A 135,200-nucleotide genomic window follows, 5' to 3' on the forward strand; every position below is an offset into this window, starting at 1 on the left:
CCCGGAAGCAGGGCGCCGAGCGCGGTGCTGTGCGGGGGCGGTGGGTGAGGAGCGGGGAAAGGCGCCCTGCTTCCGGGGGGAAATTCGCGCTCATCCTGAGGGGATGGGTGTGGATGGGCAGCCCGGGACGAGCCTCTCCGCCTGCAAGGCTGCCCCTTTCCCAGCTCCGCCCTTCACCGTGCGGCTCCCGCGTCGCTTCCGAACGTGGCGGCTGAGGCGCGTCTGTCCCAGCGGAGGCTGTGGAGATACCGGGTGTGCGCCTTCAGAGGACAGACCTTTGCTTTTGCTTTTGAACCATCGCCCTTGTCAGCAGGGATTGAGTTTCTGTAGTGACCTCCTACAACTGAGGCGATGCAGGTCCTCTGATCCTTGAGTTCCTCATCTCACAGAGGTGTTTGGATAGCAATTCCTGTCCACACTATTTTCTTTAAATCAGTCTTAGTCTTCATCCCTTAGATATAATTATTAATATCCCATGGTTTTATGTTGTTCAACTCCAGATGCTGCTGAAGTGCTTTACAAGCTGCAAGTTTATCTCCCGATTTGTCCCCCGAGGCCAAGTTGGATGTCCGCTTAAATTAAGCTGAACCACATAGAGTCCTTCATGTCTCCTATATAACTTTGGATAAATTGTATTTTTCCTCTCCTTCCAATTGATACAAATCATGAGTATATCATCAGTTTGCCATGAATACAGCAAGACAAACCATTCATATCTAATGGGCAGAAACCCATGAAATGTGTGCTGGTTTGTGCTTTTGTCCCTTTATCTTACTTCATTTATAAGGTGAGTTTTTCATATCAAATGAGGAAAAAGCATCAGGATAGATGGGTATGACAGGACTGGACTGCCTTGCACAGCATGTGAATACAGTGTATAATAATAGCAATGCTTTTGGTGTGTTCTTGGCCCATTGACCTGTAAAACAGGCATGGGGGAGCCCTGTGGGATTCTCCTTTGGGGGCTGGGAGAACAGGTTGGGGGAGGGAGGAAGAGAAACAAAGCTTCAGATTCTCAAATGCAGAAAGAATCATCATTGCAGTACAAGGGTATAAAGCCCTTCATGTCCAGTGGTGTAAACATTTCAGGGTGAAAGGATGCTGAAATTTCCTGAGAACCTGTCTTGAGTTGGCCTGTACAGCCCCTCTGCTTAAGGAGCAGTAAAGGCTGCTCACAACTATGCTGGGATTGCTGAAAGAAGTTTCTGTGCTTTTCACTTCTGCACTAAATGTATTTGGGTTTTTCCCATGTTCAGCTTTCAGAGAGCTACATTTTTCTCAATCGATTGCCTTATGTCTATTAAAAAGCAAATTATTCATATGAAAGCAGATTTTTTCCTTCATCTGATAGGATCTTCCAGAAATACATGAATCTGCATGTATTTATTACGTCAGTATTTCATGCTACGATGAAAGGAAGCTTCTATGTTTGCCATAAGAAGTTTTTGTGAATCAAAGCTGTATTATCTCTTATGTATATAAATAAAATCTTACATGCCCAGAATCATGTTTACATCTTTGCAACTACATTAGTTCATAGAAGGTATTTTACCTACTTCCAAGGATTGCCTTTGTAGTTTCTTAAAGCACTGACCTCTACTCACATTCCTAAGATTTTTAATACAAATTTGATAATTGCTTGAAATTATGTAGCTAATGCATTATGGATCTCTTATTCACTAAGTTCTCATAAATATCCAAATGATGGCCATAGCTTGGAAGTAGCAAGTATGTCTGCAGAAACTCCTGTGAAAAATCTGGAGTCATTGTTTCAGAAGATTTTTTTTTCAGGCACCTCAAGTATTTAAGAGGCAAGAAGTCCAAGTCTGGATCTTCTCAATAAGACTCAGCATGGTACTCCTGAAGTTTCCATTCTTCAGGGAACTGAATTCATGAGTTGTTACTTTTCCTTCTGTGAAGACTTGACTTAGTTTTTAATAACCTGGTTAGATGATCTAAGAAATTTTTTTGTGTTTCCACAATCATCCTTGTGGTTTAAGTATTGGGTTTTTTTGAACAGACATCTTCAGCAAGCTCAAGCTGCAAGCGCTAAGCCTCTTGGGGAATCACAGCTGACTCATATTTGGCTGCAGATTTATTAGGAATAGTTGAAGAAGTTACTGCTCCCAGCTGGTCCTGGAGCTCTTCTCTTGAATGCCTACATTGCAGATCTCTCTGCAATGGCAGTTTGCACCTGCGTACAAGTGGAGATGGAAAAGCCTGCTATCCCTGGGCTGAACACATACTAAAACATGTATCAGTTATTTGGAAACTACATCTTTTTCAAGAATGCTGCATCTTCATAGCATTAATACTCAGTGATGTCAGGGACATCATATTAGGTTGCTTTAGAGAATGCTCAAATGTTATTATATACTTTGTATTCTTTACTTAGTGGATCAGAGGTACATATAGTGACTTGTGAAACATGTAAGGATCAATTTCTATTCCAGAAATAGAAATAACCTGCAGCCTCAGTTCTCCAGGGAATGTAGATATATACCATTAGGCATGTGATATCAAAGGTGGTGTTCACGTATTGAGAGTTGAATACTAATGTTATGCTTAAGGCTCTGGGCCAGAAAGAATGAAAGTTTCTGTGAGGAAGGTATGTGGACTTATGGCTACACTTCAGAGCATTAGCTAAGAAAGTAATGAAAAATCAAAGATTATGCTCTTGCATTGCTCAGCACATGGAATTTCTAAAAATTCGTAGCAACTTTTCACGGTTTCTTACCTTTATTTACTGCTCTCCTTTGCTCACTAACAGATGACTTGAATACTGATGAAAACACGCCCTTTATATTTGCAACTCAGCAGTATAGCCTCGGGCACGCGTTAACAACTCCTTAGAAAGTATTTCACAGTCTTGGTATTTCCGCATCGCTTAGCATAGCATTGCATTTATGTACAAGTCTTGTCTGATGCTGAGTAGCCATCAGCTTTTCTAAAAGGAATGTTAAATAAAATACTTCTTTGTGCTGTGTTTTGGTTGTTGTTTTGTTTTTCTTCCAGGCTGCAGCTGGTTTTTCTCCATGTTTTAAGGTCTAAATAGTGAAATCTGCTCCCAAATAGTCAAACAGGAATGAAACAAGAAGTTTGAAATGAGAATTAATGTTACACATCATATCTGCTGCTATTATAACAACATTTTAGAAAGCACTGGATGTCAATATGTGGGTTCTTTAGGAATTATATATTATTAATAATACATTTATTACAAATACCAACAAGGTAAGGACTCTGAGTACTGAATTTTCATTCCAGCTAGATTCATGTGGGGTCAGTGTCAGAATGCTGATCATCGAATCAATGATAAAAGACAGACTATGATGAATATTTTCTGACCCCAGTATACTGAAATACACTGAAAGGTAAAAAAATATAATAATAGTGTGAGTTACTATCTTCATAAAAGTACTGTAGCAAGGACCATGATAATTCAATATATAAAAAGGCAAACATACTAAGAATTAGTGTGAAATTCTGGTTCTGCTGACCTTTTTAAGATCAAAATTTGTTCCAGGTGGTGAAGATCAAGTTCCCTGCAGTTTAAGAGAATCTCCTTCTGGGTTGCTGCAATCCCACACTTGTTTCCCCAGGCCACCCCTTATTCCCCCATCTCTTGCTCAGATACTGGCATTCATGTGTTTCCATTCCTAGATGTGAGACCCGAACCGGACCAAAACAAATGAAATTGTTGCCAGATTGGTTTTCAAGTAAAAGAATATTGTTAAATGAATGCAGGAAGATTGCAAAACCAGCAATACAGATTTAGGTTAGCTTCAGCTGTTACAGAGCTAAGCCTTGGCTATTTTGCACTTTTACAGGTTCTTAGCTTTGTCAGAGAGCCAAGGGAAAATCTGAGGGAAAGCTTGAATGTCATGAGACAGTTGCAATAGTAACCACTCATGCACTTCACATGCCCCAGCAATAAGGAATGGTTGTAGAATCCCTGTCTCTCTCTGACCTCAGTCTGTTGGAAAAAACTGTGGGAGCCCTAAAAGGCTGTTGGCACTTTAGGCTGAGGATCATTCATATATGGACTTTTAAGTTCTGTGCTCTTCTCCAAGATATATAATGTTAATCTCAGATGCTCTGAAACACAGGGTTATCTGTTGAAATACTATTGCTAGTCCCCCTTCTCCAGAAGCTACAGCCGTCTTTATGTTTGAATCAATATAGCTTTACCTGGAGCTATTAGTACTACAAGGATATAACGTTATTAAACTAAATTCTACCTCAACGAAGGTATTTTTTGTCAGTAACATTGACAAAAATTTGTTTCTCTAGTACCTTCGGTGCGTAAAAGAAAGGAAAATTATATGTAAATTTTTTTGGGGGGGAGGGGGAGAAAAAAATTAAACCTGTTGTATCAGCCCAGTCTGCATTTTCATCAGTAATACAGCATTCTGATTTGAACATCTTGTTAGGAAATGTATTAGAAATAATCTGAGGAGATGAGAAAATAATTAACAAGTAGGGGGAAGGAGGGAGTTTCCATCAAGTTAAGTTGCAAATACAGCACTGGACTGTAAAAGTGAATTTCACAGGGATAGGCAGTCACAAGTGGTCCACAGGGAGGCAATTAGATCCTTCTCACCCTCTTAAGGGGACAGACATTGAAATCAAGAGGCAATTGATTTAGAAGAGATAGAAGGAATGGTGCATAATTAACCCATGGAATTCTTTGCTTCTGGCTAACTTCCAGACGAATTCCTTCACTGAATTCAGTCACTTACAGAGGTAACACTTAAAATGGCATATACATTAGAATACTTTCTGTAATTGCCTTAAGTAAGAAGAAAAGCAATTGTTTTCCTGGTTAAAGGCATAAAGTGTACACCACCTGGGAGTACTGTAAATTTCCCTACGTGTAGCATTACCTGAATGTGATGTCTTTAAGCACATAGCTTGGCTGGTGCCTGCAACATTATAAAGGGTATGGGTTACTCTATTTTACTCTGTTGAAAATTATCCTGATTGAAACAGATCTAATGGAGGCTCAGGAAACCATATATATATATCTGTATTTCGCAGCAGCCTAAATCAAATTAAATATGGCAATTTACAATGGCAACAATTGTTGAGCAGTTAAAGATCCCCTCTTTTTAAACAAGCTTAAGTGGCGTAAAAAGGATCTTTACCATATATGGAATTACAAGAGTGACTTGTCATGTAATAGAACACCTTATACACTTGTTATGATGACTGCTATGCTGTAGATACTCTGTTAGCAATGTTTCCAGGTCTACTGCCATGCACAGGAGAAGCTGTACCTGTAGTAAACAACAAAAGGAATACATAGCTTCTAAACAAGGAAAGCTTCTGTTCTTCCCAGAGAGCTATTATGCACTGTCTGCAGTGAGATGCAGCTACAAAGGAAACATATTCCTTTCTAAGTGTTGATTTGGTCTGACAAGAAAGGCTGTAATATTTGGTTACAGTGCTGTTATCAACATGAGGAGAAATGTGAGAGTATACTGGAGACAAAGAAAAATGAAGTTTCTCGTCATACAAGGAGTTTTAGCTATTAAAAATAAAAAAAGATATTATGGCCAAACGTGAACTTTTGAAAAATTCATTGGCTTCCAGCTGTCACTCATGTACCTGGGATACCCCTGAGGGTTAGACAGTGTCCTTCATTTGCTGAAGCTCTTGATGCCATATATGGGATTCAATTTTGACATCAGCATTTTATTTTGAGTCATGGTGCTCTTTTCTACATGCTGGTTTTGCAGCGGGTAGTCAGCCACTCCATTTATAGTTGTCACGTTTCGCTGGTGACCTAGTCTCTGCTCCCTGTAACATACCACTGATGCCACTGGTGAGAGCCAGAATAATTTTGACTGCCATGTGACACACACACTGTAAGATACAGCCCTCTGGGATGCAGTAGCTCTCCTGTGCCATTCACTTGCTTGAATTCACTGTGCTCTGATTTTTAACAGCTTGAATCCAAGCTAAAATTGTCAAAGCTGTGTTAAGGAATGCCATTTAGGCCTCGAAATAGGGTTGCCTCATTTTCAGGTGTTGTAAACACATACATGTTCCTTCACTTCCGTTAAGAGAGGGTGTGGTATGTATGTGGTACCAGCATAAAAATCAGACCTAAGATAGAAACATCTTAAAGTAATTACCTTGAGGCACCTAAATTTGAAAGTGTTGGTCTTCAGCCTTCTGATGGTGGCTTGTATATTGTCAAGGTTCCTATAGCATAGTTAATAGCATAGGGAATATTTCTTATATCTTGAGGCATGAGAAGGTTCTTCCTTCTAACATTAATATTAATCCTGTGCCAGAGAATAGATTGCTTTCCAAGAATTAGAATCATAAGACAGTTTCTCCATTCTACATTAACAAGCTCTTTAGAAGTTGGGTTTTGTTCTCATTAGTAGAGCTGAACCATATTCTTAATTAAGCAAATGAGGCAGACAAAGACTAACATATGCAAATTACAAAGAAGCCTGGTAGGCAAGAGGAACAAAAAAGAGGCAAAAGACTTCAGAAAAGCAGTAGTGACACAGAATAATTCATCTAACTACAGGGAACTACTGAAATGATGAAGAAGGATTTCGTTCAGAAGATGTGATAATGTATCCACAAAAAGTTGTTATCCAAAAAGCTTTACTCAGAGCTCTGGAAGAGGGACTTTCTCAACTCCAGTATGTAAAGTATCCAAATGTTCATGGAGGATGTTGTACCTGGGGGATTACTCAGTCTGGCAAAGGGAACTCTTAGTTATGCAACATTTATGAGGATAGAGTTGAATTGAACTGTAGACAGGTTAGTAACATTTTCCACGTAGTCAAAATCTGACTCCAAACTATTAAAGTAGTATTTAGAGACCTTTGTTTTCCTTGGTTCTCTGAGCTTGATTTTAAGTAGAGTCTGGCAAGATGACCCCACTGAAAGGGGAATCAGATCTTCTTAACTGAGAAGCTCCTTAAGTGAGATTAGATTAACTCCGTTTGTAACCAATTTCTTAAATTACTACACTCTGGTGATTCAATGTGTTAAATGTCAAGAAACTCTTCCTATTGCATAAGAAATAGTTCTAATGTGATATTAATCCAAAGCCCAAGTAAGAGTCTTTCCAATAACTTTAGGTCTATAAAGTTCAAACATCTGCATATTTAATAGTTGCCAGACGGGACAAAAAGAATTTTTTTTTTCCAGTTTCAGAGCACTTCAATGTATGTGCAAAAGTGTACAAATATGAAGTAGCAGAACAAAAATTAAATGTGGGAAGTTTCACATGAGCTTCTTAGTTCTATTTGTCTGTGTGCAGACATTATGATAAAGTTGTTTTTCTAATGGTGGAGTTATTCATGCTTTACAAGTGGATTGCTAAATATAGCTGCTGATGATCCAAATTTGCCCTAGAATCTCTGGATCAAATATAATAACTAACTTTCACGGAGCCTGTAGAACCAAAAGCTAAAATCATCAACACTGAACTGTTGGGAGAGAGATGGTAATCTGTCTACTGTGGAAAGACAATGGCTTACATCCTTAAGGGAATTAAATGCCTAAATCCTGTTTAATTGCCTTCTTTCCACTGAAACCACTGACAATTAGGTCTTTAAATAGAAGTTAAAACCTAAATCTCTATGACGTTGCACGAATGTCATCACCTGCAATATATATATAATGGAAACACCATGAGGAGATATTAAACTGATTTAACCAGTAATCTATTGATTGTTGTGCAATCTGTGGGCACCTTTGGGCTATGTAATAATTGAAAAGGGAGAAAAATAGCTTTTGGAACAGTTTATGTGTCCATGAATTACTATAGGCATACACCTCTTTTCGATCACCTCATGGTAGACTGATGTTAGCATATAAGAATCTTTAGTTTTTAGAAAGAGAACTTCCTGATGTTGCTTAGGATTTTGGCAAGGCTGTTAATGATGTCATGTTGTCAGACCTGTCTTAAACAGGAAGCTTAACAGCATTTACTGGTGGGGACATTAAATTGTCCTGGGGGCCTGTTCGTTAGATGACATCAAGTGACATTCCTCATTAAAAAGGAAAAAATCTAGAAATTATTGAATTTGTGACACAGAGCTCTTCCTGTACTTGGTCACATCTTCACTTCTGTCATAGCAAAACCATGCAGAAATCACCCATTACTGAGAAGAATGTACTATAGTAATGGTAAAAAGTATTTTCAGCCAGAATTAAAAAAAATGGGTCTTCTGATTTCAAGAGTTAGCTCATTTAAATTAAATATATTGACAAAGGAGATCCATGTACTAATAATGGCTTCTCACATGTTTATCCTTAAGTATCCTCTAAAAAACAGGTATACTGGACTCTAGTTACTTGTGTAGACTTTTGTTGGTTTTCTTTTTCCCTACAAGTTTAACTAATTCCTCTTCAGAGAAAGAGAGTTTTTGGTTTTCACCCTTTTGTTCTCACTGAATCTCTACTTAAGAAAGTTTAGGTGGTGAGTGGTCCTGTGCTGTTATTTGGCTCATATGAATGTCATTTACTCTACTCTTGACAAATTCCTCTAGAGAACAGAGAAAAAGCAGACAGAAATTCATGCAGTTCTGGTGATGAGAGACAGTTAAACGGGACATACTTATTAAAAAAGAAATAGGTTTGACTACTGAGTAAAGCAGCAGTCAGTACATGAAATCTGTTTTTATATAAACTTACTATATAACAAAAAAAATCCATCTCTTGTAAGGCTCTATGAGATCCCCTGATGAAAGACTTTTCATAAATGCAGAGAATTATAGTATGAAGTTAGCTGTCAAGAAATATTGTCATGCTGTAGAGATCATAAGCAACCCATGAAAAAAGGCAGTGTCACATGTCATTCAGAAGCCTTTATGAACCTGGGGTGACTCTTGCTAGACTGGAAGAGCTTACCAGGGCTGTCAGAGATGTCCGTGGCTCATTGTGTTGACCCCAACAAACAACTGCACCCAGGATTTGCATGGTACTGAGGGCCTGACCTGCATGCTTCTCTAACTTATAGTAGTTATTTGATAATAAAAAAGTTATATTGTTGGATAAAAACATGATTAAGGGACTTCTGGAGATGGTCTGGTCTCACCCTCCCTGGTCAGCTACTATAACTCTTGTTAACCCACATTAGACACCAAATTCTAACAGCACGTTTTACTCTTTAGCAAACCATGTATTAATTGCATGCAGAGGCACAGATATGCACATATACATACCATGTTCATTCCTGCAATTTCATTCAAAAAGGTATTGTAAATAACACCATATGTTCTTACAAAGCTGATGACCACATCTGAGTTGTAAATAAATGTTTATTAATACCTTTGTAATATTGCATCCAGTCTATGTTTTAATAGATTTGAACAGTCAAAGCCTAGTGAACTCAAATGGACAAAGTCCGGAGGGCACCTACCTCAGAGACTTGGGATACAGGATCACACCACAAGCATTTAAGGAATTTAGAGTAAATTCAATCTTGTTACTTTAATAAATTATTCAGAGGCTGAATTTTCACCAGGCTTTGCATCAACTGTTAGTTTTGTCTGGGTACCTCCATTTTTGCACCATTATGTGCTACCCAGCTTTTACACACATGTAAGAAAGCAACTAAGAATGCTTTACCCTCCTTCCTCTTCAATCCAAATTACTAGAAGCAGCACATTCAAATTTAAAGTAACACTCACAATCTAGGGCAACTTTTAAAATCATCCAGTTTATGACTCCCAATATACCACAGTAAATTATGTGCTAAAAGCTTTGGATTGGTGGGTTTTGTTGGTTTGTGTGTTTGTTCTTCCTTTGCTATATCAGGAATGTGTAGGTTTTATGGTCTAAAAACATCTCTGGCAGATGGAATTGTTAAATCATTCAGGTGCTGGTTCTCTCAGTGTAAGAACAGTGAGTTGATAGGTACAGTATATATTCTCAGCCATGACCTCCAGTGCCTAAAAGCCATTATTTAGCACATCAGGCTTTGCAGGACTCAGCAGTGGGATGACAGTGACAATGCTGCCATGGCCAAATACACTGCTGCACTGAGTCTCTAAAGAACCTGGTACTGTCACAGGAGAATAGAATCGTGCTTAATAGAAGGTGTTTTTCTAGTCAGAGTTTTTACACATGTTCTGTGAACCTCTAGAGTTACAATGACCAACATTTTTGAACGTCTCGTTAGAACTTGCAAAGAGTGGAGCTGTAGAACATATGTCTTTTGAGTAAACAGTTCTATGAGCCACTATGTGCCCCCTTCAGGACTTTCAGCTCATTAATTTTTCATGAATATTTTCACAGGGTTTCACTAGCCAGTAGATATCCTCTTCCCTTTCTCATGCGTATTATTTGCCTGAAGAATATGGACAAAAATAAGCATGTCAGGTGAGGAGTACCAAGGGCCCTCTCCACTTAATGGTTGTACAGTTCCAGTGGGGGTAATGAACTGTGCCAAGGAAGGCTTTCTGGTTATAATGGACCTTCCAGACAGGCTGTGCTTAAACTGGTGTAGCATCATTTGTGCTGTTGAGAAATTTATTGACAGATCACTGAGTGCTGATACTTTAATGTCCAGAGGCAGATTTAGAGTTGAGTCAACAGAAGATGACTGCTCCTCTGCATCAAGGAGACCAGCACTTTGGAATCTCTAGAGAAACTGCAGATGTTATGCCTGGTCTCTGACTGTGGTCTGTGTCCTCAAGGGGTAGTCTGGCAACTGTACCCAGAACTGACAAATGCCTGCCAGCCTTTGTCATCTGAGTGACTCATTCTGAAAGCAGAAAATAGGATTTTGACACCATTTTTTTTGCCCAATTTTCTTCTTAGATGTCTGATCCAGATATCGTATTGATTTTGGGAAGAATTAACCATAGGAGTCTTTTTTCTGCCCCATTTCTTCATGCTGCATGGGAATATAGGACTGGAAATGACTCTGTGTGCATCAGTTATCATCCTTTACTATTACAGGCATGGTATAATGAATGACTTTCACAACCCAATTTAGTAACAGCTAGGTTGTGGATTTTTTTTTCACCGGATCCTGGGGGCACCAAGAGGCCTGCTAGTCCCTTCCTAGCCCACAGTGGACTCTCCTCATCTTGCCCTGGATGCCATTTCAGCCCCTACTTGGGGGTCCATCCCAGTGACATGGTTGGATGGTGGTGTCCAGCTCCCTTGCCCAGTCATGGGACCCCCTGATCCAGACCCACCCGTGGGCTGATGGCATGGCCTGGCCTTGCACTGTTCCCATCCCCAGGGAAGTGTTTGGTGCCCAGGGCTGAGGCTGGCCTGGTGCCCCCAGTTGCTCTTGGGAGCCATGGTGGCTCCCCTGGGGATCTCTCACCTGCCCTTAGTGTGCCCTAACGTCTTTTTTGCATCCTCTATTGCAGCTGGAAGACTGTTTCACGAGCCCAATTTACTTCTTATTCAGAAATTTTTCCTGTTTTTCTACCCTGAAGCTATTTATTATGAGAGTATAATTAGTAGTGACAAATTATTCTCTCACTTTGAGAGAATTTTCCTTTCATAACAATGCAACAATGTATTTGTAATCAATGATCATATCACTTGTCAGTGCTGCTTTGATGAATTAAATAAGCTAAGCCATCCCTGTGTGACAGGGTCTCTGAATTCAGGGTCATTCTGGCCATATTTCAGTCTGAGTGATTAGAATGATATGCATTACCCCAGAGAAGATAGCAGATATGCTTCACACAAGAACATTGATATTTTTCTATCTCTGCTTGAAATACTGTAATTAATATATCCAAGGTTTGTCTTTGTTTTTTCAGAGTTACCCTGCATCGTCAGTCTGAAATATCTTGTTATTTAGCACATCTGTATCCTCTTGCCTCCAGATCATGAGATTCCAGGTTGTAACATCAGTCTGGGTTGTAAGAGCGCAAGGACACAATTATTGTGTATCTGTGGTTTCCTCTATTCCCTTATACTGACAAGAAATGGGAGAATAAAGAAAGGGAAGAGTACAGACAGCAAAGTCTCAAAGAGTGATGAGTTCAGGAAAATGACACAACACCCTAGGGAAGACAGTTATAATTTTGAACTGTGCATTGTAAAAAATATCAACCCACTTTAAACAGAATATTTTCTGATCTAAGGGAAGTCTGTAACTGTCTGGAGACCACCTGTGGGCCTCCACTGCTGCAGGCTGTGGAGACACATTGGGTTCTGTTCAAGTGACATCTCACATTAGTCAGTGGATGAATAGGCACTGACTAATAAGCGCATCTTCCTGAGCTTTGCAAGTCTCCTTTTTGTCTTTTTTTTTCTTTTTTTGCATAAATGTTGTTTCATAACTGACATCTTAATAATTTCAGAAAGCATCCTAATGGTTCCCAGCCAAACTCTGTGTATAGGATTGCAGGATTGCTGCTGCTCATTCACAGCAGTACAGAAGCAGTAACTTGTAATCATGACACAATTTTGACTTAAGTACAGAATGCTTTTTTCATTTATTCTCCCATAAGAAATACTTTACATAAACTCATATTGTTATTCATTTTCTTTTGTATGTACCAGGGGACCTTTGAAATTTGGGGTTGCAATTTTTCACCAGAAGTTCTACGACAACACCCTTGTGTCTGTTAGTAACATCAGTAGGGAGTTCAGTATTTGAAGACAATCAATGAAGCAAGGCATACTTTAGGCAAGCTTGTTAATCCGAAGTGCTCTTTTTGTCTGCTTTTACCTGAGGCATTCCAGCTGAGATAGCACAAGTACAGAGCCCTTTTTGCATACTGAAGTGGAAATTATGACATTAAAAGTTTCCTCTAATGGCAAATTAGGTTCTAATGTCTTTAAGAAAAAGACATACTTTCTACACGAAGAACAACTTGTTACATTAATGATGGAACATCATTAACCCAGGAATACCTGGGTTCTAAAGCTTTGTGTACTCCTTATACACTCCTCTCACTATATTTTATTGGAATTTTCCTGCTCTGTCCCCTGTGACACTCATCACACCTGTAATGCCTCCACTAACCCTCACTTAATAGCTGATCATAATTTTCACACCAAGTCTCCTGTACATTACCTAAGTACAGCTGTGTGCAGTACAGAGCTTGTTATGATCCAATTATTGAGAGAGGCCTCTGCCCAGATGCAAACAAGACTACTTGCCAAAGTCAATAGTATGGATTTCATTTAACAATGAATTTGAGGTAGAGAGATAGAAAGAAATAGAAAAGAGAGAAGAAAGAGAGAGAGAGATCAAATAGAAGATAGTCACCATCTGCAGATCCAGCGTCTTCCAACTGGCCCTTCTTCATCCTGAGCTTCTTAGTGGTGGGGTCTCAAGGTCATTCACAACTTTTCATTATTTTTACCTTTTAGGAAACAAAATAGTTAATGCTCATTGGCTACACAGTTCTCTTATTCTATTGGCTAAATGATTCCCTTTCTTCTAATACTAATTAGTCTGCATGGTCAGTGTTTCTCTTCTTTTGAGTCAGTGGGTTCCTTGGGTCAGTGGGTTGTGAGTTGGTGGCCACCATCTCCCCCTGCCAGAATTACCTTTTACCCACTCCAAGCTGATGGAGCTGACTTAGCACAGTTGCTGAGCTGGCTTTCCTTGTGGCCTATAGATTCTGCAATCTTTGTGTCCATTATCAGTGACACATTCTTCTCCCCCAGCTTTGTTAACCTCCCCCTGGGTCTGTGATAACACCCAGACAGTAGTACCAAGTTCGCACTGTGGTAGCTTAGTTTACAGTCCAAGTTCCAGGTGTCCCTGGAGGCATATTTGGGACTGGGGGGGCTTTGGTGGTTGGTGGTGGTCACAGATGCCATCTCTTCCATAACTTGGGGTGGTCTTTGTTTGACCACTGATACGTGTACAAGCAGTTGCTTCTTTACACAGTTTGCCACAGCGTGAATTTTTGTCTGGATGCATTACCCAGGAGGTGCTGACCAGATCATGCCTCCATCAGGCCTGGAGTTAGCACCATCCTGTTGCTCCATTCTGTGCTTATCTCATGGCAAAGTCTTCTGTGGCCTTAACAAGTGTTTGAGACAGGCAACTGTGCTCTTTAAGTCCTTACAGAGCTGTGTTGTTGTCTGTTTTGGCAGGCAAACAGAAGACTGTTGTGTTTATAATGAGACCTTTCCTTGAGGAACACTAATTTCAGTTGCTTTTCAAGTTGTGCACAGACACTTCGGGTGTGGCAGTTACCACTGCTGTGGTTTGCCAGTGGAGAAAGAGCCTTGAGAGAAGAGGATAGAGTATTGAAAAGAAAGGGAGAAGAAAGGCAGATTTCCTGTGGGTTCTCAGTGTTCAAGTGAGTGCTCTGTGTATCTGTGATCTGTGTGTCTGGGCATGTTTACAGGTATATATGTCACATATGTGTGCTCTGTGTACATAGGTCTACTGGGAACATATCTAAGCCTCACTACTGGTTGGACCTGGAGGCATGGCTGGTGCAGGCTCACCTCTGGGGCTGTTATATCCAGCATGATATACTGTCTTCTAACAGTGATATTTAGCCTACAGATGCTAATACTTTCAAATGATAGAGCTGGTCTGTATCCACTGAAATATATTGAAGGCAGGACATATTGCAGCACCGCCTTAACACTCTGAAAGACTTCTAAGCATAAACAACTTCTATTTAATAGATGTTTAATTTCCTAAGTGAAGGGAAACAGTAGGGTGTTTATGGTTTCCCAAAGAATGATGAGCCATTATTAAAGGAGCATTTTTAAAAGCTATATTCTTACTGTGATGGCATATTTTTTAGGAAAAATTATGGAAAAGGACCAAAACAAAACACCTCTGTATTCTGTGTAACAGCATTTTTTGATCTTTGATGTAGACAGACACCATCTGATAAGCTTCCCACTTACCAGAAAGCCTGACTTCCCTGGGGGAGTGGGCAGAAGCGATGCTGGCAGGCAAGCAAGCATCAGGGAGAAGAAGCTCTCACTTCTGGCTTGGGTTTCAGCTTACTTTCATAGCCTTTTTACTAGAGATATAGGAGTTTTTTTAGTTTTTAAGAACTATTTTCTTTACAGAACTGTGAGGTTAATTGCAAGTGTCAGTTCATGTAGAAATGAGCCCAGGATCATCTGAAACTGTGCCACAGTCTAAAAATAAAAGGAGAAAAGAGTTTCTTTTTTTTTCTTTTTTTTTTCTACAGAAAACAGTCATACAATATTAACTTCAGCCCAGCAGAACTGTCTGCATGTGAGCGAGGGGACTGAGAAATGCAGAAGATGCAAGAACATGAAGCGTGGCAGGAGCCAAGAACACAAAACTGAGTGAGCCGCTTGGGAAGCAGCAGTTCTGTCATGAGGCCAGTGCAAATTTGAGGGAATCAGTTTGCCCTCAGTGTACTGGGTTAGGGCTTTTCTGCAGGAACCACAGCTTCTGTAGGCACTCCTGAGTAGGCGTATAACTGTCTTGCCTGTGTAATCCTGGCTGCAAAGCACAGTAGGCTGAAAATACAGGATTTCTTCCTTGTGTTAAAGTCAGGTCAGTCATGTTCCCTGCAGTCATACTGCAGCACTGCAAGGACTGCGTTCCACTCACAGGAACCAGACCAGAAAACGTAGCCTTTTTGGCTTGCACTGAAGGTGTGTTCTTTGGCCTCTCTGAAGGAAGTAGAAGAAAGTTCATGATGACAGCCACTCATTCTTGTTTAGGGCAGAGGGAAATACTAGTGTTTATTGAACTGTGTTACCATGACATTTTGTTCTGGCAAATCAGAAGCTCTCCACCAAATTAGATAGAGTGTACTAAAACAAATCCTGTTGGTTAAGCTGATTCATTCCTGCAAAGGAAGAAGTCCCCATGATGACTTCTCTTGTATCTTTCTAGAAACAGGGTGCATGGCTGGAGTGGAGGTGTTTACTAGATCCCTTCCCTTGGCTGCAGAAATGAGTGAAGAAGACTGCCAGTACTTCAGATCTAGCAAAGTTAATGTGCTGCATCCTTATATGGGTCAACATCAAACCCAGTTGCATCACTGAACCAAAAGGAAAATATCCTTTTTAGGCAATATTTAATGTTACACAAAAAGGTACACTACGGCATAAGGATTATTTTGAGAATAAAAAATAAACACCATGAAACTAAAGATATAGTCAGAGATGCTGCCAAAATACTGTTCTGCTAGTGCTGCCTGTAGACCAAGGAACATTAAGAAAGTCATGAAAGAAAGAGTCCTTCTGAAAAATTAGTAAGAGCATAATGGGATTGCCACAGTTTTAGGAAAAAATATCCAAAGGCAAAATGAAGAAATCCACTGTTACAGATGAAGAATGTCTGTTTTATGTCTCAATACACTTTATTTGAACATGGAGCTGTCTGGCAGATTATGCCTGTTAAGCAGATGATAAATAACTTGCAATTTTTCTTACAAGTGGTGCGGTGGTCCCTGAGAACAATAGCTTCTGGTGATATCTGATTTATGAAAAACCTAATCCTTGAAAATATAGCTAAAAACTGCAGATGGCAGCCCTCAACCTCTGAAACCACTCTAGGAGATTTAACTGAGCACTCTAATGATTTTCACTATCTATCTGTGTCATCGCTGTGAGGAGAAACCCTAGCAGAGATCAGCTGCTTTAGATACCACACACATTGATAGTGAGAGGTGAAGAATTTGCAGCTCAGACAGACAAAGGTGAAAAATGGAGTCCTGTTCTTCCTGTTTTACAGAGGGAGGGATAAAAGCAGAGGGAAAATAAGGAGTTGTGGCACTCGGCTCCTGTGCTAGCAGAAGCAAACTTGTGTTCTCATGTGTTCGGCTGTCCAGAAACTAAGGCAGCTGCACTACATTGAGCTGGATCTCAGGGCAGCTTGAGAATTTGAAAGCTGCTATCAGGCCCCCCCCTTGAAGCCATCTCTTCTTCAGGCTCCCTCAGCCTTTCTTAGGGCAGGTGCTCTAGACTCAGATGTCCTTGATCCTCCCTTGGGATGCCTCATCTATCTTTCTGGCAGTAGGTGACCCAAAATTGGACACAATAAAATCTCTTTCAGATTCTTTGAATTCAGAAATGCACTACTTAGTCAAAAACATTCCATCTTCTGAAGCACTCTTCAAAACATGGGTGAGAACTGTAGTATGAAAATATTTGCAGGGTACAACAATCTAGTTAATCAAATCTTGGAGTTACTTGTTTTTAAGAATCATTAAATACCTCAAGAGAGTTTTACAGTTCATAAGACTAAAGTTTCTAAATATAAAAATTCTCTGTATTGGAGTAAATTGTAACCTCTGATTCTTGAGGATTCAATGAAAATATTTCCTGGAGATCAGTAATTCTCTGATCATCAAGAGCATCACTTTTTTCTACCTTAGGAAAACTTTGTTAGTGGAAAGTTACTGGGCTAGTTGGATGCTCCATTAATTTAATATGGCAGTTTTAATGGCATTTTTTTTCTCTCTTTAACATGATCTTCCACTTGCCAACTGTGTAGGAATATTTTCTATTTTTAATTAATCTGTGTTTTTCATGATGCAACCTTAATACACTATTTCCAATACCCCCAGCTACATCTGAATTGTTATGAAAGAAAGCAGGGGAATTTCCTTTGCACCAAGCTGAAGGATGATAAATCTTTAACCCTGCATGTGACTGAAATGCTGATATGACTGAAGACAGTCCTTCATCACTCTCAGAGAAAAATGCAAGGCATGCTGAGTGTGAAGAGGATGCTGCCCTGTGGTTCCCTACAAAGAACACATGAAACTGGAGCAACGGGAGGCCCACCCTGCCTTCCTGTCAGCAATGTGCACAGGCAGAGATATCTGTCCACATGTATCTTGTATACCTACTGACATAATGCAAGGGCAGAATTACAGGTGTGTGACATCCCTTGCGGGTGTTGGGGACTTTCTCAAGGAATTGAGATTCTCCATAGCCTCCTTCCATGACTGACCCTCTGTGTTCAGGCACCAGTCTGCATCTGAAACAATAGTACTAAAAACAGGCTGAAGAAAAGGGCAAGCATATTTACAGCAACAAGAACAAAAGATTTCTATATTCCTACATGTTGCAAATGACAGACCTCTGGCAGCAAGGCACTGAGGCAGCTCTGCCGCAGGAGCCAGCTCTGGTGCCTCGGGAGGTGCGGTGCCAACGACATCTAGTGTCAGGAGTTCGGATAGGAGGTGCTCCACTCGGGTTTTCTGCATGGAGCCAATTGTATTTAGTCTTGTTTTCTTAACAGTATCGCACTTCACTCCCCCTTCTCCCCCCTCAATCTTTCTATAACTCATTCTTCTAGCGGATATTGGATTTGAGGCTGCAGCCTCCACAGTACATGGCAAGGGTCCTAACTTGCCCTTTGGTTATATTGCACTTATCACCTGCTCTGGTGTACCTGGTAGATAAATGGGACATGCGGTGCATCCCCAGCTGAAGTTACAATGAAAATAGTGAGCCATGTTCAGTATCCGTTTTGTTAATGATACATTTTCTCTTTCACTTGGATATAGAAATTATGACCAACTGACAATCTTCCTGATCTCTGCGAGCCATTTTTATTGTTGTTTTTTAACCATTTAACCTGTCACAAGCTAGGGAGACAAAATTAAAATATTTCATCTGTCAGGATTGTTCCTTATGTTCCCAAACATATGCAGTATCAGGGTTGACTTCATTCGGGATGTCTTTAGAAGTGGAGAAAGGGATTTTCCAGTGGCAGAAGTACCACACAAGGCAAGGGTATGCTGAGAAGCTATAACCTCTTTAACCTGATACATCTACCTTAAAATGTGTAAGCAATAAAGTCTTTTTACTATTTGCTTATCAGAAACCTAGAGTTTTCTATGGGATTCTATAATTAACTCACATGCTGGGGAAGAATTGTCTCTGGTACAAGTCTTTCTGCTTGGGGAATCATACCTTTGCTTCCTCCTGTCCTGGAGATGGGCAGAGTCCAGACAGATTGACTTGATCCAGTGACATAAAAGTATGTGAATTTCCTGGGAGTTTTACTTTTTAGGGATTATGCCTAGAAAGAGTTAAAGTGAAAACCTTAATTTAAGAAGTGTAAACGGCAGTAAGACAGCTGAGGTTATTATACTCCTGCTTATACCAGTAAGTATAAGCTTAGATATCAGTTTGAGCATTATCTGTGATTCTTTTCCAGGGACCCTAATTTTCACTGCTCATCCATAACAGTGACCTTGAAGGGTTTTTGCAGTGATCAGGATTTCAGGACTCACCATCATCTGCACTTTGGACCAGAAAACATGGAAGGAATTCATCAGCCAGACAGTGAAGACACTCCAGCTGTGAGAATCTCTCTCTAAAACAAGTCAAAGTGGCTTATCCTCTTGATGAGAATACATTTTAGTCTCATTAGTAGAGTGCCACTGTGATACACAGATAATGAGATCAGGTAAAAAATGTGAACTGTAAATAATTTAGAAGCATAAACAGCAATGGCAAAGACATACAGTTCTTCAGCGTGCATGGCTTTTCCTTTATATATGATCAGAGCGACAACTGCTGCTCAAAATTATAATTTTTTCCCAAATGTTTTGTCAATGTGCTGTGAGAAAACACGAAAAATGTCGGCCAGCTATAGTCTTGATTCTTCTCTTGTAAGCAAATATGACACAATGAAACAGTGAGCTCAGTGAACTAGGAAGGACACATAAATTCAGTTTAAAATGTTCTTGAAGTCTGAAGGACTCTGTGGCTCAGATTTCAGAGGATGGTATCATTAATCAGTGTCTGTCTACAGGGAGAGTCCTTGTTCAGAATGACAAGTTCAGAAATTAGTCTTCCCCACTGCAATCACTGTTAAATGTAGTGCTAATTACATATAAAATATTTATAGTCTTTATCTGCATCCCTTTTTACTGAGACATGGAGATATTCTAGGAGCTTTGATATTTTTGAACTGGTGCTCATTCACTTGCCAATCTCATCCCTGCTTGTGTTGTCTCCTGGGATCTCAGGCTGAGTTTTAGGTATTTCTGCCTTTCTTATCAAGCAAAACTGATGAGTTCATATGTCTGTGACACTGTTCCCAGGGCTGTTCCTGATATCCCCAGGAGTGTACACCTGGCTTCCCAGAGGCAAAAAGTGGCAGAGATTTCCTGTTTGAATCAATTTCTCAGTAACTCCTGTTAACTGTTCTTCCTTACAGACCATACCAACAATACAGATGATTTTTGCTGTGTTTTTAAGTACTTGGCCTTCTCTACTAAGTTGACTGTATCTTTTAATTTCTATTCTTAGAATACCTTTATACTCTGTTATAGGATAGTGGGCTTTCTGCACCCTTTGTGGAAATGGCAGCTTCAGGTTTACTTGAGGGGCTTTTTGTTGCAGCTGCTAATCTAAATGCAAAGTGTGAGGCTGCCTGCTGTGTGTTGGGAAAGGGACAGTGCCTCATAACTTCTTTCTAGTAAGACAGAAAAGATAGGGGTGTTCATCTGCCACTTGTCTGGCATTACTCTCACTTTCAAGCCACCCTCTCTTTCTGGTGCAGGAATTAAAATCTGCTATACTTTTATGCAAATTGCTTACATAAACTTTTTCATTCCTACTGCAATCAGAAGGTGATGAGAACTCTTGTGTTGGCTCCTGTTGCAAAATTTCTCCCCTAAACAGTGTTACAGCTGTTGCTGCGAGCCATAAACCTCTGTGTGGTTGATATTTGGAGAGTTGAAAGGGAGAAGTGTCTGTTTAGCCTTGGTTCATAGTGAAGAGATTAACGACAGCTATGTCAAATGTATTTCCCTGTGTAACATTACTCATTAATTCTAAATAATTTCAGGTTTCCTAGTTATCCTGAAAAGAATGGGCCAGTGGTATCTTTTAAGTTTTATTGTAGGGACAAATGTCAGGATTACATTCTCTAATGCCTAGTTCTATGCTGTGTGTCTTAGAGCACTCCAGAAGGCAGATTAAGACATGGAAATATTACTAATCGTATTTCATTGAATGAGGAACAAGTTTGCTTAATTCTAAGTATTTAATTCTATAGTTTATTAATTTTTTACCAATTATATTTATCTTTAAAGCTAGACAGCAATAGTTATTAACTAATAAAACCCACCTTACTGGAATATCCTAAAATGCACTATCCTACTACATGCATTCAAATTTTTAAAATAGGTTAATGAATTTTCTTGTAACTCACACTTTTTTAGTATTTCATACAAAAGATATTGTATGTGTAACTTGTTCTCCTACAGATCTGTTGAGTGACTGATCCATTTTCAATTATAAGGCAAAATAAAATACTCATATTAGGAAACAAAATCTATCTTGGTTATGTCAGACAGCCTAAGTGAAAATAAACCAGGAAAAGCTGGAGTTGGGTCACAGCAGAATTATTAACATTATTCTCAGTATATTTTTGTGAAGAAAACATTTTGCATTCTTTAGACTGAAATTCTATGAATACAAAAACTCATGTCAGAAAAATGAAGTCTTAAAGTGAAAATATTCATGTTAGTTTTGCAAAACAAATAAATGTAGGAGAAGAAACTGGTAGATCAAACATGCTCTAAGAAGTGACAAGCCTTTAAAGACTCAAAAAGCTGAGGTACAGGAGTCTAATGTAAACTGAGCACCATCTTCCTGGTCAGTAGTGAAGACCTTGCAGATGTGTGCATGCTTTAAACAGAAACTGCAGAAACTGTTGGACACTCTAGAAAAGGACGCTTACAAGAGATGATAGAAACTGAAGGTACCTGAGAACAGTCCATAAAGCTAGTACACGGCACGGACCAAAGAGAGCAAATGTTCTGGAGGAAAGAGAGGAATTTGTGGTATGGAGGTTAACTCACTGCTTCATGTGTTAACCCTGAAAAACTTCTTGAACTATTTCCCTTATTAGTTTTTCACTGGTGAATCATGAATCCACTCCTGGCCTTTTGCTGTGTGTCCAGTGCTGTGCTGCAGAGTGTCCCTTGCATGGCAGCGCATGACTCCCTGGCAGCTCAGGCTTAACACACTAGTGACACCAAGCTTCTTATTTCTTGTCCTTAATCCTCTCGCTACCATCTTTATCTGTTGCTGTTGACAACAGCCTGGCACTCAGGCTCCTAACTGAAGCAAGCTTGTCCATCCCTTACATCCTGAATTGGCTGTGAAAGTCTTTCTGCTCCTTCCCTCTACTCAGTTAAATACAGGTTAACCATACTCACTGTCCTTCAGGTATCTTTCCTCCCTTGCTATAACTTCTTTCCTTGCAGTCTCACTGGGAACTGTCTTTTTTCACTCCTCGTCACTCAAAACTCAACACCCTCCAACCCCTGCCACTGTTTCTCCTTTTTGCTTGTTTCCAACAGCAACTTTAAATGTCTCATCTTTGTCTTGAAGGTCCTTGTAGCTCCATCTTGTTCAGCAGTCTGATCTTCTCTCTTACCTTGCTCCCCTTGGCCCAGTAGTGGTTCTAGTCTTTTCTCTGCATTATTTTCTTCCTTTCTTCCTTTCTTCCTCTCTGCAGGAGTTCTTCCACATTGTGTTTTTAGAGCTAGACCTGCAATCAGAGGTTCAAAGCTTTCATAAAGAGTATTATACTTTCATAAAGTATTTCTGGGAAGCTGTCAGACACTTCGCACACTACCAGTTCTTTAACAACGTGCTGGCATAAATGCTTGAATTTCTGATTGGCGTCTCCCTGTCTTAACCTATGTCCATCTCTAGGACTGCAAGCTTTTCAGGCAAGGGCTGGCTCTGACTCTTGTCTCTTTTACGAGCCTAGCTGTCAGGCCTTGCAAGTAACTTTGTGAGAAATCTTGTAACATGTTGCTATAGATTTTAAGATACAAGCTGTATTTTTTATTATATTGCATACACAAGCAACCCTTTTTGTAATATAGGGTGACAAGTCTTACCGAGTTTGAAATGGCCATTGGGAATGCAAGTGCAGACATCAGGAACAAATGTCTTCTGACAATATGTTTTAATCACATGATTATTTTTTTTCTATAAGTGTTCCAGAAAAGTTGCTGAGATCTGTCTCTTCCCTGTATTTAAAATACCTTTAAATTTGCATGAAGTCCTCTGGTGTTTCTTTCCCATTGATTCCATTATACCTGCATTTCTTAGCTTGTGATAGGGACTCATTAAGGTAGATAATGCTCCTCATTTGCAGCATGAATCTTGTAATTTTAATTTATTAAACTATTATCTTTCCTTGCTTTCCTATCAGCTGAATGTGAGACTATACACGGATGGTTGAGATTGGTGACAACTGAAGTACAATATTCAGTTATGTTCTGCAGTCTAGGAAAGCATTAATGTTTTCCCCATTTATTCTAACTTCCATTGTAGTGGTTTGCCTGCTATATAATATGAAAATCCTGACAATCTCCAGCAAAATACGGACTGAATGTTTGTTCTTGTTCTTATCATGTTCAAACAGACTTGCATGTGATTCCTATTTCATCATCACAAATTAAAATAATACACGCTGATTTATCTGCAACATTCCCATGTTACCATGCTTGTACCTGTAATGTGCCTTGTAAATCAGTGTTTAATGAAAATTAAATTGGATGAAAAACATTTTATTTATATGTTTTGTTTAGAAACAAATACAAATTTTAGCAACAACCATGACAGTCAACACTGTACACAACTATTTTCCTAGTTAGAACAGCTGGGACCAGCTCATCACTGTGTGAGTGTAACACAAAACTGTGTATTCTATAGCCTTCCATGCCATTTCCCAGAAACTGTTAACAGTAAAGCATTTACAGCAGCTGCCCAGAGCATGCCTGACCCCTCAGGCTACAAAGCTGGGTGGATGGAGGATGATCCTGTCCTCACACCCCTTGTGGAACTCCCCGCCCAGAGGGAGGTACTGGGCATTCCTGCCTGACCGTGAGGATATATAATCTTGGGGTCTTGGGACTTCTGGTACCTCTCGTGGGATCCAGAGAAGGACCAGAACTTGGACTGGACTGGGACCACCACTCTCAACCAGACTGAGACCACCACCCTCAACTGGACTGCAACCAGCACTCTCACCAACAGGATTTCCCTCTCCTTTTAATTTTGGACTCAGGGGCTCGGCACAGGGAGGGAGGCTCAATGAAGACTACTTTGTTCATGCCTCAGGGTGCTGGGTTATACATCTGGCTTTTGTGGGTTAAAACCAATTGTTTGTCTGTGTAATTGTATTTATTGTATTATTTTTATTAAATTGTTATTCTGATTTATAATCTCTTTTGAGTTGAGTTCATTTCACCTGCCACTTTACCTTTAAACCAGCACAGCTATGGATGGAGAAGAGTATGAATCCAGTATATATATGAACATATAATACATTGATTATAAATAAAGAGGTTTCTCATATTATGTTATTGTTATATCTATTAAAGCAGTAAACAAACAATGAAATATTTTCTTTACTGGTTTCTGTAATTTAATTATAAAATCCTGGCTTTCCCAGCCTGAAGAGTGGCATTCCCAGAGCAGTATGTGCTGTTTGCTAGAGGACAGTAAGGAATTGTGAACAATGTCTGCCCTTTACAGTGTGTAAAATATGGAGCTCACTCCCAGTTAAGAGTGTGCAGTTTCAATTCAAAACAATTTTGTGAATCTGGATGTATTTAATATCTTCACTTTTGTCTATTCTCAATTTTTTTTTAAAACTTTTTCTCTTCAATATAAGAATGCAAAAAACATAAAGTACTCGGTGTATGCTGTTACTGCTATGAAAAATCAAACAATCTTTAAACACAGAGTTAAACTCTGTGTGTATGAGAAAATATATATGTATTGTGCTGATCATACCAGCCCTGTGTGTCATTATGTTGGCCTGATCAAACAGACAGTGTTTCATTTGGGATTATAGTGCAGGCTTGTGAGTAAAAGTGGGACAGAAGGATGGAGTTGTATAATCAATGCAAACTCATTTATTACACAAACAAACATCACTGCTTGATCCATATGGATTTCCCTCATGGACAGGTGGTGTCATGGCCTTCCTTTTGGGCAGATGGAGTGATCAGGCTGATCTGGTTTTAGAAAATATGAGCACTAGGCTTGTAATTGTGTCCTTTCTTTTGTCTCCCTGTTCTTAGAGGAGTGTGCATACAGTGAGCGATGAGCTCCAGCAGCCTTGCCTTGCTCCACACCAGTGCCAGCCGGTTCCTGCTGCTAATGCGAGCTCTTACTGTGGCACCAGGCACAGGTAAGACACCTTAAACACAATACTGCTCTGATGCGTCAAATGTGGAGTCATTTTAGCTTAAAGAAAAGGATTCAAAACCCAGGTCCTGTAGGTAGACTCCACTCTTTCATATACTGTTTGCTCGCTGCTCATTTTAGACCAAATCAGTCTCTTTATCCTGAAGATATTTTACTGTCTCATACAGCAATGACATCATACAGCGATGGCACCGTGTAATTCAAATTGTGAGTTATTTTCACCTGACATTAGTTCTTGGGGTGAAAACTGTTCTTAGTACCTACCTGTATTATCCCACACATCTTGTTACCCATGACCATACTGCTGAAGGACATGTCCCTGTGTGAAATTCCTAAATAGGTTTATCTTAGGAAAAGCCAGAAACAGATTCTTGAGTCACACCAGTGTGGGCATTCTAATTATCCAAGGATGCTGAAGGGACTGAGACACCATTGTAAAAAGGCAGAAAACATCTCCCCACAGGAGAAGGGGAAGGTATAGTTCTTCATCTTGACCATAAATTGGGCCTCAAAGAAAAGGGAAAATGTGTAGCCATTAATTGTTGTCATGAGATGGTTCCCAGCTTGCAGGGATAGCTGCAATGCTGGGCTCAAATACCAGACTAACCTTAAAGCCAGGGAACTTTTAGCATAGTTCTCCCAGGCAAAACACAACCAAGTGCTACATAGCACAGCAAATTGCAAAAGCCAAAACCAGCTCTTAACACACTCTCAAATTTGATGTACAGCAAGGAACATGGCATAGAGTAGGTAAGGGAACAAACAAGTCAGTGTTGAGGACAAGTAAGTCAACAGCAATGGCTTAACAGGTATGATAACTGGTTTCCTCCAGCATGCTCTGATCAAATCCGTCATTATCTTGAACACTTAGTTCCCTGTGTTGGGTGACAAGAAGGACTGTGGTGTGCTCACCCTGGATGTTGGCTCAGTCCCACAGAGCTGCTTGCTCACAGCCCTCAGTGGGATGGGAGAGAGAATAAAATTTACTAAGTAAATGGATTAAAAACAAAAAAAAAGAAAAAAAAGGAAAACCAAACCAAACAACTCAAAGCAATGCAAAAGCCATCACTTCCCACCGAGTGATGCCCACTCAGTCTCCAAGCAATACTCCTCTCAGAAAACTCCTCTGCAAGACTCTTTAGCTACAGAATGAGGAGGGTCTTTGATAATGAGAAAATGTCAGAGCCCTTTCTGAAATACAGCCCTGACTGGATCTTGTGGAGATGAACAGAGGGTCAGCTCGGATCCCCACAGCCTGGAATCAGCTTTGAATCTGTATTCCACGTTGGGAAGCAAAAAGGCAGGTTTGGCCACAGTCAAAGGGCCAAAGACACTAAAATGCCTGCCTTATTGTCCTCTATCTCTCTGCACAATGTAACTTACTCTTCTCTTTTTCTTTTGGATGTCACATTTGATATTTCTTCCCCCTCAGCCTGGCGGGTGGTGTGCACCAGCCACGATGAATGTGGATCAAAAGAAATACTTTCAAGCCTAATCAGTTTTAGTCTTTAATTCGCCTGAAGTATGCTAAAACAAATAAACTAAAATTTAGCTGATAATTTTCGTTTGCCTGCTCTGATGTGCTTGCGCTGGGGGGATTTTTCTTGAAACACTTCAAAGCCTATATATGCAGAAAACCATTCTTAGTTTGAAGCCTGACAAAGCGCAAATTAGGACAATTACAGCAATGAGAGTAAGTGTATAAAGTTTGAAGCACATGAAGCACATAAATCTTTTGTATATGTTTTAAAGAATAATTAAAGACATGAAGCTACCTGGAAAGTAGGGTAAAATGCAATATAGATATACCAGAATAGATGGCATCAGACTATCCTGATAGTGCTTTCCAGTTTTCTACAGAAAGGACATTATATGAATCTCATGTGGCATTCTGTAAACACTATGTTGTTGACTCATTTCTTTTGTGAAATGTTCTTGACATTTCTCTACAAGTCCTTACATTTTAGATGGACGGATGTTGTCAGGTTTTATTAATCAAGAGCTCTCCTAGTAGCCTTACAGTAGTCCAAAGGCACTACATGGAAAGTACTAAGTACAGTATAGAAGATGGTGTAGAGTCCCAGAGAAGTTGGCTTTAGTTGCACGGTGGATTCGGTGCTTTCTTCCCTTTACAGATGGGTTGTCACAGATGGGAATTGGTATGACAATGGATAGGAAGATGGTGAAAAAGGAGAGAACAGGGGGCTGTGTTGCAAAGGAATGCATCAGGACGTGGAGCAATGAGCATTCTTGAGAATTATTCCTAGAACTGCTCTTGTTTGAAGCCTTTTCTGATGACTGTGACTCAGTAAATGCTTAAAAATGAAAATTTCTGATTGCATTGGACTTGGATGCATTGCGAAAACCAAAGAGGGCCAGAACTTCTTAAGGAAAGAACTAAACAACCTTTGCCGCTTTAAAGTTAAAGCTGGAATGAAATTCAGAGCACAGAATGAAAAGACAAGGTCTTGTACTCAGGGTCTGACGGATACAAGTCCTTCTAGAGGCTCAGTGCTCCTTTAGAAAGCAAACACAAAGAAGGGTAGGTATTCCTCACTAATTTTAAGTTGCCATGGAAAAGGCGAATGTAATTCCAGCACAAGCATTTCCAGCAGTGCTGGTATGAATGTCAGTGAGAGAGGGCCTGGTGAGATTCCTCGAAGGACTGTCCTTGCAGGACCACTTATGTTTCAAAAGGATTGGAAAAGGGAGAGGCTACTGAGAGAGCTGCGGAAGGGAGGGTTTAAAGGCGATCTGTTTTCTGCCTATGAATGCTTGTTGTAGAAACTTCACAGGTGAAGAGAGGAACTATTTAAGATAAGAAGAAAGTTGACACAAAAGCATATGCATACCCCCTTGTCCTGAAGATACTTAAGAAAGAGTCTTTTTAGCTTCTGTGGTGGGTCCCTGTATACCTTGCATGCAAGGGGATCCCAAGGAAGCAGGTTCTTGGCTGTTTGGCAGGATATTTTGCCCAGTGGAGTCTATCCAGAGAAAACAGTGGCTTTTGAAGCAATACTTGTATCACCCTAGTCCCTTTAGCTGGCATTAATTGGTTAGGGTGGATAAGAAGATTTAACCATCAGGCTTTTGAAGTGTCTTAAAATAATCCTGATTGTTGAAAATGCTGTCAGTAATAAAAAGAAAGCTGGATAGAAAAGAAAAACACCTCTTTGTATTAAATACAGATTTCTGATCACAATAGTATAATTGCTTTTAGAGATATGACTGGTATTTTTGATCACTGGACATATAGTTGTAATTAATTCTCACCCTAAAGTAATATAATAGCTTTAAAATAACTTGGCTAGTTGTAAAAGAATAAATTGAATGAAATGCCTGAATTGTGTGTTAACACACCTTCACACATACCCTCATTCTTGCAGCAGATTATTGTCTTTCTGCCACTTAAATTACAAATTCTCTGAACCATGTAAACAGTCAGTGACTATTTGGGAAAAAAAAAAGTGTTTTGAGAAAAGGACAGACAAATATTCTCCTGGTGCCAAACCTTCCCAGGACTATGCAAGGAAGAAAGACATGATCTTCCCTTCCTTACCCTTTCTGAGTATTTTTATTTGCTGATGTTGAAGATTTGTCAGATTATATAAACTGGTACATTTTGTGAAATGAAAAATAGTCTATCTCTGTGGCTTTGAAACTATCATTTGTATCTTGCTTATGGGAGACAAATAGTGGAGAGGTGGAACAAGCTGACCACAAAATTGTCAGGTAATAGAGCTTTCCTCAAACTTAATTGCAATTGCTCTAGTTCGTTAGTCATGGTATTTGCAGATGGGTTTACATTGATGCATTAGCACTCTGCAATCACTTGATAGAAATAGTTCTTGCAGAGATGTCTTTACTCCGGAGGCAGATCAAATCTGCCTTTTGTTATACAGCAATTAGTTTTTGAAGCCCTGTATTATTTGGAGAAAAAGTCCAGTCACTGGAACGTCTTATACTCTATTCTGCTGACATCAAGAATTAATTTTAAGTGCATTCTCTTCTTGTCTGGATTGAGAAAAATCTAAAATTTTAAAATAAAGTAAGGAACAGTAGGCTCAGTAAGTGTCACACACTTCATTAGGTTTTTCCTTTATTATATTTTTTTTCTTAAAAAATTACATAGGAAACAGACTATTTTACAAGAAATACACCTAGAAAATTCAAGAAATGTCATTATTATGATTATGTCTCACTTCTCTATCTCTCCTTTCCTGTTATAAATCTCTTCTACCAGATTATAGTGTCCCTAGTGGTGCTTCTTCTCTACAGATGTGTGCTGACAGGCTGTGCCCTTGCCAACAGGACACTGTCCCCTGGAGGCTGAATGCAGTGGGCAGAGCCAGGAATGGGTAATGGGGTTCAGCCACAGTCCCAGAAACAGCAATCAGTGCACCAAAGCCAGGGTCCAGCCCAGGTGTCTGTTGAGAAGCCAAGGAGATAGGACCAGAGACAGGCACACCTAGCAAGGTAGTTTGGGCAAGGATGGGGTGCCCAGGTCTAAGCTGAATTGGAGGTCCTAGGTGCCTGGTTTGAGGTCAATTGAAGCCTGTTTGTGCCCTCAGGGTTCTCTGAGTTTTCTGGTTTGGTGGTGGTTGTTGTTTGTTTTGTTTGTTTGTTTGGGTTTTTGTTTTGTTTTGTTGTTTTGTGTGTGTTTTTGTTTGTTTGATTTGCGTTTTTTGTTTTGATTTGGTTTTATTTGATTTGGGGTTTTTTTTGTTTGTTTTTTTGTTTGTTTGTTTGTTTTTCATTCCCCCTTTCTCTTTTCCTTTATTCTCAACCCTCTCCTTGATGACTGAAAGTTCATTTTGATCTCGTCCACCAGTGTCAGCAAGCTTATTTTCAGGTCTCACAAAATACCAGTCTGTTTGCTACATTTCAGCTAGGGATGTTGGAAGGAAGTTAGCCATCCAGATAGAGACCATTGCTATAGCACACCAGTGACAGACAACCTGAAATCCTACAAGCCAATGAATTTCAGTGAAATTTCAAAGTATCTCATAAAGTCTGTCAGAACCCCTGAGGGTCCTTTTACCTTCTGCAAAGCAGCAGCACTCCACTGCCAAGCAGAAACCTCATATTTCAATCCCCCCCTACTTCCTGGGGCATGAAATCTTGATGCTTAGGCCAGTTTGCTAGAGGAGAAAGGGGGTGGATGGGAATAATTCCTCTCTGATCCTGAAAATAATAAACTAGGTGGACCTAATGCTTAGCAAAGGAACAGTTGGCCAGTCACAAACGCTGTTATTCATTTGTGCCTTTCTTTAGTGTATGCCTAGAAACCCACCGCTAGGGCTGACATCATGATTTATTTGCTATAAAATCAGTGATCAACACGGGGGGGAAATTGCTTTTGTTTTGTATGGGGAAAAATGGTTATGTGAAAAGAATACTGCATAAGGACCCATTGGGAAAGGGGTTTTGCATTGCCATACAAAATAGGAATGACAGCCTAATTAGTGCTTTGGACATTAATTATATTAGGGTTGATAACTCTAAGGTAAAAGCTGCACAAGAATTCTGTGTATATTTTCACTGAAGAGTATCCAGTAACTAAAGTCTGGAAGCCACTGCTACTTCTTTCTTTCATAACACCATGTCATGGGTTTACTCTGGCCCAATTTTTCCAAACTCCGAAAAAATTGCTAAAAGGTGAGAGAGGTTTCACAACAGGCAAGACAGACTCGACATGAGGAATAATATTAAAATTTATTGCTAACAGAATAGAAACTAAAAAGTAATAAAATACACAGTATTAAACACACTTTTGCCACCCCTAACTTCCTTTCCCTTCTATTTATATTACTGCTTATGTAAATAATAGGATGGAATATTGGGACATGGGCGTTTCCTCGGTTTTGAGCTGGTTGCCAGGGAAGGCCTAGACTAAACCACTACACACCATCATCCAAGCTTCAAGTTTTGAACACAACTCTGGAAGAGCAAAAGACTAATAGAGTGCAGACAGGTGTTCTTCAAAAACCACAGAGTTTCTGACTGTGTCTTTTTCACGTTGGAGTTTTTCATCTTTGGGGGTGACAGGTATCTCCCAAGCAGAAATAGAAGGGAACTCATCCAGTCAGCATGGTCACTTGGGTTGCCCACAATACTTTTCCTTCCTGATGTAAGCTAACAAAACCTTAGCTGGTGGTGGCACACAGACTGTTGGTGCAAGATACAAAGTGAAGTATTGAAGACCAGTCTAGTCACTTCCTGTTCCAGCACACTTGGTTGGAACAAGATATTTTGCAAATACTATAGTGTGGCTGTAGCTTACAGTCTTTGGGTGTGTAAAAACCTTAAGTCTGAGAGACAGAATAAGATATTAGCTTGTAAATCATGAGCAGTACCCAGTCTCTGACAATAAACAATCACTGAGACAGCTGGTGTCATAACAGATGAGCAGAAAGAGATATTGCTACAACAGCACTTTTAGGGAGCATGCCTTCCTAAGTAGCCCGAACTGCATACATGGAAAAAGCCAAAGATTTGTAAGCAAACAGTAGAGAGTAATACAAGTCCTTTCTTCATTACTTTAAACATAGCCCATCTGTGTCCTAATGAGTTGTCAGGAATCCTAAGTTATATTGTTATTCAGGGGCAGTGTGGAGCAGGTTGCAATTTAACTAGTAGTATCGGGTCCAAAGATGACTGAATTTAAAGCATACATATTTGGACTCCCCAAACATCCCTCACATTAACCATTACAGCATGTAAAAAATGCATCTTTCCTATCATAGTACACCATTGACTGGGGGAGGAATATGCTCATAGCTGCCACAGTTATTGATCCCATAGTTAGAGTTGCCAACTCCAGTTGCTTACTGGAGTCAGTGGTTGTATTCAGGACAATTACAGATGAAGTACACGAATAATCTATTGCCTGTTTTGGAGATGTGGCACCCTGTAGTGTAGTCCATGGCAACTTTAACATCAAGCTAGTGTAATGTCTCCAAGGGTGTACAGAACACTGCAATCCCTCCTTCCAATTTTCATTAAATCTTTCAAAGTTAAGTCTCCTGGTGATATCTCCTTGTAATATCTGTACCATTTTCAACTTTCAAGCCTGTAAATATTTTCTTCCAGCACTGTAGAGTTGTTTGAAGTGGATTTAAACCTGAAAATACTTTTATTTTTCTTTGTTGTCTTTTGCAGACTCAGATAATCCAGGAACACAACTGCTGTATTTACAGAGCAAGACAGCACATCACTGGCCTGATTTATTGGGTAGCCTCTGTTTCATTAGTTCAGCAAAACAAGGATGGTATTTTGGAGGCCAGAAGTGCCAAACAGCATTGTTCGCCATTAAAAATCTAACCTGAGTAGCAAGTTGAATTACTAAGGTTCCATAGTAGCAGGGTTATGTCATGTCCTTTTTCTTAATGATTAACTGTTAGATTAGAGCAACCACAGAACTCCAAGATCAGCATTTGCTCATACATGCATGTCTTTAAGCCTGGCTCAAGCAGGTTTGATGGTCCAACTGTAAGTTTGCCATTATTGTGACAGTTTCTGGAGTTATGTCATGCTCCATTTTATGCATCACCTGTTTAAACTACGAATAAGTAGCAAAATGTGGTAATCTTCATAAGCAAATCCACTTTCTATAGGTGTATGAGATTATAGACGTGATTTTGTATGAATTCTGTATTTGATAAAGAGGCTTGATTTGATTGTTTTTCAGACTATCACTTTACTTTTTCTGAAATGTGCAAATCAGAAGCTTTTATTTTATTGATTAGCATTATAGCTGTCAGTGTTGCACTGAACTTGGTGCAAGTGTTTCGGATAGTATAATTTCTCAGAGATATAAGACCCCCCCACCCCGAGTTAATATTTTAAACTTTTCAAAACAGGTTATAAATTTTTATCATAAAGCTATTTGGTCCTAGAAACATTTTCTCACTCACCTTAATTTGCCCTGTCTCATATTCTTAGTTTTATATCAGTTTTCTAAGAGCACTAGTTTCTTTAAAATTTTGTGTATATATTTTAAACAGTAGCCAATTTGGCAAGGTGGCTTATTTAAATACTTGTATATGCATCCATACATATATCTCTCCATATAGTTATATAACTGCACCTCTCTCTCTACAGAATATCTATTGAGGGTTTTGATCTCTTTATGCAATTGATTCAGTATTTTCTCCCATTTGCTTATTTACTTATGTTTCTAAGACTATAGAGAGTTTAAGTAAGCTTGTCTAAAATTTTACTCTTGCCTGTTTGAGTAGGAACAGTAGGTGACCACAAGACTGGTTTCACTGTCAGCCAAAACAACAGTAGCTATAATTAGTTTCTAAGCATATATTTACTGTTTGTTTCCGTGAGTCATATCGTTGATCATGAAAAAGGTGTTATTGAATTTCATGGGTAAATTGGTAAGATTTTCATTCATGTCTGTTCTTCCTTATGTATTGTGGTGTGATCAGTAATTACAAAACTCCATGCATGCTTAATTTTTGAAAGATACCCTATAGAAATTTGGAGGAGTTCAGTTTTTTTATCCCTGTTTGACATTTGGTGGTACAATATATTTCTGTCATGCAGAGAAAGAAATAGTACAAAAGAAGTTTTCCTACAGAGCATTTTCTATATTTTAATGGGGATTCAATGCCTGTGAAAGTCATCTTGCAAGTTACTCTTCCTGAGCTTGGGTCACCTACCCAAGGTGGGCCAGCTACCTGTCTCTGGCACAACAGAATAATGAAGAAGGATGTAGGAGAAAGTTTCAGCTGCTTGTGGTTCTTTTCCCTTCTCCTGCCTCTCTATTTTTGCCCTGTGGGACAAGATAATGACATTTAGCAAGAAACCAGCTTTCTGTGCCTTGTAACCGCATGTGTGAGTTCTCCACAAAGATTATGCATGTGGCTTTTGAAACATGCTCTGCCTGTGTCATATTGAGGTCACAGCATACGATCATTCCCTTTCTGCTAAAGGGAAGAACTGCAATGCTGGGAAACCAACTCATGGTGCACAGTATAAGCAGAGATATTGTCCCAAGAGTCATTATTATTTGGGCCGTTTACAAGAAATCTTCTACCAGTGCAGTGTGTAAATTATTTTCATTTATAGGAATGGCAGGTTGAGGTTTCAGAAAATAGCTCTGAACTAGGAAAAAGCAGATGGTGGATCTCAAATTCGGAATTTATGATTCTTCCTGATACTAATACATGCAATTCAGATTTCATTTCTGTGCTGCAAATAGAGAGTAAAGGGACATCCAGGTGGAATTGGTTCATTGCCTTGAAAGCTGTAAGGAAATTATTTTAAAAGCAGCCTAACAAGAGATCTAGCTTTCACATCACTTACATTATCTGAACAAAATTCCCTTTAACTTATGAAGTATTTGAATAAAACACACTGTTGGTAAGGCTCATAGTAGTTTGTAAATCCTGGCTGTCAAACAGGGATCCACAAGATGTGGACTACTAAGCAGAAAATTTTGGTGTGTTTTCAGAATCAAATTGCACTATAACAATATCTACCATTGAGAAGTTTTCTAGCCAAATCTACCCACAGTCCTATGAAAAGACAGGGATTAGATTTCAAAGGCTATAGAGAAACTCTGCCGAGTCTGGACTTGAAAACAGGATGTAAGTCATGTAAAAGAAAAGACTCAAATTGTAGTAATAACTTCTACTATTCTGAAATGATTTAGGACAGAGATTATCTTTCCTTCTTAAGAAACAAGTAAATCTCACCATTTCACGTATTAATAATGTTAGATTCATAGATACACCTATGAACCAAAATACTGTCCTTGAATAAATTGAAATCCTGGACAGTGTACAGCATTTTAGCTGAGTGTTGCAGTGTAACAAACCCTCTGAGTGTTGTTGATTCCAGAAGAATTGGGGCATTATAGAAAAAAAATTACGCTAACAACCATACCCAAGAAAATAATGACGAATCTATCCTGGATAACTCTGAAAAATCAGTTCATGCAAATGTTTAACCTTATGTGAAATGACACTTACTGCTGTCATGTAATTGGTGCTGTCTTAAAAAATGGCTAATCAATGGCTGCATTAACTTTCCAGAAGACAGACCCAGAATGGGTTCCAGATGGGCAGTGGGTGGGAGATCTGGGAAAAAAAAAAGCATCTTGAATTCCAGTTTAGAGGAACTAGTCTTGTTTGTAACTGTATTAAACGCTGAAAATATTTATTTATTGGTAAAGAATTATGTAGAAAGATTTAGTTTGATGGCACTTCTCCTAGCAAGCTCTTAAAGAAAGAAAAACCACATATTTTAATTTTTGTCAAAGCTCAGAACAAAATGAACCCATTTAACTTTCTGTTCTCCACTTAGGTTAAAATGGCACCTCTGCTAAGTTATCTACTTCTTTCTACACAAAATCTCAAATTCACCAATCTTCAAATCTGCCAAGAAGAGAAGGATTTCAGTATTCATCAAATGAAAAATTAAAATGTACTGTGGACACATTAATGAGGGACTTAATCTGTAAAATGTGAGGGCTTCTACCTTGACCTTGACCTCTTTTGGTAGCAGAAATTTATAATTGGGTATACAAATGAGCCAAAATCGCCCATTCAAGTTTTTTTCCTTTCTGTGTTTGTTAAAGCTGGTAATTATTTGGCAAGAGAGGTTGACGTTTCCAGCTGGCATTTTAATAATGCATTATAAGAGTCACTGAAGGACAGCTATTGCATCTGAAAATCTTTGCTGCTATTTTAGCAGACTCTACTAGAGCTGGTAATGCATCACATCCTGCTGCTGCCAGGGCAAGCCCATCTCCTGCCAGAAGTCACAAAGAAGTAGCTCAGGCATGATATAAACCTCATAAATGTTTGAGTAATCTAATTTTAGGCTCTACAATTTACATTTTTATAATCACTATAAATATAATATGGTGTCTCTTAAAAGTTGTATTGCTTTGTCAGGAACTCATATCAATAAGAAGTCTGTATCTGCAACTCTCTGGGCAAAGGAACAACATCCCTTCATTATTAATTGGCCGCAGATCAACTGACTGCTGCTACAGCTGCCACTTGAGTGAGCTGTTGTGATGCAAATCTGGATCTTCTTGACCATCTTCCCCAAAGAGTGTTTTCTCTGCTTCTGCTCCATTTTGCATTACTTTTAGATTTGTTTTTCACTGTTTCAGGCATTTATCATCAACTGCAAATTTTGCATCATGCTTGAGTCATGTTTGGTGGTTATTTGGGGAATAAACAAATGACTTCTGTTATACTGACTTCTCATTCCATTCTCCTCTTCGGGGAGGTAACAGGAATGCGATGTTTTACCTCCCACACCTCGATCAGTAATTTAAATTGTGGCAACTTTCCACAGTTGTGTCCTGACTGCAAATGTACATTTAGTTGACATTTTGTCCCTAGCAAGAAGGTTTTCAATATTCAATTTTTATTTAATAGCAACCCTAATTTGTTTTTCAAATGGACTGCAGCCTCAGTTTAAACATTTGGACAGAATTATGGCTAAGGTTTTGTTCTATTCCAAACAAAAATAGATTCCTCAAGTTCTGCTCTTACACTGGTCTGACTCATTGAATGAAAATGGTTGTTATTTACAGCTGGCTGACAGCTGTAATACATTTGAAGCCTTCACTATTTGCAGTGTATCACCGGCAGGAAGCTTTTAGCAAATATCCTAGCTGGAGCAATAACAAAATAGTTTAGTGGTTCTGTTAATACTCAGCACACTGCATTTCATCCCACCAGTTTGTTAGGTCCTGCACTGGGAACCCCTTCGCTTGCTGGACTGAGCAGCATCCATCAGATTCATCAGAGCAGCAGCACAGCAGGAAAAACAGAAAAAAAATGCAAAGACAGAGAGCAAAAAGCATGGATTCAGACTCCCATTGTCCTCCAAACAGCCTGGAGTGGCAGTAGGATACAGCAGCGCAGTGGCAGAGGTGCAGGCATGAAGCCTCCTCCTGGCCCACTACCACTCTGCACCATTTCTCTTCCATTTTTCAGCAGGGTGTGAGCTCAGACACATTTGTAAAATTGTGTTTATATTATTCAAAATATAAGGTGAAACACAGGAGGATTTGGCTGTGTATTGACTGGATATGATCTTTATTCTTTCCAGTATTTTTCTCCTATTGTTAGCATGCAGTTTATAATGTATTACTGTATTCTTCTTATTAACTACTAGACCTTTGATTCTTTTTTTTTTCTTCAATATGAACTGTATGAAGGAGTTTGTTCTATTTAACTGTCTCTTTTCAAGGAGTCCTTTCTCTCATCTGGTGAAAATACAATTAAACATGATGAAAGTACCTGAACAGTGATATTTCTTAGACTTTGTTTCTGTTCTGAGTTAGTTCATTCATAACTAGAAATATGAGACAACTGTCATTTCAGTTTAACATACTGGCTTTTTTCTTTTCTTTTATCTACTGTCCTTTTATTATATACCCCTGGTTGAGGCACATGATCTGTTCTTCTGTTTATATGCTTAATTCAGGCTGTAGTTCCACCTAAAGTAAGATTCAATAGGAAGTTTTAGCTTGGTTTATATTTATTATGGTTTTAGTCTAACTCAACCTATAAGAGCTGTTCCTTAATTTAAATATAACATGTTTTTTGCCTTCATTCTAATTATCTATCCTGCTTTGTATTGTGTTTTAACATTGTGAGCTCAGAGACTAGCATAATGTCATTATACTGAATTCCATTTCCAATGCTTTTACTAAGTAGCTGTATTATTTTATGCTTATATACACTTCTTTTAAACAGGTGACATGATAAGCATTAAAATCATGACTGATTACTTCAATTAATTCAGTAATGAGTATAATAATGTGTACTGTATAGAAAGCAGCAGAAGAATTCTTAACACTTTCTCACAATTCATGAAAAAAGTGTGCTAAGCTGTATGAAGAACTGACAGCTACTAGATATACCTTGGGTACTGCAGGGTGTCAGGCACAGTCCCCAGTATGTTACACTAGCCCAGAGAGCGTCAGCTAATCATCAGAATAAATGTCTTTCTTGACTCCTATGATCCTACGTCTCAGACTGACCTGAGCAGCTTTTGTGAAAAAACACCATTTTACCGGCTGAATATCCCCAAACAGTCTGTTGGGAAACAATATCTTCATTGAAAATGTCAGTTTCCTACTTTTAAGGGCTAAAGTTGTGTAATATTATCCAAAGGCTGACATCCTGTTTCACTTGATTTAGGTTAAGATAAGTGGAGTGGAAAGTACATTACAATTTCTCAAACAGCCAGGACAGCTACACAGTTACAAGTGTTAGTAAAAGGCACCAGTGAAAAAAGAAATAAAACTGTAATTTTTATAAAAAAATTAAATCTGAAGTCTACTTGCAATCAGACAACCTATTGTAGGCTCTTTCCTGGCCTACACAATGAGAAACTTCTCTCTTCATCCAGACTTTTAATCATTTATCAGAAAAAAATCTCCTTTATTGGGTCCCTTTTTTGAAGCTCTCCTTATTCATCTCTAACATCCTTAGGGATTGCTCTGACACTCCTTCCTTAAACTAAGAACTTTCTCACTTCTTTCAACAGAGCTCATTTTAGCAGATATATCTTGCCCTTGATTGTTGTATTATGTTTGTTAAGTAAAGAAATATACATTCCTTGACTTGTACCTGGTGAGCTATAAAGTTTGTGTATTTGACAGGCATTTGGCATGCAGATGAGATTTACCTATCCAGTGCATCAGTGGTGCTTAGCTAAGAACAGACAGTATGGGAGTCACTTACTTCAGGGTGATATTTGCATTGTGAGGACTGAAGTCCAGATCCTATCTTTGAAAGCTGCAGTAATAATAGTATCACTTCATACAGGAGGAAATAAAGTTCACTTTACTCCATCTCAAAGATTTTTCCTGATACATATGAAGCCTTTCAGGCAGACAAACAAAATCCAGTCTACTCAGCAATGGAATGTAATATTTGTGGCATATTCTATTTATGAAGGATTACAACAACAGTTTCACAGGTTAGCTGTCAGTCACTGGTGACTATTTTACATTAAATAGGTGGAATCCAGTTATCTACTCTGGAAATTATATTTTTGGTGTGTGTCCAAGTGCCATTTTTTTAAACACTATGGAAGAACTAGTGGGCTTCATTGAGTCATTGGTTCTTCTTTGTCTCTCCTCTAACAGGCATTTTCACAGTTCACTTTGCTATCTCATAATTTCACTGTTGAACCATTAAACATTTCCAGTGCCTCCACACCACCACAACTGTTGCACCCTATTTTACATGCTTTGATAATAAATCACTGTGGTAATAAATCACACTGTCCTGTGGGAAAGTTGGAGTAGGAAACAGAGAGACACAAACTGCTCTTCAACATACTTATTTACTTAACCTGAGGGTTTGGCAAAAGAAAACTCTTTGCGTGTAACTGCTGGATCACGGGAACAAAAGGAAGGGGGTGACAAATCAGAAAGTGCTCCTTTACTAAAGTTGGGGGAGGTGGTAGCTATGGTGGAGCAGTGACATTACTCAGATATTACTCCTCTGTAACTGGAAGAGAGGATACTGGAGCAATTTATTTATTTCTGCTCTTCCTTTGTTACCTAGTAGGAACTGTGTTGGTTATTTACATTTCCTGGTTGTTTACATTTCCCAGTTATATTCTTTGTGTTTTCACTGTAGGTGGGATGGTTTACTTACAATAGATACATCTCTGTTCTCTTGCTATGCCCTAAACTCACCTCTGTCTGGCTCCCAAGGCTGCATTCCTGCACTGATGAGTCGTTGACCTTCTGTGGTTTGTTCACACCCCGGTGTGGAGCCCCTGCTCTCAGCCTCTGCCGTCACTCTTGGGGGCTTTGCGATGCTACTGTGAAATCCAACAGGCTTCTGGCACACAGTGACAGACCTTCAAAGGGCAGTAGGATCCCAAAGCTCGATATTAGCATAGTAAGCCCCATTTCCCTAGTTCCCTGCACAGTCAGTGTAGAGAGAGAAGCTCTCCAGAGAGAAATTCAAAATAATGATATTGGAGTTTCACTCCCGAACCTTTCTGAAGGACCCCAGCTCTGACTGTTGAGCTAGAAGAAGCCAAGATGTTAAGTCTTTGAATATACTGCCCACATCCATCATCCCTCACCAACTGCCTTGCAAAGGAAGAGTAATTGTCCTGTGGATCAATCATTTTGGGATTGCTGAGCAGCACTGACAGGCTCTATGAGTAATAAATCCTCCCATGAACTACTTCAGCCAAAGAAATGTGTTCAATTATTGAAGATACAGAAGAACAGTAATACTTGAAGGATACACTTTAATCCCAGTAAAATCGAAGGAGTTAATTTTTCCAGCTGATCATGTTATAGTATCACTACAGTCTTTGTAACTCTTCTTGGAGAACCTTTAAAGGACAGAGAGGTTTCCTTAACTGTTTTCAGACATCAGTCATTCTGCTGCTACACCTAAAAGATTTTTTTGGACAGTCTGTAGCAGGATGCTCTGCCCTAGAATGTGGTCAAATAACCCTAACAATGCCCTGTTTGCAAGGCTATCGGTGGTGGACTGAGAGAGGGTATGTCTTGCTGACACATCAATCCCAAATTAACAACCTGATAGTGAGGCAAAGATTTGGCAGAGGAGCTGCTAAGCTGACCTGGAGACCTGTGACTGGCAGTCAGTCACTTTATACTACAAAAGTTTGGTCCACTTTCATACAACAGGTTCTTCTAACATAACCCTTCTCAGAGTGTTTGTGTGGAGATTCCTCCCTTGAGCAGAGGACACCCCTCCAGGTTCCTCCTCCAGTGAAAGAGATGTGTCCATGGTCATTGGTATGAGTGAGTTACATCAAACTCTACTTAGTAATAATTTCTTTATTTTTGCTAATTTTAATAGAATTGCTTTAATGTAATAGTTTTAATATAATTGCTTTGATATAGTGCCTTATCTAATCCAACCCAAACTATACTAGTAGTTTTAGCTTCTATACTATGTACTAAATAATTCTGATTAAACTCTTTTGTCTAATCATTTGTCAAAATAAATAATTCATTTTTTATAAATATACCTGGTTTGCTATCTTTAATTGTGCAGAACAAAGTTGTACTTAAAATTATTGACAAAATCTGGAGCCAAGATTGGATCCAGCTGCACCCAGGCTCCTCTCTGAGAAGGAGTTTAGAAAGCAAGGGGGTCCTTTCTGCACCTTGTGACTCAATGAGAGGGCTTCTCTAATAAACTTTGTCTGAAGCTCCCACTCCCACCTGCACCACAGACCTTCTCACTCACTTTTTCTCACTTTATTCATAGCTTACTTTCCTAAAGAGTACTTACACCACTGCTGTTCATTCCTGTGCTTAGTTAATGAACTTCTTGTCTCTGACTCTGAGCTTCTACCTTATTTAATATTCAATGTCCACAACCAAAGTGTCTCAAACTTTGGATCAGTTCTCGTGGGCTATAAAATTGTTTTACGGAGGAATAATCCCAAATCTTAGTTCCCGAAGCCTAGCCATGATGATGGAGGAATAATAAAAACCCAGATATGCCAAGTATTCATATTATATAATATTTATAAGGTAATTATGCTATTTTCTGAAATCTGTGCCAAGTACCAATGGATAACTTAAATTCCCATATGCTAAAGAATCCCAAATGCCTTTGGACTTCTGAGTTACAATCTTGTTATACCATTTTTTAGCATTCCTTCTTCTTGTCTGGTAATAAACTGGCTTTTATGTAAGAAATACCTATTGTTGTTTTTGTTGGTAAAATCACTGTCAATAACTTACTATTTAATTCTAGTTTACAGATCCTTAGCAACAACTCTCCATTGCTCCCATCCTTTTTGACAGGGTGTAAGATCATTTGTGTTGTGCATCAACCTGATACACAATACAAAAGAAATTTAGGGCAGAAGCACAACAGCCTGCAGCAGCCTGAGAGTATAAAAATGACTCACTAAGCCAATGGTCCTTCCAACCCAGTAATCTGCAGCAGCCAACAGCAGATGCCTAGTGCAGAATACAAAACCCAGTAATCATGTAGTGATATTTTCAGAGTGTGATGTCCCTTTACTTAGTCCCCTATGGATATTTCTTCTTCCATTTGCCCAACCACTTATTGAATCCACATACACTTTTGCAATGAACAACAATATCCCTGGAATTTTTATAGCTTATGTACTCATTGTGTGGAAGATCACCTCCTGTTGTTTGTTCTGCATCTGCTGCCTGCTTGCTTTATTTGAGAATAACAGTGCTGTCCCTTGAATTGTAAAATACAGTTGTTCTCTGTTTATCCTCTGTGTTGCTAATGGCTGCAGAGGCCTCCATTTTATTCCCTTCTCAGCCATTTCTTTTTCATGCTAGTGCTTGTTCCTCACACAGTTGATCCAGACCCTGATCGTCTCTGCCCTTCTCTGACACGTTGTAGTCCCTGGGATAGAAGAGTCATAACATCCCAGAATACCCAAAGTGCAGGCACACATGGTTCATATAGGGGAAAAAATGTTTCCTGTTGTCTTCTCTATTCCTTCCTCTGTCATTTTTAGGATTTGATTTGTTTGTTTGACTTGAGCACTTGACCACGTTGTTGACATTGTAATAAAATTCTCAATTCCAGTGGCAGGCAGCAAGACTATTATTTTATATGTAAGATTTTCATATGTGAATCATCTGCTCTTTAATACTTTTCTCACTCTTGGTTTTCTTCCCAATGCTCATGGCCTTTGTTCCCAATAATTCAGTGATGATTTTGAAAATCTTGTTTTGCTTCAGATCATTTTCAGCTGCTGCCTGCTTTGCATGTTGAAAGTACATATCCAATTATTTGATGTAAATCAAAGCTTCCAGGCTACTACTCAATTTAAATTCTCCTTCAAAGCCATGCTTAATTTGAATAGAAAAGGTTAATATCCCCTTTTTTAATGCAGAGACATATTTTAATTCAACCAGGTTTTCATCACACAAGACGGTTCTAAGATTTCTACCTTAGACTATATGCAATTCTTTCTTAAAAATAAAATGTCCTTATACTTTTTCTCACAAAGAAGTTTCTATCAGTTTTTTTTTTAAAGTTAGATTTATTATCTTTTATTCTTTTCCCACTTTGCTTTTCTCCTTGAAAGTCTTTCATAACTATCTAGTTTTCCTCCAGTAGCATGTATATTCCATGTGGAATCTACTAGGTATGAAATTTCCTGATTTTCTGTATTCTTTTTTTTTACAAAACTTATGTTACCATCTGGCAAACTGCACTTGGTCATGCTGCAACATTTTTTGAGTTTCAAGCATCTATGAAGCAATTCAGAGTTCGCAGACATGTATAACATTCTATATTGACCCTAATTCTCCTCAATATCTATCTTGTGCATTTAATGCCTTAAGTATACAGATGCACAAAAGACTCTCTTGTGTCAGTGCCACAGAGCCGGAAATTGCAACAAATGCTTTTTCCCCGTTTGTCCTGTCTTCTTCCATGATGAACACCTGTGGTGTTTGGATAGGGAGAGGAGAAGAAAAAACTACATATTTCTTGTCCTGAGGCTGAAACAATGTTATACCTGATTCAGATTGCATGTGCAATTACATGCCAAAGAAGTAGTGAAAAGGCTTTTGAATTAATTTTTTTTATGACCATATCTCATTTCTCAACTTGCAGTACTCCAGTGGAGGTGTACAGTACTATCAGTAGAGTATATTTTTCCATTTAACAGTTTTCAGGCTTTCAGGTCACTTAGAATAATGGTTCAAACAATCCAAAGAGAATTAATTTTGTTTTCTATTGAGTTTATTTTTTCTCTTCGTGTTCTTGCGGTAGCATGGAAGAAAATGTAATGTGTGGGCGTTCTGTAGAGGCTTATTCATCTGCTTCAGCGGGTCTGCTCATTTTACATCCAAGCATTCAGTTGCTAAAATCAGCAGTATGTGTAGACCCCTTCTTGTATAACAGCTGATACAAGACCAAATAGAAATTCAAACTGTTTCTAAAAATTCTTAAAAATTTCATTAGAATAAATTATCCTGAAATCTAAACGCAAACATATTTGATAACCAACACTGAAATGATTAGTTTCTCCTTTTGTGCTGACAGAGCTGATATTTGCAATAGAAGAATTTGTGTGTGTGTGTGCTCTGAGTAGGGGCCAGAGGCCTTAATAATTTTTGGTTTTCCTCTCATGAAAGACAGTGTAAATTGAAGATCATGCTGGGATTATGAATATACCACCAAACATACTCTCTAGTTGCAAATGTTATGATAACATTCTTGGAGATGAACATCAACCAGAACCACATGAGGCTTCTGTACTGCCCTTAGTACAGAAGTAAATTCCTCAGGAGGAATAAGTTTTGGGTTACGTTTCTGGACAAACAGAATCACAGAATATTCTGAGTTGGAAGGGACCCCCAAGGCTCATCAAGTCCAACTCTAAAGTGAATGGCCCATACAGGGATCAAACCCACAACACTGGTGTTATTAGCACTATTCTCTAATGAACTGAGTTAATCTCAGGATCAGGCTGATATAAAAGGTCACTGATTTGGAGATAACAAAACTGTGATGGTTTCTCCCAGGAAGGCTTTCTTCTGCAGTCTCATCTAGGTTTATGAACATATGAAAATTTTGGTTTCTTTTAGAAATGGTGTGCAAAGGCAATAGCTTGGCTTTTCATCCTTTGTTATGCTGTGTTTCAGAACTGGTGTGCCTGCTATGCAATGCCTACTTCATACTTAGCTTTGCTGTGCTCATGTGCTGGCTGTTCACTGTACTTATCCTGCAGTTTGGGGGGTCTTCCTCTGTGTGTGGAGGCTCAGACTCACCCTCTGAACAAGTTCATTAAAACTGATGTGGCTGCTGCAGAGTGAACACTGCTGGTGACTTTTAAAAGTCACTTAGTTTTACATAACCTATGTAATAATCCAACTGACTATCCACTTTTAAGAAAAATGTGTGTATGTTGGGGCAGTAAGAAAAACCTGAGACAGTTTATTTGCTGTTGACTTCGAACTTAGAAGCATGTGTATGAGAGGAAAGTGCAACACAAAGACATTGGACTGTTGGGCACAGGGAAGCAGCCGGAGGTGAGGATTTCCCTGGGTGGCCTGAGAGGGCCACACAGCCATAGGGTGCAACTCCCTTCAAGATTACAGGCCCCCACTCTGCACTGTATAACGTTATGTACATTCATCCACTTTACCGACATCAAAAACAATTGAAAACAAAGATAGGGAATAGAAATAACCTTGTGTTAACTCTGAAATGTTCAGTTTGTAGCAGGTTGTATCAAGAGAAATTAAGATCAGAGAATTAAGGTAATTAAATGACACTTGTACAGTAGGTTGTTTCAGGTCTGTCTCTTTAAAATCCACCTTTTGCTAGTGCGCTGTTTCATCAGTAGCCTATCCAGTATGGTGAGATTAAATGAGAATTTTTACCTGCTTCATCACTTCTGTAAACAAGCAGATTCAAAGAGTTTCAGCTTGTTTATTGACATAATTATCCAGGTCATCTAGGCTTGACCAGAGCCCATTGAAAATCAATGGAAAGACTTCCATTAGCTTAAGTGGATTTTAAATCCTGCATTTGAAAGTTGGAATAAAGATGGTAATGAGAAAGGAATCCACTTCTGTGCATAGAAAAAACAGATCATACTTCCATATTATGACTGACTTTTAAATACAGAATTGAACACAGACCTCATGATGTTTCTAATTGTGTTATGAAGTGTCTTGATAAACATTAGTTATAAAGAAATTAGGAATATAAATAAATAAATTTAATATTGGTAAAATTGGAGGGCAATGGAAAAGGTGGAGCCATTTGCACTTCTTAATTTTAATTCTGCAGAAGTATAGTTAAAGACACTAGTAAATCCATGTAGCACTTTGTGCTGTTAAATAGGTCAGTGATGTGTGCTGAGCAAGGGCTTTAAAGTTCTGTTGGTAGCTGAAGAGGTAGATGGAGTCTTGGGGCCATTCAGATTTTTTTTTTAAGGCAGGACTCTCAGAAACTCTCAGCAATAACATGAAAACAGACTATAGATTTTCTTCTAGAATAAAACCACTATTTAAAGTTACAAGTCTAAACTCAAGGACTTATGCAGAGTAGTTCACTTTAAGGACTTAATAAATTTAATCAATTTTAACTCCAGGCCATGTTTTAGCTATAACAGTGGAGAATAAAATGCTCTACATTTTATAGTAAATATATTATACTTATACTAAAGTAACAGTATAAGGAATGTGTCCATTGGAATTTTATTCTGTTGGTTCCCTTTATATTGAACAGTTTCCAGGAATGGAGATGGAAGACTGTATTTTTCTTCAAAAAAACACCAGTTTGCAGCTGCTAGGAAATGTATTCTAGTCTTGAAATTCTAACTTAACTAAATACTTGACTCTATTGCAAACCTCATTATTTTAAGGAATTATTTACTGCAGATAAAAATATGACTAAGGATGTCTGTTGAGACATTAAATTGACTTCAAAAAGCCAAGTATTCTCACGAGGTGTGTTCAAAAGATTACCTGAATCCATTATCTGTTCAAACTAATTTAACTGACTTTTATTTAAAACTGGAAATCCTTTCTACAACTGTGCACATTTTTTTTCAGTGATGATTACAAGACTAAACATACATTAAAAGAATAATACACTTCAGAATACATATATATCTAGGTCTTTCCCCACCATAAACTGTTTATATCTATTTCCTTCCAATGTAGCTTTTAAAAACTGCAAAAGAAATGAGGTATATCAGTCCTAAAACAGGAGTCCCCAGGTGTCTAATACTCTGTCAGCACAGTTATCCTCCCAATCTGAGTTGTTCTCTCAGCTGTCCAGAGTGATGCCATCAAACTACACCGAGGCAGCTAAATGTAAAAGCCTGAGAGACTTCCCCAATTACTTATCCAAGCTCTTGCACAGCACCAATTATCTTTTGAGATTTTCCGTAGAACTAAAGTTGTGTAAAACTCCAAAGGGAAGAGAGTAACTTTACATATGTGGGGTTAGAAGTGGTTAAACTAAAAATCTTATTTTTTAGCCTCATCTCAAGTAATTTATTGTTTATCACTCTCCTGGGTACATTTAAAATAAAAATATCTGCAGTTGTAATGTATAGGCAGCAAGTGTCACAGTATTTGTCAGATCTAATTTCTGGTAAACAGTAGAGATGACAACCTGAAATTTACAGTATTCAGTGTGTTGTATCTAATGTTTATAAAATTGTTCAGATATTTGAGCACCCAAGACCTTTGAGGCTCTATTTTGCAGTTGCTTGGTAAAGTGATGCACTGTTTCCTCTCACTATGATTATGACTATGTCAGAAGACCAAGGAATTTGGTAAGATTTCTTTTGTGATTGTACAAATATGAAACATTATCTCTTTGTTCCTTAATATTAGATTGAAGAGAGTGAATGATTACTACTAGAAGAGCAATGAGACTCTTTGATTTGAAATGAAATGGTAGTTCACCACAAAGAGAGTTCAATAGATACTTGTGACTCATCAAAGGGGTATTTAAAATGCATTTATTGCTAAAGTTGCCATAGCAGCAGGAAACTTAAAAACCATACCGAAAATTTGTGACTCTGCAGCATTTTCTAAAATTCAGGTTCTTTTGCATCAAATGAGAAGCTGGGAATAACTTCTATAGCAGTAGGCTTGCTAGAAGACTGTCCTAAAAACTACCCTCTTCTCTTTTAAATTGTTTGGGTGCAGTGTTGGCACCCTTAACTATCAGATGTCAGAGATACTTTACAGCATCTACAGGTTCAGGAAAAAAATTAAACAAGAAACTGTATGAACTTTTAATCTTCTAATCCTTTCTAAGGTGAGAAATTAAAAGGTGCCTCTTAAATGTGATTTTGATGCAGGCAGTTTTGATGCTGCATCATGTCTCAGGATTGTATTGAAAGGCTCATATTTCATAAAGCACAGCCCTGTCTCGTGCCATTCTTAATGCTCTGTGCTGACAGAGCAGCTCCAGTGCCTTGGGATGTTGTGCAGAAGAAAGAAAATGTTGTTCTGAGGCTTGACTGAAGCACGTATTTAGTAATTCTAGAACCTTGAAAATTATTAAAAACTTTTCCTTCTACTGATTTTTTACCTTTACTTCTTCAGGAATTAAAATCCACAGATACAAAAGTGAAACACAAGTGATAATGATGACTTGAACTTCTAAGCTGTTGGAGAAAAACAAAACAAAAATGGCCCCAAACTCCTCTTTGGCCTTTCCTCATTATTCTAAAGAAAAAGGCACACACTGAGCAGTCTGGATTTACATTATTCTTGAATATTTTCTTCAATATTGAACTGGATCCTTTTAGAAAAAGTCATGCAGTAAAATTATTTTAAATAAGGGAATGTCATTTAAGACCTCTATAGCTTTATCAGAGTTTAATTGTGTACAGATTTAACAGGGATAATCATCTACCTGTCTTTAATTTCCTCATAAATGACAAAAAAAAAATTCACAGAATGGGTAGTTATCAGAAAAAGCTCTTGTAATAGTTACGACAACTAAAGAAATCTAAGGCAATGAAATTTGAAATTTTGATTATGTTGGGGGAATGAGGCTACTGCAGTAGGGCAAATATGCTTTCACAAAAACACGAAACCAGTTTATTTCTAAAGAAAAAGATACATAATTTTGGTATCACACAGCAGCCAACACAGATACAGATATGAGAAGACCCACACTGATTTTGCCACCATGTTTGTTCATCACTGTGTCCTAAAGCTCTCCTATTTCTCCTAGATAGGTTGTCTTTCCTTGTATGAACCCTCCTCTAGAGAATCTGAAATAGAGGAATTAAGCCTGAGGAGCCAGTGTCGATGGTAGTGGTTCCTAGGAGAACACTGGGTGTTTGTGAAGAGTCAGAACAGTATTACTGCAAGATTTGTTTTTGACAAATTATAACACCATACAGTAGTAATGGACTGTGTTACTGCATGTATATATATTTATAAGTGAAACAGATATCAAGCAGAGTATTCATACAACTTAAAATACACTATCTAATTTGTGTTCTAGAGCACCTGCAGACTGTATATGAAAGGCCTGAAGAGTAAGATATGTTAATGGTATTTAGCTAAGCGGTTTTCTAATTACTGAGACCCCTGGTGGCCTAGTGGTTAGCGTGCAGGACTTTCACTGCTGTGACCACGGGTTCGAGTCCCCGGTCTCCTGGCCTGATGGAGGTCGTTAGCCCTGTGAGGCCATCCATCTATGAGAAGGACACTCTAAACAAACCTACGTCCTGAGGACCTCACTGCCACTGTCCAAGCTTTCTTGGCCCCGGCAGGTGAACCTTAGGATTAAAGGGTGGGCTCAGTTCAGCGCAGGCTGTGTCTCACCTAAAAAATCCATTGCGCAGGCTGGAAAGGTAAAAAGACCTTTCCCCAAATCTTCGTTCGCGAAGATGGGCCATTATTTCTAATTACTGTGTAAAATACAAGACTATTTCAGATTTCTCCTACTGTATTGGTTTACAGGACACATCTTCACCATGAACACTTTTTACTGCTTGACTAGGATTGTTATTCTATCCTTAGGTGGTTTCAAATGTTTTTGAAGGAATAGCTACAAGCCACAAAAATAAGGGGTGAGAGGGAACTGGGGATTTATAACTGCATATGCTTTTAATCTAGTTGATCTACTACCGATTTTTGCTTTCAATCACTTCATATTTCCTCCCAATTCTCTTTTAGGAAGCTGTAGTGTGCACTGGAATCCTTGCCACTGCCCGCTGTCTTCCTTGCCACTGCCCGCTGTCTTCCTTCCTGGGTGCTGCCAGTGGAGATGTGCTGGCTGACAGTCGCAGTTCCCGGGCCCTTCTCCCGGGGGCTTTTCTCGGCTCAGCCACCAGCAGGAAATACAGTGCTAGAAGGGTCTCTAGCTCACCTTTGGTCTCTTTCTTGCAGGTAATCCTTGTGTGCTGCCCCTCAAAAATGTGCCCAAGTCACTCCCCAAATTAATGATTGCTCACCCCAAATAATGATTGAGAAGCTGTTGCAGAAGTTCCAGTCTCCGGTAGCTCAGAACCTTGTTCCGGTTTCTGCCCTGACCACACTCTCCACTGGCTTCTCTCTTCTTCGCTCTGACTTTCAGCTGTTAACCTGATTTCCCAAAGGATCAAGGCTTATGTGATCACACAGCCCACAACCTTCACCCTTATGCTTAAATCTATTTTCCAAATAAAAAAATTGACAAATGAGCTGAGTGCTAAGTGAGAGTGTTGCCTGTAAGAATCTAAAACAAGTTTACTTGCCAGAAGAGCAACTAAATTAATCCCTCGCAGCCGTACTGCGTCGCTTGCTAGCAGCCCATCAAAATGTGTTTTGCTTGGCGAGAGGCAGCATGTGGCACTGCCACCTAGCTCAGAACAGAGGGGCGAGGCTTTGTGTGCGCTTTGGGGTGGAGAAGAGACATTATCTGTGAGGCGGTGAGGTCGCCGACAAATGGGGAAGTAGGTGGGAATATTAGAAATGTCGGGGCAAAAGAGGAGAGAAAACCGCGAGAGACTTGTATTTTTTTTTCTCCTCAAGACTCGAAGTGTCAATTTCCTTAAACCGAAGAGGAGCCAGACTGGCCCACGGGCGCGTTTGCGGTGTCGCAGCGCTGCGGGCGGGCGGCCGCCAGAGCGCAGCAGAGCACCGCGAGTTGGGCGCTCGGGGCCGCGGCAGCGCTCTCCAAAACACGGAGGCAGAAACGAACATCGTGATGCAAAATTACCCTCTGGACTCTTCTTAGGGGTCCTAAAGCCCTGCCAATCAAACAAATTAGCAGGAGAGATCTGGTAATTAGCAGCAACCTGTATCTAAGGAAACCTCCAGAATGCTCATATGATGCGTGCACTTTGCTTGGCCACTTGAAGAGGCAGCATATCATACAGCGTTAATATCATCTGCAGAAACACAAAGCAACAACTAAGCTAGTTCTTTCAGTTTCAGTGTCCAACCCTGCAATATGCGGGGCTGGGAAACTCAGAATTGAAACTTCTGCTGCTGCTGCGTTAGATCCTGACTACTGTCATTGTGTGCAGTTTGCGCTTGCACATTTTGGAAAACGAAGATTGCATTTCTCTTTTCTTAGTGCTCTGAATGCTTACAAAGTAGTATATTTTCACCCAGCCAAAATGTTCCACCCAACACAGTTCAGATCTACAAAGTGCATTCCCTGAGTTCAACAGATTGTGCTATTGCATTATTGCAGCCTATAGAGTGAAAAAACATATCCATATGACTACAGTTTTATGATAGTGTCCTGAAAAGGGATAGGAGAAGCTGTTATGTGAAGGTAGTGCAGCTACTGCAATAGCCAAGAGAAAAATTCTGTTTGTCTCCAAAAAAGTGCCGTTCTTCATTTTCAGCTTGGGTTATCACTGCTGAGTTTTTTTTTTTTGTTTTTGTTGTTGTTGTTGTTGTTGTTGTTTGGGTTTTTTTTTAGGTTTTCCAGCACATTGCCTTTTTACTTTTTTTTGAGGGGGGGAGGGCAGACTTGTGATTATAGTAACACGCAAAGCAAAACTGTTCAAAGAGAAGCACCTAGATCATGTGATTTATCTTGTAGTTCACTTACTCATCCTCTTAATTCTCTTTCGTCATGAACCTTCTCCAAACAGAGCTATTTCATAGTTTTGCAGTTGAGATTCAAAGCTGAAGGAGCTGGGATTGTTCAGCCCCAAAAGGAGGTGAATGAGAGAAGACCTCATCAATGTCTATCAGTGTCTGAAGGGAAGGTGTCAAGAGGACAGAGCCAGGCCCTCCTCAGTGGTGCCAAGCAATAGGACAAGAGGTAACAGGCAGAAACTGAGGCATAGCAAGTTCCACCTGAATATGAGGAAGAACTTCTTTACTGTGCAGGTGACTGTGATTGCCCAGAGAGGTTGTTGAGTCTCCCTCATTTGACATATTCAAGAACCATCTGGATACAGTTCTGTGCAATGTGCTCTAGGATGACCCTACTTGAGCAGGGAGATTGGACCAGATGACCCACTGTTGTCCCTCCCAGTTTTGCCCATTGTGTGATTCTGTGATTCTTTCTACCTGTGGTTTTCTCACGGATCCACAAGCAACAATCAACTTTTCATGTCAGATAATCTTGTTAGAGGGTAGAAAGAAATGCAGGCTGGCAGCAGGACAAGCGGTGGCAGCAGAGGAGTCATGGTGAAGTCCTGGTATGAGGGTGCTCTATGGCATGTGACAGGACCAGCTTCATGGCACAGCAATGCTGCAAAGGATGCAGGAAGTAAAAGAGGCTACTTGCTTGGATGTTCTGTTTGCCAATTAGTAGCATTACTATCAGTGGTTCCTACTTGGGTAACAACCCTTAGCATGACTAAGTGATAATCCTCCCTTTAGGGCCCTCAGCAGGGATGCTCACAAATGCCTAACTAGCACTTTGGGGGGGGGGGGGGGGGTGAGTCACAGGACAAAATGAGAAGGAACAAAGGACTGGGCAAGAGCTGGGAATTTGGAGGTCACCAAAGACGACTTACAAATGGCAAACCAAAGAAGACTGACAAGGTGGAAACTGCAGAAGAAATTATTCCTCGTCTGGTGTTCTAAGTAGGTTCAGGGCTGGAGCCTGAGTGAGAAAGAGGCACTGTGATCTGATTGGGTCTGACTCGTCCTTGGGAAGAGAGCCTTCCTGTGACAGGGAAAAGAAATGGAGTAGGTTTGAATGCAAGCTTAGAAAATGCAGAGGAGGGACTCAATTTACGTAGCTGAAAAACACTGAGAAAGATATAAATTGTCTCTCAAGCTTTCCAGAATAAAGCCTCTTCTGTATGACACTGTTTAGTCTGGCCTTATTTAAACACTGAATAATACATTTGCATTTTTTACAGGCAATTGCAGTTCTAACCTCAGAGCAAGCTAGCTATGTATATCTAAGAAAGAGAGGTAAAAGTGCTTAATCAGTGTTGAGTATCAGATAACCGATTCCATTTTACTGATATGAAGTATATTTATCACAGACTGAATCTTTTCAGATACAGATAGATGAGATAAAAAAAAAGAGCGAACTATTTCTCAATTATTATTTGTGTTAAAGATCATAATCTTGTATTTTAGGAATGCTTCTAATTTTTCTGGTTTTGAAAAAAACAGATCTGCTGAAAAAAATCGGAACTGCTAAGTGTATTAAGAAAACTGCATCAGTTGGTGCTGACCAAGAGAGGCCAGGAAACAGAGTATAGAATTACAAGTGCAAATATTTATTCATGTGCTTGAGGTATCCCAGCCAAACTGGGTCCCCTTGAGTGGTTTTACACAGGGTTCTTATAAACTTCAACCACTCAGCTACAACATGATTTGACTAATTACTAAGACCCACAAGATTGATTTCTAATCATAGCAAAACTTTGCCAAGCAACCATATTTCTGCAGCATTCTTGCTGCTTGTCTATTGATCCAGATGTTCCTGCGGTCAGTTTTGCCAGATAACAGTGGAAGGGTTTCAAAGACATAGTAGAAGGGCTAGGATGCTGGCTTTATCTGGGTTGTCTATGGGTGTCCTTCATCCTTCATGAGCAGTTCTATGCTTCCAAGAAGCAAAGCCCTTATTTCCAGCGCTGGGCTGTCCTTTAGCTTGTTTTACTTGAGTATGAACAATACCAAAGACTCCACTAAAATTCCACTATCTCATTCTGTTGCACTGTATACTGTGAATTAATTCATAGTGACAAAGTGAATACACTTTCATATTATGACGACTGATTCATACAATAGTTAGGGAAGTAAATTTTCATAACACTACATAATCACCTTTGCAGAATAGCTGTCACTAGTCAGTAAGTACAAATTGTCCCTGATGGCTTTCATGAGATCCACATACACAATTCCCAGCTGTAACTGCTCGCATTACAATGTACACTCATGATTTTTAGCCCTTTGTTATATCAATAGTCATCTTTTTTTTCCAGACAGAAGCTTACTTAATTGTTCCTTATGTGAAAGTTGAGAGCAAAGTACCTTTGATCATCCTTTTTACCTTTCATTGAACCTTTTCCACTACTATTCTATCTTTCCTGAGCTGAGGGAACTTAGAAACCCAAAGAGCTTTCAAGATGTGTAAATCATGAATTTACACAGCAGCATAAGGCTGCTTTGTTCTCTGTTCTTTTTCAAATCTCAGCATACAGCTTGATTTTATGAACTCTATTAAGCACCGAGGTGAGATTTTCACAGAAACTTTTTGTAAGTCCAAGAATTTGCTCCTGCACAGTATTAGTCAGCTTAGAGTTCATAATTTTATATTTGAAGTTATGATGTTTTTCCTCACTGTGCATCACTTTTAGCTATCAAAAAATCTAACCACCATTTTAATTCCTAGTTGTTCAGTTGCATGTCCTTCTGCAGATCTTTAGTGGGCTTCTGTCCTTAAATCCTTGAGTAGCTTGGTACCATCAGAAGGCTGTCACTTGAGTGCCCAGCTCCTTTTCCAAGTCACTTGTACGTTGAGCAGGTCCAAGCAGAGACTGATATAGCAGCGCACCCATTGTATCTATGCTACGAGGATCACACATTCATTTCTGCTCCTCGTGTTCCATCTTTAACCAGCTATTCTTGCCAAGATATTTGGTCTTATGCCATTACTGCTTAGTTGCTTTGACAGTCTTTGTCAAAAGCCTTCAAGAAATCCCAACAGGCTATATCAGCCAGAAGACCATCTTCACATGTTAAAAAATGTTCAGTAAACTACAGTGTTCCAAACTCCTCCATTAAGAGTGTTTTCTTACACTGCTAATCAAAAGATGTAACATACTCTGAGGGCAACATCACATTTTGGAACTAAAAAATTCATAGTTGAGAGGATTCTTTTTCCCCAGACTTCCCTCTCTGATAAGGTTAGCTTTCCCTTTTCTTTTTTTGTGACCTGAAAAGCCTCTCCCAAAATCTGAGATCCCTGAAGAGGTGTGCTCATGTCTAGACAAGACCAAGCACTCTTTCAAATCATTGCAGTAGAGAACTGATTGCAAAATGTACCTTACTGGTTCCTCTTATCACACAGAATCCATGCTAACATAACAATCAGCAAAATGGAGTTTAACTTTGAAGTCATGTACTGAAGAGCTCCATTTCTAAGACCTCATCTGGAAAGACTTTGGGCCCCGTGTTAGCTAGTTTCCTTTTTAAGTGGAGGTTACGTACAAAGGAATATGTAACTTAAGTAACATAGTGTAGTGACATTAAATGCACTTTTAGAGGGCAACATGCTGTCAGTTTAAATAATTTTAGCTCCTTTCAAATATCGATAAGAGTAGTTTATTTAAAAAGAAATCTGGATTTTTCAGGACGCATCCGAAAACGTGCAACTACCATGTTACTGTAGGACTTAATTGAGCAATTCCCATGAAACACGCGCCCACACCATACAGTGATGAAACACAGCGGAACCGGCAGGGATGTAGATCCATTATCGGGAACAGCAGCGTATCCTTTGGCACGTTGCATATCAGAATGTGGAGGGACGGCCAGGGCCTTTCCTCAGCCTCTTTTCCCCGGCCTCTTCCCGCGCGGCGGTGCCGGGTCCCTCTCGGGTGCGGGTGCCCAGGGCGGGCGCGGCCGCCCTCCCTGGTTCTCGGCGGAGCTCCCCGCTCGGTTCTCGATAGAGCTCCGCGGTTCTCAGTAGAGCTCTACCCGGCGGTGCCCCGGCGGCGGGCGGGGCGCGGCCGTGAGGTCAGTTCCGCCGCGGCGGTGGGCGGGGGCCGCGCGGGGCCGGGGCGGTGGCGGGGGGCTCACCAGCGCGCCCGCCCTCCCGGGGTAAGAGCCGCAGGGCGGGGCGGCACCCGCGCAGGACGCGGGGCGGCGCTGCGCCGCTCGCGTGTGGCCGGAGACGAGGGGAGCGGCGGCGGCTGGCGGGGTCTGCCCTGAGGGTAGCAGCGCTTTCTTTTCTCTCCTCGCCCTCTCCCGAGCCAGGTAAGGCGCCCTTGCCCCGGGCCCGCGGCTCCCGCCGCCGCCGCCCTGCCGGCTCGCAGCGCGGTGCCGGCGGTGCTGCCCCCTGCGGGCCGGCGGCGGCGCTGCGGGGGCGCTGCGGGCGGAGGTTTGCGCGACCCGCGGAGGGGCCGCACCGCCCGCACCGCATCGCCCGGCTCGGCCTCGGGACACGGGCAGCGAGCGAGCGAGGGAAGGAGAAAGGGAGGCCTCTGGAGAGGCGGCAGCACTGATGCGTGGGTGGGCTGGATGCCCAAGACAAGGAGATTTTTTTATTCTTTTTTTTTTTGGTGGTTTTTTTGTCTCGTGGACGCCATCAGGCCGCTTTGGACTCGTCTGGACTAAGGCTGTTGTCCAGGTTTGTCGTCTTGGTCATCTTCCCGAAGAAAAGGAGCTCTCGGGTTAGTAATTGTATTCCTGAGCAAAATAGAACATCCTCTGTTTTGTGTGCAAATGAGGTTCTTTTGAATATTTGGGCGTAAGAGTCGCTTAATTAAATCCCACATTGAGTTTTGTTGCAAGAGAATCTATCATTGAGAAGTATTACATTGGACACTTAAACATTTTATAGGTCTGAATTACCTTTTCTTTTAAATAGATGATCCAATGTTATCATAGATGTAGCCAAGGTGTCCTACAATGTACATTTAATTAAAAAAGTCTGTTTTATGATTAGGAAAACCAATGGTGTTTTACAGGATTTTTCTAGCAGTCTGTTGTGCATTGTTACTGCAGTAGGTGGTTGCAGTCAAGGCCCTTTTCTTGCCCGTGCAGATAGGATGTGGCTAATCTTAGCAGGAATGAAATCTATAGAAATTAGTTTTAACATCTACATGAGTGCTTTGAGAACTGGGCACGGAGAGATATGTGCTTTTAATGACACTCTTGCCCTTCCACTCCCATTTTCTTCAGTGCCATACTTCCTTGCTGTATTGCTTACAGGCCTTAGAGCTTAGAGAAAAGCAGTGCTACATACTAGTCAGTATGCTCTGGATATACAGAAAGATTCTTAAAATGGTCGTTAATTGTGTGAAATGATGAAATGAGCAGCATAGATTTAAAAAGTTGGTCATAGATGTAATGATAAACAACTGTATAAACATCTCTGAGCACTCTAGACTATTGCTTTTGATACGGTAGTTATTTGGGAATGCCTTGTTAAGCTTATTGCGGGAAGACCACCAAGCAGTTGAATGATATAATAGAAGTGTGTAGCTTTCAGATATGAATAAAGCTAGGCCTAGGTCCTAGAGCCACAGGGAAGCAGACCTCCATTTCAGTAGAATACTGCATAGTACATACATGTACTTGCCTTCGTACAATGCCAATAAACCTCAGTAGATTGGACATTTTTTCACTTACGTTTTGAAAAATAGTGTTTTAATCAATGTTTTGCATGACTTTATAAGTAGTAAACATTTTAAATGTAATTGATTTTTTTCTGTAGAGTGAAAGAACTGTATATTTTATAATAAAAATGAGCTCTAAAAACTTGATGCATGGTCTTTGCTCTTCTTAATTCTCTGCATTGTCATTCTTCATTAATTTTGATTGAAAATCTTGACGTGAATTTCAGATACAAAACAAAAACTGTTATGACTGTGTGATTAGCTGTTACTGTGAAACAAAATGTCTTTTTAAGAAGGAATAATTGTAGACGAAATTTATGTGGTGTATTTGAATAGTTTGTTTTAACACAAAATTAATTATATTAATTAATACAATATGCAATACTTGAGTGAAACACTTTGTATCTCTCCCAGTCATTAGGCCTAAAATTAGTGACTGATAATTGGCAGCTTTGTAGTTGGGTCAGTAGAACAGTTAACTCTGCTTAAGAGAGATAGTCAGTTGATGTTAAACGATCAGTATATGGTGTGTATGCATATATAATTGCAAAATATAGAGAAGGTAGTTTTAAGCAAGCACAGAGATTTAAATTTTTCCCAGGGACTCAAATTTTACACACTGCATCCTCATGATACAATCATGCACACTAGATGCATGCATACATGTCTTCCAGTTTTGCTTAAACTTCTTTTTCCTAGGCATGACTTATATGGGCTTTTCACTACCAAAGGACACCTTGGTTGTTGGCTGCAGCCTGTGAATTTAGTATGTGAGAGGTGTGTGCTTTGCTGAAGTAAGGGCTCGTTTGCTTGATCACATAGCATAAATGTTGTTCATCCCACCCTTTTCATTGATAGCAGCACATAGTTTGAGCTAAAGGGAACTAAACCCCTGCAATATAAATGTTTTTCTTTGAAATGATGAACAAAGTATTAATGTATTTGAAGTAAATAGAAATTTCCTGTCTGACAGGGTCCACATCGGTAGTTTGTAATCTTCTGCAGAGGAAAAACCCTTCTACGGGATGAATTTGGCACAGTCAGACTGCACAGGATGTTTCATCCTATTTTCCTTTGTTTTAATGGATCTTTTGAACCATTACATACATGTGATATCCACAGTTTGGAATACCTTTTGACTCCTGTGGATCTGTTAATCTCTGTGTGTTGAGCAGCACAGTTCAAGATATGCTAGCGTTGTGTGAAAGGTGGGAATACTTCTTTTCATTGAATGCCTGACTCTTTAATGGCACTGAATTTCATGTGTTTGGTAGAAGGAGTGAATGAGGAAGTTTGGTTTATCTTTCTTCTGCTGTCCTTTTTCCATGTACCTCTACATTTTTACTTATTTTTTTTCCTTTTTTTAAAAAAAAACAAACTAGGGCCTCTAGAATTTTGTTTTCATTTTTCCTAATTCGAGTACCTTATTGTATTTCTGAATATTTTTACATTTTTTTTCTGAATCCATTACTGTAAAGATAATGACTGGAACTGATTTTAACACTCTTAGTGTCTCTTACTCCATTCTTCATCCATCCTGTTCCTATGTTTGCCATTCACTCCTTGTAGACTTTCAGGTCTTCCTTTAATGATGTCTTTGGATTGGTCTGTGTGCACTGCACATGAAGAATCAAGTATCTATCTTTAAATTTTCTGAAATGTGTTTCTGCCAGCCCTTTAAACATGAAAACAAGTCTTAAGGGGAATTACTCCCTCCCCTGCCCTCCCCCAGTGATATGGAGTTAATGTATGTAATGTTCTCCTTGCTTTGTACATTGATGATCTCAGTTTTTTGAAGTAACCAGAAAAAACAAATTTATTTTTTTTTAAATATAAACATGAAATTACAATCTCATTTTGGGCTTGTTTTATTTAAAACAATGATAAATTGGACCTGTTTGTTTCAAAACTTTTCTTATTAACTGTTCAGGGTACATGGTGAATTACTAGCTAGAAAGACAGCAGAGATATTACTTTGGCATCAACTCATTATTCGCTTCTTTTTCACCTTGTACTAGATCTGGCTGGGATGGAGTTAAAAAGCAGCCTGTACAGTGATGTGTTTTGGACCTCTGGCTAAAACAGTGTTGATAACACAACAATGTCTTGGTCATTTCTGAACAGTGTTTGCATAATATCGAGGTTTTCTTTTCCCCCTCTCTCTGCCTTTGCTGCAGTGAATAGGCATGGGGTGGGCAATAGATTGAGAGGGCACACAGCTGAGACAGCTGATTAGAACTGGTCAGGGGGATAGGCCATGTCACATAATGTCATGCTTAGCCAGGAAAACTGGAAGTAAAAGAAGAAGAAGGGGAGAGGGGGGTTGCCTTCCAATGTGGCTGCCGCTCGGAGACTGGCTGGGCATTTGTCTGCTTGTGGAAGGTGGTGAGTGATTTCCCTTATGTCACTTCCCTGCCTCTTTCCTTCTATTCAGCTGCCTTTGTCCTGACCCATAAACTTTCTTGTGCTTTTTCTCTACTTCACTCTTCTTCCTACTCAGGAGGAACACCAGCAAGCGGTTGTGTGGCTGCTTGTCTGCTGGCTAGGATCAACCCACTGCACATATGGAAGACAATCACACACCAGCACTTGAAGCCTGGATTCTAGCAACATGGTATTTGTCACAGGTCTGAATAAAAGCTTGGTTTTGGGGTTGAACCCTGACAAACCTAGTTGTTTTCACTTTCCTACGTAAAGCTGTTTGAATTAGGAAAGTTTAGTAGGATTACTAGCCTATTCTTTGAACTACCTCTATTAAATTTTTCTAGTGTCTTCTTGGACTGAGCAGCCCAGATCTGTCTGTTAAAGTAAGGTGTTCTTAAAACGCTGGACTGTGTTTCTTGTACTTCCCTGCCCTTTAAAGCATGTCGATAATTTTTCATGTTGTCCCTTAAGATGAAGTTTACAATGTTAAAAAAATATAAGAAAATTCTCTGGATTTATAATACTTTTTTTGTGGTTAAGCATGTTGGTGGCATAAAATGCTCTATATGTAGCTTTTTGGTCAATTCATATGGAAGGCAGTTTCAGTGTCAATGGATAGCTATTAACAGCAAAAAAAAAGGCAAGTACTGACTAAACGTCATCCTTTCCTTTCAAATGCAATTTTAGTTCTTTCTTAAAGCTTATAGAAATGTGCAAAGCATCTTTGGTCTGGATATTGAGCTTATCAAGATCTCTTACCATCTTTCTCTTGAAGCAAAACAGTGGATCTCCTGAACACAGGCCTACCATCACACTTGTCTGTCAATGGGTTCATCTTAAGTCTAAAAAGTGGTAGTAGCAGAGGAAGAATGTTCCATATGAACTACTGCACACGTTTGCTTTTTCTTTCCTTTTTAGAATCAGAATAATAGAGGGCATAATGTCACCCAGATGAGAATTGCTTAAAAAAAAAAATCTCCAGATCATGATACATCAGTTGTATACTTTCCTCCTTCCTGCAAGGCTGCCATTGACTTTTTCACATTTTTCACAAATATTTTCACAGCTGTCTGCCGTGCACTGAGATGAGGTTACTACAGTCCTAGAACTACCTACTAAGGAGTTTTAGTGTGCAGCCGTTCATCTTCTAAAGAGTGAAAAGCTCATTATGTTGTCCCTAACCAGTTTTCTATCTTATTTTTACAGTTATTTGAGGTTGCATTCAGTATACTTACTCTTTGCAGAGCCCCATCTTTAGGGCAGCAGTTAGGGATATTGGCAGATGGAGCACACAAATATAGAATCACTGGATGGTTTGGGTTGGAAGGGACATTAAAGATCATTTAGTTCCAACCCCCCTGCCGTGGGTTGGGGCACCTTCCACTAGACCAGGTTACTCAGGGCTCCATCCAATATGGCCTCAAACACCTCGAGGGATAGGGCGTCCACAACTTCTGTGGCAACCTGTCACAGTAAAGATTTTCTTCTTAATATCTGACCTAAATCCACCCTCCTTCAGCTTGAGGCCATTCCCCCTTGTCCTGTCACTACATACCCTTGTGAAAAGTCCCTCTCCAGCCTTCTTGAGAGCCTGCTTTAAGTACTGGAAGGGACTATAAGGACTCCCCAAAGCCTTCTCTTCTCCAGCTCTCTCAGCCTGCCTTCATAGGAGAGGTGTTCCTGCCCTGTGATCAACTTGGAACGATTCCAGAGGAGAGCCACTAAAAGGCCCACATCTTTCTTGTGTTGAGGGTCCCACATCTAGACAGTACTCCAGGTAGGGTCTCACAAGAGCAGAGTAGGGGGGCATAATCACCTCCCTCAACCTGCTGGCCACGCTGCTTTTGTTGCAGCCCAGCATACAGTTGCTCTCTGGGCTGAGAGCACATAAAATGTGGGTAAAGGTGTTTGGATGAGATGCTGGCTTCTGTCAAGCCATTGGGGGGATCACAGAAACATTTAGGCTGGAACAGACCTCCAAGAGTCCAACCATTAACCCAGCACTGCCAAGCCAACTTTTTCTCCTGAGCCTCCTTTTCTCCAGGCTAAACACCCCCAGTTCCCTCAGCCACTCCTCATAAGACTTGTGCTCCAGACCCTCCACTAGCTTTGTTGCCCTTCTCTGGGCATGCTCCAGTACCTCAATGTCTTTTCAGTACCATAGGGTAATTTCTTTGTTAACATACGATTATTGTCATGGGAAGCTACTTAAGTGATCTCAGCATTGTGCTTTTGGAGTCTAAATCAGGTCTTGATCTCTGTAGATAGACTTGATGAGGAACTGGATTTCAGAAGCAGAAGTCTTCTGTTGGGTGTATTGAAAAGGCATCTAGAATTAACCTCATGAAATAGATTATTTGTGAATGCAGGTCTGTGCAATGCCATGTCTGTAGTTAACTGTTAGAATAAGAAAGATGTTGAGTAGATTTTATTTGTTGGTGTTAGCTTTGGATTTTATTTTATATATGTCTCAAAAGCCTAATTTAGTTGTTTATTTTCCAAATAACAGTGGTCTCATAGTCTTGCCAAAAACTTAAAGGCTGAGATCTTGTTCCTGTGAAATGTAGTAAAGAGACAGTCAGAGTGCTGGAACTTGTGGGGCCAAATATACTGCACATGTTCATGTGGTGGTTTACAGTGATATTGCTGTTCTCCTTCTGCCTTATGTTACATTGTTTATTTTGCTTGATTGACATTCTGTATTATCAGGATGCAGTGAATTATTTATATGCTTGTCCACATATATAGAAGTGATTACACTGTGATATTAATAGAAGAGAAAGTAATTAATTTTGCAGCCACAGATTGTTTTGACTTCATTACTTTGAGAACATGTGAATCATATCTTCTTATGAATTGGCATTCAAGACTGTTTGGATCTGAAACGTTGGCACTGATTAGAAAAGAACTTCCCTCTGTATGTCAGGAATTTCTGTGCTAACTTAAAAATCCTTATATTTAAAAACAAACAAATAGTTCTGTGTTTCTAGTAACCATTGCAACCATGTTCTGTTTCCCTGCTGGGATTCACAAATGTGTGGCACTTGCACTGTTTCATAATATCTTGTCCTGAATCGAGGGCTGTACATGAACTGAAGTCATACTATGCTGCTCAGTTCTGTTGCCAAACATCTTTCTTATTAGGTTTCTAAATACGTTTCTTAAATGTAAAATTTTTCTTGACATGGGGGAAGTAGCACGAACTCTTTAGGTTTTGATACGTAGCAGATAACTTATTTATTTATGAAATTTTTGAATAAGAGCAAATGTTAAAGGATTATTTGATTTGGTATTTTTTACTTAGTTAATGGTGTATGTGCAGAATGCAATCAGTGGTATATTAACAGTAGATTTGCACTCTGTAATTCAGCTGTAGTCTGCTAATAGTTCACTTATTAGTTCTTTGTATTTCAGTGATCCCTGAATCCTAACTGACTCAATCTTCTGCTTTTTATTCTTTAGTGCTGCAAGTTGTTTGACTAAAGTTAAGAACATGGAATATAATACAGATGCAGTTGCTTGAACATCATTTCTTCTAAAGCATGTATTCTGCAGATTGGCAGCCTGAATGATTGATTGATTGATAAGACTAATACCAAGAAAAAATTTTATCTGTTGCTGCTGTGTTTGATGAAACTGGTGCAGAGTCACGTCTTCTGAAATGCAGTTGAAAAAAATGAGGGAAATATTACCAAGATTGTACCCTGGCCAAGTTAATGATAGGAATAATTCCCTAACTACACCCCGAAAGCAATCTTCTGAGGATAAAACAAATCCATCAAATGGGGAGGATGACCAAAACTGCTGTTACCAAGGAACTGAGGCTGAGAACAATAAATTGTCACTGATAAGCTGTATAAAATGCAGAAGTGTTCAGAAAATTTCAGTGCAAGATATAGAGAAGCATAAGAAGATTGGGTGGACTGAAGACAAAAATTTCATCTGCAAGAAATGTAGTCATATTACACCACCAGCTTTCCATTTTGTTCCTATGGGTGCCAATGCTGCAGACTTTAAAGAACATGAAAGGAAAACCCCAAGTAAACCCCAGAAAACATTTAAAGTAAAAAATTTTCTGCCAGGTAAATACTACTGTGATAAATGTAGATTTTCAACAAAGGATCCTTTACAGTATAAAAAACATGTAGAGCAACATGAAGAAATTAAGTTTCTTTGTTCCCACTGTAGTTATGTATCCTACACCAAAGGAGAATTCCAGAGACATTTGGTGAAACACACTGGAACTTTCCCATATCAGTGTGAGTACTGTGAGTATGGTGCTGTTAGACATGACTATATAGTGAAACATACGAGAAGAGTACATGAAACACCCACAAAACGGCTATCAAATACTCTCATAAAACACAAGCAAAAGAAGCTGAGTCAAAGCACTTTATGTAAAAAGCAGAAATACAATAAAATTCCTTTTCAGAATGAATTTTCGAATTTGTCTTCAAATATGGTTTGTGAGATTCCAGGTAAAGCAACTAAAACAGTCTGTTCATCTCATAATGTAGAATGTAGTGTAAATGCAGCGTCAGTCGGGGATAAAACAGTGTTGGAGCCATCTGAAATGAGTGTATGTGAGAATCAAAGTGTGGAAGTTGAGGTTTATTCTCCAAAAACAGAGCCTTTACAGCCTGGGATGCCTTTAACAGTAATTGCGCCGTCTGAACTTGTAGTTCCTTCTAACTGTTTAGCTCAGATAGTAGAGATTAAAATAGTGAATGGAGCACAACAGCTGGTTCTTAAACTAATTCCTATGAAAGAAGCAACTTACAAACCTGTGAACTGTGCTGAAGAGGAACTTGAGAGTCAAGGTATAGAACGATCTACAGAAGGAAAAAAACCGTCATCTGTATCTCAAAATGACTTACTAACCATGGAAGTGAATGTAGACAAATCCTCCAGTGTTAGTAACCAGCTTAATTTGGATAGTACGTATGACAAGAATTCTGAATGTCTTTGTTCTTCTGATTCTCAACTCTCAACCTGTAGCTCTGTATCTATACAGAGAGAAGATGCATCAAAATTACACTTTCATTTGGTGAAAGGTATTGATGTCCATTCAGGTGTTATAAAACTTTGTTCTCCATCTCTGGTAATGAACAGTACTGAAAAAAAAAGTGATCTTAAGTCCTCAAGGTGGGAAGTAGATGGAAAAAATAATTTCCATTGTGATTTGTACCGTTATGAAGAAGCTGAAGATATACACCTGCGAAAATACGCTTCTATTTCTGAAGATAAAGGTTCCAAGAACATTTCATTAGAGGCTGCTCAGGAGAGCAGAAATTATTCTGCAGTCCTAAAAGAAAAGTATACATTGCCTGTGAAAAGGGATGACAAAGAATGTAAGAGTCTGCCAGTCAGCTCTACAGAAGCACATTTAGCTGGTATGGGTTTTGATAAAAAATGTGTTACATCTTCTGAGGCAGGAAAAAAATTTCACATCGCTAAAACTCCACCTTTTGAGGATATAACTTTTGGCTTTAGCAAAGTAAAGAGAGCTGAAACCATAAGTCAAAAGAACAGTCGTCTTCTGGAATCACTAGAACTACAGAAGATGAAAAATAAAGGCAGTTCTGAAGGGCCTGTTATTTCATCTGTATTTTCCCTTAGCTCTGGGGCTGAAAACGTTCCAGAAGATGTCAGATGGGTTGACAAAACACGCAGTAAGAAGTCAGCAACATTGCTCTGTAGAAAGATTGCTCAGCTCATGTCTGAATCTAATATGAAATCCCTGCCTTTGAGATGTCAAGCTTCTCGTAAGAAGGTGCTTTTGCCTCAAGAAAGTTCAGCGAGTTGTGAGAGAGTTGTATGTGCCCCTGAAGTGGAACAGCCTGTAACTTTGTCTCAAGAGCATGGTGGAAACAGTGTGATTAGTAGTAAAGAACACGGTGAAGATCAGCTATTTACATTTGCAAGAACATCTAAAAACAGGGTGACTAAAAATTCCCATGTTGCTACTCCCGTATTTATCCCCAAAGGGACAATGCTGAGAGTGCTGAATGCTACTAGCAGTCAAAACTCAGATGGAACAGAAAACAGCGGTGAAACATCGGCTCCTTCTATGTATTGCAATGAAATGTTTCTGCCTCGCCCAGTCCCTGTTAGTGTTTCTGAAACACTTCGTGATAATTTGCCATGTTTGCCTAATCAGAGTGAACCAAATACTGAGTCCCGAAGTATATTGCTCAGGCAAAGACCAAAGCGAGAGGCAAGTGTTAAAAATAATAGCAAACAAACTGGTGTACCATTTCAGAAAAGCAGTGATGTGAGCAAGCCAAGCAAGCCCTATTCAAAAAGTCAATTAAGTCCCAAAAATAAGGCAAAACAAGCAAGCTTCAGAGAACTTCCTAAGAGGAAAACAAGAACTCAGTTGGAAACCACTTCAAGTTCTGACATGTCGTACCTGTTGACAGCAAGACGTCTTCGGCTTGTCCCTCTGAAAATGAATCAGTTGATAAAATGCCCTCGTCGTAACCAGCCAGTTGTGGTACTAAACCATCCTGATGTTGATTCACCAGAGATAATTAATGTCATGAAGACTATCAACAAGTATAAAGGTCAAGTCCTGAAAGTAGTTCTGTCAGAAAGGACAAGTAGTTGTCTTGGTGTCAAACGTTATCGAAAGCGTCTTACTATTCAGAATGTTGAGACAGGCAACCAAACAAAAAAGCAGAGTATGCTAAAAATGAAGCTGAAAAAGACTCATAAAAACAACTACCAGGTGGTGGAAACCTCACCACCTGAAACACTTCGGTGTCTGTTTAAGTGTTGGTTTTGTGGAAGAGTATATATGGACCAAGAAGAATGGATAAGTCATGGACAGAGGCACTTAATAGAGGCAACCAAGGGTTGGGATGTTCTTTCTCTTCAAGCAAAAAACCATCAAGTGAGAGACTAGTGGAGGTTTCCCCTCTTGTTTTTAATGAGTGCCACTAACGTGCTTGGGATGGAGGATTGAAGTAACTGCTTTATTTTGCCGAAAGATCTCTGCTGTTAGCAAAGTGGAAGAAGAGAGCAGAATTAGAGAGAGAGAGAGACAGAGAGAGAGAAGCCGATAGCAAGGATTAGCAAAGTACTGCTTTGCACTCTCGTGCTTGAAATTTGTATTGGAGGTCAATTTCATCTGTTCCATGGGAGAAATTTGAAAAATATTTGCTATGCAAACATCTTTCTACTTACCCTAGGATACTATGCTGTAACTGGTTTGTGCTAGGTCTCTGTGGATTAAAGTCTTAGATGGTGAGATCTTTGTAAATTTAACAGGATTTAGTTTGCTTTATTACAGCATGGTGTGTCAGAGATCGAGCACTTGTATACTGAAAAGCACCTTTGGTCCTCCGTGGACAGCAAGTGTATATCATAGGTTTTAGTGGCAAACTAAGCACTATCCATAAAAAGTAAAAGTTAAATGCAAGTGCTCTGTTTCAGTGGGATAAAAACACTTCTGCTGACTTCAGAGGAGATACAAGGGTGTAAATGAAAAATCTGTGGAATCAGTTACTCCCCACTAGGTCAGATAGCACTAATAAGTTTAATTTTGTTTAGTACTTAGTCTTTACTTAGCCTATATTGTGTAGATGTGAAAGAACAGAGCAGTCAGGTTTCTGTACCATCAAGCCAGAGATACAATCAGGCTTGAGTTGATAGGAACAAGAAGCACTTCTCTATATGGCCTGTAGGCTGTTCTGCAATAGTAATAGCCAAACATAAACCCTCTACCACCATGTGTGTGATAGGATATTTACAGAACTCAGCATTTGGTTAGAACTCTAGTTAGTGAGCTTGTTTACAGAGGAACTTGCTGAAGATGAAGACTTTTCAAAATGAAAAGCCACGTTGCACAGTTTTATTTTGACAGTGTTGAATCAGATTTTCAGTGCAATCTTTCATCATTCTTAAGAATTTAGATGTTGTTAGAATATATTTTTTGTAAGCCTCAAATTCATACAAGCATGTGCCTAGTTACAGATTATGTCTAACATGTACCTACTGACTTCAGTGCAGTGTGAACATTGCTCAGTTTCTTAAACAAATTTCTAAATCAGGGCCAAATTTCAAGTTTTAGTAAAGAAGAGGGATGGATGACACTGAAGTGTACTGTTTCTGGATGTGTACTATAGATGTTTCTCTTCATCTTGTCAATTTTAAATCATTTTAGAATCATATAGAATGAAATATATTGAAGCACATACTTATAATTAAAATAACTTCTTACAGTTTTAGGGATAAGAAAATCAATACTGACTCTAATGCTGGATGTGTGTTCTATGTTTGAACTGGGACTTCTCTTGAAAAACTGGTAGTCCCTGATTCTTTTCACTGTTGGTGCATTTTTGTAACAGTTTAAGCTGGGAATATTTTTTTATATGCTCCAGCAGATTATACATTGTTTTGATAAAGTATTTATCATGTCTGCATTGAAATGTAAATATTTTAAAACTACATCTGACTGAGGTTTATTTTCAAAACCACTTATTGCTTTCCCATAATTTTGCAATACAGTGTTAAAATCTTTCAGACAGTTGGTGCTTTAAGTCAGATCTTTTTTGTCATGTACACATTGAAAATTTTTGTATCATTTGTATCAGACTAACCTATTCCACAGAACAAACTTCGTTTTGCCTGTTTTGTCAATAATAAGGAAATGACAGTTCTCATTTTGTATTCAAATGGAATTATATTTTTTTAGATGGGTACACTAGAGGGTTTTTTTTTCACTTCATATACTTCAATGCCAAACCTAACAGTGCTCTTTGCATTTTCAATGGTGAGAATAGTTTCCGTTTTAAAATTCTGGCATATCATATACAATAAATACTGAAATGGTTATCATAAAAAAACCCACAAACATGGTTAGAATTCCTCCTTTGTTTTAACTCCTTCAGTCCAGGTTACTGTTTGAATTAATTTTGTTTCTGTAGAAGCAACTAAATAAATAGTTTTGAATTTGCTTCTTAAGAGTTGTCACTGGCGAAATTAAAACATTGCTTATGAAAGTTGTACTGGGGAGGGGTGGGAGAGGTGTTGCTGCTCAGCTTTAAAAACTCTAGGTGGATTAAGTATACTAGTAATGCTTGTCTTCGTCTGTAAGCGAGTTTACTGTTTACTTTAGTAAAAATCTGCAAAACTTGGTATGTCACTGCCATAACCTGCTATCTAAATTGTTGAGATGTGGGGGTTTTATGGTTCTTAATTTAGAAATTTTTTTTGTTTTGTTTTTTAACATGGAAGTCTTTTGTAAGTTAAATTGTATTGTGGCTATGAAACTCTTAAAGCAGGTTACGTCATGCTTCTTTTTCTTTTTATGAGCTCTGCTAAACTCTACTTTTAGCAGCTTCTGTTTTGTTAATTTTATTCTTATTAGGAAATGTTATGTCAGAGTAATTTCCTTTAACAGGTTCATCAGTTTGAGAGAAATAATTACAGTGAATGTTCTCTTGCATTTTGATGCAGCATTGAGAAATAAAAATGTTTCAAAAAAATAGTAACTTAAATTTTTTTAGAGCTGGTTTGTGCCACCTACTACGTCATAAATGGGGTTGGAATGTTGTGGTTTTGGGCTTGAGTGTTTTTATTCTTGTTCCTATTCTTAAGGATAAAGTAACTGATGTTACTTTTTTGTATATTCCAATTACCTAGCCAAACTTTCTGAGTGTGCTTAGAAAGGAAGACTATGGATGCTATGCAGAAAAAAAACTTGAAGTTTGCCTTTCATATACATATGGAATTTAGTTAGGGCTTCCAAAACTCAGATTGTATGAATAAGTATCACGGTATTTTTTTGCTGGAAAAAAAAAATCACATTCTCATGTTCTTTGATACACACTGGAGCATGTTTTCTTGTTGAGTTTGAAGCACATCTACTGTTCCTATTGATGATTTTTATCTCTATATTTGCACATAGTATGAATTCAAAGTGACTGTTTACATAATTGTTTTACTTATGTAAGTGTTTGAAGGCTCAGGTATGGAATACAAGTATCTGCTACACAAGCTAAAGAGTAAGTGTTTGCTGTAATTATGTACATTCTATTACTTAACCATCTTTATAATCTGCTCCAATACCTATGAGCAGCAGCTAACACTGACTTCAGTGTTGGCTGAGCACAGCTTGTTGTTGAGCAAACATATGCACACCACATGAAATTGTTAGACAGTGAGAGCTCTGGCACATAGCATTTCATGTGTATTTTTAAAAGCAAGAATATTTTTTTTATATGACTGTGGTATGCTTTATTAGCTTTTGCTACTTAGTGCAGTTTACATGACATTTAGGTGAGCAAGAGTGAGTTTGATTTCCATCTTATGGTAGAAGGTAGAGTGCAAGATAAGCAAATGGGTCCGTCATTGTCAGGATACCAGGAGTTGGTTTCAACACTTCTCTGTGAATTAATACGTTGACATATACTTTACCTGTATCCTCAAAGTTAGATTGCAACAATCAAAAAATGGAGTAGATCTGTAGAATGCTACATATTATGGGGAGCTCCTTGCTCAAAAGGCTAATCTGATTTTTGAGACATTTAAATAACTGTTCTATTTACATCTGTACAAATGAATCTGCGATGTTAAGGCAGAAAGTATCTGCGTGACTTGAATGGATGTGTGAGGTAGCATTGTTCTCTGTGAGTTCCTGACTGATCCTTTCCATCAATGAGTTTTATGGGAACATGTTTGTAGAATTCAATGATCTCTTCCACAGAATTAAATTTCTGGGGGGGGGAAAAATAGTAATCAGTGACTGAAAATACAATTGCTATATGATTTAATCTATAACATTAAAAGACTATTGATTAACCGTATTAAAAATAGGTAGTATTTTGCATAGAATTATGATTAGATGGAAGTGATTATAAAAGGAAAAGTACCATATTTTGATCCTCTTATTTCCTTTGTGTGTCTCTGTCTTGCGTAGGAGAAAGCAGCTGGCTGCTTAGGGCAAAAGGGGAGCATATCTAAGCCCTGATAATGCAGTATCAGCTAGAAAAGTTTATGATGCCAGGCGTGATGACAGATGTTGAAATGACGAAATCACTAATTTTTGCTGGCAAAAGTTGCACTTAATTAGCAGTACATGATACTTTACACCGCAAGTTTCATTATTAAATGTAACCTTTTTTTCCCCACATTCAGTTTCTTGCGAAAGTTGCTATAAAAGTGTGGAACAAGGAGCATTCCAGCAGGCTACTAGTCTTGTTCTCTTGTGCTCAAAACAAAGACAACCTCCAAGCACATTCCTAGACTGACTGGTTAGGCAGTCCTTAAGTTTAAATAGTTCTCTTCCCTATCTGTAACTTCTAAGCTCTCACCACACCATGAAGCTCTCACCATATCACTGTTTTTCCTCTTGGTCTATTCTTTGGACTCATTGGTATTAAATCACTAGAACTGCACACAGTAATGCAAGCTTACTTTGACATTAATACTTATCATGTATTTATGTAACATTCACTGTGAGTGTGAACCTTCATTGTACACCTGGTGGTATCTTGTCATAGTTTCTCTCATCCCCACCTGTTTCACACCTAGATTATAACAACAGAATCTGATTAAATATGTGATTTGGTGAAACTGTTTCTGTATTAAGATGAAAGCCATTGTGCTAATTTTTTTAGTTTTGTTTTGATAATTTTTACTTGTATGCATTTGTTCTACTTTGCTATCTTGTCTTTGTTTATGTTCAAAGTCACTGTTGCTACTGAAAATCCAGGCAAAAACTGTGATTTGTATTTCGTGCCATACGAAAGTAACTGTTCCTTTTTTTATTCTAAACATTTTGTGAGCACGAATTCTTTTCCTGCTTTCTAATGCTTTTTTGTTAGTTGGGAGGTTAAAAAGTCTTACTGTAATTGTTCATCTGCTTTGGAAATTTAACTAGGCTAGTCACATTATTGCTGTACCTTTAAGCTGTAGTTCTTTGGTAATGAGAGAAAAATGTTTCAGATGTTACTTAGGTATTTTTTTCTATTTTATTTCATGCTGTACTCTTATTTGAGTTAATGAATTTTAATATATTAAGCTCTGAGTCTCTTTATGTCTGCTAGAACATGAAGTTGACTTAGACACTATAGTGATGAGGTCTAGAATTTTATGTCCTCAGATCTTTTAATGGAACTCCCCCCCCACTTTGTTAGGCGTAAAGATACCTAAAGACGTAGAGATGAAGAAAATTCAGTACTTGATTTGTTTCCCTTTACTGTGTGAAGAAACTCAAGCAATCTCTACTGTCATAGGAATGTCTATCTGCTGGTCTTCAGACTGTTCTGGAGAGATGGGAATAGGGTCTCAAGGATTGCTCATGAAAGATATAGTTTTGAATTGTGTTGGGGTGGTGGCAGGACTCTGGGCTCTGTCACACATCCTGAATGAGACTGTTCATCCCTGAGCTGTCATTTAAGCTGTGGACAAGATGTTTACCTTGTAAGTATCTTTCTCATTTGGAAATATTGGCTGTTTGCTGTGCTTGTTTTCCTGGCAGTAACTTTTGACATAACACTGTCAGTGGAAGGCATCGTGGAAGTGCTCCCTAATCTACTTGGATGAGGCAGGCCAGTTTGATGGCTGGTGAAGGTAGGTGGAACTAATCCATTTGACTCACATGGAAATAAACTGACTGAAATGATGTAGCTGGTATGACTGATAGTTTGAAGATGAAAGTTAGCTGCAAATGGAGTGGTGAGAATGGAGAAAATATCTCTGGCCAGAACAGGGAGATCCAGAGATCTACACCAGGCCATGCACTAAGCTTCTTTGTAAAATAGGCACGGAGTTGAAGGGAAGCCTACTTCTGCCTTTGATTTTTAGTTACTGAATTGGGAGTTGAGCCTGGTGCTGCAGACATGCTAAAACCCTGTATTTTGTGTGTGGTAAATCTAGTTTTGCAAAGGAGATAAGAAAAATATTTAAATTTTGTGTCATTATCATCTTTATATGCAAGCAAGGTTTGTATTTTTTCATCTTCAAAAGAGTTGTGCACATGAAAGGAGGCAGTGTTGTAGGATCTCTGGATCTTTACTAGTGAAACTGTCTGGCATAGAGAAAGGCAATATTCAAGTAAATGGTGCTCAGGACAGCTGTTTTGAATGTAAATGTCTAAATTCTATGTATGCCTCATTTGGGGATCTGGTCTTTATAGCTTTATATGATTTGGCCTTAGTAAGCTCAGTATAATATATTAAATATGTATTTAGGTGTGAACATCTGTGGCTAAATTGCTAGCAAAAGATGTACCTTCACCAAGAGAGTTAGTGGTGGATTGTTTCCCCCCCCATCCCTACTTGTATTCATTATATTAGAATTTGATACTAATTTAGCTGCATGGAACTTCATTTACTTCAAACATAAAAATCTGATCATCAACCCCTCTTCCCCCTGTCTCTGAGGCCCTATAGGGCTACATCAGAGCTAATGATAGAAGCACTCATGAGAGTTGAATTAAATAAGTTTTAAAAAATAATTGTTAGTTGGAAATCTGATTCGATGATACAAAGCATTAACAACTTGTAAACTCTATGTGAAAAATCAAAAGTTGCAGTAGTATAGGGAAAACTTTGAATAATTATATTTACATATTAAAAAAGCACATCTTTTTAATGGATGAAAATAGACTAATTCAAAAGTGAAAACACTGCAGAAAATCTATTAAGACTGAACCTCTGAACAAAATCACCAACTGGAGAGAAATGTAGTAGGTCTGCACCTGTTTGTTGGTGTTCAGATTTCTTTCTCTTTGGCAGGTGAAGAGGGAATATTCAGCTAATCTAGATAGAGCAGCTGGTCTGGCTGCACTGTGCTGTGCAAAATGTGGTGTAACAAAGGGTATCCCTGCTGAGGGACAATGCAGAGTGCTCTGGAAAGCATTTTAACAGGCACTGGAAAATTACAGGCAGCAATTTGCTGTAATTCACAGCCTTACAAAGTGTTTTCACCCTCCTGAGAAAAGAACCTCAGACTCAACTGCAGAAATTGAGATGACAGTTTTCAAGAAAGAGCATTTTTGGGGAATCCCTTCAGACTGCCTGAGATGGAAGAAGCTCTTCTGAGCAATGTTGGTGCCACTGATTGTTCATTACTGCCCATGTGCCTTGTACCCACTTCTGTTTTCACGTCTTGCTGCTGAGCATAATACACAGGAGTAAGAGATTGCCATGTCTGTGATTCTTTGGTACAACACTTAATTAACTGACTAGCAACACAATTCTGGAATTTTTCTGTTGTGCTTGAAGTACAGGAGGATTTCTGAGTTAAAGAGAAACAATACTTAAAAAAGAAGGTTTAAGGTAAGGTGCTGTGATTATGGATTTGACCTGGTAGAGCCAAGTCTTGATTGTTAGCTAGGTGCTTGGAATCCTTATTCTGGAATTTTTACTTTCCAGTTTGACTGTTTTCAGTCCAGACTCTTAAGCTATGTTCTGTCTGTGCAGAAGTTGGAACAAACAACAAAGACATATATTTTGGTATTTCCTGAGATGGGAGGGATTGTGTTCTCCTTCCTTTTAGTTCAGTAAAAATTGTTCATGTACTGTTCAAGTAATTTTCTAGTTACCTTAATTGTTAAAGCTGTTAACATGATGAAAATTTAGCTTTATGTCTTTATTCTATAGTCTACCATACACATACTACCTTATGCTGCAGTGTGTCATATTTCATTTGTTGTTTCTGATCTGAGCCAGGAAGACTAAACAATGTAAGAACCGTGGAAAACTAAACTTTCTTTCTCCTAAATCATACTTAAACTCCAGGAAATCTTCTGTGAGGTTCAGTTCAGAAATGCAGTCAGTCCTTTACAGAAGACTGGTCACTACAGCAGCACCAGGACCATGGTACCTGCAGTACAATTCTCGATTTGTGCTACAGTTCAGCTTCCCAAAGTGTTCAAATGTGCTTGAATAATTAAGGATTTTCTCTCACCCCTTATCATTAAACCAATGTTCCTGAAGAACAACTTGCCAGTAAACCTTGTCCCTCTTGTGAAAGCTCATAAATCCTATCCCATGTTTTCTAATAAGAATTCTAATATAAATTTTGAACCTGTCAGATGGTTGAAGTTGGCTTCGGTCAATTGTGACTTCAGTTTTTTTAAGTCTCTCTATACAAAAGGTAAGTTTTAAAAAGTATTGACGTGCATGGAAAGGGCATAATTGAAGATTCAGCTCCAGAGGCTTTGCTGCTTCACCCGAGTTGGATTTGTCAGTCATTTACACAGCTGATAACTCATAGGAGGTTGTTGCTTTGCTTTTTTGCTCTGCAGCTGAGCATTCTTGAAGTTTTAGGATTTTTTTTTTTTGCACGTATCACATTTTTATAGAGATGACTTTCAGGTTTAATGTTTTATTTTGTCTTTTGTTAAAGACTTGCAGATACAGTGTTATTTAACAATATAGGTAGAATAAGAATTAGACTCCTATCATGACTATAATTGAATTGAATTATGTAAAAAAGCATTGCTAATCTAAAGGGATTTTCTAATTGAAATTTAGCGTATCTGAAAGACTGATTGCTGGGGACCCACATGATTTAATTGCTTCTGAATATCCATGACAACTCTTGTCTTATTGCCTCATTAAAAAAAAAAATTCTCCTTTTCTGTATGAGGCACAGACAACAAGAGACATTAAACAGCAAAAGCAGCACCAGGCCATGCTGTCAGATATGTGAAGTAGTATGTATTTGAAACTGTTTGCTTATATTATCACAAGTTTAAAAATATGCTAAAATAATATGTATACTTGAAAAGGTAGAACTTTTCTTTCCCTTTTACTTTGCAGGTGTTACTTACAGCAGATAGAAGTATTGTAAGTACTTAGGAAAGTTTTACATTGATGTAAATCTGAATTTGAGTATGATATGTAAAATTTGGTTTTAAATTATTATGTAAGCTGCTTGAAAATTTGAGACATATTTGAAATGAGAGTATTGTAAAAGAAGCTAATGAAACAGCAAGTTCGTTATGTAGGAGAGTTTGTAACTAATATTTAGTATTAAGAACTTGTGAAGTGCAACATAAAAGCTATAGACTGTAACAGCAGATGGGATTTTACTTACACCATCTCCTCTGAGCCCTGTTCCCAGTGCATATTGTTGGCTTTCTTCCAGAAAACGTACTTTAATGTTGTATACTCTTCTTCCATAATAAACAACCAAAACATATGGTTCAGCCTTTGATTTCTTTGAACAATCTCTAACCAAGAATGTCTCATCCTGTATGATACAGATTTGAATTACAGATTGTATGGTTAGTTCACAACAAAACTTGTAAGCCATTATGGGCAATTTACAGAAATTTTCCCCCAAGAGTTTGTACCCCAGGTTTTGAGATAAATGGTACTTACAATGTTTTCCTGTAGCAGTGCCTTCTCTGCTTCGTGGCGATCGTATTCTCCAACATACCATTCACATTTGTTTAAATCCTTAATTTTAAGATATCGTAATCAGTGTATAGAAATTAACAACAGCTGGCCGAAACAAAGCCAGTGAAAACAGATTGTATCTAATCTGCATTTAAAGCACATTCAGCATAGTATAAAAAAGTATATGCATATATCTATATATACCTATATATGTTTATAGATATAGATATATAGTCCTGTTAGGAAATGTTAGTCAAATTAGACATTCAAATTCTTATCTATGGTTTCAAGACCTCTTATTGGATTGTTTTGAAGAGTGCTGAATAACCACAGCTTTCAGAGGGGGTGGGGGGCGGTACCCTATAGTGTTAATCCTGTTTGCTAAAAATTTGTGGTTTTATGAAGCAAAGCTGGTCTTTACCTCTTCAGTGGGTTGGGTAAGAAATTGCATTTCCTGTTCTACAGGTGAATGTTTTGATTTAGTTTTGCATGCTGTGTATGGTGTAGGAGATGGTGACCTCTTCACTGTCAAGTTCTCTACATTTAGCGTGGAACCTGTAGAAGTAAATTCAGAAGGAAAAGAGTTGTATTCTTTAAATTAAACTCATAGTTTCACTTTACACAATGTTTTACTGAGTAAGTCTGAGAAGAGCACTTTTAGTTTAGAAATATTGTGATATTAACCTTTAAAATTCAGAGCTGTCAGTTAGGAGTGATCTTGTGCTAATGCAGCATCAGTGATTTCAGACTTTTCTGTGATGTCCCCAGAGATTTAACACAGTTTCCTGGTGGTTTTTAATTCACTTCAATCTGCCAGTGCACAATACCAAAATAATAAACTGTTAATAAAATAGCAAATGCTAAATAAAATACTGAATGTGGGACAAGGGTAATGGTTCATTCTGTTCCATTTTCACCTTTTGAGCTGCCTTTATTTGTGTTGGGTCCTAGTTGCTGTTATGTTGGATCATATTATATCCCCTCATTATCCATGGCCAGCCAGCATTGTTTCTGCCGAGCTGTTGAAACCTTGATGGATTCAGAGGTTTTGCTGTGCTGACAAATTTCAGTCTGCTCTGTGACTTGTTTCAATTAACAAATTCAAGACCAAGGGGTGAGGTTGCTCTTGCATTAAGATGAAGGTGGTGGTCCTTGGCTGTGTGCACCTGATCCATACTGGACCACTGATGGAGGGGGCTTGCATAGCTCAAAAGCCTCCTTCCAGAGCAAATGTGATTTGCTGTCTGTAGATTTAGGGCTGCTGTTTAACAGGCAGACCCAGTTCTCCAAGTCTCTGGGGAGCTGTGCAAGCACAGGGGATGGGGCAGGAACACAAAGCATGGGGTAATATGAGAGGCTCGGGTTAACTGATCAGGATGCAGCAGAAACAGCCAGAGAAAAGCAAGGGCTTCCTTTCAATTTGAAGATCAAACATAGTTTGCAGGTATGTGATATGGGGAAAAATTGTAAATTGAAGATGAAAAGCATCATATGCTGCTATACAACAGAAAACATTTTTGTTTGTTTTGTGCAGTGCTGGTGGGAGAAATGACCTAGTGTCTATTGTAAGAGTAAATGAGAAGAATGTGGTTACCAAAGGCTTCCATCTTTTCCTTCTGGTTACTGTCACCTGAGACAGTATTGTTTGCCAGAGCAGTATTTCATTGTGCTTTATCTGTTCAAGCTTTATCAGTTTATTATTCTTCTGCTTATATGTAGCATATGATAGAATATTAAATTTTACTTGGAAGACTTTCTTTTACAGAGGAGTAATAGTTTTCACTGTGTTTCACTGTTCCATTCGTATGTGTACCAAGTTGTGATTTATAATAGCGTTATATTTTTTTTTAAAACAACATTCACTGATAGCAGCAGTCAAACAGCCATGATCTTCAGCAGGCAATCAGTCTATTCAGCAATTAAATCACTGTTCAAAATAAACAGTGGGACCAGACATCTACCTTTTGTTTTTGTAATCAGTTTGAGTTGTCAAAATGTGAAGTACTGTTACTGTTCAACTGATTGCATCAAGATTTTTGCATTTTTGTTTGCATTGTATTGTTAGTGGCTATCCCCAGCTTTGTGACCTGTTCTGTGTATGTTTTGAAGATTTTTTTTTCTGCTGCAACCTAGGCTGTGGGACAAGAAGTGCAGAATTCTATTGTAATGCTCCTGTACTGAGTTTGGCTGGGGTGGAGCTAACAACAGCTTGTCAAGAAGTTGAAGAAGAATGTTTTAGATTTTTGCACAGAAAATAATTTGTTTTTAGTAATAAAAGCTAAAACTTCCAGAGAGAGAAATATAAAATCATTTAGCTTGGAAAAGACCTTTAAGATCGAGTCCAACCATAAATCTAACACTCATGTTCTTATATAGGAGTAAAAAAAAGGATATTAGTATAAATTTAATAAAATTAAGTCTTCAAATATTTTTTAATACAAATATGGACATAAAAGACAATTGTAGGGTACCAGAGGGAAAGGCTACTTGTGCTCTCCCTGTTGCTTCAGGAGGACAAGGCATTGACAGAGGGAAAAAGATACTGTGCTGTTCCAGAGAGCTCCCAAAGAGCCCTGGTAGTGATGGTAGGAAGTGTCTGAAGTGGCAGCAGCAAACAGAGATCTAAATGAGCTTTGTGAATTATGTAAAGAATGACTTTTAGTAAGTATCCAGAGGAGAATGTGTGCGATTGCACCCCCAGCACAAGAAGGAAGCAGCTCAGTGGAGGGAGCCCACCAGAATCTGGGAGCTGGGACCTGTGAAACAGAGCTGGGGGAGGTGGGCTTGTTTAGCCTGGCAGTGACCAAAGTTAAGTTGAATTCTACTTGATCTGAACAAATAATACAGTCCCTATGTTCTTCCTGATGGTATTTACTTTTACCATAAGTTCACATTATGCAGTTCATAGGTTCCTGGCACAGCTTAGAGGTTTGGGTTTTTGATAGAAAATGGTATTTGCAGAGGCAGTTACAGGAGAATTGAAGTATGCTATGTAGTCAAGGACAGTAGTAAGTCACCAGTGTGGATGATTCTTATAGTTCCTCAGTCCCCAAAGCCCCTGGGTCTCCCAAGGCGTGAACTCTATTTTTGAGGAATGGAGATACAGCATGAGCTAACTTGGCTGAATGACATTCAAAAAATCAGAAAGACAAAGATCATATTATTTCTAAGTATTCCATGTAAGGTACAGATACACCTCTTTACTAACCAATCTGTTTGTGAAAGATAAATACATGGAATTTCCTTTATAGCATTTTTTACGCTGTTCTGCAAAAAGAAATAATATTTACGAAACAGAATAAGTGTTTTCTTGTGCTTTCACAAATTCATAATCAAATTTGGCTTGCTCTTTGAAAGTATGTAAGTACATGCTGAGTTGGTTTTTTTTTTTGTCTCTTTTGGATTTATAAAAGTACTTTTTAAAGCAGGTGTAGGTATATTAAAAGGTAGGGATGAACCACATAGCAATTTTGGGTTAAATACTAATGAGACCATATTTTTCTAAAATTAGGTAGAGTTGGTGAATAACAGATACAATATGATATGACAGCAAAAAACTAACACAAGTGTTTGTAGAAATATTGTCTTCAAGGTTAGAGAGATTTTGCGTATGAATCTAGTGAAACTACTGTGCGCTGGATTCACTTCTGACAGTTTTAAGAAGTCCAGGGAAAATGAGCAGAGAGACATGGCCTTGGTTCCTGGGGAAGCCGTACCACAGGCAGTTTCTTAGCAGAGCACCCCGGCAATCAATGTTAATGTTGGCTTCCAGTATGTTCCCTTAGGTAAAGCCACAGAGTCCAGGGGAAGTCCTATTTCCAACCATAATTATTTGATAGACCTGCCTGATAATGGCACTTACATGTCCTTGCCTTTAGGAATCTGGGATAAATCTAAAGCAGTTTCTTCAAAGAGTGGTTTATTTGTTTACACAAAAGCATTAACCCCATAGTAGCTGCTCTATGATGTCCCAAACATCTGTAGCTTCCATTTAGCCCAGCTGATTGCATCTCTGCCTGGAAAAGCAGAGAAGGTAGTGCTCACAGCATGCTCTTTCTTTGTACTCCCAAGCAATTTGCCTTCTCTTCCTCTCTCCATTGTCCTCCAAATCCCTCTCCTGTTCTGGGTGTGGGGGTCTGCAATGGTTTAACATTTGCAGTGTAGGTTGGGCATTTCTTTGCTTGAACCAGGCATAGGGTATAGCAGGTAACTGCTTGTTTCTGCACTGCTATTGACTGTGCCATTGTTTTATTTGTTGTGTGCTTCCTTTATTTAATAATCTCTTTGCACTAACTCAGTGCACTGGAAATCCTCAGTGCAGATATACGTGCATAGCAACCAAAATCTGTTTCTTATTCTTATTTCTCCACATTTAGTTTGGTTTACAAAGCCATCTCTGGTTCTTACCTGAGCTGCAATTGGTTTTAGGGCTCCATGTACATTGAGGGCTAGGAAAAAGCATTGAATGAAGGCATCATCAGAAAAATATTTTTAGTGGCAGTGTAAGAGTCAAATTAGAGGGCAATGCATAGCTGTGCTTCCCCAGAATACCCCTTCCTCTACTCGTGTCAGCTTTGGACCTTCACAGGTTTTGGGTGGTAATTTTGTATTTAGTGTCTTTTGATAGATTTCTCTTCCCTTAATTTCACCAGCCACTTTTTGAAGTTACATACATTTTTTTTACTCTCCAGAAGAGTGTTTGGTAAGAGTTCCACATTTTAACTGCATGTGTAGTGAAGCACAATTTGCTTTTGTTCCCTGCTAATTTCACCTCATGTTTCCAGTCCCTCTACAGAAAGACCCAGGAAGCTGTTGTTCCCTGCCTGTTCTGATTTTCTAGGCCTCTGCTGAGTGCCCAGCTGGTATTTTATTGTGCTATTAATTGGAACACTTACACTGGGAAGAGCATCGACCAAATAACTTCGTATAACGGAGCCACTGATACCACACAAGAAGAAACAGAATACTAAGGGTGACAAATACTGTCACATTTACTCCAGACAATAATTTTATCTTGGAGAATGCCATCATTGTAAACAAGGCTAGATATGAGATTCTGTATTTGTCTAGGAAAGATGTTGAATCATTCATATACTTTCTGTGCTGTCAGCTATACTTTTGGTTTGTTGTTGAGTATTTTAGGAGAATATAGATTTAAAAACACATTTAGAAAAGATATTTGTGTGGGTTAGAAAAGAAAAATAGGACTAACTGTGGCAAATTTCTATGGAAGAATAATTGGCCTTTGAAAGGCCAGATATCTATCCTTTGTAAATAAAAATAGAAAATGAGTAGGAGAGAAAATTCTGAGGCTGGAGATAGCAGAGCTTCTTTATACAGTATATTTAACACCCTATCACAGAAATAGCAACAGAAATGTAATACAGCAGCATGCTATTAAAGATAAAAATTGGCTGTGCAATTACAATAGCTTGAAAGCAATTCCCAAAGATGGTTCTTGTCATGCATCAAGGCAAAACATAATATACCACTGCATGGCATCAGAAAGTGATATCATCTTGCTGTTATTGCATAGTGAGGCATAATTTTCTAGAGCAGAATATTTAGTCCTTGAAGCATCCAGTACAAACTCATGAAATTCTTATATTCCTACCTGGTTTCAGGGTGATGCTGTTGTGCTTGAAAAGATACTTCAGGTTTCTTCCCCAAACTTGTAACTATTAGTAAAAAATGATAAGAACTTATTATTTTCTCTTAAGTGTAACTGACAGTATCTAGCAACTACTGTGAAATAAATTAACTACATTCATAAATGAGGGTGAAGCAGTTCAATAGAAAAACTTAAAAGGCTACAATCAGTCTGGCTTGAATGAGTCAGCTAATGAGTTTGGTGGGAAACATTTATCCTAGTGGTGTGTTACATGGGGAACATTACAGGGTTTGCTGATGCCAAATATGGCTGAACATAAAAGTAAATAATGTAGAATGCTGAACTAGAGGTATGTGAAGGGTTCATAAATCCTTTTTATAGAACAGAATAGGCATTGAATTTATTAATGCAGTCAATACTATTTCTTGCTGAAAATCAGGAAACGGTGCCTTAATCCACTAAAGGAAATGCCAGAGGAAATGATGAACTTATTAACACAAACTGTAAACAGCATACAAGTCACGTAACCTGTATCTACCTTCCAAGTATTTTGGAGTAATGTTTTGCATGGACCTTCATGCACGCATACGTACACACACATGCACACATGGACCTTCACACACACACAGCTTAAGCTGTTTAACCTTTCTTTCAAAATTCTCACCCTCAAATTATGGGAGAGCAGCAAGATGGAGAAGAGTGATGTCCTCTGTACAGATCTCTTTTGGATATTCTTCTCTTGGTTTTTTAGGCTCCAACACACTTATTTTTCCCCAAACCTTAAGATATTTTCTTGGAACAAATGTGATACCCTGGTTCCCCACATAGCTGTAGCTAAGTCCAAGTTAAGTTCCTTTTTTCTGCTGCATTTTCCACAACTATTGAGATCTCTCTAAATCTCTCTGTTCCCACCAGATCTTGCTTCAGTTGGAATTTTAATGATAGACTATTTCAGTTTTGGAATATGAAAGAAAGACATCAAGTTTTTATTATATTATTAAATACTGACCTTGCTCTCTTCCAGGTGCCTATATAAAATGATAATATAGTAAATATTTTTCTTTGGATTAGTGACTTTAATTTACCCCAATAGACCCAACTATATTTCAGTTTTAAAGCAATTTATAGACATTCAATCATTAATGCCGGATCACTTTGTCAAAAACCCAGGCTGAATGCTTATGTCAGTCCACTGGTGACAATGAGAACTGAATTTTTTAGAGGTGTAAGTGAACATATGATTTATTGCAATGATCACCATTTCATGATGACTATTGTACATCAGATTAACTTACAATATGATTTTCCTTCCTTGATCTTAATTGACTGGAGAGACACTATCCAAAGAGTAAAATCAGTAATTTCTTTTCAGACTCTGACTGTACAGTACAGACAGTACAATTATTTTTACTGTCATGGCAGATACTTCATTCAAAATCCCTGTGTGGAGAGTCTTAATCCGTCATATTATGTAACATATAAGTGAATGATACACAGGTTTCTAAAGGCCAGAGTTTGACTCGTAAAATTTCACTCTATTTCTATATTATTTTGATTCACATGGGAATAGTAATTATTTTGTTTGTTGTTTAAAACATAAATATTTAAGAGAAGAATTGTTGACTCTGTAGATGTAGCACTTTGAGCCTTTCATATAAGTTGCTTTCAAAGTCCCATTCAGCTCTAGCCCAAGCTTAAAACATAGTGAACTGTGACATGAGACCTGTGGTCTCTGAGCTTTGATCAGCTGGGTGTTGCAAACCTCCCAGAACATACTGTGATTTCACAACCTCTCTGGGAAACCTGTACCAAAACCCTCATATTTAATTTTTCTTCCTTATTTCTGGTTGAAACCTTCATCATTTCAAGATCATTGCCTCTGTACTTCCACTGTGCGTTCTGCAAAGTGCCATGCTCTGCCTTCTTTATAATCATCTCTTCAGCAACTGGCTTGCTGCTATTGGGTTCCCCTAGAGCTGCCCCCTCTCTAGGTGAAGGGAGGCCAGCCCCACCAACCTCATTTCACAGGGCAGGTGCTGCACTGGTGACCCTCTGCTGACCCTCTCCTCTCTGTCAGCTTCAGCCTTGTGCGGTACTCCAGCTGTTGTCTAGGGAGTGATGAGTAAAAGGGAATAGTCCCTTCCCTTGATCTCTTCTCTGTGCTTCTGCTGATACAGCTTGACATGATGTTGGCCTTTGTGGCCACCAAGGACATGCCAGTGGCTCATGCTCAGCCTTTGGTCCCCAGGTCCTTCTGAGCAGAGCTGTTTCCTAGGGGTTTAGTTCATTCTGGGGCAGGATTTTGCATTTGTCCTTTCCAATTTCAAGAGGCTCCTCTGGACCCTTTTTTCCTGCAGCGTGGAGTTCTGGTGAAGGGCACTCCTTCTCTCAAACCTACTGACTTGCTGTTCAGTGTCTGAAACCCTGATAAGGGCACGCTCTGTCTCCTCCTACATGTTGCATCAAAACTATTTAGATGTTCAGATCTATATGAATGGGAAATTATGAATATTTTATCTTTTCCATGCCAGGAGACACACAATATTTTTCCTTTAAGAAGCAGCCAAACTAAGAGCCTGTTAAGAGCTGCAGTATTTGTGCAGCTGTACAGTACCTAGACAGAAATGTTAATTAGAGGTGTAAGATATTTATTGTACTTGGGAGCGTTTTCATATTTGTAGTGAGTCAGTATCTAGGACAAGACAAAGCTTTTTGTTTCAAAATAGTATCTTTCTTGACAATAGATTGAAGTGTTAATTACAATATTGTTATCAAACCATGTTTTTGTAACCATCTTTCAAACTAAAGGAATTTCTGACCACGAGAGGGGTGAGGCTTGGGGCAGCCTCCAACTGTGGAGAAGGAAAACTCAATGGATTTGAAAGTTAGAGCTAGACCAGTCTATAGATCTGTGCTACAGCCTACTGTATTAGGAAGCAGTTGGACTTTAGTATAGAGATTCCTTTCTTCTGTTTCTTTGCAATGAGAAAAAAAATAAAAAACAATTCAGTAGGAACATGTTGGTGCAGTAAATAAAACACTCAGTAAGAAGCACAAGATGCCATAAATTATAATCTATCTCTGAATTTTACAAACAATCTTCAACACTCTGCATGATTGTAGGGACTGTATCTCTTAATAAGTTTTAAAGAAAACCACTTGTCATAACTAAACTCCCTTATTGCTAAACCCATTTCCTCTGCTTCACTTCCTTAGTCTGAGTAGAAAGTGAAGGAACTTGTTAAAATCTTTTTTACAGAGACAGGGATCTGAAAAAAGTAATAAAAAAAAATCACTTTCCTTTACTAGTCTCTGTGTAAAAGTTACTGCTTTCTTCTTTATAGATGCCTATAACTGCATTCCCAGCATTGCCTCTTGGCTTCTGCCCTCAAGACAGAGCCAACTGGTGCAGGGGTCACTGGAGGTGGGGCTGCACATGCTGGGAGAGAAGGGGTCAGCTGGGAGGAGAAGGGGTCAGCTTAGAGGTGTAGAGAGAGAGGGAAGAGCCCTTCTAGCTTGTCAGAGAGGGGAACTCAGAGCCGCTGCTTCAGCAGTGCACTGGGAACAGAAATGCCTCGGTGGTGCCTGGAGTGGAGCTTGGCCCTAGGGAAGGAGTGGGGGAGGAGAGGGAAAATGGAGCTGAGGGATAACAGGCATTGTTAAATCTAGATATAAAATTTGTCTCTTTTTGTTTGTCATATTGAAAAGGGTCATCCTATTTTTGAGGTATTTATTTTACATCAGTGCTATTACGCTCCTCTAATGTTTGTCTGAAGGAGAGTGTCTCTCCTACTGCTCACTGTTCATAGGCATCCACAGCCTCGGGCAGTTATGAGAGATGCTTTTATGTGGATAGTTGGGAAGGTGAGTTTGCACTGTATCTATGTTTTTATTTCAGGAAACAACTTCGGGAACTTACCTGCCATTCAGAAGGGAGCAGTATTGAAAGTGCAACACACGTTAAAGACAGACATTTTATGATTCAAAGCTAATATAATTCTACTAGTTCTTTTACATAACATTCTATTACAAGAGAGGCTGTGTAGCTATGGAATGTATATGGCTTTTATGGTCCTGATACATGCAAAGATGAATACTTACTTCATTTAGTTCCTTAACAGATGAATGTCTGTAAAAGAATAAAAAAGAATAATATGCAAAAAAATTAATTATCATAAAATAAAAATCACTTTGAGTACTTAAATACTTTGATTACATTATCACTGAAAACTAACAGCCCTTGGCAAGGGAAGGGTTTTGTTACTGCTGTAGAAGTTCAGAGGCTGGTTATTTTTTTACATAAATTATTTGCAGGAGAAGGTTTTGGAGGAAGGGAATAAGAGAGAGAAGTATCAGCTTTCTTGACACTCTTCATCTCATGCCAAAAGGTCTTATTACACACTTTAGAGTCAGCTATAAATGGAGGTAAGTTCCTTGAAGACTGAAGAGTTTCAAAAATGAAACACAGAGGCAGAATTGAAAGTGTAGAAGGAAGGAGGTGGAAACCAGGGAAAGAGGAATGGAGAATGTTCTTCATGGTCCTGAATCAAGTAATTGTTTAGGTAATCTTCTGCCTTCTCCTGAAGTGGCTGATCAACAGGAGTATCATCCTTTCCTGGGAAGGAAATATTCTCCCTCCAAAAATGGACAAGGTATTGATTCTGACATCTTTTGTTAGATGTTTTGGTTCTGGTGAACACTCATGCTTTTTAACATCATGTATCTCATAATAAAAGAGACAGAGGATCAGATTTTACAGGTTATTTAGCAACATAAGGTGTGGATAAGCATCTAGTAGTTTTTGAAAGGCTCTGGGATTTAGTCCCTGTTTAGCCTATCTCCTGGACTCAGAAAATATGACTGAGTTATTCTGCTAAATCAATCAGAGGGAACACAAAAGGAAGATTTGATACAGAAAACCCTAAGAGCTATTTTTCAGCTGTGAGAAGGGGTCTCTTCATCATGTCTGTGCAGAAAATATCAATCAGCATGGACAGATAGAGAGGCAAGAAATTTGGGAATGATCTCTTCAGGCAAAGTTTCAGGAAGGCTAGGAGAAAGGAGAGGAACTGTTTTGCATTTGGATAGTTGCTTTTATGTTAGCTTCTGCAATTTGTTAGCTTGGTCTCCAGGGCCATTACTTCATGTGTGAAAGCCCATATTCAGGGCACTGGGTGCATGGCAAAGTTAGTGATATTAAAGGTGTGCTTGCAGGGCTGGCCTCTGCCTTGAACAGACATGCCACTTGCATGGCCTGCTTACCACAGGCATGTAAAAGTTTAAATCACACCAAAGCTTCTAAGATATATTCCAGGATCCTGCACATACCTATTTTTTTATGAAGCTATTTATAGCGTGTATAAATAATGATGTGTTAAATTTTAGAAGTCCTCCAAATCTTGTTGGAAAACAGAACTTGCACTCTTAAATCACATCTGTGGTTTGACAGCTTTGCTTACAGTCTAGCTGTAGTGTTGTACTCCTTTACACTGCAGATCATGTGTATGTTTTCTCCTTACAAAGCTGTAACTGGACTGAAGTTGGTGGACAAATATTTTGAGTGAAGTGATTGTGTGGGAAATTTGTGAACTGCCTTCCCCAGATCATGTGTGGTCTTATGCTGTGCCACTCCTTTCTTACTCATGTGATTAAAACCCCTACTACAATAGACATGACATGTATTTCTATTACAGAATTGGCTTTATAATAGGACCTTTCAAATCCAAGTGCTCTGCATACTGATGTCTGCTGGCAACATGGGTTATAACATTTCTCACAAAGCTTTCAATCTGTGTGCTGCTCTACCGAGGGAGGGGATCAGTCATGGGATTTGGAACTTTGCAGCTCCATGTCAGATCTTGCATTGAATATGAAGCTGCTTCACATTAATAAAATGTCTCAGCAACCAACAGCTTTTGGAACCTAATCTATGAAAAAATTTAGGCACCATTCAGGAAGAAACCCACCCCAAGAACGATACTTGGAGCTCACTCATTAAGTACATGCTTAACTTTAAACAAAAGATTATTTCCTTGGTTTGTAAGCTTATTTTCCCTCCAAGGGATTTGTAGTCACCTCTGTAAAATGAAACAAAATTCCATCCTGATGAAATAAAATTGAAATCATTTAAGGAAGGATGGACAGGATTGACACAGCTTCTGGCTGCAATAGGTTTTTGTCAGGATTCATTTGAGCATTATACCCCGTGGACCCTGAAATTGTGTCATTCCTCTTTCCAGCATGTCTGAGCACCATCCCCTGTTAAGAACGTGCATTTTGGTCATGGTGCAAGACCACAAGCACACCTGGTTACACAACAGTGAGCAGTGTATGTACGCGCTCATTCGACTAGGTATGAGTTGTGTGAAAAGAGCAACCAGACTCATAACCTGACATATGCATATGCTTGGTCATACATCTGGACACAAGCAGCTTGTTCTTCAGGACTTGGCAGAACTCATCCTCACTGCCACATCCTGAATGATCATGGGCATTGTATGACAGGAGTGCAAGATGGAGAGGGCAAGAAACGAATCATAGTCTGAATTTGTTGGCTTCATGGGCTGAAGCCAGATTTTGCCTACAGAGAAGTAATTTGTTTTGCTGAATGTCACATCCTTGGGATGTGGAATGTGTTCCTATATGTCTGATGCAGTCAGTGTATTTCCCCATCACTTGATTCACCAACTGTGCTAAATAAGTAGAATTTTTCTGCTTAAAAGTGGTTGCAAGACCTGTAAATGTTATTAAGAAAAAATGGGACAAACCTTAAACAAAGTGTTCTTGAAAGTTCTGCCTACTTTTCTACTCCTTCTTGACTGTTATTTTGTCAGTTTTTTTCTTAAAAAAATGCCAGTGTCACATTACACTAAATACCACTTCTCTCAATTATTCACAGCTGTCTAAAGAATAATTTCTTAAGTAAAAGCAGAGGTGCAATGGAAGTAAAGTCTTGCGGTTTGACCAGGGAGAGTGTTTTGATACTTAGGGAACAAGGATGAGGAATGCACCGTACCTTGAGACTTTTGCTGATATTGGAAAGGTGGGAGCTTGGCTGAGCGTGTTCCTCTTGTGAAAGAACTGGCTGCTTATCCTTGGCTCTGGAGGAAGTGGCTGATACTGCTTTGGCAGTGTGTTTGGAGGCCTAGAGAGGTCAAAGGAGAATTTGAAGAACTATTATGGAATAGAGGAGGTGCAGGGACTGTGTTGTAAGTGCAAGCTCTAGAAGTAAGAGACTAGAATTTTCTGAGAGCATTTCAATGTATTTTGCTGAGCCAAGCTCAGATCCAGGAGCTCCTAAGGGCCCTTCAATAGCAGTAGTAATATTGGATAATATTCTACATTTGCAAGACATTACCGTACTGTGTTATGTGCCGTTTAATACCGCTTTTGTGTGCCTCATCAGTATGTGCCAATCACATACAGCTTTCCAGTGTGGATATTTCTGGGTGGGTAGGCCTGTGTATATGGTCCAGCCAGGGAACACATTGCAGTTTCAGACAGAGAGGACAAAATGCTCTTCATCCCAGAAAACTCACAGGTGACATGGGCCTGGTGTTTTCTGCCAGATATGGGCACACTGCCCATGCTCTGAGACCAGGCAGTCACAGCCCAACTCTGGCTGGAAGCTGTAGCACAGAGGCTGGCTGGATAAAACTGGAGGTGCATCCATGGTGCCTGTCAGAACTGCCCTTCAGTTGTGGGCTCCTGGGGAGGGACTGGCCGCCATAATACAAAAAGAAATAAACAGTAGAATTTTGTAGAATAATGGATTGAGAATGTTCTTATTTTTACACTTTTATAATTTTGAGTTTGTGAAGTTACCCTGCCCTTTTATGCTATTTCACATTTTTTAAAGTAAATCTGAACATGTAGTGCTAATCGTATTTTAAAATTCTTTGTACGTTTTGGGGCAGTCAGTGTAGGCATGGAGGAATAAGCTTGTAAGTCCTAGATGACCTTTTGGAAGGATGTTTTAATTGTAGCACTTATTTTTTGAAGCTGAAAAGATCAAGAAACAATTAATTTTTTCTTTGTGGGCATATCATAGTAAAATATATTTGTGGAATAAAGCTTGGTCCACCTTCTGTGGGAGTAAGTGGAAATATTCCAGTTGATTTTTATGGACATGATTTAGAATTGTAGCAAAAAACATTGGCAGAATGATTTAAGAGGGAATGAAGTCAATATTAGCACAGTGAACAGAGCCCAAGGCACCAATCAAATTGATGGAAGATTTTTTTCTCCAGCAATTTATATGTGGGTTGAACCAGATACAAGATTTCTAGGTTTTTGACTTGTCTGTAGGCACAGCCAAATTGATTTTGAAGATGCAGGCCTGAGATCCTCCTCACGAACACTTACAGCTCATGTTTTGTTCTCCCTAATTTCACATCATAACCTGTAGGAGTCAAAAAGTACCGGGCAGTAAAAGAATGCTGGCTCACTTCCAGTCACCTAATTATCATGGGCAGTACAGATGGATGTGAGCATTTGTTGGCACTGAGTTCCCCAGGGACCGCAGGTAGGCAATCTCTTATGTGATCTTACCGTGGGGGAGGCACAGGTTCCTGGAAAAGAGGAAACAAAAAATCCCTGTAAGCTTTTTTCCTTGGTTAACTAGAGAGAAATGTGAAGAATTTAGATTAAGTAGACATGCCCATGTCAAGAGTCAAAGGGTTTATGTGCTCTACAGCACAAAATATCATGCTTTAGCGTGCCATTTTAAAACCACTGAGGAATAAAAGACATCTACATAAACCATGAATGCAAGTAAGTGAGATAATGTAGGACTGCAGATATGAGTTCTCTTATCCTTTAGTTAGTGCCAGCAAAATGGCAACCTGCTTTTAAAAATCTATTAAATGGCAAAATGATCTGTAAAAACTTTAATTGATGAGAGATTCAGCTTACCTGATGTCCCTGTATTTTCATTCTTCCTCCTAAAAATAATTATTAATAATTGTTAGTAGGGTGCTACTCACATAATTCACAAATTAGGTTATAGCTTTATTCTGTTATTGTTGTTATTATTACTGGTAGTCCAGTCCCATTTCTTGCACTCCCCCAGCTCTACCTCCAGCACTCTTTGCTCTGGCTTTCAGAATGAAACATTTGAGGGTGATATTTATTCAGGTATTGTAAATTTCATTGCTGTCTAATTATTGTTCAGAGACTTTATATGCTTATCAGGTTTGGGATGCATTTTTTGTCTGTCTTGATTTTTCTATGGAAATTAATAACAATATTGAAAAACAATGAAAGTAAATATACTTTTTTGTTTTCAAATTAGCCAAAATATGTCTGATTATTTAAATTAACATCTTGCTAATAAAAAATAATTGTACTCTATTTTCATTAGATTTTGATATTGAAAATATTCTCCTAAGTTCTACTTGCTGAAATCCTAACTAATGTAAAGGATATGCAGTATATCTCAAGCTCTCCTTTAAGTAAACCATAACAATTTGGTCTAACTAAAATAATGATACTTTAAGTGTTTAACAATTCTAGAAAATACTCTGACAAAAATTCTTCTTTGCTGTTTATGCCATCTTGTGGCAAGGTCTCTTAATAGCACTGGGCATGAGAATAAACATTAAGATATATTTGTTAACAGTGTAGTCATTATCTAAAAATAAGAGCGTCCTCTAAAAGCACTATTGCTCAGGATGTATTAAAAATACATATAAGTTGCATTCTCAAACTACAGAGTTTAATTTGTGTGCACTGGCTTTGGGTCATCTTAACATCAGCACACATCACATGGAGGCAGACAAGCATGTAAATCCAACCTACTAAATCCTGGTGGAATTCAAAGCTTTAGATAAACTGGCAAACTGTCCTTGTTTACTGACTTCTGCAGATTTTGAAGCTGGCTTACTGGAATTTATCTCATTTCAGATTTTTTTTTAATCTACATCAAGATTTGCTCACAAGAGTCAATCTAACCTTTAATTTTCAAACTTTATAGTGTTTACTTTCTCATAATCTGTAGGAATTATTTGGATCTGTGTTTTGCATGATAGTATGAAATAGAAGGGGAAAACCCAGCAAATTCTGTTTTATATGGAAATCTTTGAGTTATTTTTCTGGCTGATCAAATGCAATACTTACTTTCTAAAAATCAGCTGTTGAAGCAAACACAGAAAGGATCATATTTTCTTGGCTTGGCAGTTGCAGTCCTTTTGACAATATTTAGCTTATGGCTCAAAGGTTTGAAAATGGTAAGAGAAAAAATATTCCTTTTCAAAGCTAATCAGATATTTAATCCTTCAGTGGTTGACTTCATGATGTACTGCTGCATCAAAGTATATGAAATATAAAAAAGTGTATAGAAACTACTTTAAAAATAATGTTATAATTGAGTAAAACTATAAATTAGAATATTTAATATTTGGACATTTTAGTAGATTCTTGAAGAATAAGATAGCAATCTGTCTCTGATTTCACCACAAGAAACAAAACAGAACAAACAAAAATTAAAGGCACATTTGATTCTGAAGCAAATTTGCAGTTAAAGGTAAAGCAGCAGAGAAAAAATATATTCTAGATGATGTACCACACAATTAACTTATTCTTAGTAGATGAACATTGTCAAACAGCCTTTGTAAATAGCTGCCCTAGGATGTAAACCTAGTAGGAATTGCTAAAGTTGATATTGCTATTTAAAAATTGTTATTAGATTATCCTTTTCAAGATATTCATATAAAATGTCTGAGAAGCATAGGGAATGAAAAAACATGAGACCATTAGAAGGAGAAGTAAAGCTTAGCAGGGATCTTGCAGCCTGTGGTGGAAGAATTCGGGAGACATAGGCTTCCCCTGTCCCCTTATGTCCTCATAATATAGGAAAAGGAAAATCTGATTTTTAAATTGATTGGCTGCCTTTTCCTACCCCTTGAGGAACAGGGAGCTCTTGAGATAAAACATATCTCCTTCTGTAAATAATTACTTTGATGTTAGATGTTTGAAACAGTATTGCAAAATTTGCAGTAGGATTATTTGGAAAAGGATCTGCTGTTCTGAAAACCCTGTCTATTCTATCATCTGCAGTCTCTTCCTGTGTACAAAAAATAAATATGGAAGTAACAATTTCTATTTCTGTTTGCAGAAATGGGTAGATTTTTTTATTTTACCTCTAACACTTGGCACTCTCCGCCCCTCCAGAACAGATGTGTGAATCTGTTAATAAAACAAAATAAAGATGTGATGTTAGTCATCACCCTTGAAACTCTGTAGTAGAAGGGGTGCTGCTCCTCACTGGGATGCTTCTAATACTTAGAGGATACCTGCAGCCAACGAGTGAAGTCAGTGGTGAGGGCATTAGCACAGAGTGAAAGAGGAACGGCTCACAGGAACAGGTGTGCCCTTGTACGAGTGAATTTTATATGGCTAAGACTTTAAATAGACTGCACTTAACTTTAAAGAATATTAAAGAAAAGGGGAAATCCGTTTGTGAAAAAGGTTTAGTATCTTTACTCACAGTTGAGTATTGAGGGGGCTGAGATGGGTGCTCGCTCATTGGGGAAGTGGAACCTGAAGGCCTTAAACAACGTTTATCTGTAAAAGAGGAAGAAAAATCAAGCCTGAGTAATTCGGTATATGAGGTTTTAAGAAGAAGAGGTTTTAATGTTCAAAATATGCTTTTCAGATCAGGTCTTGCCATTTTTATAACATTTTAAATTTTCCTTTTCAAAACTTAAATGTCAATTTAGCAGCTGTATTAGGACATAAGCATGACCCTCGTAATAGCTTCATGCTTAAGCTCCTCACTGTGGTTAAAAAAAAAGCCTTCATAAGGTGGTACACCATTAAGGCAGACATTTAACCTTAACTGTGATTAGATTACTGAATTTGTTTTTCATTTGAATCTTTGTTCTTGGCAATGTTGTTGTTTTATTTGGATTTTGTGAGGGTTGTAGAGGTTTTACTCTCTGGAGAGCTTTTTAAATTTCTCTTTAGCTTTTAATAGATACTGGATCCCTGGCTGTCTAAAAGAAATGCACAGGTTGTATGCTAGCATGTGTTTTTGAGTCAGTAATTTTACATCTCAAGGGCACTGGTATTTATCTAGGAAAGATGGCAAAAATGTTAGCACTGAGTTTTACCCTTTTGAAATATATTTTCAGACCTTTCCTCACTCTTATATCTTGCCACATTATAGTTATTGGGCATAACATACAGGAAAAAATCAGCTTTTTGTTTAATGTGTTTTATCTGAATTCACAAACCAAAAATTACATCTTTTGGGTATTTCAGGACAGTCTTACATAAACAACGTAAGATGTTGACTGCTGACTGAAAGTTTTTACTACTAACTAAGATAAAAATAGTATTTGGAATTCAGATTTCCAAATAAAATGTGCAAGTTAGTCTTTGGAACATAATGTAGGATATCTGGATGTTCAGACTGATTGTGATCTGCTCACACACTGGTAAGTTTACTCGCTTTAAAATCCATCTATTTGTTTAGACATCAAACAAACTCCCACAAAGAATCAGTAGATAAATCTTTGCTGACTTTGATGTGAACTGGAGCAAGCTTTTGTAATACATTGATCCTGTATTTTCAGATACCTTTGGTTTCTGGTTTCCATTCTTTCTCATCTAGGATTTCCCTCCAGGTCTTTAATGATTTAAAACCTCCAGAGATTGTTTGTAATGACTTTGAGCAATGGATAGCTATGATGATATTTCACATTCATAAACAGGATATTAATTGGCTCTGTATGTTAGGGCATTTAAATTTGTTAGGGCATTTTAGTAAACCAAAAGGGGATTAATGAAACTATCTTGCAAGGTTAAGAATGCCTGAGAAATACACACAAAGAAATTGCTTATTACAGTTACTGAAAACAGCAGAGAACACCTTTAAAAAGGGTACATTTCTTCATCTGCAAATTATCATCTGGATGGAAGTTTCATGTGTTCTTTAATATGTTTTCCATCTGAAAGGTTTCTAGGCTTAAATAGCAGTGAGCTTTTCTGAAACGGTCGTGAGTTTGATCAGTCAGGTTTTTTGCACATTCAAGGTGGAATGGGATAATAGAGTTTCTCCCATGAGGGTAATATTAAAATTAAAAAACCAGTGTGTAATTATTAATTTAACATAACCTAATGGAAATAAGGGTAACTGTTGAATTTGAAGATGCAGACAAAGCTCTTCTCTTATTTCTGTCTACCAGTGTTATATTTCAGTCGAACCATTTCATTCTAAAAGATATCCACACTGAAAACCCTAAGTTTGTACTGCTCCTATATATGTCTAGGTTTTTCTCACTTTCCATAGACAGAAGTTACCTGCGTATTCAGATTCTTGTAGAGGTTTGGCAGGAAGGATTCTTAAAGCATGGATGGCCTGCAGAGTGGAAGAACTTATGGTCTCGTAATCATCCTCTTCCTCAGATAACTTGGGGGAAGACTGTAAGTCAACCCTTCCCTTCATTGTCAAATATTTGCTCTGGACAGAAGAAGAGATATACAGATAATATAATTAAGGTCAAGATTAATTTCAGATTTGGAAATACCTGATTACCATAACTAGATATTTTGGTACACAGGAAATTTTCTGATGGAAATTGAAGGGTTGGAAAGTAGTTGAGCAAGTGCTTGGAGTACCTAAATTTTTTTAATTTAGATTCATAAAATAGCCATTTGGGAGACAGTTTAGATGTCTCTCTGAATTTTGCCTGTCTGATCTTGAAAATGTAATGATAATGTTTAATTTTATGATCATTTGAAATTGTGTCTTTCATTATAGTATTATCCATGTGGTATTTATATTGTACTGACTGTTTACATATGTTACTTGCAAGAATATATTAACTAGCTGATCACAAATGTGACACTTTAAAATAAAAACATGCAGTATTTTGGGGAATTTGTGCTAGAAAATGTGCAGTTGAAGTGAATGCGATAGCAAGTATGTATTGAACAGTGGAATCCATAGAATATGGTGCTGAGAGTGACTCAGGATCTCTCTGCTTGTGTCTATGCACTTGTACTAGGTTTGTATTTTCTGGAGTCCTGCTCCACCCTTCATACTCACTGTTTACGTGCCGGAACACAATTGCTGGCTGCCCTCAGCACAGAGCTGAGATTGCTGCCGAGTGAACTCAGCTGAGGGTACCCCCGTCTTTGTAAGTCATATTTTGCTACCAACAGTATAGGTGCATCATGCACTTGGGTCTTCCCTGACGTTTTTTTTCTTCTCTTCTTGAACTCACTAATGATGGAGAATCAATAGCTTCCTGAGGTGTCTTCTTCTGCTAGTTAGCTGCCCTTTCAGTTCATGCTTTTTCTCTTAAGTGCTAAAATTTAAACCAATTTGTTTTACCCTCCAAGGACACTGAAAAAGTTGATTACTATCCACTTTATTTCAACCTTTTTTTATGCTAATGCCTATAATTATATTTTCTTTTAGTCTTCCCACTAAGCAAATATGCTTCTTTAAAGCTTTCCTGAGTTGTCAACCAATTTAAGAGATTTTGAACCTCATAGGAAAGTGTTACTTTCCTGATTGTAGACATCTCTCTCCAGGTTGTACACATCTTTGTTACAACATCAATCATACCTCCAAGAAGTGTTCTTGACAGTACATTGCAGGATTTTTGTAGCAGCACATAAAAAATACCACCACACCCTTGAGAGACCCCTGCAGGGCACCTGGCTTTTCAGGCATTTCTCTGCACAACTCTCCAGTCAGTAGCAGACTACTGTCAGCTAGGCTGAGGGTGACTATTTTTTTCAATCAATTGTGCAAACACTTCATGCATTTTCATCTAGACCAGGTTTCCATGTATCTACTTGTGAGACTGTCTTCTGGGAAATGTCAGAGGCCTAACAAAAATCAAGATATATCACATCTACTGTTTTCTTTCTCACTACTGTGGTCATATTTCTGCTGAAAAGGAAATTACTTTTGGTTTGAGGAGTTGATGAGATGTTCTTCATGTTCACATTAGCAATTATTTTACATGATCAGACCTATTATTTCCAAAAGATGCTTTCAGATTGACTTTGTTTAATAGTCTCCACAGGCTTTCTCATAAGAAATTGATGTTACCACTGTTCTTTTCCAGTACTTTAGGAACTCAGGACTCCTTGGAGAGTTCCCAAAGATAATCAATTAATGTCTCAGAAATTTCTTCAAATAATTCCTTAACTGCCTTAACATAAGTAAATATTCTCCCGACTGTTTTTTCCCTGTTCTGCTCTGTGGTATTACTCCCTTCTGTTTGATATTAATCTCATATAGCATCTTTTTATTATTAATCTTTCAGTGAGATCTAAAGCAGTCAAAGTATTGATTCCATCAACCTTCTTTAGTCAACGTTTACTTGTCCATCTTGCTTATTAAGCATAGACCTGTGCTTTATTTTCGTCTTTCTGTGATTTAAAAGGTATTTACACTCTTATACGTCTGAACTGAAGCTCAAAACCAGCTTTCAGATAAAAATGGGAAGACACTGAAATGTGTACTGTTGGCTTTTAGGCTTTCATCTGCAGCAGTTACATGTTAAACCTTGAGGTTTATGACTTATATACTTGTTCAACTTCACTCCTGTTATTTTCACATGATCTTATAAAAAGGTGTATTTAGATTCAGCTCATAAATGGAGAACTGACTAGTGAGTGAGTCACTTCTCCAATCTAGCTCATACATATATCAAAATACTCATGCTTTATTTTGCATTAGCAAACAGTGACAATTACATTTTCTGTTACTAGCATTATAGCCAGGACAAGATTAACGTGTGCCAGGAAATGTTTTACAATTACAATTACAAAAGTAAAATTTTAGGAAGAACAGTGTGGTACTTACAGAATGATAGGTGTTATCAGGAATAGTTCTTCTGGTTTCTGTATGAAATGGAGAAAAACTGTCAGCAGGTCTCATTCTGTAGAAAATGATACACTAACTAATAATTTATCTAACAGACTAAAAATCTGCCAACTGCACAGTATTTTAGAGATACTGAAACAAAGGAGATTAAGCAAATCCACCCGTGAGTTTGTTGACCTATACAGTGCATGAGGAAGTAGCTGTGTGGAAATGGGATTCACAACCGTAAGCACGTCTAAGCCTGCCTACCAAGAACACCCAAAAAAGGATGTGCTTGAACTCCTCTCTTTCTCCCGAGTTTTGCTGCTGGGTGCAGAACTGTGAGAGCTCACCATGGTGAGATTGGGGATCCTGATCTGGAAATCCCTTTGTGAATAGAAATATGTCTTGTTCCCTTAGCAGCAGAAGAAAACTCCAAAACTGAGAACACTCCAGCTATCAGGCTATAAACTCTTCTCAGTGGTGCCTGTCTGCCCGCAAAGTTGTCTCATGGTACAGCCAGGAGAGCACAAGGGCCAAAGAGCTGGCAAACAGGAGAGTGAATTCACTTCAGAAGAGACTCCCAAGTTCTACACTTAACCTGATTTACACATTTAATCCAGTGACTATTTAATGCAAAACAGCCATGGTATGACCTTGCCCAGTACTTGCTCTTGTTTTGGACTGTTGCAATCCTTTCTTACACTGCCTGTAACCTCCAAATCTTGTGTCCGTGGCTACATAATAGCTTGATTTCAAAAGTAGAACATGAAAGTCCTTCTATTAAGACTAATCAATAACATATAATTAAAGCATGCTCTAATGCTTAGGAAAAAGGGAGAATTGCACACTGAAAGGCTTTTGTGTCAAGGAGAGAGTTAAAACCATATCTGCTTCATGTCCAGGGGTTGTACCTTGGTGCTGAAGTGTATTAAGGACAGGCAATATCCCACAACCCTCCCTTATAACTGTGTTTTGAAAGAAGACTGCTTCTGCCTGAACACCCTTTTTACATTTGTTGCTCTTGTTCTGTAAGCCTGGTATTGCATATTTTTGTATACCCCAGCAGATGGCATTGAATGTTCATTTATTTAATATATGCAGTACTTTAATCTCTGCTCAGAGGATCATTCATGGAGGATAGGGAAGGAGATTTATCCACACAAGCTAGTTGTCTGATTTTCTGTTTAGTTATACTGGTGCAAATCAGAAATAAGCCCAGTTAAATCAATGACATTACCAAGGAACACAATGGTAACTAGGTGGTTCTAGGATAATAATAAAAAGTGTCTCAGTGTCTTAAATTGTAGCCTTTCTACTTCTGTTAATAAAAAAAAATGGTTGTTTTGTCCTCAACAATAAAAATGAATAACAATGGTAAACATCGATGCTATTATCCACTCATTTCATGGCTTAATGCTGAAGGGGGACTGTTTGACCCAAGTCTTTGGGCTGATGTATTGCTGTTCAATATCAGTTTACAATTTGATGCCCAAGTTAGTTTATAATCTATTCTGTTGTGAATGAATCAATGGAGTTTGGAGGAACTCCAGCCCTCCTTCTCCTTTTCTTCTTCCTCCTCCTTTGCACAGGGCCAGTGAAGGGAGCAGCACTGGTGCTGCTTTCCTGTGGGTGTGTCTTTTACATAAGGTGTATGCCCAAATATTTACTCCATGCTATCTGAGGACTGAAAACCAGCTAGAAACCACTCCTCCTGATATTTAAGAATGTCATTTTGGAAGTGAAGATGAATATCTAACTCTCTCCACCTTGCTGTACATAACAGGCTTTCAGAATGAAAAGTGCTGCACACTGTCCAGGCAGTAGAAGAGGTACTGTAGCAGAGGCTCACCATCTAAGGGGAGACTATTTCTGCTGTCTACTATATATATATATATCACTCTGGAACATCCAATTTATTATAGAATCATAGAATAGTTGGGGTTGGAAGGTACCTTTAAAGGTCATCTAGTCCAACCCATCTGCAATGAGCAGGGACATCTCCAAATTTTCTCACTTCTGGTGCACTGGCTGTTGTAAAGGGATGAAAGAGGACAGAAGCTTTGGTGCAAGTAGTTGCAATCAGCTGGACCTTCTGGCATAATTTTTTTTTCACTGCAAGTTAAAGACTTAGAGTTGGCATGGTTTAGAGTCTCCTCAAGCTATAGGAACTGATCATATTTTATTCAGTCTGAAAATTTTTTGTTGCTTTGCTACATTTTATGTGAAACTAATAAATAGAGAATATAAATTATAACAATAGGAAGGTGTTACATTGTCAAGGCATATTGTGTGGGTGTGTTTCTTCCAGTTGACAGAGAATGCCTGATGTCAAAGGACAAAATGGAAAAAAATTAACTTCTCTTTAATTTACAAGGGAATAAAACAATGTGTGCATTTTGTGGCAACCTTGCCTGCTTTTCATATAGACCTAAAAAAGTTCTGTTTATAAGAGTGACAGGTTAGCAATTTATACGGGAAAACCCAACATCAGAAACAAAGCCCTTCTTTAAATGGGAAAGCAGAAGGTAAATCTGTTCCCATTGGTTTCTGTGAGTCTATGAATGCACAGTGCTTTTTTAGTCACTGTGGTGTCTCAGCCAGTGTTGGGAAGTTATAAAGTATTGTGGCTTGTGTTTTAATAAACACTGTTATCCTGACAGTGTCTCCTAATCACTTCAGTAGAAAAAAACCTGAAGCTGGAAATGCTGCAAAGAAGAACTGCATAGGCATTTTCAGAGTCACTTTTTTACTATCTGGTCCAGAAGTATGCTGCAAAACCTTGTCCTGCTCGAGTATATAGACATCTTACAATTCATTCTAATGTTTATAATATTACAATGTTCATGTCTGCCACACCTTGCATGTAACAAACTATTACTGGCTCTGAGTAATAAGTATTCTAGACATGCTATAGTACATCCTTTTTCACCGCTGAAAGAATTTTACCTTTCAGATGTATATCTGGATTCATTGCTTCACATGTGTTTGGGCAAGATCTAAATATGTAAACAAAGAAAAAAACCATCAACTTCATTAAATATTAGGAATTGCCATTGTTCTATAAAAGTACTCAAATATTTCAGCTTAAATGAATGAGTGAAAGCTGCAAGGATAATAACTACAGTTGAGAAATGACTGGGCAAATTTGGAAATTCAGCAATCTTGGGTCAAACCTTATATTTTTGTTCACTTTCAGCTCGAAGTTTGGTGCAGTTGCAGAGAATGCTACTCATTTTACAAACATTCATTTCAGACATAAATATTGTAACAGCCTTATTGATACTTTAGTATATTCAGTGTGATGTTGAAGGGATGAGTTTCCATAGGGAGATAGGAGTTAAATCTCTCTTTTTGCATGCAGCTGTGCCACTGCACATGGCTCCCTTCCAATTCTACCAGCCAGCAAAATAAGTGTAACATTTTCCCTAGTCCTGATGAGGTATTCTTCCATCCTGCTATTACTGTGCCACTATAGAGACTATAGGAGATATATTGGGTGTGAAAGAACCACATAACTGGAATCTTGACCTTAGACCTTACTCTGATGTTGGTTGTCTCACAGTGACCCTCTTTACCCACTTAGCTCTGTATCAGCCTGTCCAGTAACATTTGTGGATCATTGCAGTAGCAGTACTTAGTATTCAGAAACAACACCAAGAGTTATTTTGCAATGAAGATGTGGTCAGGGATCACATTAAGATTCCATTAATGCACACTTGTTTTATCTATAACTAAGCATTCACCCTTGGAATTGCCCAAAGTTTCGGAAATACCAGCACAACCATCTGAGTTTCAACTAGCCCACTCTACAATTACAAAATAATTTAGGTTAGCAGCAGCTTTTAAACGCAAGTGAAGCTGAGTGGTTTCCTGTTCAGTGAGCAGGCTGTAGACCACATGAGTGTACTAGAGTAGAGTGTGCGATTATAACATGGACACATCAATCATAAAACTTTTACTTATGTTACTTACCAGTGCTTAAAAAAGGTAATTTATTTACTTACTTAATTTTTGGCAAAGCTCTCTTCCCACTGTTTGGATCTGCTGGGCTATGTACTACTGTTTTCCTGTTGGCTCTGCCAGAATTGGACAAAGTTTACTGTTAGTGAGTGGCAGTAAGAGGGGAAGAAATGCAAGTGCAAGCAGAGCTGATAAAGTAATTTTCAAAACTGGGAAATGCATATATGTAAATGTTTCCCTTCCTCTCTTCCTCAAACATTTTCAATCTATGAATATTTTCTGACTTTTTTGTTTTCAGCCATTTGAAAAAAAGAACAACTGTTTCCTGCTGAGGGAATGAAAAGCTGGAAACTGAATTCCTGCATCCAGTGTTTTGGTTACTTTAGAATAGGGTACTTATTCATTTCAACTGAATAGGAATTAAAACCCGGGAAAACCTACCCAAGACCTTTATTGCTACTAAAGTAGTTGCTTAACACCACTGATGTAGCTAACAAAGCAACAGAGCTCAGTTCTCTTGGCCTCTCTACTTCTGACTGCTCTTGAGCCCCTGTTAGAAACAAAGCTCCATATTTCACTCATGTGAAATAATACTGATCTGTAAATCCTCAAAATAAAAACTGAGATGATTTCGACTTTTACCCTTTGACTAGCAGAGACTTCAGTGTTTGTACCAGAAGAGTTAGTATTACCTCACTGAATAATTCCTACAGATTGAAAAGATGGTCATGTCATTTTGGACACAGTCCTGCCCAAATTCCTTTAAATTCATAGATCCTATAATCAGTGTTGCCAAATCAGGTTTCAGTTTTTCTTTATAAACATGCCCCCCAACCTATTCAAAACAGAACAAATGAACAAAGAAACAAACAAACACCAACATCTCCCCCCCACCCTTTAATAAATATTTAAATGTGCACATTGATAATTAATTTTTCTGTCAGTATGCTAATACTAAAGGGCACAAATGCAAAGATGCAAATTTTAGAAGAATGACAAGGTATGATTTTATTTTCAGCTGTGGATTTAGCAGGAGAGGTATGCTTGAATAGTTGCTACAGCTATAGGGAATTTTGGTTAAATGGTTAAATCTGTACTGCTGAGTCATGTCTCTGGAGCATGGGGAATATGAACAAGTAACCGATTTCTGTCATCACTACTCTCTTTATCAGTCATGTATAATTTTTTTTGTCTTTTAAAAAATTAATTTCATTCCTTGCAAAACCCTTCCCCAACTCCTCCAAGGCAGTCTGTATTCCAAATGCAAAAGGCTATTGCATATGAGTATTATACACATAGTGAACATAATTTTTATGCGTTTGAATTTACTGCATTCCTCCCTGACCCTTTCTGTAGCAAATTTCCCAACATGCACCTGCAGCATGACCTTCTACAGGTTCTCCTTTGCCTGCAGCAGGGAACTATTTTAGCCCGTTTAGCTAGTTTTTGTCTGTGTGTCTGGTGCAGCATGGAGGTTTTACTGGTATCTGCATGAGTCCATCAGAACTAAATACATGTTACTGGTAACTAGTAGCATAAATGGCTCAGAAGTACAGGATTTGTCATAAACATATCATGGCTCAGATTGGGAGGACATTCAACCCCTTTTGGATGTTCTATGTTAATAAAATCCCCCCACCTTGCTTAAAAAGATTACAGAAAGTCTTTTCCGCCATTTTTACTTTAAAATACATCTATGCCATTTTTAAAATCCCCATGTTTAATTATAGGGCCAAATCATTTTTCCTTCACAGAATTTTCTTCATTCTCTTGTCAATGCTACAGCAACATTACTCTCTCCTGCAAAAAGGTGGGATTTTTTTTTTTTCTATGCAATTGAAGACATTTTCACCTTTTTTACTTAAGGGAAATGTGGAATTTCGTTTAACTGGGTATATTCTATAGCTTTTTCCATTTATGATGCTTGTATCAGACTGATCAGATAAAAACCCCTAAATTGTGTGTCTCTGATAGTGCAGTTTAGTGGCACAGACAGAGCAGCAATAATCATTCTGCTCAAGATTCGAGTTATATTATATATGGCCAGAAGATATACTAGGGACAAAAATTGAGGGTAGACTTCATTTTAAGTGGTGATTGACTACTATTTAAATGAACACTAATTGTAAAGGACCACCTACAGAAATAAGAATGACATATACATTAATGTCAACTGAATTCATCTTGATGGATTCTGTTGCAATAAATTATGATTAATTTCTGATGAATTGGTTATATTAAAGTGTCTGTTTCAAAGATCTTTAAATTTCCAAGAGTCATGAAAATATAAGATAAATTGTAAGACTCCATTTGAAAGTTTATTTATTTCACAGCATTTAAGGGGATTGTTACTAGGGTAAATTTTACTTGCTAGGAAAAAAAGGTGTCTAAGTATAGGTGGTTAAAAGAGAAAAAAGTCCATTTCTTCTTATCTTTATTGTCTCTCTTTTCTTCTATTTCAACCGTGAAACAACAAGAACAAAAGTAACAATCATATTAACTAGCTCTCCTCTGACTGCAACATTTTGCATGTAACACTTAAATATTGCCTAATGTTTTGTTCCATCATTTACCACATTCCAGAGGCCCTGTCATACTCATGTGTCACATCCTACTTCATGACAGAGTGCTAATCACATAATCTGGCCCAAAATATCCAGAAGCAATTCCTTATTGCTTAAACAGTATCATGGTTATCTGGTTTTGTTTTTACTTGTTTTTACAGTTATTTGCATAATTATTTGGTTTTGCAGAAATGTTTGAGAGCTCCTATCACAGAACAGATCCTCCTGTGACAGATGACTCATAATCGTAAAGTCAGTTGCATAAACCAAGAGAAAACAGGCACATGCAACTGAAAAATAGGACTAAAACAACAAGCTGAAAGTAAAAAGAATTTTGCTAGAGGTAAAGGAATAAAATGTCAGCTCTGTGCTGACTGTTGGCATCTGAAGGGGGTCAGTCCCTAGTTTGAAAAGCAGGCACCTGTCAGGCCTGTGGAGAGAGCAAACCACAATTGTATCATTACTACTACTGAAAGAAGCCAGTATTATATTTTATGGGCTACTTAATACAACAAAAAGATCATACTATTTAGCATTCTGATTATATCAATCCATGGTTTAAAGCTATTTTCTGAATAAATTATTGCCAGGGAGATTATTTAGAAGCCGTCCTGTTTCCTGAAATGGCTACGAAAGGTGGTGTGTGCACTGCATGTGTCAGTGTGATTGGACTTTAGGGGACTTGGCAATCACAAGGTCCTTTGTTTACATGGTGGTTTGAAAATGCATTGTACTGTTCATTTGTTTTCTGGTAGTAGCTGTGTCTGTAGATGTGTTATTTAATAGCAGGGTTTGGGTTGGGAGGAGACTAAGCCACTTTGGCTGTGGCCCTGATTAAGGAAAAGTGAAGTCAGAAGGGCAGAAGTAATTTTGAAGTAGTTTAAATCAAGCAACAGATAACATTGTCAAAAGTCTCTAAGGGAGTGAGTAGAAGAAAGTTCACTTTTTGAAAGTGAGGCCTGCAAGTAAGAGAGATTATGAACCTGGATTGATTGGGCTAAGTCACTATTATCCAAGATAAGCTTGGATTTCAAAGTTGCCTGAGCACAGGTGTGCTTTGCCATTTTGGATGCCTGGGTATGTCGTGCCTGGCCTTGAGATGCTTCTTGGGAGGGATCTAGGTCTTTTTCAGATCTTGGATTGAACTTCTTTGGCTGGTGCCTGTAGAGTTAGACACCTCAAAGCAGGGTCCAAAATCTCAAGCTTGCTGAACAGGGAGCTGTTTTGAGCTAGCAAAGAGCAGCTGCCTGAAATCGGTCTTGGCGGCTGCTCAGGCTGCAGACAAGGCACAGCCTGGTGCTTGTAGTACACAACTGGGAGTGTCAGGCAGATACTTTCTTCCAAGCGAAAGTGAGGGGTAGCTATCCACCATCTTTTGTACGAAATAATCTAGTGCTCTGAGAAGGTATGTAGCTTTGTACCTTTACCATTACTGTGTCTTGCTTATATTTGCTCTCCACTGAAAAGAAAACACAGGTACAGAAACCTGGTGTGTGCTCCTGCACCGCAGCTGAGCACCTGCACCCCTTCTTCCCTCACAGTTTGCTCATGCCCCTGACAAAGGAGGGGAGGTTTTCTGAGGCACATAATGGGCAGAATACTCTGCAGTCCTTGTGCTATCCAAAAAGAGGGCTTGGATCTCCCAAGGACATGAGCCTGAACCTTCCTGAATGCTGTATGTATGGCCAGTCTTCGCGAACGAAGATTTTGGGAAAGGTCTTTTACCTTTCAAGCCTGCGCAATGGATTTTTTAGGTGAGACACAGCCTGCGCTGAACTGAGCCCACCCTTTAATCCTAAGGTTCATCTGCCGGGGCCAAGCGAGCTTGGACAATGGCAGTGAGGTCCTCAGGACGTAGGTTTGTTTAAAGTGACCTTCTCTTAGATGGATGCCCTTACAGGGCTGACGAGCTCCATCTGCCTGGGGGAGTTCCCTGACCGGGAATCGAACCCGGGCCGCGGCGGTGAGAGCGCCGCATCCTAACCACTAGACCACCAGGGGTCCCCTAATGCTGTAAAGATGTGCAAAAGGACAGTGTGAGTATTTCACTGCTCTTTTCATCCCTCCTTTCAGCAATGACCAGTGACTTTGACACTGATCCTGCTAGTGGTTGGGAAGTCCAGACAGGGAGTTCTCATCTGAGCAAGGCTATTAAGGGCCTTTAACAGACTGAGACACAGCCTCCATACCCTGACTTGCCTGTGGTAAGCTTGCTTAGCTTTTAAGCCCTTTTGAGGTAGTTTTGAAGAGGAACAGAGTAGCCTCCCTACATATGTGAGATAATTTCACTGTACTGGCTCTGGCTGGGATGCAGTTAATTGTGCTGAGAGCAGTCTGTAGGGTGCTGTGCTTTGGATCTGTGACCAGAACAGTGTTGACAACACATCATGTTCTGGCTGCTGTTAGCAGTGCTTGCACAGCACCAAGGCTTTATCTTTTTCCTGTTCTGCCCTCCCAGCGAGCAGGCTGAGGGTGGGCAGAAGCTGGGAGTGGACAAAGCTAGGACAGCTGACCCAGTTAACCTCAGAGATAACCCACACACACTACAAAGCATGTGCTCAGCAAAGAAACCAAGTGAGTTGATTTGGAGACAGCCACTGTTCAGTGATAGCATTCACACCATTTGTTTTGTTTCAGTGGTTTTTTTTTTCTTTTTCTTTCCTTTGCTTACTAAACTGAATCTATCTCAACCCACAAGTTTTCTCACTTTTGCTCTTCCATCTCTCCTTGGGATAGGGTAACCCACCATAGGCACCCTGGTGAGCAGAGCCAATGGGAAGGGAGGGAAGAGCCATTTGACCTTTAGCTGATGATGGGGGTTTCAGAATCACTGTTTTGACATGGGCATATAAATATCATCTGGGTCCAAGGCAAAGACCTAACCACTTTTCTGAAATATATCCCAGCTACTGCCCTAAAATGGAGATTTTTTTTGTTTTTTTTTTCTTTAAATTTTTAAAGGTCAGTTTTATGAATCAGTAATAAGGTCATCCACAGCAGCATTGTATTCAGTGTTGTGACTTAAGAAAAAACTCCATAAAATAGATGCTCATATGATTAACACATTTAAACTGCTATAGTCCTCCAAGTGTGTCAAGGAGACTTGTTCTGTTTTTTTTTTTTTTTTAATACCTAGAGGAAATGTTAGAAATATAATAATAAATATTAAAGGCTATATTATCTTAGAAAATTATGTAACTGATCACTTGCAAAACTACTTAGAAATTATGATTGGTGCAATTAATTTGAATTCTTTTCTTCCAAAAAGAGTGCTCTAGGTTTCCCTGGCAACCTTTAAAATGATATGTAAAAAACCAGCAACTAATCAGCACACTATCAGTTCAGATAACCCCACAGAAACACAAATACAATGAACAGTAATTAATTATTGTACTGGTTAAATGCAGATTTAAAAATTGTCAAAAAGAAATATTTCTGTAGTACCAAACTTCATTAACAAGCTGCAAAGTGCCAGCTCTTTGCAAGAACCATGGAATTGTAGAATAACCTGGGTTGGAAGGGACCTTAAAGTTCATCTAGTTCCAACTCCCTGCCATGGGCAGGGACACCTTTCACTAAACCATGTTGCTCAGAGCCCCATCCAACCTCGCCTTAAACGCTTCAGGAATGGGGTAGCCACAGCTTCTTGGACAACTTGTTCCAGCACCTCATCACCCTCACAGTAAAAAATTTCTTCCTAATATCTAATCTAAACCCACTCTCTTTCAGTTTGAAGCCATTTCCCCTTGTTCTATCACTACATGCACTTGTAGTCTCTCTCCATCTTTCCTGAAGGCTGCCTTTGGGTACTGGAAGACCACAATTAGATTACCCTGAAGCCTTCACTTCTCCAGGCTGAACAATCCCAATTCACTTAGCCTTTCCTCATAGGAGAGGTGCTCCATGCCTCTGACCATCTTGGTGGCCCTTCTCTGGGCTCATTCCAATAGGTCGATGTAATTCCTGTGCTGGGGACTCCATAGATGGATACAGTGCTCTAGGTCCACATAAAAAGATATTGAAACTAGCTTCATCAGGGAATTAGGTTTTCTGGTGAATGTGTTATGAATCCCACTTCTCTAGTACTGGTTAATACAGGTATTCAGGCTAAAAATTAGGATACACAGAATGCACTTTGATTTGTATTACAGATTCATGTGGAATTGCTGTAATGATTCATGGCCAGGTGACTTTGCACTGGATGAGAGAGAGAAATAGAGAACCAATGGTAAGCCACTGTGGCTGAAGTAAAAGTTGACACTATGCTACGGCATGTTTCAACCAAAAAGTTTGCAATCTTTTAGAAAAAGAAAATATTTTACTCAGTTTTAATTGCAAATACTGACAGAGACTGCCCCTTTTAAGCCATTGATGTTCTGAAACTGAGATTTGATTTTTGTTGTTGTGCATGACACCACGCCTTGCAAAGAAATGCCTGGAAAAATTCAGTGTTTGGCATTGTTTTCTTCCCACAACTTTTGTATTGACTCAGAAAAAACATATTCACACAGCAACAGAGTGGTATGGGATATTTCAAGCCAAATGCTGCAATATAATCTGAACCACATTTCAACGATTCCTTGAGGAGTTGTGTCATGAAAATTTTACCTCTGAATAAAATGGTATGAACCATCGTCCTACTTCCTCCTTGCATTTACCCTTCCTGTATGTTTTCTTAATGGTACATATTGCACAAGGCAGTACCACGAGCTTCATTAATAATATGTTCTTGTTTGAGCATAGAATCTGTCACCTCAAGTCCACAGATGTGAGACCAACATGCTTTTATAGAACCATAGAATATGCTGAATTGGAAGAGACCCACAAGAATGATCGAGTCCAGACCCTGGCCCTGCACAGGACAACCCCAGGTTCCTGGAATTCGGACTACTAATAAATTTTCAGGCAGTGACTTGCTGTCTGAAAATGTGCTGTTGGGAGAGACAGGGGCTGTGGGTACCTGAAAGGTAATCACAGGCATTTGACACTTGGAAGAATGTTAGGAGGGGAGGCTTTGGTACCTGTAGTTACTGTTCATATTACTGTGCTTGCTTATGCCACTCACTTGCTTATCTACAATAGCAGCTCTGCCATGGCACAGTATAGAGCAGAGAGATTAGGCAAGCAGAGGATTGAAAGAGAAGTGCTTTTTAAGAAGTAAGTTTTGCTAAACTGGCCTAAAATCATGTATTCTATGAGAAGATGAGGAAGACTACAGAGGAACCAAATCTATTCTGTGGACAGGGTTTTCACATTTTCCAGTCCGAGCAGATAAATACTAAACTGAGTGGACATGACTGAGAGATGTCTTTATGCATGCAAAATGTTTATAGTAACATAATAACAATAAAAAAAATGATTTTGAAGCACTGGTGGTTTATGATCCTAGAAATGGAAAACATTGAATTACAATGCCTCATCTGAATTTGATCCTGGGATGACATTAGCACTTTGTAGAGGCTTAGGGTTACATCGCTGTGACTACTTTCATTTTTACATTTCCTAGCTTCTGTGCAAACCCTTGGGATTTTTCACATTTAAATAGTAGTGGATTTTTTCTGGAATGAAGAGCAAAGATGTGAGTGGGAAACAAATGCATTTTACTTTTTCATGAAGATCTTGGTAGCAGAGACACTCTCAGAGGACACAGAATTTGAAAACGTGCCATCTAAAGATAATTCTGCCTACAATATGTGTCTTTCTGAATGTTCATATATGTATTTTAAATTATTTTCTCTTTTGTCTCTCTCATAATTTTCAGACTTTTTCTGTGTTTTTACTTTCAAAGTTATTTTTACTGCTTTTTTAAAGTCCATACATCAGAATATATTGCTTATCTGTGTCTCTGCATCTTGTAATGAAGAGTGCAAATCCCTATTCACCTGGGGAAGTCAGAGGGAAAAATATTTAACTTCTTAATTCTCTCACTAGTCCTTGAAATCTTGGAGTTACCATCTGCCAGACCTTTTGGGGACTGCTTGATGTGAAAAAGGAAGTTAAAGCCTTCTAGTTTTCCACTATTTCCACTCACCTAGAGAATACCTAGGTATCCCAGCCTGAGTGGTCAGAGGAGCTGAAGGCTTATTATCTCCCTCCTCTTCCACAGATGAGCAACATCCTGGGAGCAGACATCAGGCAGATGATAGTGGATCTCAGAAGATGCGATATTGGCTACAGCTACTTGCCAGAGAGAACCTCTGGAAGTGATGTGAGGCTCAGCACTGCCTGAGGTGTTGTCATTACATGTGCAGCTCTTTCTAGCATGTACCAGACTCTGGCAATCTTCCCCATAGCCCTAGGCAAACCTGCTGTTTCAGCAGACATTTGACTCAGAGTTAAGTGCCTGAATCAAAATTCTCTCCTTATTCCCGTTATACCGATGGTTTGCTACTTCTCTACAACAGCAAACCATAAAACAACCTGAACCTACCTATTGCCTATGACAGGCAAGTAACAAGGTAGAATTTGAAGGAAATGCCATTTCTGTTCTTCCTTGCTACCTGCTGTCAGGAAGAAGCTAACAGGTAAGCAGCTTTTAATTTAATTTCACTCTATCTGAGTCAAGGTGGGCTAATTGCATATAAATGTAATAATGTAAGTCCCTGATTCCTCCCTCACAGACATGGAATCTAACCTAAAATATGGCTCTTAGTATTCAAGGAGAATAAAAATACCCTGCCCAAGGTTGGAGAGAAATGTGTATCTAGTGAAAAGAACAGCATACATTGAAGCAATCCAGTTCACAGCTACTGCCCTATAAACCCATACTCACATCCTTAGTAACTGTGAATTCAACAGCATCACACTGTATTTACAGGTTGTCAATGAAATCCAGTTTATAGGGGGTTGAAAATGATTTCTCCAAGTATTCTCTCATTTACGGGTTCTTTCATTTATATGCATATTGATGGAGTTTTTGAATAATCAGCAAAATACAAACAAAATTAATTAATTTTATTATTTTAATTTGTTTGTTTTATTACCTTGTTGTGGTTTTTTAGAAAAATAGCCATTGACATTTCCTAAACACAAAGTTCTTCAGGGAAAAGAGCAAATAGTAAATCAGTGGTTTCTGCAGGGGTCTGACTGAAAACAATATATATTATTACATGTAAATTTAACAGAATATTTTGGTGTCTCGATTTAGCAATATATCGAACTCACACTGAAAAAATCAAATGTAGAGAAAAGGTAAATTTGGGAGAACGTGAAGGGGCTTTGCTGAATAGGTTATATTTGCTTATTTAAACATTCATATCACTCAGATTGGGGTCTTAAAATATAAATTACATGTTTGAATTAACCTACTGTTGACTCAGTGTCAGCGTTCATGCTTGAAAAAAGTAACTTTTCTGTAGCTGTAGCTATGTGCCTCTAAAAATAAAAAACCCAACCAAACCCCTCCACTTAGGAAGAGTTCTCCCTTCCTCTTTCTCTTTCAATTATCCAACTTGGTGTAAAATCTCATGTTCTTGATTAGTCCTACATTGCAATCTGTATCTGTTCCTGACAAATCTCAGATTAACTCTCTTCTTACTCTTGACCACTCATCTACAGTTGCAACCCATTCTGGAGGGTACAAATTCTGTAGAAGTCATGGCTGGATACCTGCTCAGCTACCTGGTCTCATGGCTTCCTGGGATTTCAGTTCACACTGCCTGACAGCTCCAGACATGTGCTTAGGTGAAATGCTGGATGTCTACATGAACAACTTACTAAAAGAGTGGGACTGGAGTGGAATAGATCTTGCTGTTTCTGAAGCTTTTGCAAATAAGTGCCTGACTCTGGTAGCTGCAGAGATGACAACCGGACACATTTGACAAGAAGCACAATGTTGCTTTTAGAAAAAATTTTTTAAATCATCACTTTCAACTGCAGCCTGATGTTTAATCCTTGTCTCAGTTCTCTCCTTGAAGGCCATTCAATGGAAGCAGAAGCAGAGTCTAGGAACCACAAACTATTCTGGCTAAATAGTGCCCCCAAATGTTCAGTTAACCCACTGGCACAGTATTAGTGCAGGCTTTGCTTCTTGCCCTTGCTGATGTTCAAAAGGCTACCAGATGAATTACTTTCAAGGCTAAGATCAGTAGTGCTGTACCCAGACAGCCTTACTATCATGGTGTGCCCAAAGGAGTGACTTCAGAAAAGTCCTGTGAAAAACTGGACAATTTTCCATCTTAATCAACAAATCACTGGAACTGCTAAAGCCCAGATGCTTTGGTTTCAGCTTCAAACATAATATTAGTAAGATCTAACACTCAACGATGTCAGTTACAACCAAAACCTCTTTGAAAAGGGGATCAACATTCAGTATTTGTCCGTGCGAAACTGACCATTGACACATGTATAAAAAAAAATATATTTTTCTGAAGGAAGAAGATTAGCTAACCCCTTCATCCTTGCTTTAAGTCAATCTGCAACTTATTCCTGTTCATGCTCTGAAAAAAAAACAAACACACCAGAAAGCTATCTTTATTTTTTTTTTGGCCATTGCTGTGGTTAAACCCACCAGGCAGCTGAAACCCACACAGCTGCTTATTTGTTCCACTCAAGTTGGATGGGGGAGAGAATCAGAAAAAAGGTAAAATTTGTGGGCTGAGGTAAATAAAGACAGTTTAATAGGACAGAAAAGAATGGAAAAATAATAATGATAATGATAATAATGCTAATAGTGATGATGATGACGATGATAATAATAATAGAATATACAAAACAGGCAATGCACAATGCAATTGCTCACTACCCATTGGCTGATGCCCAAACAGTCTCTGAGCAGTGGTTACCATCTCCTGGGCAACTTCCCCTATTTTTTTTGCTGAGCATGACCTCATACGGTCTGTAATATCCCTGCTATTGGTTGAGGTCAGATGTCCTGATTGTGCCCCCTCACAGCTCCCTGTGCACCCCCAGCCTCTTCACTGGCAGGGCAGCACGAGATGAGACGCTGAAAAGTCCTTGACTTAGTGTAAGCACTGTTCTGTAACAACTAAAACACCAGTGTGTTATCAACATTATTCTCATCCTAAGTCCAAAACACCATACCAGGGAAGAAAATTAACTCTATCCCAGCTGAAGCCAGGACAGCCATTTTAACTTTTTAATAAGCTCAACCAATACCTGGATTTTCATTCCCAGTCATCAAAAACATGATTTGGCCCTACAGAGAGACACTACAAGTTAATCTATTCTCATCCTAAAACCAAACACAACTCATTCACTAAGCCAGCCACAGCTCTTATCCTAGCCTATACTGATCCAGCAACAAACTGTGCCTTTTACTATACCACTTACTTATTCCCTGAGTGGAACTTAGTCTTAACTGTACTTGACTGAAACCTTACGTAGACCTAACCATGCTGCTGTTGTCAGCCCACATCCTCATTCCGGGGGGTTTATCTGACGCAGTTTAAAACTATCTCCTAAATCTATGCCTTCAGCCTCAATCCCTATTCTGAACCTTTAAGGTAGGTTCACTGCCATGAACTTGTCTGATCTGGATCCTTGGGCTGAATCTGGCTATCATCCCCACATATCCCACTGGTATGTTGGGCACTGCCTTGCAAGGCCCTTGATCCAATGGTCCTATCAACTCCCTTGGCTCCTGGCTCTGCATCCCTTGGGACAGTTCTCATCCTAACTCTTCCAAGCTGAGCAAATCCATGCTCATTTAATTTCCTCACCTTGCCCCAAATATTACAGAGTCTCAACAAACCATATCCATTTGTAAAAGTCACCTTCAATGATGTGCATTTGCTGTCTCTGTGGGTCTCATAACATTCAGCAACACAACCATCCTTTCAGTGCTTACTCTCTGAGAACTTTACACTAACTCCAGTTCTATTACTAATTATAATGTAGCCTCAATCAAACAGAAGTTCTTTATCCATAGCAGCAGCAGCATCTGCTGCCTTCGTGTAACCCCAAATGCCTTTCAGAGTCCTGTAATAAACAACTTCTAGTTACTTTAGTCTCAAACTCCTGTCCTAGATCTGATTGTGTCCCAAATTTAGACAATGCTCCATAATCCCATCTCCACACTCCACCCATCAGCAACTGGACTCACATGTGTGTTGACTGTTTTCAACTCAGCCTCCTGTTCTTCTCACACAGCTACAGTGGCCTGGCAGAAACTTGTGAATACTTGGCTGTACTTGGCCAGACTACTGATAAAAAGAAGTGGTACAGTTCACCTCACCCAGCTTATTGAATTCCTTTGAATGATTCCTGTTGTGACCCATTTTATGTTTTTAATAATTTGTCCTGAAATATCTTTGATTTCTAAAAAAAATAGAACTAGAGTGATGTTGCATATAATAAGGGAAACAGTAAAAACCCCCAAGAAATGCCAGTTCTCTGCCAAAAACTCAAGTACTGATGTCTGCAAAAGCTTTGCTTTCCCAGCCATGGTTCCTGTCTTGCTCCCAGAAGCCAGAGATTGCATAAGCTTAAAAACTTATAAACTTTTAAGTGCTTGCATGTGAATTAAAAGGTGAAATTCTAGGCACACAGGTTTTGAAATATAAAAGCTTAGCATTTAAGGAAAAGCAGATGTGATGGAAATCATGAGTGTGTTCAGATCAAAACCAAAGGAGCATCAGATGCTCTACCAATTGCTGGAGCGTTGACCTTAATAAAGCTATGACAACTCACACAAGCTGAGCTCTGCACCACGGAGCAGGGAGAGTCATAATGGCTTTGTCCATGTGTTTTTCAGTCCTCCCTAATGCAGGCTACAGTTATTTTGGATGTACATAAATTTCTCTGAATGAAGAATTAGAATGAAAAAGAATATTGTATTGGGGGAGAAAAAAAAGGGTAACAGCATTACAACTATCTTTGCTCTGATACAGTATAATAAAATGAATGTTTAGTACCAATGTATTATAATTCTTGCCTGCTCCCCCAGTCACGGACCATCTACAAAAGCATTTTCTAACGTCTCACAGTGATACCTTACTTTAAAACTTTCAGCATAAACTGGAAAATTCAACATATTTTGATAATAACAGATGGCTGTGAAGTGAATACGGAGCTGTATTTCACTCCTGGGGCTTCGTGGAGATTCAGAAGCCACTTGAATTATACACTCATGGTTAATAACATCAGCAGAGCCACTCCAGTTAATTACAGCATTATAGTTACTCCATAGTTCTCTATTATACTTTAAGTTGCAGTAAGAAAAGGGCAAGCATATAATCCCTCCAAAGACATTGTACTGCCCTTGTTAACTGAAAAAGCTTCATAGCTGTAGACAAAATGTAAACCCTGGTATGGAACAAGAGATACTCTTTAATGTCTCTTGCAGAGAGCAGCTTAATTGACTGTAATTCCAGCCTGGCCAGATAGCAAACGTATTGCTTCTTATCGTGGGCTAGTAAAATGGAGTGTTGTCTCTGGCTAGGGAAGAGAGGGAGGAAATGGGAGATGTGATGAGTATATAGAAAGGACTCTCAGGAAGCTTCAAGCTGTCTCCAATTTAATTTAGATTTTCCTCCCGATTTCATCCCATTCTCTACAATTTGTTGCCTTTTCATTTTATTTTGAAGGGGTGGAAACATATAAACAAAGCCAAATACACGAGAATGATTTGTTCATCAAATAGTTCAGACAAAGTAAAATAAAGCTATTTCACCAAGAAAATCTTTAGGAGCTTTTTAAGAGATGTTTTTGTCAGCATGGCTGTAAATTATTGACTTAGATTTTTCATTAAAAATAAAAGGGCAAACTCTTAAAAGTAGGCTTCATTTCAGAGGAAATAAAACCTATGACTAAAAATGGAATTGACTGCCCCCCAAAAGCTTTTTCTGAAGGTATTTTTCCACTCCTGTGGCTCAGTACCCTCTGTAGACAATGGACCAGTAGGAGTTTTGTTACTATGTCCCTTATCTACCTCTAGATCCTCTGTTTAGGCTCCAAACAGAGATGGACACAGATAGAACTACATATATGTGGAACAGGGATAAGACGGGGGGGTCTGTGGCTTAATATAGGAAATACTATTTAAACACATATTGGTGGGATTTTTTTTAGAGCAATTTTATGAAATTCATGCTTTTCCCCAGTGTGAACCAAGTTCCCTCTGGATGCAGTGTCTCTGTGACAAGAAGCTTGTTCTCACCTGCCTTGCCACACTTGCAGAGTGGCAAAAGCCAGTGTTGCTCTTAGCTCTCCCTTCACGTGCCAGAACAAAGCCTGGGAAATAATGCTGTCTCTACATATAGTAGCACTGGCCTTTTTTCCAGCTTGAACGTTGTACTTGGCTAGTATATAGAGTCATTTCTCAGTATACTGTATAAATATTTCAGAGGCCTTGATTGATCATAGGAACAGTTCTACCTGACATGCTAACTAAGGCAAATCTTACTTTCAGCACCTTACCAAACTACAGGGGGCATATTTCTGATCCTTTGGAAGGGAAGGCCTCTGAAAAATATAAATAATTCACAAATTTTAAAATGTCTCCTTCATCTAAGTAATATTTTAGAGTGTAGCTATATTTAAAATTGCAAATTAGTGTTAGAGATTACTTCCAATTTATTAAAATGTGTACATTAATAAAAGCAATGATGAAAAACATTGGATCATAATATCTAGCATGTTTTGAAGCTGGCATCTTAATTCTAGCTCTAGTACCAGCTGTGGAATCTGTGCCTTTGAAGTGCTCATAGCTGAGTTTGAAGCTTCCTCTCTGCAGACAAAGAAACCCACTGTCTTAAAACATGGGCTTTAAATTTTCTGTAGCTTAGCTGGAACTTGACTTAAGGAGTTGTTTCTCAATGTGGAGAGACAACTCTGCATCTACTTTAGAGGAAGGTGATACCACATCTTCAATCTCAGGTGTAGTTAAAACCCACTCCCATAGCAAAGGTAAGCCACCAGCTTTAAAACACAGGTTAAAATTCAGTTTATAGCTGTCTTACACTTAGGCACAAATACCTTGGCTTAAATTTGAGCTTCTTTCCCATACAAAATGTCATTTAATCAATTGCAATATTTCTGATGTACCTATAGCCCTTCAATTTGAATACCTATGCCTGCAGCTCAGCAGGATTTTTTCCAGAACAAGCAGAAAATAAGGTTTCTGGGTTCAAGCTCCTTGGTTTAGCACAGCACGGCTTTCTCTACTGAGCTACCCCTACCTGCGAGCACTTCAAAGGAGCAGTCACAGCAGGAGCTGCAGCTGAAACCGAAAGCGGTGGTTTGATCTAGCATGGGAGATTTCACCAGTCTTCAGCCTCGAGGGCAACTTGTTCATTTAAAAAAATGTATTTTAAAGTGATATATTGCATGGCTGTTATTAGACCTTGAAGAGAGTAATTGTAGCCGCATGTTCTTTCCCTCTGGTCAGCTTTGTGAGAAAATGAAATAGAAAAAACAGAAAGGAGGATGAGTGCACTGTTCCAAAAACTCTGTGTTAACTGCATTTCTGTACTGCACCTCGAGAGTGAGAGTATGTGGAAGGGTGAGCCACAAAGGTTGTTTGTGCTCTTTGATGTTATTTTATGATGTACAAAGACAGCACCATTTGAAACATTATTTTCATCCATAGTCTTAGTTAAAAATATCAGGAATACTGGGTTATGCCTTTACTTTTTTTACTAGAAGACTGACTGCGGCATAGGTATCATTGTTTTCAGACAGAATGACCTAATATTGGCTATTATACACAAAACTTTTCTTTTGCTGTAAAGAGCCGACCAGCATTGCCTGCCAGAACACAAATTTGTACTAGGTTATTATGGCAGTGCTCCTACACTACCACAAATTCAACCCACCATCCCATGCATAAACCCTACCTCTGTATCTTTAATTTAATTACAGTTAGAGGGACTTCAGTCAAGTGGACCTGCTAAAGCTGTTTTTTAACTGAGAGCCTTGCCTGATCGTGGAGGTAGGTCCTCCGCGGTTCGTTTCATTGAGCTGTTGGTGTGTTACTATCAGTAGTGAGCTAAGATGAGTTAGCTGTTTCTTTACAAGATCTGGTATCTACAGGGTGTTTCTGCTGTAACATTTTCCTTGTGTCTGGGGTGCCTAAAAATAACCACAAAAGAAATGAAATAGAGGCTGAGGTTTTCTATGGAAAAAAACTTTTTCACAGATCCTTTTAATTCCTATTGTGGTGATAGGCAGAAGCTGCAAGCCTCCTGGTCTTTGTGGAAGTGTTGTGAAGTGATCCTGACTGATGGACCCAAGTCTGAACAAAGGAGTGCCATAGCTTAGCAAACCCCACCACCCCCCTCCCCAAACTACAATCTCTTGCTGCTGTTGAAAATAACATCATCTGAAATACAGCTTCTCTTGTAGCCACTGTGACATGCAAAACCTAAGGGTTTTGCAAGCCTGTAAAAAAGAAGTTACATAGCCTCCTTCATGTTTCCTGCAAATTTGAGTCCTTCCCTGAAGCTTGGCTAGATGACCTTGAGACATAATTTCTCACTTCAACCATTCTGTGATTTGTTCACTTAAATATTACAGCAAATTAAAGCTTTTCAACTGTCAAAAAGACATTCTCCTGTTAGTAGTCAGAGGATCTGTTAAAGAAATGAAATTGTCTTTAGAGGAAGGCCTACATGGTGGCTCCCATCACTTGGGAGGACTGAAGGAAACATGGAAAAAACTTTGAAGAAGAAGAACCGTGAAAAGTGAGTCAAAGTGTAGAGCAGGAGAAATATAAAGGAGAAGGAAGGTAAATTTTAAAGTCTGAGACACAAAGATCTAAAACAAAAGACTAATTTGGGGAGTTGTTACCCTTTGTCAATTTAGTAATTGCTCTCAATTACCCAAGACATGTTTTGAGATAAAACGCATATTCCTGGCAGCATATGAATTGTTCTGTTCCTTATAACTGAATTGGTCTGCAGCAAAGGGAATACATTTCAGTGCTGAATATTTCCTTTCTGCGTGTGCTGCTGAACCCTGATGCAACACATACACTTCCAGGCAATTGATATGAGTCATTGTGCTGTGAGATGTTCACTACAGAGGAGAAGAGGGTGGGGGTGGCTAAGAGCAGCAAATGGACAGTGATTTTGTGATGCTACCCAGAAGCAAAATGAAGACAAAGGGTTTGCATCGATGGTACAATGTTGCAACACCAGTGTAAGTGGTGTGAATGAGGTACCCTGAGCAGAAGTTCAGATACTTATTATGGTTAAGAGGCAAGATGTCTCATAGTAGAAGAAAGATGTGTCACCTTATTAGTGAATTAGATTTCCTTTGGGGAAAATATCTCAACAGCAAACACAGAAGTCCCTTTTGGTCTTTGCTTCTCTGTTCTGTCTTAATATTTTTTGCAAGAGGCAGACATAAATTTGGAGAAGTATGCAAGAGAAAAAAAAACAAATAAAGAAAGTGAAAAGTTATCAAATCCAACTCCCAGATGAGTTGTTCACTTTGTATGCTTACACAAGAGAAGTATTTTTAGGGATAACCTGTGACACAGTAATAACTTTAAAGTCCTTCTATTACTCATGGAAAAAATCCATCGGCTCTAGGTTATTTAAAACATATTCTGTCCACTAATATATGACTCTGGAACTGCTTTGAAAAACTTTATGTTAAAAGATCCCAGTTGAAAAGAAACACAGAAGACAATATTTTGTAGTTAAGGACATCCAAGTGGGATTTGGAAAACTTGCATTCCTTGCTAGAACGTGCTACTGAATCTCTGTATGACCTTGGGTAAATGTCTCTGGCCATGCATTCAACATATTTTAACTGGCTTCAAGCCTCAATTTTGTTGTCCACAATTACTACTAGAAGTTCCTACTGGCTAACTCTAGAGTGCTGCAGCTGGTTTTCCCAGGTATTGGAAGATCCTTAGTTGTATGTGTGTAATTTGTTCATGAATTCACTGCCTCCTTGCATCCTCTCAGCACTGGCAATGGCATTTTATGACTAGCATGAGGCTGATGGCTCTCAAGGTTTTTTAAAAGTCCCTGAGATGCTCTGCTAGAAAGACAAATGAGGTCTATATACTGAATATTAAAGGTAAGTGTAAAGAAATTAAGGTCACTCTTCAGAAATCATCCTGGAGGGGTGATTTGAGAACTAGGAGATAAATAGGGAGACGGCAGTTTCAGAAAGGACAGAAGTAGAAGGCAGTAACAGATTAGAAGATGTGGAAAGACTGTGAGATTGCATATAACCTTTAGCATGAGTGAAGCATAAAATTAACATCAATAATCAAATGCAATAACAGCTAAGTATTGAATGTCAAAAAGAGGCTGGCAAACATTCAGGGGCAGTACTTACTCCTTGTTCATGATTCCTGACTCAGGGAAATGCAAACCTTCAAAAGAGCCTGTGTGATGAAAAAGTAAATATATTGGTTATTAAAAATGTAGATGTATGAAATGTAGAGTCTTAACAATGTAGATGTATGAATTTGCGGTACTTTTTATAATTTTTTTTCTGAAAACTTTTTGCTAAACTAGAAAAGAACTTAATTTGAATTATCTGCTATTCTAAGGAGAAAATGTTTCAATTTTGGCAGCTGTTAATCAGTCTGAAGGTGTGATGATGACTATGACCAGCATCAGAAAGTGTATAGCGTGGTTATATTTTTAAAGGTGGCCTTAATGATATCTCTATTTGTACACGAAAATTTTTTCATTTATTTACACATTGTTCTACCACTACTGTCTGTGCAGTCAGTAATGGCATTTGTACCTACAGGTCTGTATTTCTATGAGAATCTGTGAAGTGAATTTCAAGTTTTACAAACCAAGCACAAATTATGAAAAGTCTCTCTGAACCCCAAATCTAAACATTTTGTGTCTGTGAAAATCCTTGGTTACAAAAGAGGGAATTAAAATATGTGTGCGTACATACACATGCACACACAGGTTTTAAAAGTTTGGTTTTGCCATTTTGTTGGAGAAATCTAAAATTCTAAAAACTCTTTCAGAATTTTCAGGTATTGTGTTGCCAAGACGTTTAAGCTGATGACTCAATCAATTTTCCAATTGTCTGCTTGTCTCTGCCTGATATTTCCTAATAGAAACCTCAGTTGTCACGTAATTTAGACATAAAAATGGAATTTATAACTTTTCCATTTACTCTGTCTCTGCCATTGTCCACTGCCGTTACTTTCTCTCAGCGTAATAACTGCAGTGCAAGTAAAAAGTAGTTTTATTGTCTGCTCTCCTAATGTGCAGCTACTTGTCAAATGGCAGGGACTTGCAACCCTATGTATATTGACTGGTTTGGAGCTTTCTACTGTCCTCACCCTATTTTACATTTTCTTTTTAAATTGTCTGTAAATTCATGGACAAAAATTCTTAAGCTTTCTGTTTACCCATGTGTGTGCCCATTCAGTTTAATTTAAAATACATTAACCCAATTTTAGCTATTGCTGAATGGTATTGGTAGGGAAACAAAATGTTTTATTTTTCTACAGTTAATTTTCTCCTGCTGTTTTTCTGTATTGATTATATTTATCCAGTGTTGTGAGGTGCGTGGTAGATTTCTAGGGCAGGTTGCTCTTTCTCTGAAATCACAATAACAGGGTGTATATACATAGTGTTTGTGATAGTAGAAATAGCCAATGAGGGCTTGTGATTTACAGTAAGGAGTGTCGGTAGAAGCAGATGGACATCTGTCACAAAGAGTTCCTCAATTACTTTTTAAAAGAAAGAAAGGATTAAAATTTTGGTAGATGTGCAAGAAAACTGCACTTTTCTCTAAACAGCTCCTTTTTGAAAAGGTCACTAAAGAGTGTTGACTTCACTTATCACATACTAAGGGATGAAAAGCTCTTTTTTCTGCCTTAAATAATGGACATTATGCTTCAGACATCTGAAAAGACCTTAATATTCTGAAGAAAGCTACCTGAAAATCAAATGTGAGATATAGGATCAAAAGATCATTTATGAAACAGTTCTGTCCACATTTTCTTTGGGTTTTTGCGCTTGTTAAACTAGTTTCAAAGTGTTCAAAGATGGCATGAACCAAACTGTAATAGCTCACAGTATTGCAAATGAGTGAGTTATTATGAATTTAATACATAGTTATGTAATAATATTTTTTTAATAGTTATAGACATTTTGGTATAGATTGGAGCTTAAAAGTACAAAGTCTAAATTAGAGAGATGACAAAAGAAAAAACTCACATGAAAAAAATTAGACCTTACCATTTTTCTAAGGCTTGCTTTGAGAGTATGAAAAGCCTGAGGTTGTCACTGGTGGGGCTGTAAGATGTAGTAGGGAGAAAACTTCAAATACATTTGCAGATTCAACTGAGAAAGATGCGAGGAGTAGAACTTAGCTGAAGGATCATCTAAATCCTATTCAGCTGAATCACAGAAATACCTCCTCATTTCTTGTAACTTAACCAAGCTGGAAATTGCTCAGAGTACAGAAATAACAATATACAAAATTCCCTTACATAAGTGTTTTGATAAGCCACTTTTCTGCCAGTTTACATCTACTGAATTTGGGTGGCTGCCTTTACGCTGGGATGGGGGGCCTTTGGAAGTAAAATCTTGAATAAATACAGCTAGTAAAATTACCAGCCATGTCTGTTATTGATTAAGAAAAAGTTTTGCAACCATTTAATCTGGTAAACTTGGCCCAAATTGTAGATGCTGATGTTCCATAAGTGAAAGGAGGAGTAAGTGAAAACAAACCATAGCTGTGTGTCTGCTTTTCAGCAACACCACAAAATCTTTTGCAGACAACAAGAATTGGGGGCCTCATGATGTGCTTTACTCTGCCTTTGTCCCTCTGCCTATCAAACACAGGAAACATGGAGACATGTAGTGCATTTTGCTGGAGTCAAGGAGATGGTCTGTTTCTTTTGGCTAAAACCCTGTGGTGCAGAGGGCCCTTGCCAAGCAAACTGATGCAGGGCACATGCCAATCATGTCCCTGTCCTAAAAGGACCATCTTAGTTCAACAACAACAAAAAAGTCTAGTCTCCCATAAGCTAGGTTCAGATGGGGTGCTTCTATTCAACTTAAAAGAAGCAAGAAAAATAAAAGGCCACAAGCCATCAAGTGTTTGTAAAAAGCATAACTAAGTGTAATGAGAAAATGAAAATTAGCTTTTATATGCTGTCTAAAAAAAATGACAAGTTGACACATGAAGCATGGTTAAAAAGCCAACCAAGTACTATTTGCCAACAACAGTGAAAAATGTTCAAAAAGTTTCAATTATTACTACTTAAATGAAATTTCAAAATGAAAGTCAGGGGAAAAATGTGAAAACCTGTAGTCTTGCTTTTGTTTTAGCTCTGCTGCACAAAAGGCAGCAGATTTCCCGAGGCTTTTACTTTCAGAAGAAGGATGTGCAATGCAAACAGATTTCATGCCCCTGCAGGAAATTTCGTTAGCTGTTTGTCCAAACATCAAACTGGAGCAAATTGTAGGAACCTACATTATCCTTGGGGTGACCGAATATATTAAAATGCTGAGCATTTAAAAAAGTTTCATTTTGTAATTGAGAAGGTCCTTGTGTGTTCATGTGAATAGTTAGTGCTAGTTTGTTCTGTTTATAACTTGCTAGACAGTACATCCTAGTTGGTGCTTTAAGTTTTTTGCCATTATTATTTGAATTAGAAGAAAATGTACAAGTTCTTCAGGACATTTAAATTTTTCTTAAATAACCACCCTCCCTAAACCCCCAAACTCAACAGAAAATAACAAAACCAGAACCTACATGAAGTTGGTGCAGCAAAAAAGGACTTTTTCCCCCAATGAGAGGTGAGTTAACAATCACATAATTTGCTTCTGAAAATGGGATATAAGCTTCTGAAATCACTTAGACACCCTTGAAAAGCGGATTTGAAAATCCAGCTGACCACATAGCCAGATTCCTTGTCAAGTACCACTGAAGGAGGAATTGAAGAATTTGGTTTTCAGTTCTGTAAATAATTAACTCAACCTGTCTCATATAAATTCCTATAAACAGCTAAAAATGGCTGCCAGGAGCCAGATCTTCATAGTTTGCAGACTCTGTGACACTACAAAGGCATTATTTAAACTTTTCGCTGGATATCCTTGCTCATTTGGCCATCTGTATTCTCACAATAGAGCGTAATGGAAATGTGTAGAAGTTGCTGTAGACGCTACTATATGCCTGGTTCAGAAAACCAGTTGTGCAGTTAGAGTTAAGGTGAAGGAATTGTTGGGAAGCTTAATTTTTATGCTGCCAGTGTCCTGCTCTGTCTCCTTTTGAAGTGCTTTGTACTCCCAGGCAAATTGCATTTGGTAGAAGAGGGAACAGTGGTAGAAACTGAAAGAGTCATTTCACCAGCGAGTGAAAAGCAGTCATCAAATGGCATTGCCAAGACTTTTTTGAAAGACTGTCTTCACAACAACAGCAAACAATTACATGTAGGAGGAAGCACTTATTTATCTGATTTAAATTAATACCCTCTGGCTTCACTGATTTGTTTCTGGCAATAATTAGCATGTTGCTCAATTTATTTTAATTTATTTATTTTAATAGCACATTAATTTGATTCCTGTTCTTGCCAGAAACACAACCAGAAGCTTAACAATAAGAAAATATATCTAACAGGAGCTACCGAACTTCTCTGTAAAGACAGTTATTTAGGAAACTATTTGCATCAGTTTCTTAAGTGTAACTTTATAATGCAGTTCTAATGCATAACTTTTACCCAGAAACATAAATTAGCAATGCAGAAGAAACATGCAGTGGTATTATGCAAAAAAGTTCCAGTTGCTTAGTAGGGGTTCTATTGATTTTCTTAAGGGACAAAGGAAGAAAACAGTTAAAAAAGTAGACACAAGCTTTTGCTCTATGGCATGAGGCTACCCAAGGTGGCAGGCTATTTCCAGGACCCTCATCCCATGAAATTCACATATTTCAAGTCATAGCAGGTATCTGCTGGAGCGAAAGCAGACTGTAGAACCCAAAATAATCCCTTGGATAAAACTTTCTTTAGCAGAAACCTTTTAAAAGCAGAAGAGAATAGGAAGAATCAAGGGCAACTCACGAATGCTTTCCTTCACGGTGTATGGGTTCAGAGCTAACAAAATGCCAAGCTGGTTTTCCCTGTAAAGCAAATTTTTACAGCCTTGCTAAATGCTTCACAAAGCTGTCTCAAGGTCAGTGGTACTGATAGGCAGAAACAGTGCAAGTGGGCAGATATTCTGTGGGGTTTTGGTGAGTTTCCTGTGCATGGCCACCACAGTCTGGGCACCAATCAGCACTGTCAGATCCAAGTGGTGGATACTCAGCATTTCTGCTCTGTGAATCTGCCTCAAAGTGAGATAAGACAGACAACATGCTCTCTCACTCTCATCTCCCTTAACCCATATTCAACAGCTCTGTCTCTGTGGCAGTAGCCATTTCAAATGTTAGCACAGAGAAAATAATTTCTTTTGATAGGCTACTGATTAATTTTAATGGGCAAAAGTACACCTCCTGATTTTAAATTTTCTCATCTTCTAAAGCTTTTCAAACAAGTTATAAATTATTTCAAGATATGTTTATGATTTTCATTATCTGTTTCTCAGAACAAAGTTAATTTGGTAATGTTGTGCTTATTCTTACTCTATGGTTTCAAGGTATTTCAGTAGATTTTTGTACCTATGTATAGGACTATTATGTGGAATGTGAAGAATGTTTTTCTTTGTATTTTAAAACATCAGACCAATATGTAAATAGAAAAGATGAATGAGATTTCTAAAAAGATATAATTTAGTAAGTTTTTTTCTATGAAAAACAGCATTTTGTAAAAAAAAGTTAATATTTCTATGGGACAAAGCTGTACATCCTGAAATTATCTGTTCATAGTACACAGGAATGGTGTCCAGTATTAAGATCATGGCAGCATTTGAGAGAGTCCAGAAACTAACATGCATGGGGCACTCACAGTATAGCCCCAATAAATATTTTTAATAGAATTTCCAAAAGAAATACTTCTGTGGTAAGCTGAGTCCCTTTACAACAGCTGTGCTGCAGGCTTGTGTTTCTAAGGAAAAAGGAGTATTTTATCTGAAAATCTGCTTTTCATGCAAGAAATCAGTCGAAAATAGAATAGGTATTTCCAATTCTCAATCAAATGAGCAAATGACCCACAAATCAATTGATATTTTGTCTGTGTTCAGAAAGCATGCTATGTTTTTATTTGGGATTTTCAATGCAAATATTTGAAGCCGTAGTATTTCCAGTACTGTGTGCATAAACAAAATATTATAATTAAAATATTTCATGGAGCCACAATTATGGCAGATGAACAAATTTATAGTTATTATCTATAAAACTGCAGAGTCCCAGTTTAGCATAAACTGGATTCTACATGAGTCCCACTGTTCTCTTGAATTTTTGTTTTAGAAAATGAATAAAAACCCTAGTACTTCCTTAGTAAAACACCTGTGCAAGTTCGGTTTTCCTCTTTCTTTTATTGCTGTGCTATGGGCGGTCCATGCCATCCTGCTGAGGGGGGGTTACCACAGGAATTCTTGGGAAGAGTTCTGATGGAGGAACAACAACGCATAATGACGCTAATACTGTCCGTTGCAGCATAGACATTTATGGTTGTATGTTGCAGAAGTGCTTTCACAGCTTCTCATCCTCTCTTGCTTTCTGTTCAAGTCAGGGTATCATCTGACTGAAGCAATGATAACATGACTTTTGGTTTTGTTCCAGAAGTCTGTCCTTGCTCATGTTTTACAGAACAGAAAGTTCTGGAGCTGTGAGGCAGTTTCTGAGAGATGATGTTTTTGTGCTGTACTTATGACTCTATGATTATGGTATTTTTTTGCCTGGACTTATTTGCTTTAATTGCTGATAAAAATAATTTCAGTTTACCCACATCTACTTGCAGGCGCTGTTACCAGTGGGTTCCAGTAATAGTTCAGCTGAAGAAAAAGTGGAAAAAAAAATCTTTGATAAGTTTTATTTTGATATTTCTGAAATTAAATATTTTTCAGACTATATTCATGAAGTTCAGAGAAGTACCATTTATAAAAGCACTATTTGAGTCCAAGGGAACAAACCTTCCTTAATGACTTTGTGGATCATACATAAGTGTTTGTGACAAATATGCATCTCCTTTAAGACTGATCAATAAGGTACATGCTATGGCAATGGAGTGACCCATCTTACAATTTCTTTGTGTAACCTTCATCCCATAAACAAACATTAACAAAAGCTTAAATCTGTAAGCCCTGAGCTCCTATTTCAATGAGAAGTTGAAAAATCTTACTTCCCCAGAAAATTTCTCAGTGTCTCGAAATGATTAGATTCTAAATTCCCTCAAAATCTCTTTTCTTCAGTAAATATTCTTTTAACATTATAGTAAGACTAGTATTACTTTGCCTTTAGTAAATGGTACATTACTACTTTAATATCCAAGCTGTTCACTGTGAGAAAATGTGTCATTTACAGTGGTGGGACTCAATGGCCGTGTATTTGTGCCTTTGAAGGAGCAGCATCCCAGGACAGATGTAAACACAACATGGTTCACCTCTTGCAAGATGAACCCTTCCATCTGCAAGGATGCCTTGGTACAGCCTGCAGACTGCTCGTGGGACAGGCTTAATACACATGAACACGCTGGGCAGCCCTGGACCTGCAAGTTCTCGTGTACTGGGGAGGAGGCTTCCTAGCCAAGGCAAAGCCACTCTTGCAGGCCTACCATGTTAAAGAACTGAGCCTTAATAGGGCCAGTAGAAGTGTCCTTTAATGAATTATATGGGCATAGAGCACTTTTCTCCATGAGATAGAGAGAAGAATGGGTTGTATGTTGCCTTTTGTGTTTTGGAGGACATTGGCTTTTCTATGTTGCAGGACATTCCCTTTTCTCTTTCTTCCCTTTGGTTCTTGGATGAAGAACTGAGGCCCTACTTTCAGGTCTCCATTTCACTTCACATTCATTCCTGCACCTTTATTTTTCTTTTTAGTCAATTATCTTGTTAGCCATGACAGCCCTCACATTTTTAGATACTACAGGTAGACATCAATGCAGGATGAAATGCCAGAATCACCAAACTCGTTTTCTAACAACATAATTTTTGTTGTGTGTCAGTGCTGATGAATTGTGATTGGAAATTAAACACAGAAAGACAGCTTTTGCAACACAATTTTGAATGATGAATAAACTCAGATTTGAGATGTATGGAATAAAAACTTTTTGCTTTTCCTATTTCAGTGAAAGGGCTATAAAAATGTTTAAGAGTATGGATGCTTAGCAGGAAACTTCTGTCTTACCTGGCTTTATCCAAACACTATGCTGAGGAAAGGAATGAGTAAATGGCAGGGCAAAATCTATTATTTATACATCATTTATGTTTGTGCCCTACAGGTGACATCCTGTTAGACAGAGTTTTTCTTTATGTTTTGATCAATAAAAAAACCCCATAACACATGCCCTGTCCATTTTCCCCCCCAGTTTAAGCTTTGATGATGGATAGTTTTATGGGTAAATCATCTTTATAATGGAATTTCTAGTATACATGGAACATGTCTATTTTGCATCTCTTACCCAAAGCAATAATAAGTTACTTGTCGCATTACAAAATTGGATTTAAACCTTTCTAGGAAGGTTATTCTTCAATCACTTATAGACTGTTCTCACTATTGTTGCTTGTAATATTGCTTTGAAAAGCAAAGTATTTCCCTCTATTTACAAGGCATTTTGCTGACTTCTCAGTTTTCTTTCTTATACATTCATCAGTGTCACTTACAAGGCCAAGTCCTCTTCTATGTTATAATAAAAACAAGGCTGGTGTATCTGGTTGGGAAGCTCTGTGTACAATGTGCCTCTGCAATTTTTTGGAGACCATCTCCATATTAAAATGTTTATGTGTTATCAAGGTCACAGACTCTGCAGTAATAGATCAACTCTGCCAATATAAATGAGGTCAGAACATATATTTTTTTAATTCATATGTATTCTTCTTCAAAGCTAAATTCAAAGACCATAATGCCAGGGAAGCCTTATGGGAGCCTTTGCTTAGTTACTGGTCAGGGGAAGTTGCAGTACACTATTCTTTTTCTCGGCAAAATAAGTTTTGCAATTTTTAGACCAGGACATCATACTTTGATCAAATTTATCAATATTTTTGGCCTCCTTTGCATTGGAGCAACCTCCTTTTCTCCAAGTTGACTAGAAATGTGATAATTGCATATAGGAAAAATGTAGATCTGTGAGGTACAGAAATGTACTGTAAAAATGATAGAGGTTTTGACTGGTAACAAATCACATTTTCATTGATGTTATGCTGATTAGCTCATTTGTGGGTTTTGTTTTATTTTGTTTTGTTTTTTTTCCAGAGATACAGGCTTTGAAATCAGCACACTGTGCTGCCAGGAAACCTGACTTGAATCAGATGAAAGTTTTAGGACTGTTTAAGAAATAAAAACATATCAAGCCTGCTGAACAATGAAAATAGTATCTATTAATATTTAATTCCAATTCAGCTTCCTATAGAATATACTAATTAAAAATGTAGCATAAATCATCAGCAGCTTAGTTCCTTTCAACTTAGGTAGTTGTTTGTACTCAGCTAGCAGTTATCAAATATGGGCTTGGGTAAAAGTTGCTGAAGTCAATTCATTTGCGGAAAGAAAGGCATTTGAGTTAGTTCACGTAAATTACAATGAGTCTGATCAAGTTTGAGGCTGGGGAAAAGGAGTTCAATGGTAAGTTTCAAGTAAAACCACTGATACCTTTCTGAAATATTTTGAAATTCCCCATCAATGTGAACATGCTTTTGGACCACCCTGTCACATGGCTGTCTGGTATTAACGTGGGATTGCCAAAAAGGTCAGCAAAGTGTTACTGACTTCTCTGCCTTTAAAATCATGCAAAAGCCTACTTTATTCCTGTCTTTTCCCAATCAGTGGATGTGGTGAGATAACTTATTCAGTGTCTAATGTCTAATTGAGACATGAAGGAGCAACTGAACAACTGGAGCAGTTGCTTTTCTGTATCTTTTCAGTCATCTATGTTTCAGTGTCACAATTACAGTCAGTAGGCACTAAAGTAACATGTCATATTATGTCTTTTCATTTTTTTCTAAAGCAGTCGACCAGTCAACCTGGACTCCAAATTCCAGAGACAAGAAGCATGGTGGTTTTTTGTGGGCTTTTTGTTTGGTTGGGGTTTTTTTTGTTTTGTTTTTTGTTTTTTTTTAAAGTTTTTGCTTCTTATGCAAGCTCTGAAATGGTTGCATACAGAGCATTTTCAAGCAGTTACAGTTAGCCCACCTAGATGCTGTGTACCTCAGTATCAAGTACTGAAGATATAAATACAGTGTTTCACCAATATAACACTGGTTTAACACTGTCCAGCACAGATGCCCAGCTCTCATCAGACGTTAACCTGTGCAGTGCAAAGGATCACTGGTAACTGGTTAAGGACTTTTTTCACCCTGAGGAGCATGGGCTTCTGTCCTGACATGCAGTTGGAAAAAAAGGTTAAGTAGGACTTGCTGCCTGTCCAAAAGCCTGTGTCCAACCCCAGCATAACAGACCTTCAGCTGATGCTGAACACAAAGCTCAGCAGGAAGCATAGGTCAGGAACCACAAGAGAAGATACTGTTGACAAGGTTATCACTTATCTTTGCCATTGTGAAATGTAATGCTTGGTGAGCTGAGCTGACCTGACCTTTCTAGATGAGAATTCAGACTCTCATTTGGTTTTGCCCACATCCCCCATTTCAGCTGTTTTCTACCAGAAGTGGCATTTAGCTGATGTTCTGTTTGGAAACATAAGTTTCTGTTCAGAAAATAAGTCAATGGCTGAGACAGTTGTATGACTACACTGTAATATTGTGTTGTATGACTGCACTAATTTTGTGTTGTATGACTACACTGTAATTTTAGAGTTTTTTCATTAACAGTTCCCATGCTTTTGTCTGACCCAAGATTGAGTACTTAAAATTTTACATTGAATTTGATGAATTCAAATGGGAGTAGACCAATTTTAGAAATAGACAAGTCAGTAAAAACTTACACTAAGTTAAAATACTTGAAGAACTCTGCATATGCTCATGTTTTGTGTAGGTACTTTTTTGGAATTTAAACTTTTTGTGGTTGGCCATGTTTCCTGGAACAGATTACTAGAACTAAGCCTTCAGTTAATAAACTACCTGCTGCACAGACGTTCGCTGTAGAGCTCAGCAGATAGATTCTCTTTTAAATAAAAAGTAGAGAGCAAAACATATCTCTGGATGTGTGATAAAGACATTAAACAGATGTGGTAAACCACATCTAACTATGTGTATTAATCTCTGAGAATTACACAAAAATTCAGCTTTAGAAGAGCTTTCTGGAAGTTGCACAGTCCACACTCAGAATTAAGAAATGCTGTAATTTCTGCGTGGGCAAACTTATTCAGATTCTCTTTTCCCCAACTTAATTTCTTATTTAGACAAAAAAAAAGAAAAAGAAAAAAAAATCATTAAGGTGGCTCGCTAAGTACATTCAGTGTATTTGCTCAGAAACAATTTATTCTTTCTTCACTGTTCAGTTTGTGCCTCACCTTTTTACTTCATATTGTTGGAAATCTGCTTTGATGAGGGAGTATTTACTCAACAGACTTTCCTGTGGCACGATCACTGTGGTATCTGAGTGCTTCATAAACATTAGCTAATAAATCTTCACAGCACCCTTGGAAGGAGATGGCATGGTATTATGCAAATTGATATTATCCAATTGACTAATGAGAAACTGAGGGATTCAGGCAAAAACTTCCGCTAATTTTTGGAGCCCACTCAGCGTAAGTCACATTTCCCTGTTTATAGATTCTTTGCTGTGAAGCTGGGCCTTGGGACGTTGGAAGACTCCAGAATAGTTTGCAAGGAGGGGACTTCTCAATCACAGCTGTCAAGATTTCTCTAGAAGTTGTTTGGAAAACTTGCAGCTCAGTTTATCTAAGCACCTATAGATTTGTGAGACTACTTAATTTGCATAAAATTTTGAAATATAGGTATTTTTTCCTAGTAGAAAAAAAATCTGTAACATAAATATGATTTCCCTGTCACAGGCTTTCTTTAAAGCCTGAGTGCTGCAATACTAGATTTCTACATAAAAAGGTGAAAATAATTTTCATATGATTAAAATATATTTAGAGATGTTTTTACATGGACAAAATATTATAATAATCCTTAGTATCCATCTTAGAAATAACTGAGTCATTTGGGCTGAAGCAGAAAATGATAAAAATGTTTTTCTTGGTTTGGATTTTGAGTTTCTAAGTGCAGAAGGAATATAAAAATTAAAATAAATGGATTAGTAACAGCTCATAGAGAAATCGTATTTTAGTAGCACAAGGAAAAGGAAGATTCTGTCTGTCAAATTGCTCTATTTAGGCATATTAATTATATTTGTATACGTATGTTTGTAGATATTATGTATCACCTTTTACTTATAGTGACTGGCTAAATATTAAATGCAAGTTTTCAAGATTTTTACATTAATTTTAATTAATTTAATTTATATTAATTAATTAGGTCAAAGACTTGTTAGGTCTTGTTTATATTAGAGGTCATCAGGCAAGACTAAGGCATTCAGTATTTGGAAAATAAATGCTTACAACATATAACAATGAATTGAGTTTTCTGCAGTGAAAAGGACACAGAGAGAGTAGAATTGCTCTTCGTAAGTCATAAATTGTGGAAAATTAAAGTTTCTGCCATCCTCAGTGGAGACAAAATTTATTTCCCTACATCAACTTAAATTATTAATTAATTAATTAATTAAGTAAGTAAGCTAGTTAGGAGGCTCAGAGAGTGATAGTTCTCCATGTCTTACCCTTCCCCATAACTAAACTCTGTTGCCCTGAGGGAGGTAAGAACCCTTGCCCCACTCTGCACCAAAAAAGGTGTCATGGTAAAACTGTTATTTTCAATTCTTTACAGACTTTTTGACAAATCCAAAGCATGGAGTTTATAATCCTTATCTTAATGCAGAACTACAGAGCATGTGTGGGATGTGCATGCAAGTCCTGATCTCCCTGGGGCTCAGAAATAAAAGACATGACTGATACTAATCCAATCCAAGGAGTTCAAACCCAGAAAGGTTCTCCAGCCTTACTCTTCCTTTCATAACATCATCACAAGCCAAGGAATTTCTTCCGAAAGATAGATTCATTCTATTCTGGAGAAATGTATCTAATCTCACTTTACAGGCTCAAGGTGTTAGTAAAGCCAAGTTGCTAAAGTATTTAATCAGTGTCATTTCTCTGAAATTTCATCTTTTGTGAAATTTCAGTTACTTTGAAGTCAAATTGCCTAATTTCCATTTCTAGTCATTGGATCTTGTTATGTCATTGCCAGCAAGGTTCAAAGGCCTCCCACTATCAAGAAGCAATTTCATGTATTCATGATCAAGCACTTATGAAATAAGTTGAGCTCTTAAAGTCTCTTATAATGGGGTTTATTTTTCGTATGCCTTAGTTCATTATTTTGGCCCTCTTTTGAACTGCTTTTGCATTTTTACATCTTTCATCTTTGGACAATAGAGAAGATACAACATTGCTAGCACAGGTGTCTTATGGATGTTGGTCCATAACTGTTCATTGACAGAGCCTCTAATTAGTCTGTCACTGTTGCCAGAGTCTATTAAATACTGTTAGTGTTACATACAAACATGTCCAAGTTAACTTTTCTATAATATTCCTATAATATATAGAGGAAATACCCCTCTAGGGCTCTAGCTGTATACAATGTATTCATGATTTTGTGAGCAAATCTGCAGGTGAACTTTGTATATTTATTATTTTTTTGGATTTGCTTTATATATTTAATATGTTAAAATGCATCTGTAAATTATTTTAATCTCCAGTATATAATTCCACCCTGAATACTACAGGAAAAATCATTTTTCTAACATGGGAGTACAAAAGCTCAAAATATCTACCATCATATCAAATGAGATCAAAAGCATTTAGCAAACCCAATGAGAACAAGTTCCTTGGTGTAAACCAGAAAAATGAGTGTGACTTCTTACACTGTGGTCACATATGTGGTTTCAGCTTTTCAATTTGTTGTTTGTATTGCTTTTATAGGTTCAGTCCCTCAAGACACTTCTTTGCAGTTACTACAGCAGTTTTCATCTCGGCATGTGCTTCTCAGCATGTACATGGTCCATCCTGCTGACTGGGTGTAATCCAACAGTGTCCTCCACCAAAAACCAAACCTTCCCAACTAAAGAGCAATTTCTGAACCTCATGAAGTGATTGAGGAGACAAATTTCCTGAAAGTGTATTCTAGGACTTTGATGTCTGATGCTTTGAATTGAGTGATTGTATCAACTAATTGCGCAGTGTGTTTATGTATACGTGTGTCAGGAGTACACACCAGTGAGCAGTACTGTGCTTTACCATTACATATATAGTGTAAATGCAGATGGTTACTTCAAATAGCACATAGAATGATTTCTAAAAGTACGTGGAATGAAAAATGAAATAGTGATGGAAAAGAGCAGGTGTTTTAGGAGAGATGGCTCCATGGAAATTTCTCTGAAGTAGCAGTCTGCAGAATGAGAACTGACTTACAGAAATGAACAGTGTTGCTGGAGGAAGGTTGATCACAAGCTATTTTCCAATGAATATTTTGTTCCACTACTGCTGTGTGTATGCAAGAGACTGATTTGAATAATACCAATTTTTTCAGTATATTTTTCCCAGACAGTGATTATTGCTCCTGGGTGCTCAAATAATCACTTTTATATGCGGCTGGAATTTTTAAAATAACAGATACATCTGTTTCACATAACGTAATATATTTTGTCTGGATTTTCAACTAGAGCCTAGCACAAAGCACACTGAAGTCTCTGAAAAGTAAATTTCTTAACTGCATGCCACAATAAGGCATCATGGTGTTAAGTACTGTGAGAAAAACATCATCTTATAGACAAATAGAGTGTGAGTCTCAAATTCTTAGAGGTTATTGCTTGTGATTATTAATTTATGATGTGACTTTTCTATTATGAAAAGAGGTATAACAAAGCTTCACATTTCTTATTCATTTTTACATGTTAATGCTTCTGCCTTTAAAAATCCATTTCTACAACTTTCTAAATAGTCACTAGAGATACATGACATAAGAAAAATAAAATAAGAAATAATGTTTATCTTGTCTTTAACAGAATCACTTTTATTG

General features: G+C 38.5%; 2 protein-coding genes across 3 annotated transcripts; one reads left to right on the forward strand and one right to left on the reverse strand.

Moving 5' to 3' along the window:
- Positions 1 to 55,841: 55,841 nt before the first annotated feature.
- ZNF518B (zinc finger protein 518B) lies at positions 55,842 to 67,074 on the forward strand. 2 transcript variants are annotated; one of them, XM_027686536.1, is made up of 3 exons: positions 55,842 to 56,008; positions 56,344 to 56,424; positions 63,259 to 67,074. In XM_027686536.1, exon 3 carries the CDS (start codon positions 63,458 to 63,460, stop codon positions 66,701 to 66,703), a length of 3,246 nt encoding a protein of 1,081 aa, XP_027542337.1. In that variant the 5' UTR covers positions 55,842 to 56,008; positions 56,344 to 56,424; positions 63,259 to 63,457; the 3' UTR covers positions 66,704 to 67,074. The 2 variants fall into 2 exon arrangements, with proteins under 2 accessions (XP_027542337.1, XP_027542338.1); XM_027686537.1 differs by lacking the exon at positions 56,344 to 56,424.
- Positions 67,075 to 69,357: 2,283 nt separating this feature from the next.
- CLNK (cytokine dependent hematopoietic cell linker) lies at positions 69,358 to 97,598 on the reverse strand. The gene is made up of 15 exons (XM_027686538.1): positions 97,592 to 97,598; positions 95,068 to 95,227; positions 93,251 to 93,327; positions 92,904 to 92,949; positions 90,679 to 90,707; positions 90,316 to 90,335; positions 88,781 to 88,909; positions 85,867 to 85,894; positions 82,775 to 82,793; positions 81,769 to 81,832; positions 80,562 to 80,602; positions 76,576 to 76,709; positions 76,137 to 76,214; positions 75,850 to 76,005; positions 69,358 to 70,517 (listed from the first exon to the last, which is right to left on the reverse strand). The coding sequence occupies exons 2-15, from the start codon at positions 95,210 to 95,212 to the stop codon at positions 70,374 to 70,376; spliced, it is 1,110 nt and encodes a 369-aa protein (XP_027542339.1). The 5' UTR covers positions 95,213 to 95,227; positions 97,592 to 97,598; the 3' UTR covers positions 69,358 to 70,373.
- Between the last annotated feature and the right edge of the window lie 37,602 nt (positions 97,599 to 135,200).

The sequence above is a fragment of the Neopelma chrysocephalum genome, unplaced genomic scaffold (genome assembly GCF_003984885.1).
Source record: "Neopelma chrysocephalum unplaced genomic scaffold, ASM398488v2 Primary Assembly neopelma1_71, whole genome shotgun sequence".
Taxonomy (NCBI): domain Eukaryota; kingdom Metazoa; phylum Chordata; class Aves; order Passeriformes; family Pipridae; genus Neopelma; species Neopelma chrysocephalum.

Bases quoted from the DNA above. Each gene is read 5' to 3' on its own strand.
- ZNF518B (XM_027686536.1), top strand. From the start codon at position 63,458: ATGCAGTTGAAAAAAATGAGGGAAATATTACCAAGATTGTACCCTGGC.
- CLNK (XM_027686538.1), bottom strand. From the start codon at position 95,212: ATGAAGGGAAGGGTTGACTTACAGTCTTCCCCCAAGTTATCTGAGGAA. The intron at 90,708-92,903 runs GTAAAATAAAAA...AATTATTTTTAG, and splicing joins GAGAGTGCCAAGTGTTAGAG to GAGGAAGAATGAAAATACAG. The intron at 90,336-90,678 runs GTAAGCTGAATC...CCTCTTTTCCAG, and splicing joins TGAAAATACAGGGACATCAG to GAACCTGTGCCTCCCCCACG.